This window comes from Sceloporus occidentalis, unplaced genomic scaffold (genome assembly GCF_023333645.1).
Source record: "Sceloporus occidentalis isolate IW3139 unplaced genomic scaffold, rSceOcc1.0.p SCAF_118, whole genome shotgun sequence".
Classification (NCBI taxonomy): domain Eukaryota; kingdom Metazoa; phylum Chordata; class Lepidosauria; order Squamata; family Phrynosomatidae; genus Sceloporus; species Sceloporus occidentalis.
The window spans coordinates 2,076,199-2,183,548 of record NW_028317098.1 but is presented as its reverse complement, the minus strand read 5'-3'; the positions used below and the strand labels follow the sequence as shown (position 1 = coordinate 2,183,548).

The 107,350-nt window shown below is 41.0% G+C and overlaps 1 protein-coding gene across 2 annotated transcripts; it reads right to left on the bottom strand.

Moving 5' to 3' along the window:
* Window positions 1–22,281: 22,281 nt before the first annotated feature.
* Window positions 22,282–95,785, bottom strand: GRHL1 (grainyhead like transcription factor 1). Of its 2 annotated transcripts, none has more exons than XM_089498298.1 (16): window positions 95,718–95,785; window positions 77,466–77,652; window positions 71,951–72,015; window positions 66,778–67,171; window positions 63,183–63,259; window positions 62,003–62,159; window positions 61,205–61,316; window positions 58,936–59,030; window positions 40,673–40,831; window positions 37,366–37,453; window positions 35,979–36,118; window positions 34,128–34,165; window positions 32,492–32,583; window positions 30,659–30,744; window positions 26,430–26,494; window positions 22,282–23,894 (listed from the first exon to the last, which is right to left on the bottom strand). In XM_089498298.1, the coding sequence occupies exons 1-16, from the start codon at window positions 95,735–95,737 to the stop codon at window positions 23,780–23,782; spliced, it is 1,890 nt and encodes a 629-aa protein (XP_089354424.1). In that variant the 5' UTR covers window positions 95,738–95,785; the 3' UTR covers window positions 22,282–23,779. The 2 variants fall into 2 exon arrangements, with proteins under 2 accessions (XP_089354424.1, XP_089354425.1); XM_089498299.1 differs by having other exon boundaries at window positions 37,402–37,453.
* Between the last annotated feature and the right edge of the window lie 11,565 nt (window positions 95,786–107,350).

The following is a 107,350-nucleotide window of genomic DNA, read 5'->3' as shown; positions in this document are numbered from 1 at the left end:
GCGCGAGGAAGGGAGGCGGGGTTTAGGCTTTGAGCCCAGGGAATGGGAAGGGAAAAAGAAGGGCGGGGCCCGGGAATACCCGAGCCGAGGGAGGGCGTGTCCAGTGTGTGAGAGAGCGCGAGCCAGGGCTGGGAGCAGAGTGACGTCACCGACCCCCGCCCCAGCAACAGCGCGGCAGGCTCTTTCTCTCCCCCCAAGCGACGTTCCATTCCCTCCCAGCCAGCCACGCCCCCTCCCTCTCGCGCTCTCTCTCTCTCTCTTCTGCAGGAGTGATTCATAAGCGAGGGACGGTTGAGGGAGGGGGGAGTCACTCGGGCAGCGCCTCGCGCGACGGGTTGAGCGCATGCGCGAAACGGAAACAGGGCAACGCAACGGACAGTTTTATTGCCCCGCCCTAAAGCCATGGCTTGTCTGAAATGAATCCATTGCTCTTCCTTTCTCCTCAGGAGAAGGCTAATAGCTTTATTATATATATATATATATATATATATATATATATATATATATATATATATAGGCTAATAGCTTTATAATAGCTTTAATATATATATATATATATATATATGGCTATTAGCTTTTATATATATATATATATATATATATATATATATTGTAAAGCTATTAGCCATTTCCTGAGGAGAAAGGAAGAGCAATGGATTCATTTCAGACAAGCATAAATGATTATATATATATATATATATATATATAGTCAAAGATACCTTTAAGAAGTCAATTAGCACAAAGTATGTGTGTTGGCCATGTGGCAAAGTACAGTAATAATAAGCCACTCTGAGAGCCTTTAGTGCTGAAGGGCAGAGTATAAATACTGTAAATAAATAATAAATAATAATCCAAAAGCCACAAAACAGGGATACCTTTTATTGAGTCAACTAAAAAGCACAAAAATGTTACAAACCCAGGGAAAGCAAAGTACAAAATACAACAACACCCCAAATCCGCAAAATGGGTAGCTGTCTTGGGCCTAACGAAACGCTCAAAATACATGTTTCAAGGTTTCAGTGGTTTATGTGAAGTAGAAGGCTTTCACAGCCGGCATCTTGCCACTGATGCTGGCGAAACGTCAGGAATAAAACTCTTCCAGAACATGGGCACATAGCCCCAAGAACCCACAGAAAAAGCTATTTTACTGGCTTCTTCATTGGGCAAAAATGTTTAAAATTATACAGGAGGGGGGGAAATATGTTAGTCACAATGAAACACCCAGAAAAGGTCAACGACCACTTCAATAGTTATTATGTGCCTTCAAGTCATTTCTGACATATGGCGACCCTAAGGCAAACCTATCATGAGGTTTTCTTGGCAAGTTTCTTCAGTGGGGGTTTGCCATTGCCATCCTCTGAGGCTGAGAGAGTGTGACTTGGCCAAAGTCACCCAGTGGATTGAAGTGGCTGAGCAGGGATTCGAACCCTGGTCTCCAGAGTCCTAGTCCAACCCTCAAACCACTAGCCCTAAAGCATCCAAAATAACAGAGCAACATTGCTCTGTTGTTTGGGATGGTAGTCCCAAACCTGCATTTTGTCAAGATGCGGCTGTTCATGCTTCTATCATCATTTTGGTTGTTAAGATTCTGTTCATAGTTGCCCTTCTTTTATTAACATTTTTTAAAAACGATGCTCCTCTAGAGATCCAAGTTTCCCCCATCCTTTGTGAAGCTACACTACAGGAAACCCCTGAGAAACAGTAAAATGGTGACCCTTATATAACTGGCAAAATCAAGGTTTGCTGTTTAGATTTTAAATACAAACAAACACAACCTGAGATGGTTGAATAGGTGGAGAAAGAATCTATGGACAGAAAGGGCTGACTGTATAAAATGTTTTATTTCTGTTAATAATCACAATCAGAATCATGTTAAAACAGTATAACAAGAGTGGGGAAAATTAACAGAAGGGCGTTGAAGGGCGATGATGCTATTCTGCTGTGGTCTTGCTCCTTATTGTGTGTATTTAGCACTGTAATAATGGTAATAAATACTACTATTATTTCGTAACCACCTCTCCCCATGGATTGAGGTGGGGAACAACATCAATATCTAAACAAAGCCTTAGATACCCTCTGACCTAGGAAAGAGCCCCAATAAACTCTATGGGATTTGACATCAAGTAGATACTAATGCAATTACACTATAGTAGATATGCAGGCAATCACATTGATAGCACAGCTGCCCTTATCAACATGATGAATGAGATCCTTTAGGTCAGACAGTAAAAAAGAGGTGTCCCTCGATGTGGTCCGCACCCCTCTGGGGTCGCCCCAGTGCTGAAGGCTAAAAAAGGCAAATGGCCCATTCACATTGTACAGTTTTAGTAGTATGATTCCTCAGTAATTGCCATGGCAACATCCTATGGGGTCCTGGGATTTGCAGGTTAGGGAGGAGCGTTTGTCCAAAACACATGGCAGAAATAATCTAGTCTGAGACCGCTTTAACTGCCCTGGCTCAATGCTAGGGAATTCTGGAAACTGTAGTTTTGTGAGACTTTTAGCCTTCTCTGTCAGAGAAAGCTCAGGTGCCATGATAAACTGCAGTCCCCAGGATTCCCTAGCAATGAGCCAGGGTAGTTAAAGTGGTCTCAAACTGGATTATTTCTGCAGTGTGTTTTGGACCATGGTTAATTCTCTGGTGCCCTGTCAAGCTGGATTTCATAAAATGAGGCCATGGCAGTTAAACTGGAACCATAATGCTCCAATAACTGAGTCATGTGAAAGGGCCTAAAGTGGAATGCTTAAAACGTCTTCCCATTTATACATGAAACATGAGTCTGAGAATACACATCCTTTCTGCCTTTGCCAAGACCAGGGCTCAGTTCTTGCAGCTCCCAGGGAACTGTTTATGTTGACTTCTAGCTGGCGAAGATATGCATAACTCTTGTTTGTCTTGATCTGAAATACAAGTGTACAGATTTGATCAAACAGTCAGGATGTTAGAGTCCCAAATAGGTCCCTTTTCAGTTGAAGAGTGGAGTAGAAAATAAGTGGAAGTGTGGAGTAAATGTTTTGAATAAATAAACAGAAACATAAAGATGATTGACACCCCCAAACTGGATCCAACAGATGTTTTTAAAGCCTCATTTTATTTTTGGTTTTTTTCACTGAAACTACTGGGTGCGATAGGAAACCGCAAGGTTTCTTTGCCTTCCATGTGTGACACTTTTATATATCGCAGCTCCGAAGCTTTTAAAAATACCTCATCCATCTCGCAGTCCTGAAATTCATGTGCTATCAGGCTACATGATACTTTCCAGTGAGCCCATGTGTGCACATAAGTAAACAACCAATGATGAAACTGTGTAGTCATTGGCCCTGCAAATTATTCTCTCCTAAGATCAGAAAGGCCTTTGTTGCTGTTTCTTCAGCAGTTTTCATGATGAGAACCATGTTTTATATTTTCAGCATAAAACACGTAGCACCACTCCTTTTGGCCACATGTCCAGCTTTATTAATATCTGGCATGGAGCCTGCTTCCTCTTCTAATGCCAGACTCCCCTCCTGTATATTTATTTCTGTTTTCAATTACGGATCAGCAACTCAAAAAGGTTTTTGTTGTTATCGCACAATGATGCTTGGGTAGGATTCCCATGTTCTTTAAAATACATGGGTTCATTCTGATTTGCTAATGCAAGTCATTCACTCAGCAGGGTCTTAAATTCTGACTTTTTAGCATGCCTGTTATCACTTCCTCCCCTCTAACAGGGAACTCAGATGGTTAGTGCCAATGGGACTGTAGCCAAAACAGAACTACTGAGAAACAAGGGAAGTATAATCAGCTTGCTCTGTTAAATAATAATGAGAGAGAGAGAGAGAGAGAGAAAAGCAGCAGCAGAAGCAGCAGCAATAATAATAATAATACTGAGGAGGAAGAGGAGGAGGAAGTACAAGCAACCGTTATGTGCCTTCAAGTAGTTTTTGACTTATGGTGAAGTGACCCTAAGATGAATTTATCATAGGGTTTTCTTGGCAAGTTACTTCAGAGGGGGTTTGCCAGGTCACCCAGTGTGTTTCATGGCTCAGGTGATTTGAACCCTGGCCTCCAGAATCATATCCCAACACTCAAACCACTATGCCATACTGGCTCAGAAGCAAACATACAAACACACAAAAGGTACCGCTTTGATTGTATTAACAAATATTTATTACAACGTGGATGCAGTATGCTGAGCAGCCACAGAATGAGGATTGACAGTTGAAAAACAGCAAAATGGGAGCAGAGAGTGCAACAATTTGTTGCAGTTTCATTTGCATCCAGCAACTGGCAAATTATTCCACATACCGTTTACAAATAACGATGTAAAAGAATAAAAGCATTGGGATTCAGGTATTAAAGAAATATTAAAACAGTGGATGTTGGTGCACACAATTTGAAAAAACAGACCTGCAAGAATTATTGTACACTACTGTCTCGAATATCCATTAGCTCAGAGGTGGATGAAATGTGGGCATCCAGATGTTTGACTGCAGCTCCCAACAGACCTAGCAAGCATAGCCAATGGTGGTGAATGCAGGGGTGTCCAGCAAGAACTGGAGGGCCGCAATTTGTCTAGCCTTGCATTGGATCAAGAAAAGGAAGAAGTCCTGTCTGCAGATGCATGAGCAAGAGGTTTCCTAACAGGGCATGAAAAGAGTGTGTTCACCACAGTGCAGTGTGGTGGGAGTGGGAGCTGGTTTGAAGGAAACTACACTCACTCGACTCTTCTGCAATAACCACAAACATAACTGAAAGAATACAACTGGGCAAGGGACTGACAGTATACTGGGTGGGTGCTGCTCCTCTGTGTAGGGCATAAAGGTACAGGAAAGGTTGTCTGTCCTTTGGGTGCAGTATAGGTGGGAAGGGTGGCCAACACAGGAGGAAATGTGGCTTCCAAAAGAAAATGGCACAACGAAGTGCTAATCTATTGAAACAGGAGTGGGTCTGTTGGCTGGGGATAATGGGAGTACAACACACCTAGAGACAAATAGACTGGGGAAGGCTGTCTCGATCCAATTCCTAAAATGTGTTGCTGTTGTTAACTGTTGTCAGGTTGACTTCAGTTTATGATGACCCCATGAATGAGAGACCTTTCCTGTCATTAACGACTCTGCTCATATCTTTCAGATTCAGGGCTGTGGCTTCCTTGATTGAATCTATCCATCTTTAATGCAGACTTCCTCTTTTCCTACTGCCTTCTGCCTTAACAAGCACCATTGTCTTTTCTTATGAGTCATGTAACTTATCAGGTTACCATTGATTTGCGGAGTCTGCTCTAGTTGGGACTCAACAATTGGATTTAGGCCGTTGTTCTTACTGCATATTGTGCATACATTTTAATTCTTCTTGTTGTTGTTGTTTAGCTGTCCTTGAGTTGACCTCAATTCATGGTGATCCTGTGGATGAGACATCTCCAAGCTGTCCTCCACTGCTCTGCTCTGGTCTTGTAGATTCAGGCCCATGGTCTCCTTAATTGAGTCTAGCCATCTGATATGTGGTCTTCCTTTCCTTCTATTGCCTTCTACTTTCCCTAGCATTATTGTCTTTTCCCTTGAGTTCTGCTTTCTCACGATGTGGCCAAAGTACAACAACCTCAACTTATTCATCCTGTCTTCCAGGGAAAGTTCAGGCTTGATCCAATCATTTTTTGTCTTTTTGGCTGTCCTCAGTATCCTCCACATTATTCTCCAGCATCTCAACATCTCAGACAAGTTGATTTTCTTATCAGCCTTCTTCACTGTCCAGCTCTTATCATCTGTGCATGGTGATGAAGAATGCAATGGCTTGGATGATTCTAACTTTAGTGCTTTCTCTGGCGAAACGCCAGAAACAAACTCTTCTAGAATATGGCCACATAACCCGAAAAACCCACAAAAAACTTTAGTGCTCAGTTTTATATCTTTGCACTCAGGATCTTGTCTAGTTCTTTCATTGCTGCCCTTCCAAATCCTAGTTATTTTCTTATTTCCTGACAGCAGTCTCCTTTCTGATCAATGTTTGATTGTCTAGATTGCATGGATGTAGATCCTCCATGGTCATGACTGTATTTTTGTTTTCCTTATGTTCATTGCCCTGATATGCAGAAGGATGAAATGCACAAAATCACGAACACAAAACTCTGACTGGGGGAGATTTGGGGGCTAAAAAACTGCAGAGTGGGAAGCAAAGTGGGTGTTTTGATTTTCTCCCTGCCTGTTACTTTATACTAAATCTGCCTGCCAAGCCACAGGTTCCAAGGGCATGATGAGCTCCAAAGATGGGTATAGAAAGGGTCAGAGGTCACACGCAGTATATAATTCGATCACTTGATCACACTGCCAGTGCCCAACTCCAGTCAAAACTAGGGGACAGGTCAAGGGAGGGAAAAAAAAGATCAGCTTGACTTGCATGGCCAGCAGTTTTGAAATAGAAATGAACTTGGGAATGGCGACAGCTGCCTCTTTACAAATGAGAAGTATTTTTGAATGGTTGCTGGCATGCTGCGGGATTAAAGGAGAAACCCCACCAGGCTTGGCATTTCAAGCTGGCAGTTATATGAGCCACGTTCCATGCAGAAGGTTGTCCTGAAAAGGGGGTCAGTGCTATGTCAGGTTGCCTTGTACTACATTTGAGCACTTAATCCAAACATAACATAGACGACACTCCGCCCACAATACACAGACAATGGGTGGGAAATGGCACTGATTTGGCACTGCGTGGGACCAAAAGGACAGAGTCCTCTTTCAGTTCCCTCCCATACACTTTTGAAACAGAGAGGACAACAACATTGTTTAAGTAGCATGAGGGTATTTTAAGTTTTCTTTAAGAAAAACTGTATATTCACTGCTTGTGTATGTTCATACACATATAGGGCTAAATGTGATATAGGGCTACATCTGCACTGCAGAAATAATGCAGTTTGACACAGCTTTAACTGCCATGGTTCCCTGCTGTGGAAATCCTGGGATTTGTAGTTTGTTGTGGCACTAGAGCTCTCTGACAGAGAAGGCTAACTATCTCACAAAACTACAGATTCCAGAATTTCATAATATTGAGACATGGTGATTAAAGCCATGTGAAACTGCATTAATTCTGCAGTGCAGATGCAGCCCTAGAGGCTAGGGTGCTAAAATAGGACTGGGAAAATAGGACTGGGAAGTTCCAGGCTCAGATCCCCATTCAACCACGAAACTCATTCAATGGCCTTGTGCTCCTCACTGTCTGCCAATCTATTATACTTCACAGGGTTGTTGTGAGAATAAAGAATGTTGCAGGGGGAGAGATACAGGGTGAGTATTCCTTATTCAAAATGCTTAGGACCAGGAGTGTTTTGGGTTTTGGATTTCTTTAGATTTTGGAATATCTGCATATACATAGTGAGATATGTTGGAGATGGGACCCAAATCTAAACATAAAATTAATTTATGTTACATATACACCTTATAAACATAGCCTGAAGGTAATTTTACATACAATATTTTTAAATAATTTTGTCCATGAAACAAAATTTGTGTCCACTGAACCATCAGAAAGCAAAAGTGTCCAAGTCAGCCACCTATGTAGATAGTTTTCGATTTTGGAGCATTTCAGATTTCTGCATAAGGGATATTCAACATGTGTATAGGTTGCTTTTTGCTCCTTGGGGTAGGTATTACATGTAAACAAAGAGCAGATTTTAAAAATACAACCTATCTATACAAGAGGGGCTAGTTTGATGGTTTAGCTCAAGAACTGGGAACGTGCAGCCTTCCAACTATCAATGAACTACAATTTGCACTTGTGTGAGAACCCATAGTTTGGCTTACTCTTGGTAATGTCTGTTAGGTTGCTTAGGCCAAGAAGATAGGGCCTCTTCTGTAAGGCATGGACTATATGCTATGACATGTGCATGGCTTCTTCAGTCACTCTTTTTAAAAAAACATACAGGATTCAGTGCCTTGGTTGTTCTAGCTGCTTTTAACTGAACATAAGCCCAAGTTTTATTTTTTATTGATTGTATTTCAATATTTTATTGCTGTATTTTATTCTTTAGCTTATAAAGCTTCTTGTGGCAGCTTTGCCTCAAAAGGTGGTATAAAAATATTTACCATAAGATATGAAAAATCCCTAAAGGTTGGTTCTCATACATCAATGAAAACATGCTGTTTTATCCCTAAGATATTTTAGGTGTAAGAGGCCCTATAATATCCCCCCCTGCATCCTATAATTGAAATGGGTTTTGTTTAACTGTTTTTGTATTAAGAGGCCCTTCATAATCTCACTTAGTTTGTGGATAAACCTGGATCTATTGGCTATGCTGCTGGGATTTATGGGACGTGAAGACTAATGACATTGGAAAGGGCATTGTGATAAGATTTTCGTAAAACTTCTTAGAGCTGAGACCTGCTGTTTCCTTTAAATAAGAACTGTCTTCTCTCAGTAAAATAATAATGATCATTGTCAGTAAGGATTAGCTGTCTTCCTAGAAGGCCGGTCTCTGAATTTCAGGATGGTGAGTCATTGCTCTGGGATGAGATTTACCACCTTGGCTGAGATTTGTGACTCGTGAAGAGACAGACACTCTTCTCTGAAAGGCACATCATTTTGTCCCATAGACACCAAAAGAATGGTCCAATAAGGGTTGGCCCAAGTGCCATCTTGATCTGCAGGCAGCAAAATGGCTCAGGACAGTTGAAGATCGAGCCGTGATTTATGATAAAAGAATTGTGCTGGATGGAGATGAGTACATCAGCTACAGCCAATTTAAGAGTGATTCATTCCAGAGGAGATTTTGGAAAGATGTAGGTCTCTGAAGAGAGGATAGAAAGATGAGACTGGTTTCCAGCTCAGCCATGAAACCCACTGGGTAACCTTGGGCAAGTCACACGCTCTCAGCCTCAGGGGAAGGCAATGGCAAACCTCCTCTGAACAAATCTTGCCAAGAAAACCCCATGGTAAGTTTACCTTAGGGTCAACCAAAGTCAGAAATTACTTGAAGGTACACAACAGCAACAAATGCTAGGGTAGACATGGAGTACATCTATACCGTAGAAATGATGCAGTTTGACACCAGTTTAACTGCCATGGCTCCATCCTACAGAACTCTGAGATTGGTAGTTTGGTGAGGTACCAACATTCTTTGGCAGAGAAGGCTACAGACCTTGTATAACTACAGATCCCAAGATTTCATAGGTTTGAACTACGGCAGTTAAAGTGATGTCAAACTGCCTTACCTCTACAGGGTAGGTGCACCCCTTAGTCAGTGGAGAAAATTGAGTGATTGCTGAATTGTGTTTGACATATTTCTTTTCAACCCACCAAGTCTCAGAAAACAATGTACAGTACAATAAAATCACAGTATAAATATGAAACAGAAATAACATGTTTTAAAAACAGTCTAAACAGCTGCTTAAAAGTCTAACGGAACAATGAAATTGTGACTGCCTGTCAGAAACACTATAATGTACACTGAAACACTAAACTGGAGCACTGCTACCCCAAAAGCCTTCTCACAGGGATCCATCTCTGTCATGTGTTCCCACTTCTTACTTTTAAAAATCTAAAAGGCAGCTATCTACTTAGTTTCAAGAAATGTCTACTTTCTGACAATGGTGACTACAGACAGCCCCACTCTGTCAAAAATTATAGACCACTTTCCATGGAATGCAATGGGCCACACTTTCAAATACACATTTCTTAGATCTAGTCTGAAAGTTTCAGGATTTGTTTGTTGCTGTATTTTAGAATGTTTTCAAGTAAGTAAAAATATCTGCCACATTATACACAAGTGGGTTTTCCTGGAATATTCTGTTCCAGAAACACCAGGAAATTGGATCTCAGTTTAAAAAGCAACAACGGCAGCAGCAAATGAGTTGGGCAATACGGGTCCAAGGCAACATTTCTTCTGGTTTTTATTTTGTAGTCTAGCTCTCTTCTAAGAATTATCTAAGGTGGCGGTATTGAGAAACCTTCAGCAGAGTCTGTAGCCAGCTCTGCCCCAGCTACCACTCCTTAAGGAAAACCAGACTCCTGTATTTTTCCTTAGCACGTATCTGGTACAAAGCCAAGGACTTTTCTACAACATATGACTAATTCATAAACTCTATGACACGAAGGCTGCTTTGAGTCACTCAACAAGGCAGTTTTCACCATCACATGAGCCAGAACTACTGTTTTGTGCGATTGTGAATTATGCTGTTTATTCCTGGCCGCAGCTTTTATTCTTTTATAAATGATACCTATAAATTTCTTCAAATAGTTAAAGATCCAGAAAGAAGGTTTTTGTTTGTTGGCTTTTTAATGATGAGCAGTTAAAAAATGGTGCAGCACAGCGTGATAATTCTATGTGTTCTGGTGCAGCTTCCCGCAGGAGAACACTCCTAATAAAGAAGCATGATCTGAAAGCAGTCCTTGGAGATGGAGGAGAAAAATCCATTATAAAAGAAATTAAATAGTGGATGGGTAGCTGTTCTCAACAGAGGGGAAACAAAAAAGTAAAGTTGAGACAGAATTTTACCACACGAGGCTAGAAAAGTGGGATTTTAACAGGATAAAAGTGTCTTTGGCTGGTACTTGTCACACGGCTCATGTCCACCCTGCTTTGCATCCCATTAATCACTATAGTGCACCTTTTCATTGATGGGCAAAACCGATCAATAGACTCTCAATCTCTCGGCTATTCCATTACTGCCTTTGTGCAATAGGTCCCTTCTGCTGCAGTTCCACTTCCTAGGCAGTAACATGGTATGAGTGAGAGTGATTCTGCTCCACTCTCCTTCTCCTCTCCCTCATCGCAGTGATCACACCATCAACAGCTTCCTGAAGCCGGCTGCTATGTGCACGTTCACACAGCAGCTTGCTTTGGGAGGCATTTGACAGCCAGATCGCTTGTCCTCCCACTTCTGCTTTGGTCAGGCCCCACCTGGAATACTGCGTCCAGTTCTGGGTACCACAATTCAAAAAGGATGGTTGAGAACTGGAGCGTGTCTAAAGGAGGGCCACCAAAATGGTGAAAGGTCTGGAAACCATGCCCTATAAAGAACACCTTAGGGAGCTGGGGATGTTTAGCCTGGAGAAGGTTAAGAGGTGATATAATAGCCCTGTTTAAATATTTGAAGGGATGTCATATTGAGGAGGGAGCAAGCTTGTTTTCTGCTGCGCCAGAGAACAGAACCCAGAACAATTAATGCAAACTACAGGAAAAGAGATTCCACCTCAACATTAGGAGGAACTTCCTGACAGTAAGAGCTGTTCGACAGTGGAACACACTCCTTCCTTGGAGAGTGGTGGAGTCTGCCTCTTTCAAAGTCTTTAAACAGAGGCTGGATGGCCATCTGTCAGGGATGCTTTGATTAAGAGTTCCTGCATGGCAGAATGGGGTTGGACTGGACGGCCCTTGTGGTCTCTTCCAACTCTAGGATTTTATCATTCTATGATTCCTCCTGAAGCACAGGGTTGCTGTGTGAATATGCACACAGCAGCCCCACACTTTGGGATGGGGGAAAGGAGCAATCCTGGCTGCCAACACCTTCCTGAAGCCAGCTGCTGTGTGCACATTCATATTTGGCAGTGCAGAAAACAGATCACGCAACCATGGATTACTAAAGCGCTATCATGGAGAAAAGTGTGATAAGAAATGATGCCAACCTGATGTTTCCATTCTTAAATGAATGCAGTTATGGCAAGACAGCAAGCTGCTGTGATAAAATCGTGACATCTCAGTTTTAAGGCTTATTCAGTGGCTTCACCAAATTCCAGGTAAAACTGCTAAAAATCCAGCCTCAAGGTCTTATATTGGATTTTACTTGTGGTGTTGAAATTTTTGCCATTAGCAGCGTAGGCATGGAGACAAATCTGCCATCTCTGACTTGGAATTTTAAAAAGTAACTTCTCCAAAATGTGGATTGGAATAGACCTTGGTTTATACATTAGTGGTGGCAGTAACTGTTATACAGAAAAATTCTTTGGGGGGGGGGGAGCAGATTTTTTCAGATCTAATTTCTCTCCAGTGCAATATTAAATTGCTAATTGCAGCAAGTGTGATGAGTCCATAAAAGAAGAAAATGTCTCACCAAAAAAATGAGGAAGGGGAAGACGAAAAGGCAACAAAAGAGGACAAATTGATATGAAATTATCATTTGCCTACTTATAGATGCAAATGTAGAAGCAATTTCTGTAATTTAAATAGAGATATCACTTTTCTCACGATGACAGGAAAGTCTATGGCCTGCTAACCTGTGTGCCACCTGCTCAGGCACTACTCATTGTTGACAGGGAGCTTCCAGGCCTCTTTCCCTCTCCTATTCCTCTTACAGCTTTTGATCTTAAAGAAGAGTTAACTGATCAGCTATTCAAACAGATGCATCAAACAGTAGTAGTGGTACTACGTTTTCTTTCTTTCTCACCTCTCCCCAAGGCTCGAGGTGGAGTACAACACAGATTAAAAAACATACAACAATTTTAACAGATTAAAACACATAAACCTAAGACATGTTAAAATCATCCAACATAAAATTAAAATATACTAATTTAAAATTCATGGTTTAAAATCGACTGGGTAGTCCTGCTGGAAGAGATGGGTCTTTTATACTGTTTTAGATTCAGACAGCAAGCTTAGCTGTCAAATCTCTGCTGGCAGGACATTGCACAGTCTAAGGGCAGCTGATGAAAATGTCTTCTAGGTGACAGTTGCCAGTCTAGTCCTGGCTGATTGATGTAAATGTTCCCCAGAGGATATAAGTATATGGTTCAGATTATATGGGATATAAGGCTGTCTTAATGGGAAACTTGGTGAAATCAGAACCCAGCATCACTTAATGTTTTCTTTCTCCTTTCTGTTACAAACAACGGACTGAGTTCAGGGGGCTGGCTTTTGGTGCTTAGAGCAATAACCCTGAGGCGCTTGAAGAAATAGAAAGAGCTCCCTCCAAATAAGCTACCCTCTTATTCACTGGCCTTGCTCCCATGAGCAGATGTGGTGGACTCAGGTGCTGGGAACAGTGGGAAGGCTGGTGCCTCCAAAGTCAGTAGGGTGGTAAATCCACTCCTAAGTTCTGCTCTGAACTTTAAAGCTATCCAAGATTTGTTTTACTTTATTTTATTATATTCCACCCTTTCCCACAGTGGGATTCTGAGCAGCTTACAGTAAAGATTTAAATAAAGTGGCTAAAATAATGTGAGATGCAAAGTTTTTGAAAATATGGCATGATCAACCTAGCTAAACTATTCCTTTAAGACATTAATTTAAATCAACCAAGAACATATAAAGTTCTTACTACATATTATAAACAGTACACCCAAGGTTGCTATCCACAGCCCTGTTCACATCCTACAAATCCTGGAGGGCAGACTGACTCAATCAAAACTGACCCCTGATTGCGTCAGTCTACCTGTAATGCTTGTTGTTGTGTATCTTTACCCTAAGGCCATCCTATCAGGGGGTTTTCTTGGCAAGTTTCTTCAGAGGAGGTTTGCCCTTGCCATCCTCTGAGGCTGAGAGAGTGTGACTGGCCCAAGGTCACCCAGTGGGTTTCCTGGCTGAGCTGGGAATTAAACCCTGGTCTCCAGAGTCGCAGTCCAACACTCAAACCACTATGCCACACCGGCTCTCACTTGGAATGCAGCTCCTCTCTTTTCTTACTATTTGCCACTTTGATGGCCATTGTCTACTTTTCTGATTAATCATGCCGTCTTGAGATATGTCCAAAGTATGATAGCCTTAGTTTAGTTATCATGGCTTCCAGGGCATGTTCAGGTTTGATTTGCTTTTGGACCCATTTATTTGTCTTTTTAGCAGTCTGTAGTATCTGCAGAACTCTCCTCCAACATTACGGTTCAAATGAATTGATTTTCTCCTGTCAGCTTTGTCCACTGTTCAGCTATAGTGCTGAATCTATTTTCGGGTTAAGATTAGGGTTTGGCATTTTAGTATCCTTTAATGTTTGAACTACAATCCCAAGCAGAGTCATAATTCCATTGGCAGCAGGGTTCTCAACCTTCCATATTGCCCATATAGTTTCCCTATTGCCTAGTTTATAGTAAAAGATCTTATCCCAGTGAGACAGTTGGCTCCCATGCTACAAGCTGAAAGCATAAATGAAGCATGAAAGGGAAAAAATGGGATGCAGTGAAGGAATGGCAGGGGGTTGGTCTCTTCCAACTCTATGATTCTATATGTTCTTATTTTATCTAACGTATAAAGTTTTTCTGAAACTTGTTCCACAGTGTAGACTGCAAGTGCACTTCCAAAGGGAGAAAAATGGCATAGAGGCAGGGAAAAGTAATAGAAGTAGGTCAGCCAGCCAGATGAAGACCTGGATAGGATTTAGGGGAACTGTAAATGATTAAATTGTTCAGAGGTTAATGTTTGTTCTAAGTGTGTATTAATAAACTTATTTTTTTTTAATTTTTTTTACAACTGTCTGGCTATTCTTGTTAATTTTTGAAAGAGAGTCTGGGCACGCTTACCTCAATGAACCCACTGAAGAACGTAGCCACTCATAGAATCATAGGCCCGTTACAGACGGGCTTAAAAGTACGCGTGGAGCGCGTATTAGGGTTAAGGCAGGGCGGTGCTTCTGCACCGCCTTAACCCTAGTGCACGCTGTGCGCGCACAAAATGGCAGCGGCCGTTCCACACGGCCGCAGCCATCGATACGTTACGACCGTGCCGCCTCCAAACGAGGCGGCGCGGTTGTGACGTATTGGGGTCGCGGCAGGGCACCCTTTCCGCGACCCCGGAAGGAGCTCCATTTCAGAGCTCCTTCCTGGTTTGGTCTGCTGGGCACAGCCTTCAGACAGCTGCACCCAGCGGACCAAAGGAGAAAGGGGCCAAACGGCACCTTTCTCCTTCTCCCCGCTGCCGCGGGGTGTCCTTGGGGCTTGAAGCCCCAAGGACACCCCTTTCCAGGCTGCAGGGAAGGGGCCTTTTGCCGCTTCCCCGCAGCCCGGAAAGCGGCGGATTGGGGCCTCAGCGGCTGCCGCTCTAGCCGCTGAGGCCCCGATCCAGCGGGGAAAGGTGCGCCTACAGGCCGCCCCAAAGGGGCGGTCTGTAACGCGCCATAGAGTTGGAAGAAACCCCAAGGGCCATCCAGTCCAATCCCCTGCCATGCAGGAACTCCCAATCAAAGCATCCCTGACAGATGGCCATCCCGCCTCTGTTTAAAGACCTCCATGGAAGGAGACCCCACCACACTCCAAGGGAGTGTGTTCCACTAGTTCACATAGGAATCACCTTGAGGCTCAAGTACCTGATCCAGGGAGGGATCTTGAGGGGCAAGGGAGCAAGGTGACAGGAGCCCAAGCCAGTCTGGAGAGGGGATCCATCACACGCGTGCGCTAGAGTTAGGGATCTGTTTAAGAAAAAACTGTGATGAAAGAACTGGATAAGACCTTAAAGAGCAAAGATATACAACTGAACACTCAAGTTAGAATCATCCATACCATTGTATTCCCCATCCCCATGTATGAATGTGAGAGCTGGGCAGTGAAGAAAACAGATAAAAACAAAACCAAGGCCGGTTACAGACCGGCACTTGGGACGTCCACAGGACGTCCCATTTTAAAAAAGGGGCGTCTCTTCTAGACGCCCCTGGCTCTAATACGGACTCTGTCTGTGCAATATGGCACCGGCCGTTCCACACGGCCGGCGCCATCTTTATGTATCGGACGCTGTGCGTCCGAACGTGTCGTGGCGCTAATGACGTTGCGAGTGTGCCAGCGGCACCTCGCGACGTCATTAGGGCGCCGCAGAAAGAAGCTCCATTTTGGAGCTTCTTTTTTGCTCCGCAAGGGAGCCGCGCGGTGTGGCTGCGACGGCTCCCTTATGGAGCAAACGGCGGCGGCGGCAGACCGCCTCAAAGCGGCGGTCTATAACCCGCCTGTCTCATTGGAGATGTGGTGCTGGAGAAGAGTGCTGACCATACTGTGGACAACCAAAAAGACAAAGAAATGGGTGTTTCGACTGATCAAGCCTGAAACCTCCCTGGAAGCCAAGACAATCAAATTGAGGCTGTCATACTTTGGCCACATTATGAGAAGGTATGATTCATTAGAAAAGACAATAATGCTAGGAAAGGTAGAGGGAGGTAGAAAGAAAAGAAGACTACGTGACAGATGGCTAGCCTCAATTAGGGAGATTACGGGCATGAATCTACAAGTTTGAAGCAGAGCAGTACAGGATAGGAGGTCTTAGAGATGCCTCATCCATGGGATGAGTGAAGGTTGCCTCGAGGGCAGTTAACAACAACAAACTGTAGCCATGGGCTTTTTCATGCTGCACAATTATAAAACTATATTTGGCTTTAATTGACATGACAACATCCTATGGAATCCTGGGGCTTTGCGTTTAGAGAGGGGTGTTTTGAAATCTCAGCCAGAAATCTCTAGTGCCTTCCCAAACTCTGGTGCCTTCCCAAACCAAGATCCCATAGGATGGTACCCTGACAGTGAAAGTGGAATCATAGCACTATAACTGTGTAGCATGAAAAGGCACCATGTCTCAGGTTTTGTGGTCGAGATGGGTTTCTAGCCAGTGTCGAGCTGGTGAGGAAAAGGAAAAGGCCCTTGCATAATGTCCAGTATTTCCTATTTCCTTTTAATGGTTTATGTTTTTAACATTTTCTTTATAGTTTTTTTGTGGGTTTTCAGGCTATGTGGCCATGTTCTAGAAGAGCTTGCTTCTGATATTTTGCCAGCATTTGTGCCTGGCACCTTCTGACAATGCCAGCCATGTGAAGTCAAAGGCTTTCATGGTTGGCATCCATAGTTTTTTGTGGGTTTTTTGGGCTATGTGGCCATGTTCTAGAAGAGTTTGTTTCTAGAACATGGCCACATAGCCCCAAAAATCCACAAAAAACTATGGATGCCGACCATGAAAGCCTTCGACTTCACATTTTCTTTATAGTTTTGATAATTTTTTGATAATTTAACCACATTTTTAACTTGGTATGTTGTGGATTTCTAGCTATGTTTGTTTTAAATGTTGTATGCCACCTTGAGTTCTGAACTAGATAAAAAAAAGGATATAAATAAATATAATAATAACTATTGTTATTGCTGGGGCTAACAAACCCCAAATATTTTGAACCTCATCCCCTTCTGTAGGCATTTTTATAGATATCCATTTTGTGCTATTGCTAATAGAACAGCTATGAACTTATAAAAGTTAATTAACTGTGCTTATTATAAAAAGATGTACAGCTTCATCAATAAAATAATCTAACAGGATTATTGCAGCAGTTAAAATTTGATTTGTATTTCATAATTTTCATATTTCATTGTTGCTGCGTGATTTCAAGTCGTTTCCAACTTATGGTGACCCTAAGCTAAATTTATCACAGAGTTTTCTTGGCAAATTTCTTAGAAAGGTTTTGCAATTGCCATCCTCGGAGGTTGAGAGTGAGACTTGCCCAAAGTCACCCACTGGGTGTCTGTGGCTGAGCTGGGATTCGAACCCTGGTCTCCCAGTGTCCTAGTCCAATGCCCAAACCATTATACCATGCTGGCCCTCTTCATAATACTATACCCAGCTTGTTGAGGGCAATTGGCTTAAACCACTTAGACAGTGTTGAGTTCACTGATAAGAGCTATAGAAATGCAAATGCTATTGCTATCTTGCACTAATTTTCAAACTGTTTGTACAGTATCTTAAGGCCCATGCCTACCAATGGTGCATGAATGCAATTCACAAATAGCATCCTTTTCCCTTTCCCAGCCTGGTGGATAATTATTTGGCATGTTTGAAAGGGCATGCGCTTTTGCTTTCAAGATGTATTTCATGATTAAACTTTACGTGTGGCAGCCAAGGGCACCTGAACAAAGGGCTACAAATCTGTCTCATGCCTTCTGGCTCCTTTGCCTGTGTTTAAGTACAAAGCTCAATCGCCAACTTTAAATCAACAACATGTGCCCTGCTGGACCATTCATGCACCTTCAAGTCATCACAGGAAAATGTGAGATCAGGTCAGCAGCCAGTATCCGATCGAAATAGGATTTTTCTGTGAAGGAACTGAAAGCAAATAAGCACATTGGCTCAAAGACTCCATCTGCTCTACAGAAATAATGCAGTTTGACACAACTTTAATTGCCATGGCTCCATGCTATGGACTCCTGGGATTTGCAGTGTGTTGTGGCACCAGAGCTCTTTGACAGACAAGGCTAAAGGTCTCGCAAAACCACAAATCCCAGAATTCCATAGCATAGAGCCATGGAAGTTAACGCTGTGTCAAACTGCATTATTTCTGCAGTGTGGATGCCACCCATCCTCTGAGGCTGAGAGTGTGTGTGACTTGCCCAAAGTCACTCAGCAGGTTCCATGGCCAAGCTGTATCTGGTGTATATGAAACATAAAAGTACTGCATGCTTAGACTTGAGTCCAATCTCTAAGGTATTTCATTTGTATGCATATGCAAATACAGGTATTTCAAAATCCAAAACACCTTCAGTCCCAAACATTTTGGATAAGGGAGATTCAACCTGTACAATAGCAGCTCTGACAAGGAACCATTAATTGCTGTCTCCACATTGCAAGGCTGTGGAATGGGGGAAGGGTTGAATTTTGCTGTTACTTGCTTAAATTTCTTCTAGGAGACATTCAAACGTTGCTTTTTAAAAAGAGGAATGATGCGAATAACCTCGCTGGGATTACCATCTCCTTCATTTTAACAGAGAGTACTAAGGGAGAACTGCCAATTGGCTTCCCTCTGCTCTAGTGTTTGCTCATGGAACCAAAGGCCAAGTGCACTGCAAGCTCAGGAAAAGCATGTATATTTATTCAAGAGGTTGCCCAAGCAGATTCTGATAATGATTGAATGTTGGGGTTAATTTTGTTGACACTGCCCTGCGTTGCTTTCTCTGGGTGTTTATGAATGCAGACCCAGAGTAAAAGGGGGATTTTATATACTGCAGAACAAACAGATTGTATGGTGCCAAATATGCACTGCATGTGTATGCAAACATTGTATTGGAAAGGAAAATGTTGCATATTCTTATGTTGCTAAAAGAAACACATTGCATACAAATGCCTAAACAGTGTATACATCAATTCCATCACAAGTACCTCATGTGGTAATCTCCTTAGTCTTGTAGACTAGTGCACATCTACAAATCCTACCAGCATTCTCACCCTGTCCTTGTGAATCTGAATTCTTCCTTTTCCCTTCCTACCAGGGATTTCATGCATTGTTTTTGCATTAAAACAGCACTAATTTTTAATGTATGCATTTTGTACACTTTTCCCCATAAAATATATTTGAAACGTTAAAGTGCATTTTTAGCAGTTCATGTTTTAAAAATGGTATGTATTGCATTTTAATTTTATTTCACATAATCAGAAATGTATAGAATTGGAAGTCACTCCAAGATTCATCTAGTCTAGCCCCTGGCCAATGCAAGAACATTCTTTGACAGCTAAAACATCCTTTAGTACTTATCAAACAGTACTTATCAGGAAATTCATTCCCAAATTTAGTCAGTTTCTCTTTTCTTGTAATTTAAATCTATTGTTTCAGACCCTGTCTCCCAAAGCAGAAAACAAGCTTGCTCCATCTTCCATCTGACAGCCTTTCAAATATTTCAAGATGGCTATCATATTTAACCAGAGGATACTCAGTTCCTTCAACTGTTTCTCATGGACCTTGGTTACCAGACCATCTACCCTCTTGGTTGCCCTACTTTGACTAAATACCAACCTGTCAATATCCTTCTCAAAACTGTAGCAACTAGAAATGGGCACAGTACTCCAGGTGAAGTCCAACCAGAGCAGAATAGTGATGCTGCGATATTATTCCTCTTTGTCCAACTCTAATTGTTTTTGTCTAACTTTAACTCAAAGTTTTCATGATGATAAAATGGGTGTGTGTGTGTGTCAATGTACACTTTCTGGAGGTCCATGGAGAAGGAGTGAACATGAGACACTAAAAGGACAAATGGATCAAAGCAACAGTGTTTGCAAGGACAGTGGTGAAAGGTCCGTAAGAATTAGCACAAGAGGTGTTTGTTGAAAATATACACATACAATGAATTTGTGACAAGTACAGCTTCGAGGGTCCTGTAAGGCAGGGAAGGCAGGGAACTTCAGGACATATTCAAGCTGAGTCTGGCTCTCTGGGTCCTTCAAAAAACACACTTTGTTTCGAATGAAACTATAAATCAGTGACTTCCTAGCTTTTATGTATTTAAATCCCCTCCCATTCCAAACAGCTGAAAGTCAGTTAAGAACTGTAAGCTACAGTACATTACACCATTTTGCCTTTCACTTCACATATCTTGAGGAGAAAGATGTTCTTCACCCTTGCTGAAAGGAATGGATATGTTTAATAATAAAAGAACAAGTCATGATCAGGTAATTGAGTGTTTTCTGTTGACTCATTTGCTGCTTGGAGATAAGCAAAGTCCAGTTCTTCCTAGTAGCAACCAATCGGTTGAGCCAACATACTAGCAGTTCTACAGCTTTTTAAGAACAAAACATCACTTAGTTCCAATAATAACAGCCCTTAAGATCTCCAACAGAGGCCAAATTTATACTGAGAAGAAAGGAATAAGATTACATACACTTGCTTCGCCTAAGAAAATCAGATCTATTTCAAAGCCCTTTCCATGTCATCACAGATACTGAGCAGAACATTTCATGAATCAGTTTGAAACCTCACATAATAATAAACTCTCATGATCACATAACTCAAAATGTAAGAAGCAGCAGCACATATAAAATGAACCAAACTTACAGGACAAGAATACAAGCTGCACAAGAACGAGGACACGGCAGCTTTTCACAACCCTTAGCTTAATGAAAAAAATTAAATAAAGAAAAAAAGTATTTCACAGACAATTATCAAACGACATTATTAAAAATGAGGATGGATAATATATTTAATATACTTCTATGTTGAACTGCAACACATAATTAAGAAAGGGGGGGAAATCCTGCCATAACTAGCAAATAATGGTGTGAGTGTGGGAGAGAGAATGAACAAAGGAAAATTATATTGCAATATTCCCTGTGAAACAGAAACTAATTCTGCTTTGTAAGAGAAAAAGTTTGAAAATGTCTGTACTGAGGAAACCATTAAAATAAATGTTGCCTCCTTTTGTAAATTATTTGTCAGTTGTATTTCCTCATAATAATGAGAGAAAACTGTTTCTTGTCAAGCACTATTAAGAGGTCAGTTCACAGAGAAAATGTGTCTACTGTACTGACAGGTAATAAGCCAGAACTACAGAAAATAGATCTGTGGCCCTTCCATGCTATACAATTATAGCACTATAAATCCATGGTAACTGCCATGGAATCCTGGGATTTATAGTTAAGGAAGGAGTATTTACAATTCTCAGCCAAAGTGGTCCTCTAGTGCCTCAAACATACTAGAATGCCCCTGATTCCATAGGATGCAGCCATGGCATTTAAAATGGATTCATAGTGCTATATCTATGTAGTATGAAAGAGACTACAGAGATCTCCCTTCCCCATCCATCTCCAACTCATCATTATATTGTACATTTGCCAGTAAGGGCTTTCTGTTTTAACAAAAGCTACAGACTGGGGTTAGTGAATGGAATAATATAAATGGAGATACCTCTCGGCAGTGTGTAGGTCTCCCCACAAGCACTCTGGACAAAAAACATAGGGTAAAGTTAACTGACTTGTAACTAATGTTATAAAGGGACATATAAAATTTAATTACTCATGCCTTACAGTCCATCTTTTTAAAAACCAGAATCAAAATAGTGGGCAAGACTAAATTTAGTTCCACAGAACATTATAATTAAAAGCCTCATCTCCTGGTAAAATAATCAACAGTTTAGTTCAGAGTTTAGACATTACATATAAATATGAGCATCGGTTCATTCAGTCTTAAAAAACAACCCCAAAACCAGATTTTTCCTCTTAGATCCACCCTCCACTGTAAATCTTAATTTTTTTTACAGAATATTAATAACAACATATTCTACAGAAATAATTAATTTCCTACAGAAATGTGTGTGCTTGTGTAAAAATTCACTTGATAAATTACCTTTTTCCTACCTATGAAGTATAAACTGTAGCATATGCAAAAGCTGCTGGGTTTTATTAACAAAGAGGGTTTTTTTTCCCTTTTAACCAGTTGACATTTGATTGCTAAAAACCTAACCAAAAATTTATTTAGGAAGATTCCTAATGTCTCCTTTATGGTCTTCTTTATACATGTCTTTCTTCAGTTTTACTGATATACAAGTCATGCAGATTTTCTTTAAATGGAGATCTACTGTTCACTGACCTGAATGGTTTTCAAAATATGGCATTTCTGAAGGCACACCACAGAGAAATCAAAGTCTGCTGACACGTTACTTTTATTGCATGAATGTCACTAGAAATGGAATTGTATGGAGGCTTTTCGGCTCATCCACTATTGACATTTGATTATTTAAAATATTTATATCCTGTCTTTTGGCCCCACAAGAGACCTTCAAAATGGCTAAGATTGCAAGTTTTAAAAACAATATACAATCCAAACAATGTCAAATTTAAAGAGAGTCAAACCACAGATCACAGCTACAAGGCATCAAATCACAGAGAAAGGAAGAGAATTATTTGAAACTAACATTGTGCAATGAAGGCAACATGCAAACTGAGCTGGCTGAATAACAGTGACAAACATAAACCAGGCTCAGAAGTTAAAATTATCAGAGAACCTGAGGTACCAGGGCTACATTTTAAAAACATAGTTGTGGAATCTTTGGTTTAAGAGATGCTTTGGGTGCGACATCCGTAATTGTCAAGATAGGCCATATGCAGGCTTAGGCTTCTAGGGACTGATGTCTACACCTGGAGAGTAAAGTGTTTCTCACATTTCTCTTAAAACTTAAAGGAGACCTACACCTCCTGAAATCTGCACCTTGCAAGGAAAACAGATCTTACTACTACTGCTGCAGAGGCTTATACACTACTGCAGCATCATCACTTGACAAAGAGCTAGACCCAACTCCTGTCCTGACAATAAAGATACATTTGCTATACAGAAACCAATTTACTTTTGGCTGCTGCTCCTTACAGGAGACTCAACATGCTCAGCATAAATTTAATTTAGAACTGAGGCTGCTTTTTCAAATATGAAACCTCATTGCATTTATTCATTGCACATTTATACACACACCCAAACATATATCTATATGACTGTCACTGTATACATATATATTATATAAGGATGACTGGTATGTACATATTTACAACCCTTCAAAATATACTGCACTTATATACAGATACAGCTCATCAATGAGATTCATAAAGTAAGTTCTTCATAAAGCAAGACAGTCTTACACCCCTAAGAAGTTGTAGCAGAAGTTGTAGCAGGGTTCGCTGTGCCTTGCTCCACCGTAAACATTGTAAGAATCTGGCCCTGCCCTTTTCTGGAACTCCCCTTAGCATCTGTGAGAATCCTGAAGCTGTACTCACTGAAGAAAAACAGGTCTATAACTAACTGATGAGGATATCCCACAAATTTAATGGGAAGGGGAGACACAGACAATGTGACATTAAAAAAACCATTTTACAGTGCTTTGCATTTGCTGTTTTGATTTTCTTTCTCCTCAACACGTGCCTTCTGTTCATCTATTCAGAGTGCAATATTGCAGCCAACAGGACAGATATTTGGATGCATGTCAGTCTTGTTTTTCTTTTTAAATAAAAAACCCACACACACACACACAGCAGAAGGGCATTCTACTTCAGAAGAATAAATGGCTTCTTCCCTAGAGGCACTTTTAAATCCTGAGGATAAAAAGCAATGAGAAGGTTTGTGTTCACAACCTTCATTTAAAGACCCCCCTCCCCACCACAAGAGGCCACAACAAGAGTAGGTTTTAGATCTCTGTGAGAGTAAGTTTGTAAGTTCCAGCAGCCTCTTCAATCTGTAGCTGGAAGGTGTCTTCATTGGAATAGTGCTTCACAATGTTATCATCCATATTCACTAAGATGCTGGGAAAATAAAGAGCGAATTAAAAACTGAATAACGATTGAAAAGAAATACATCAATGGCAACAGCACAGAACAAGTCATAACCCTGTGGGCCTCACCATGATCTTCTAAGCAAAGCTAGAAAAAGGTCTCAAGAGGAAAATTACATTATAGTTTAGAGTTTCTCTTTGCTCTCTTGCCAACTGAGAGTGGTGACGGTGGAAATGATTGCACAAAAGTCTTGCCAGATAGGAACTGGCTTCTAGCAAACTGGAGAGCAAATTGAAGTAGTCAGATGCAGTCAAAGGCCCAGCCCACCAGTCAGAAATTGGAAAACACTAGACATACTCAGAGGAGATGCTGTCATGGTACCCTTAGGTTGTTATTCCTCCTCTCCATTGTCTGTTAATTCACTCTAAATTTGAAGGTCACAAGCACACCAAAAAGTGATTTTAAGTATCAGAACTCATGCAAGAAGCTCTGGGAAATGTAATTTTTGTAAAGCTACAGGGATCCAATGGAACATTTTCAGTAAGATCCATCACAAACCAATAGTTAAGGTGTATTATAAAGAGGCAACTTTTCATCACATCAGTCCAGTTTAAGAGCTGCATGGTTCCCTCCAAGTGAAACTGAAAATGTCTGGTTTTTAGGTTACTTCCAGATGTTTAACAAAAGGTTTTGGTTTTTTGCTAAAACAAAGTATGTATGCAATTGGGGAGGATTCCCTGCATGCTTTTCCTGTGGTTTTGTCCAAAAATTACGATGGGAGGAAATTCTGTATGTGAAAAATGGCCTTGAATATTGTATATAGATTGTAGGAAACGTGTTTCCCACACCATTGTAAATAGATGTCAAAATAGCTGTGGTGTAAATATGTCAAGCTTCTTTCTCAAGCTACTGGAATTAGTACTATAATCACGGTCTCCAGATTCTAAAACACTGGTTCCCAGTCTTTTCTATGCCTCACACCCCTAAGAAATCTGATTGATGTTCATATCCCCTACAAAAGTAATAGACTGCTTAGTTGGTATGAAGCTCTATATACACGAAGCTATTGCTACTGCTAAAAGTAATATCACATTTAAAGAAGAAAAGTCTACTTTCAATTGGATTGAACCACATACAATACTGCAGGTGAACAAACTGAACTTAAGAAAACTAAGCTTTTAACGAAGTGCATAAAATGTAAATCTAAATTCAGCAATTAGATTCTAATTTATTCAGGAAAAATTGTAAAAAGTAAAATCAATCCCAACTGTGAACAGAACATTCAGTGACATCTTTGCTCCTGCTTCTCATTCATGATTTTGTCAAAACATGGAACTTTCTTGTTGACTGATCTGCACGTCTGCCTGTGGATTCAGGCCATTCCTAGATTTTGTCTTGACTGGCAAAAGAGAATTTAATTCATATAACTATCCCACCCCCTGAAATTTCATTTCACACCCCCTAAGGCTTGCAGGCACCCCAGGTTGAGAACCCTTGCTCTAAAACAAGTGATTTGAATAGCATGGCTCCAATCCAAAGCTTCCTTAGGTTTCAACATTGCCACTTTTGCTGCATACTGTTTAGCTTATTAAATGAATTACGTCAGAGACAAGGGCAGAATCCAATCGCTATTGTCATACACAGCATTGGTTGTCATCACAATCATACTTCAGGTTTTCGGAGACCTTCCTGCAAGGTCCAGATCATGCTATGACGATATCCAAGAGAAACCACCTCATTTTGATATCCTGACAATGTGCAACAGACCTGCTCCTTCCCTTCGCGTTTCAACATTGCCACTTTTGCTGCATACTGTTTAGCTTATTAAATGAAATACAGTTGGCCCTCCTTATCCATGGATTTTTATCCACGTATTCAAGCATCCACAGCTTGAAAGTATTCCAAAAAATATAAATACCAAATAGCAAACCTAGATTTTCTATTTTATACAAGGGACACCATTTAACTATGCTACTGTATTTAATAGAACTTGACCATCCACGGATTTTGTTATCCACAGAAGGTCCTGGATCCCAACCCCCATGGATAACAAGGTCCCATTGTACATCACAGACATGGCAGAATCCAATCACTATTGTCATATACAGCATTGGTTGTCATCATAATCAGACTTTAGATTTTTGGAGACCTTCCTGCAAGGTCCAGATCCTGCTCTGATGATATGCAAGAGAAATTACTTCATTTTGTTGAGCGAATATTTTGGGATTTCCTGACAATATGCAATAGACCTGCTCCTTCCCTTCAAGTTCAAGGACAGTGGAGGGAAGTGGGTGGACTGGTCTTTCTGCCTAGAGAGAATTAAGCAAGCATTTCCCTGACCATTATGAAGGGTAAACTATGGAGGACTGTCTTTTTTTTTCCTGGAGCAGCTCAAGAATCCTGCAAGAAGGATCACTTGAATGATCCTTGTTTTGTTAATGCATTATCTGAAGCAGCTGGATTCCCAGGGCTCAGCATTATTGGGGGGGGGGCATTATTTAAAAGCTTCTAAGATGTCATGTTTTCATTGCCAAGCAATAGAGGCCCAAGCTGAGATATACTCACCCTTTTTTACATTTCTTGAAGACTTTTCCAATTTTATCCAAAGGGACATTATATTTGTCAGATATCTACAGACAAACAAAACATGGAAACATTTTTTGAAACAAAGAAGTGACAAAGATCTCTTTTAAAAACTGAATTGCAACTAAATTCCATGCTAACAAAAACAAGTTTGAGTTTCTATGCAAACAGCAGAGAAGCCATAGCATACATCTGCATTTTCTGCTTTTGTTTTGTTTCATCTCAGCTTCATTCACTTATCCTTGTCTGGTAAAGTATAGCAAAAGAACAAAGACCTTAATCGTGGCTTGCCAAATCAGACATCAAGCCAAGCCTCCGTTAATGTAAAACACAAGCAAATAATCATTCCTAATTTGGGTTTCCTGGCAAATTATGCCATGGTTAAAGAGGCTCAACTAAAATTCAACTTGATGTTTGAGACAGACATGTGTGTCTGAACTGAATTAATTTCTCAGCCCTAAGAGCAATGTAATATATGCTGGAGCTTATGCACTAGTTTCCGAAAAGAAACCAAAAATTACTGGCCACAGGCACTAGAATTAGTCCAAAACATTCAACAATCCTCAGTTTTTCCCAAGAATTGCTTTTGCACACAACATTAAAAGCAATATAAATTTAACTGTCCCTGTACTTTATTTACTGGCAGTAACTCACACTCATGCTTTCACAGTATTTAGTTTGTCTCTCTGAGATGGTATGTTTTATGCTAGGCACATTTTTTACATGGCAGAACTTTAAAAGAAACTGCATCTCCACAAAGAATTGGAACAAGTGTAAAAACAAAATATGGACAGCTTCATAAACAACTACGTCACCAAACATGTGGTTTTTCCAGACAATGAATGCCATACAAAAAGAGAATGACCTGCTCTATTCATAGCTGTCATAGAAACCTCAGCAAGTCTGAGCTGACTGGCTGATGGAAAGCCTATCTGAAATCTCAAAATCTACCTCATATGGCCCAAATGTGACAGACAATATGGTTGACTACTCTGGGACCTAGCAAATGAATAATACACAAGAAGGTGAACAAAAGCAGAAATCAACTTATTCAGATGTCTTTTGAAGCCAAACTGACATAAAATCAGCTTTCACTCAGCATCCAGAACACATGAAGCATTCAGACCTCATTGGCATTCCCACCATCCAAGTGAACGTTTTGATTTGGTGATAGTCATAACTAAACCAAACTCACTAGTCAGGAGTCCCCCCCCCCCCAGCTAAAAATCTCCCATGGAAACCACACTGAATGGTGGAAAATTCTGGGCTTCAGGCCCCATGTTTGGCTAATGAGGACCATTTTGTTTGCTGTAGTTTATGAATATTAAATTATCATTTCCCCTTGCTTATTGCCTCGCTTTTTGTGAACCCCTCACATCTTGTGAAAGCCATGTAAACAGTCCACCTCGCTTTAGGGTGTGAAGTCTTGCACACTGCCAATACTTTGATTCTGTGGTCTTGGATCCTGTTTATTGAGCTCAACCGTTATGCAAAATCAGCCATACTTTTCTTTTGTGCCAAAGTTCAAAATATTTATCTAAGGCTCTGCATGCATGGGTGTTCACTTAGCTCCTCGGCTCTCAGAATCTTAAATTCACTTTGACTTACTGGGATTGTGGCAGTATTATTTTGCCAAATAGGCAAAATAGGTGACTGGGGTTGGCTGGGGTTGCCCCCTGCCCCCTTCTGTTATACCAAAACCAAAAACCCACAACCTATGCAAAAGGAACTGAACAGTAGTTGCCACTGTTTTAGGATCCAATATGTTTAAACCAACATCCATTATGATTCTTAGACAGATTAATATAGTGGTGAAATTATATAGCACAGCATTTGTACACATGTGCCTTGACTTTTTAGCTGGGTATACCTTAGAAACCCCTATGAAATTCATGGGACCACCATAAGTTGACAGGCAACTTGAAGGCATGCACACACACATGCCCACGTAATGCAGTCAGTTAATTCTGTCATCCAATTTCTTTTTCCTAATGCCAAGTTCACACAAGGAAAATGGTTGGACTCATAATGCATGCAATACATTTCAAGATACTGTGAAGGAATGTCAGATCAGGGGACGGAATCTGAATCCTGAGGTCAAGACAGGTAAGATCTGTCATGGGCACAGGAAGGCTTCTTTTCTTACAACTCCATAATCTTCCAGCTGGATAAGAACAGAGGTAGAGGATGCAAAGAAAGAAGACCAAAGTTCTAAGGATGATTCTCCAAGGTATGAGACCCTCTTCCCTGACCAACACAGGCATACATGAGCATAGGAATGCACAGAGAAGCTGTCAATTGTTCTACAGGTAGAGCGACAATAGCAGGACACCCCCATTTTGGAAGACAGGCATGAGAAGCAAGGTCAAACCAGAACTTCACCTACAATCCTAAAACACACATACTGTACAAGATAATAATTCCTATTGAACATAGTGAGATTTATTGACCAGTGAACATGTATGGGATTTGCTCTCTGAAAGCAGCCAAATAAGAATTTACATATACCTATGGGTGTGAAGAAGCATGTATAAAATGTATCTTCATCCATTTTGCAGCATGGGAGGGGGAGAGGGAGTGGAAAGAGAGAGGAAGAGAAAGAAATAAACTTTACCGTGAGAGGGAGCATTTTAAAATATTTTGGGAAGTCCTATGCAAAGCAGGTAACAGAGATGAGACCAAACTGCCTACTGTCAGCCGATTATATATTTTGCTTGGCATGCAAAAAGTTATATTGGCATTATAGAGGGAATTCATAAAACAGGGATCATTCTCTAAACCAAGAAAAAACTAACATAAATAAGCATAGTCAAGAAAGAGAACCTGTCAGGATGATCACTTGTTGGGGACAGCCAACACATTGATTAAAGTGCTGGACATAGGAACCCCCAACTTCAAATCCTGACTCTATTTATTTGTTTATGAAAGTCACAAGACCCAGGGCAGTCCTTGGCCCTTTCAGCCTGACCCATCTCCCAGTATTGTTGTGAAGCTAACGTGAGGAGAGCCACACAAACCACCATGGGCTCAAATTAAGGAAAGGCAGGACAGAAATGTAACAGAAAACAAAACAGACAGAGACAGAATCCTACAGTTGGAAGAAACCACAAGGTCCATCCAGTCCAGCCCCCTGCTATGCAGAAATACAACCAAAGCACTCCAAAGTCCTAACAAATGTCCATCCATATTCCATACTCCACACTGTCAACTGCTGAACAGCTCTTATCATCAGGAAGTTGTTCTAAATGTTCAGGTGACTCAATTTCTGGGCTAAGCTAATGCCTTGCTCCTTTTCAATCTATCAGCTTCACCTGCTCTTTGCTCTGTGCAATCCCTGCTGTTTGTGATTTCAAACTGTGCTTTCCAAGTCTCAACATACACTTGGGATCTCCTTCCTCTTAGCAAAGTGTTTGCTGCATCCACAAATGGAAGTGGGGTTTGTCTACTCATAGAAGAATCACTGACAATCTAAACTTGCCTCTATATTTCTAATTCTTGCAGAAGGTCATTTTGGAAGTGAACAAAGGTCCAAAACACACTGCAGAAATAATCTGGTTTAAGACCACTTTAAGTGCCCTAGCTCAATGCTAGGGAATTCTGGGAACTGTAGTTTTGTGAGACATTTAGCCCTCTCTGTTAGAGAGTTCTGGTGCCACAATAAACTACAATTCCCAGGATTCCCTAGCATTGAGCCAGGGCAGTTAAAGCAGTCTCAAACTGGATTATTTCTGCAGTGTGTTTTGGACCTTAATCATTAAAAAAATAATAATCCTCAAGCCAACATTTGCTCAGGCCAAACAAGATCCAAAACCATTTGAGCACAGTTAATGCTTATGGTGCCCTAAACAATCTAAAGGCACCAGATCCCATCTGATCGTGGAAGCTAAGCAGGGTGAGTACATGGATTGGAGACTATCAACAAATACCAGATAGGCTATATTTCAGAGGAAGGGACTGGCAAAACAACCTCTATGTGTTCCTTGCCTGAGAAAACCCTCTGAAATTCATGGGGTCACTTTGAGTTGACTGGTAGCTTGAAAGCACATACACACATACAGCTTAGGTTTAGGCAGTGCTGAATCAATAACCATTTACACTGCTGATATCTCAGATGTCTATATGGGTAACACACATAGTTGTCTACCCCTATAGTGCAGAAAAACAGGTTTCCCCATTTCTTAAATTAGATAATAAAGAATTGTGCAACTTACAGCTTCCATGAGACCTTTCAAGGATGGTATCTTGAGCATAAGTGCATCAAATACTTCTTCTGATTCCTTTCGAACATACAACAATACTGGATCCAACAAAGTCATGTCAGGAAGAAAGGGGAAATCCAATTAAGGACAGATATCAGACAAAACAACAACAGTGATGCAAAACAATGAAGCATTAAATATTTGAGTTTATAATGATCCAGGGCAGGTACATATTAAAATAGTGTGCCAGCTTACCCATGAGGAAATAGCACAGAAACAAATCTATCACTGAAACCAAAACTTGGAAACATTCCCTTTTTTTGGTACCAGAGTTGCTACAAGACCACTGGACTTGTTAAATTAAACCTGTAGTTTATTTTCCAAGCTCTGGCTGAACCACTGAGAATAGGTGATCCAGGTAAAAATGGAAGAAATGCTCTGAAATTAGCTCCTTCCCAAGCACATGGAAAGTGTTACCACACAGGAAAACGTATGCTTCAGATAATAGAAAATAAGGAAGTTCAGAGCAACATGCTGGGTGTCCTTAACTCACCCTTCTGAAAAACTGGTATCTGCTGCATACGATAGCATTATCACACATAGGGTTTAGATTATACTATACTACCATAATGTCAGTTGACAAAGGTGAATTTAGGACACCAGTGCCACACTGAAAAAAGCAAAAGGGCTTGAAAGAAAAGGAGAAGTGGAGACAAGAATATAAAAGGGCAATGTGCACAGGTTCCTAGGGTTCTCTATATGAGCCAATAACCTGTTTTGAGAGTCAAAGTCTAATGGAAAAACAAGCCGCTCTACCTTGTGGAAAGTCGCACAGAGAAAACATTTTTCTTTGACCGAACATTCTTCTCTGACTTAGGTCTGCTTTTATACCTTGGACTTGATCCCCAAGTACACAATGTGCAGACACAACATTGCTTCTGAAGAGTGCCCACATCCCGGTGTTTCCTTGAAGACCAATGTCCAGTCCTTTCCCACTTGCTTCCTACATCTGCTGGGTAAGCCAAAGCTCCCTTTGATACACATGAATAACTTTGATAAAGGACATTGAACATGCCTTTATCACAGAGTAGGGGAGGGCAACTGGAAGGCTAGGGACCTAGAAGATTTTGGAACACTGTACTCTCTTTTCCACTACACCCACTCTGACCAAAAAATTGTTTGCTCCCAAATGCCCTCCAGGGGACACGGGAGCATATTCACCATGTTTTGGGATCTTCTTGGGCAATTTTATGCCAAGATAGGCCTTTTTAACAATAGGGAGTGAGCAGAGATCACTTCCTGATAAGTTTCTATTTCACAAAAGGCCCCTACTGGGCCTAAAGTGGCCCAGGGGCCCCCTCTGGGAATGTGGAAATGCCCTTGTCCAAATTGTATTTTGAATTTTTTTCACCCCTTGTGGGCCCTGTTGGCCGCATAAGGTCCACAGCCTGCACTTTGCCCACCTCTGCCATAGAGTGTGCACATGCATAAAGAAGCAAAAGTTTTCTTGGTTTATTTCTTACGCAATCTGAATATGCCTCACCCCACCCACACACTTTGCAAACTGGAGGATATATGTTTATTCTGTGTCACCTGAAGAGGAATCTCCCTTGTAGAGCCAGTTTCTTATTGTTGACAAAGTCATCCTTTGACCACAAACTAAGCCCTCTGTACAGGAACCATCTCTCTGTGCTCATGATGTAAATGAATGTAATAAATCACAAAGGAGACATGGCTCATACAATGGCTGCTAGCTAGCTCCTTCTATCTATGCAAGCACTCTTCTAGAAGGCACACAGGACCAATCTAAACAGGTTTTTCTTTCCAAATGATTAGGGCCTTTACCTCTTTTGGGTTCTTCTATTCGTGATAACTTAATTGGGCTGGCAGCAAAATCATCTTCATTTAAGTAAGGCCCTCTCTTCATTGTAGAGCTCCTAAAAAAACAAACAGACAATCAAGCAATGATACAAATCCAAACAGTCTTCTTGCATTATTGCAGGCAGCTAAAGTAAGACCTATCCCTAAGAACAGGGATGGTGGGATCATGGCCAGTGTTTCAATGCAGCCTGTCAATATCAGAAATAAATGAGTGGATAACACTCTGTTGTAAGAACTAGTTGATTTTTCAGTTAATGAATCTAAGAAGAGGACAATGTGTTTAACATTCTTCTTAACTTGTTAAGAGTTTCAGCCCACTTCTTGTCCAAATACTACAAGGACACTGGAACTAGAGTATCAGATAGCATAAGACGTGTTTACATCGCATGCTTGACTTTCACTGAACAACCAAGTGGAAAACCTACTTCATTTTCCCTGGAAAAGGGGCCCTGTTTTCATATCCTGATTGCTTATGAAGGGGGCCATTAGAAAGGGTGGTTCACAGCCTAGGAGCAGCCACCGAGAAAGCCCTATCTTGTGTTCCCACCAGCCATGTCTGTAAAGATGGTTAGGCTGAGGGCATGAAAGGGCCTTTCATAAGGATCTCAGTGTATGAGCAGGCTCACATGGGGAGATAGGGATCATATCTTGTTGCCACAGATCTATGTTGGATATAGAAGAAACATACTTGAAAACACCTTGGCCTTATACAGACAGCCAAAATAAAGCTGCTTCGAGTCACTTTGGACGTATGGTGTTTCAATGATGCATGCGTCCTAAGAGTCTGGAAGCTGCACCAAAGCTGCACTCCAGTCTTTAGGACTGGAAGATGGCTTTGGTTGCGGCTTCTGGACTCTTAGGATGCATGTATCATTTAAACAGCATACCTCCAAAGTGACCTGAAGCAGCTTTATTTTGGCTGTCTGTAACAGGCCCTTGGTTCAGTTTCTGGACTGGTGCAACATGGGAGGAAGTGTCCATAGGTTTTTTAAAAAAAACTTTTATTCTATCAGGCTTTTAAAATTAAAGGATCTTAAAAGAAAGGACCTCTTAAGAGAGTGCTGTATTTTTTTAAATTTAATAATAATAATAATAATAAAATTTATTTGTATCCCGCTCCTCTGAGAACAATCGGGGCGGCTAACAAAGTTAAAAATACAAAACATATAAAATCCCTGGTACCCTCCCCTCCTTAAAAAAGTATAAAATTCAATGCAATATTTAAAAAACAGAACAAAAAACAACAACAAACATACAAGTTAAAATTTAAGTGGTTTTTGAACTTTTTATTGTTTCTAAGTGTTTTTAACAATTGTTTTAATATTGTAGATAGTTTAATTCTATTTTAACCTTTGCATGCTTTTAACTATACTGTACAGTACTTATTTAAGTTGTCTTGATTTAGTGTGATATTCTATAAAAAGCTGCCTATCCTGGACAGATTACCACTCAACCAGAACTAAACAACAACAGAAAAATAAATAAATAAATAAGCCAGCCAACCAACCAACCAACCAAAAAAAAACACAAAAAAACAAAAAAACAAAAAAAACACCAAAAAGACTGGTACAAAAGTAGGAAACTTAATAACATATTTTACCCTTCTCCCTCCAGTTCATCAGATGCAAGAGGAAATACCTAGAAGTGGGAGCAAAATAAAATAAAAATCAGTCAATTCTGGAAATGTTCAAGAGTACAATTAACAGCTGGTCAACAAAAAGAATTACTACTATAATGTCACATTCTCTGTTAGTATAAGGCGACCAAGCAATTCGGAGGAAAGCACTTTAGAAACCAGGTAGAACTAGGAAACATGTGCTACTGGTCTGCTTTGTTCCCTTCCCTTATTCTTTCCTGTGTGTCTTCCACCTTGCTCCCTGCTTCCAATGCCTGGACAGATTCCATCCCATCACCAAATCTTCATCATCTTGTCCCATTCCAATGTCCACAAAACTTACTCCTTAGGCCTGCTTCTTCTACATTTTCTTCTTTGGCTTAATTTCCCCACACACTGCAAACTTGGCTACTGAATTACACCCATTATCTCCCTTTCTTCCTTTGTTTTGGTATTTTCTGCAGTGGCACCAGGACTCACTTCCTTTGTAAGGACTTTATCACATGGGATGGATCCCATACAGAAACTGGGTTTAAAGTGAAAACAACTCACAAAAGTGGGTTGTTTTTCACATGACATTCAGGGTTAACCTGAATAGAAAGTAAAAGTAACCCACAAAAGCGAGTAGTTTTTCAGACGATGTTGGCATCAATGGGAAATAATGCAAGATTAATCAGAATGGAAAGTCAATAAAACTCATTTCTTTTTACTTTTGGGGAACTTCCAAAAGTAAAATGGAGGTTTTTATGGTCAACTTTATGTTTGGATTAATGTTGTGTTATTTCTCAACTGACATCAATGCGTCTGAAAAACATCCCACTTTTGCAGGTGTTTTGTGGACTTTTAAATCCCATTTCTACATGGGATTTAACCAATTTGCCTGTGTGATAAAGTCCTAGGAGAGGAAATAAGATCTGATCCCTCGCTGCTAACCTTCTCCCGATAAGTAAAACAGTTTTAAAAACATCGGATGCTATTAAAAGATCTGTGAACTGCTGTTTTGGGGTTTGTGTCTTTTCTGGTTTAGAGAATACCATGAGGATCTTTATTGTTGCTTCTATTTATGGCCTTTTTTTTTGATTTCTCTTGAACTTTGAAAGTTCTTGTTCCTTGACTGTGAGCCACCTGGAGGTGCTCATGCATGATATTGTGGAAGAAATTGATCTTTACAAATAAATTGGATTAAGGGTCTCTGAACATTTATTGATATTGTAATTGGAACAATAGCAGAAAGGAATGAAATAACACTTTCAGAGACACAATACATTTTAGTTAAAACTAAACTTTCATACCACTGGCATCTCAATCTTCAGGGGGAAAAAAATCTGTGACCTGTCCCCACCTTCCACTCCCAAACACACAAAGGCATTCATTATAACAGAAGATGAGACAAGGGAGATTATCATACAGGGAAAAGGATGGGAGCAAAGCAGATTGCTCCTGTCCTTATCGCACAAAGATTAACAGATGACGTCACGCTTATCCTGTCATTATCCTGTCAATGAAGTGGAAACGACCTGTAATTTTTCAATAATGGAAGTTTCCATTAATGAAAACTGATGGGACAATTCTACGTCATTGACAAGATAATGACAGGATGAGTGTGACATGTGTGATAATCTTTTGCACAATCATGCAATAAGGACGGCATAAGGATGGGAGCAATCCACTTCACTCCCGTCCTTATACGCCATGTGATAATCACCTGGGCCAAATTCCCACCTCAGTTACTTTGTGCAGTCAGATGAGAAATAAATTTCCACTTGTTTCTTCCTTTTTGTTAATCTGTTTACTGTAATCCCATCCCACCAATATAAAAAAATTGAAGAATCATACATGAGCTCCACGCTGAATATTGGAATAATGAACATCAGGTATGAAGAGGACTGGCTGAGTATCAAGATCCATAAATGGCTTGAAGATAGTGATGTCTGTACGCTTGTGGGATGGGAGCATGGGCACTTTGACATCAGAAACTGGTGGAAAGAAAAAAAAACCCTGTTAAAATAAAAGTAGAACTGACAAAGAGATGAAAGAATTTCAAAAGGTTTTGCTTGTCATGCAACCAGATAACAGGCAACATCTGCTGAAATTCTGTTTTCTGCACAACCATTAAAAGCAGAGGAATAATTTATTTCACCTGGCAATCTTAGAAGGTATCATCATGGTTTGCAGAAGTATGAGATCATATTTGGAGAGAACTCTAAGAGGGGGAAGTCAAAGTTCTCCATTTTCAGTGGACTTGGAATTGGGGACAGGAGTAAACACCCGCAAAAGCCAGGAGAGAGGGAAATGGAATGGGGCAGCTGGAACTGAGGACAAGGAGCACCTTCCACAAACTTAAAAAAAAAAAAAGAATTAACTCTTGCTTTTTTATTATTTTATTTTGAAAGTCATATTGAGATACCTTTTGAGGCCATAAGCAGGAGAGCAATATAATGGTGACATTTTCATATCCCAAGGAATGTTGAAATATTTTACAAATCAGCATTCCCAGCCCTGACTCAGAGATACATTATTTGTGAGCCATCTTGGGTTACTTTCCAGAAGAAAGGCAGCATAAATGAAATAAATAAATAAATACACTCAGAACTCTCCAACATCATCTCTTCTTCATCCTATGGAAATCCTCCCAGGTAGCCTCCTTTCCTTGGTGCAATTTAGGTATGCAAATCATCACTAATGTTGTTTTCAGATATAAGAATGAAGGCTATCAAATGTTTTCACTCCACTGGGCAAAATTATAGCAGGTTTTGTGAATGTTTGTTTCATTTCTGGACTGCTTGTGAGCAATGGAGGAAATTGTGCCTATAGTGATGGCACATCATTAGATGCACAAAAACCTTTACATCCAATATATTTTTAAAATCTTGTGGCAGTTGACTGTTTCTTCAACAGGGTGTGCCTCAAAGTGTTGAAACACCCTTTCCCATCAAGGCTAAGAAATCTTGTTATTATTCTTTCCATCCCTAGTGCAATTAGATGCAAGCTGTTTCCTTGCTTAATCATCATCTCCCTCCTCTCTCCAAAGTAAACACATTCATCTCTTAGCAGAATGATAAGTAAAACAAGGAAAAATTGTATCAACAGCTCTCTTGTGTCAGCATGTGCAACTCCCCTTTAAAAGACATTGTATTAGGGCATTGCCTGTGTTTTCAAAGAAGATTAAGTTGAACTTGTCTTCTAAATTAGGTGGCACTGAAACATATATATTTCTACTTACAGGCATTCAGCTGGGAGCTGGGGTCAGTGCACTTGCCTTTTCTTTTGCTTTGTTTTCGTTCCTCGTCCCTGATCTTCCTCTCGGCACCCTGTCAAATCAACAGAGGAGAAATTGCTTTCAGAGGTGTCTTCTTGTTCTCCACCTTTGAAGTGATTCTCTGCCTTCTTTTTCTTTGCCTTTTTCACCTGCTTAGTCCCTCCCAGATCAAACATTGTGGAAGTCACACCAGCCACTCCACCAAGTCAACCAGAAAATTTTGAATTTGTGAAGCTGTTTCAAAAGGTTGTCACTGAGGAAATGGCTGGACCATCTTTCAACCAATACACCTCCTTATAGCTGTACTTCACAACCTGTGACAATTTTTTTTCAGGTGCAATATTTTTGACAAGAAATTGGAAATGTGCCTTAAAAATAGTGTACACATTTTCAATTACTGCTGTAGATTTTCTGAAATACAAGCCAAAAAGTATCTCAACAGCAAGAAAAATGTGTGGTGTCCATCTACCTAACTAGCAAGAATCAAAATTACTGCTTCAAGTTTGCTACCTGCTCAATCTGATCCACTTGGATACTTTACTTAAATGTTTACTCAGGAGTGAGTTTACTCCCTTGTAAATATATTTAGGATGGACTGCAGCCTTAATGTGGAATCAACTGGTTCATCATGTTCAGAAAACTAGAAAGGAATGCATACTGTACAGGTTTGGCAAGAAAAGCTGTTTTTTAAAGCTGAACCAGCCAGGCCTCAGACATTTTGCTACTTGAGGTAAAGGACAACAATGTCCTCCAGCAGAGAGGGACAGCCAAAGGACACAGGAGAACAACCAAGGGCCAACTGCTTTCCTGCCAACAGCTACTAACTGATGCAATCATCTCACTGTGCCTAATGACCTGGCCAGCCCTGTTTTAAGGCATACATTTAGGTAACACAATTTGCTATACGAACATATACCTTCTGCACAGGAAAACAACTGGCTATGGCTTTCTCCAACATGTTTTTGTTGTTACATCTGTGAGTCAGCACAGTGGTTTGAACATTGGATTATGACTGTGGAGACTAGGGTTGGAATCCCAGCTTGGCCATATAAATCCACTGGATGATCTTGGGCAAGACACACTCTCTCAGCCTCAGAAGATGGTAATGGCAACCCCCCTCTGAAGAAACTTGCCAAGAAAACTGTGATAGGTTTGTCTTAGGGTTGCCGTAAGTCAGGAACAACTTGAGGCAAACAAAAACAACAACAACAACAACAACAACAACAACAACAGATCTTCTAATCAACTTCAATTTATGGTAATCTGAACCAAGATTTGGAGACCAGCAGCACTGTAAATTATGAAAACTTGGTAAACTCTGATGCAATATCCACAAAGAACACCTAAGACTGATTCTTTGTGTTTATTGTCTCCTGTCTAGTAACTGCTGAAATTGATTTCAAGCAAACATGTATGATGCAAAAGTAAAAATTACTCTGCAATGTAAAGAGGTGGGGCACTCTCAGTCTCAACCAAATCTGTAATGTAATAGTAATAGTAAATTATTATTTATTACCTGCCTCTTGCCATGGATCAAGGTGTATATTGAGGCAATATACTTGAAGCACTTTGTAGTTGTCATGTGCCTTCAGTTTGACTAAGACTTATAGGAATGTCTAATTAACAATTTGTAAGCCGTTCTGATAGCCTTTTGGCTGAAGAGGGGGTATAAATAAATAAATAAATATTATTTTATTAAAATATTATAGGAACCTTATCCTACCTAGGTTTTCTTGGCAAGATTTGTTCAGAGAGGGCTCTGAGTGTGACTCACCTAAAGTGTGATTTGTTCAGAGTGAGACTCAAAGTCTCCCAATGGGTTCCCATGGCTGAATGGGGCTCTGCACCCTGGTTTCCTGTAGTCCTAGTCCAACACTCAAACCATGAGACTATGCTGGCTTTCAAACATGCCAGTTAAATAAAACATGTGCATGTGTACTTTGTTGTAGAATGCCTCCAAATCATTTTTCACTTCTGGTAACACTAAGGTGAACCTATCACAGACTTTTCTTAAAGATTTGTTTAGAAGGGGATTGCCTTTGACTTCCCCTGAGGCTGAGAGAATGTGACTTGCCAAGGTCACATGGAATAGCCATCCCCTCTACTCTGGTCTTTATTATTACTCTTGCGCTGCTCTCTGCTGGTGTAAACTATGCACATTAGAAGTACAAGACAGGAATTTACAGTGTACAGAGAAGTAATGTTGAAAAACCTGCTTCTTTTCCAGACACAGCCCAGACTTTTTTTATGGCATGCCCATCTACCTGGTTATGAACCAGAGCAGGCGAATTGTGGCCCTTTAGATACTGCCAGACAGCAGATCCCGTTAGTTTTAGCCATCAGAATTGATGCTAAGAAATGTTGGGAGCTGTAGTTCAGTAACATTTGGAGATACAGACTTTCCTCACCCCTACTATTGAGTGATCAGTCAATCAATCACATTTTAAAAGTTTTCTGAAGGAAGTACAGGTAAATTAATAACATAAAAGACAAGATAACAACAAAACAATGGCAGTAAATCAGCTCAAGACAAAAAGAGGATAAAACCTAGCTCCAAGACACACTGCAGAGATCATCCAGTTTGAGATCACTAACTGCCCTGGGTCAGTGCTATGGAATCCTGGGAATTGTAGTTTATTGTGGCACCAGAGATCTCCAGCAGAGAAGGCTAAATGTCTCACAAAACTACCGTTTCCAGAATTCCATAGTATTGGGCCAGGGCAGTTAAAACGGTCTCAAACTGGATTATTTCTGCAGTGTGTTTTGCACCCAAGATAAAACTTACAGGCAACATTGGTGCAGAGTTTTAGATGAAATTACTAGCTATAAGCAAGCAAAGAATGATGCAAAATTGTGATCACAGAAATTCCAAACTGAACAAAATGTGAGCTCACCATCCCAAAAACTGATCAAGAGGGCGGAAGTTTGAACTTGCCTTGGTGTTTCTCAAAAGTGAGCTGTCTTGAGTAATAGTACAAAAGCAAACAAACAGACCTTGTTCTTAGGAATCGTACTACTTGGATTTAGCATGATTTCTTGTAACTGAGGCAGAATCTTTGGGCATCAAATCTGATGGAAATAAATGGAATCACGCTGCATTTGATAGATTTCAAAGATCCCAGAAGTAACAGATAATATCCAATATACAGAGTACTGGTGTTGTTTTTCCTGCTTACATGTGCTACTGAGTTGACTGTCTAACCTAATTATCTGGCTGTAGGAGATAACAATGTTTCTAAAGCCACTGTTTGATTGATTCCTGTCGTTTTACCTTATCACAAAAGACTTTAATCTGGCAATAAGCTCTGTGGACAGGTTTGTTGCTCCTGTTGTTGTAGCTGTAGGTGTCAATCTGAAGATTCAAAGGAAGTCCTTTAACACCCTTCTGAGAAGAGAAATCTGTACTGAGGCAGTTTACGGCAATGAAGACCTGCAAGCAAACCAAACATAACAATTCCTATCAGTAACCAGTATTAAAGAACATGTTATTTTTGCTTTTGTTTGTTGTTGTGCTACAGGGGAAGAAAAACACATCACTACTGCGTCAACCCATAAAGCAGAGGCAAAACTGCAGTTGACTCATTAGTCTGAAAGCCACAAAATACTCTAATACAGCTTAAGTTTCCCCTGTTCGGAATTATAAAATCTGAAATGCTCCAAAATCCCAAACTGTCCACATGAGTGGTTAAGACACTTGGACCTGGGGATAGGGTGCCACTCCACATCATCCTACATGACATCTTGGGCCGACCTCAACTGAGTTGTCTTTGACTCTGCTTCTAGGGTCCAAAACACACTGCAGAAATAATCCAGTCTGAGACCGCTATAATTGCCTTGGCTCAATGCTAGGGAAATCTGGGAATAGTAGTTTTGTGAGACATTTAGCCATCTCTGTAAGAGAGCTCTGGTGCCACAATAAACTACAGTTCCCAGGATTCCCTAGCACTGAGCCAGGGGAGTTAAAAGTGATCTCAAACTGGATTATTTCTGCAGTGTGGTTTGTATCTTGTATAACCCAGAGCAAGTTTCTACTCACATGATTGGCTTTTACTCTAAAGCAGCAAAGGAGGCCTACACACAGAAGCAAGGTTTGCACATGCAGTCATTTCCCAATGCTCACCAGGGACGTATTTATATAGCCAGAATGAGTCTTTTGATGGGGATAAGGATACATATCAGCATCTGGAACCTTTAATTGCTATTTGCAACTACAGCTGTTTGTGGCTTATCCATTTTTAAAATGTTCAAATTAATTATTATTTGCCAAGTCTTAAATCCATGATGAGTTTGCCAAATATCACCACTGAAGACCCATAGCCCTAACCTACCAAAACTGGAAAACATATCCAGGGGTAGCCGTGTTGGTCGTATAGCAAGTACAGTTCATTCAACATAGTCCTAAAGAGTCAGTTCCTCACCTGCCTTTGAATTTACCAGGTGAAGATATTTGCACAGCTGAAAATGCATACAAAGAAATGATATCATTCCAATAATAAGAGAGATAATTTAATTCACTCCACATCTCTCACCTTAATGTGGCCTTTCAAAGAAATGAAATTAACTGATCGGTGGTGGACGAGAGACTCCCAGTGGACCCTTGCGGGTATTGCAACTTTAAACTAAATGTGCTTTACAGAAAATCTTTTTTATATATATATAAGGAACACCTCAAAAGATTTTTGTCGTTCTCACAAAAGGGGAGGGACAAACAGGTAGGTTTTCACAGATTATAGCATCACTGATTCCTGATCTAAATTCATGAACAAAAGAACAGCTGTTCTTCCAATGAAAAAAAGCTGCAAAAAATGTAAGGTGTTGTAACATAGATGTAATACACACCTATGTAAGTATTACTATAAAACCTAGATGTAAATTGTACTGTCTGACAACTGTAAATGTGCATTTTAAAATAATAATAATAATAATAATAATAATAATTCTGTGTTCCCCAGAATATCTTCATGTTGTGGGAAGTGAGAAATGCAAATGAGAACTTCCCAGCAAAACATGCAGCAACAGAGCAAAACACACCCGATTTCTCTAGTTTTACAATCTATTTCTGAGATGTCTCACATTAAAACAGGTTGTAGAAACAAGCTTCCCACTCAGCCCTAAAGGTCATACCCAAGATTTCCTACACATAATGACCTTTTGTGATGGGGTATCAGTTGGACTGACAATTCAAGTCTGTCAGTACCATCACAACCCTACCCTGATGTTGCCTTCCACATCCTACAATCCATTCACCAACAACCACAATTCTCTCCACCCAACCCTGGGCCTAAGCACAAAAGCAAGGAGAGACAGCCCAATTTTGTTCCTCCCTGGCTCACACATCAGATTGTCTTGGAAATTAGCAAACTGTTTCCAATTTAGTAGGCAGGGGCGTTAACATAATCATTTCTGAGACAAGACAAATGAATATCAATACGGTATGTTTGCCCACCTCTGCTGATGAATTAATCTTTATTTATGATGGAAAAACTGGCATAGGGATATCATGCTTCAGGATGAATAGTGGAAGAGGAAAAAAGAAAGCAACAGCAGCATTCAGCTAAATATGATTTCAAGGTATTCCAGAGCCAAACATTTTAAGGTGATAATTGTGTGCTTTTGGGCCATGACGTTCCCAGAGTTATGTTTGCATCATGTCCTCCCCAGTTCTTACTCATTTTATGTGTACTGGAAACAACCACCATAAGGAGATAACACCTGAACGTGACTTGCACCAAAACAATATTTCAGGCTTATTGCTGGAGCTGCCCAAAGGCAATTCACATGGCCCTGGGGGTATATTGTGCTTTTAGTGGCATCAGATTTACTTTTATGAATCATCCTCCAGACGTTTCATCAGTTTATCATATTTGACACCCTGTACCTATATACCCTAAAAGCACCAAGATCTTCAAAGCTAAGCAGGATCAGCCTGGTTAGTGCTTGGATGGGAGACTGCTAATGAATATCAGGAGCTCTGAGCGATATTTCAGAGGAAGGAACTGGCAAAATCACATCTGAATATTCCTTGCCTAAGAAAACCCTAGGAAATTAATGGGATCGCCATAGGTCAACAGGCAATATGAAGGTGAAGGCACAGGCGCGTGCATACCCTATACATAGTTTTCAAAGCAGTAGCCATGTTAGTTTCTTGCATCATAAAAAGGAGGAAGGAAGGAAGGGAAGAGAAAAAAAGTAATGTGGCAGCATCTTTAAAACGGCATCAGACGAAGATGGTTTATATCCATGAAAGCTCATGCTAAAATAAAAACCAGTTAGTCTTAAAAGTGCTACCTATACGCAGGTTTCATGTAACGTCTTAGAAAAAGTAAGTCTTCCATGTAAGTTGGGGTAGGGGACCTATGGACCCCCAGATGTTGAAGTCCAAGTCTCATTGGCCCAAGTCAGCATGACAAACATTCAGGGATGGCAGGAGCTGTAATCCAATATAATTATGAGTTGCTCCCCATTCTTATACAAACTGTGCAACATGTGAAGCATTTCTCTTACAAGGAGATGATACAAGATACATTATCATCTAATGAGTTTACAATGTCCCATATGGCTACATTTTTCAGTAGCTGATTCTGCTAATCACAGCTTTTAATTACAAGAATTCAAACATGTCACTAAATAATGCTTCCTTCAAAATGGCTAGAGATGTCTTTAGTACCAACCGTTAAAGATGGACTGACAGTTAAACAGTCAGAAAGATATCAAGAAACGACACTATCATCCAGCAAAATTTATTTGCACCAGGTTCAATGAAAGAAATTATTGAACAATAATGACCATGGATTACCAAAAACACAAACAAATAGGTTCTAGAATGATTCAGGCCAAACTCTCACTAGAAGCCAAGATGATTCAACTGAGGATACTTTACTTTGGACATAGCATGAGACAACACATCTCATTGGAAAGGACGATAAAGCTCGCTAAAGTAATGGAAGGCACAGTGGCATCACTAGGGGGTGCACACCACACTGGGTGACACCATCAGAGGGAGTGACACCGAAGTTGTTTATAAAAATGAAATTTTCATAAGGACTCCCTGCATTTGCAACCAATACTGAGGCAAAATAAAAAAAAAAAAAACCCAAGCAAATGACCAGAAGGGCAATGAATGGCAGGTCTCATGCCCAGAGGCTTTTCGCTCATCCCTCCCATTCAACTGCCATTAAGAGACCTCCCCTTTTGTGGGCAGAAAAAGAAAAGAAAGACCAGCTTGATGCTACCCCTACCTGGCACCTTGGCTGCCAATGTGGTAACATAGTTCAGAGCCAGCTGTTGCCCTGCACTGTGGGCAGGTGAGAAGAGAGGGAGGAATAGGAAGTCCATGGGGGTGACACTATGAGTTACTACACTGAGTGTGGTAATCCACCAACCCTAGTGATGCCACTGGGATGACAACAGGAAAAGAAGATCACACTGCAGATGAATTGTTTCAGTAAAGAAAGGCATAGCCCTGAATCTGCAAGACCTGAGTAGAACTGTTGATGACTGATGCTCATTTCCCATTCACAGAACGAATGAGTGGGTGCTAACTTGAACAGAAATAACAAAAAACAACAAACAACAAACAAAAGAAATTAAAATATTCCAAAAATTATTGCAATCTTATTATCCAGTAAATTAATAGAAGCTGCTGCCTCAAGACTATTTTTAGCCAAAGACAATTTGCTGTCTGAGGTGAAGAACAAGACAGTGCTCCTACCCCGTTCCCAGTACCAAAAGCTGAACAGATTACTTCTTTGATATTAGCGTTGGGACAATATGCTTCACTCCACCTGAAGGCATGGTGGAGGGCAGACTACTCAGCACACAAGTCTCTCTTTGCTGCTATCTCCCAGCACCTGCCATCTGAGTTGGTTGCCTCATTCTGGCTAATAGCAGGGCTCCTGCTAAGCTCACATTTAAAGGGGGGGAAGTAGCCAAATTCATAGAGGCTAAGCCTTTTAGCAGCTAGTAGTCATAACAGCTAAACACAGCTTCCATTTTCAGAGACTATATACCTCTGACTGCCGGATGCTGAGCACAAATGTAGGTGAGGGGAGGAAGAGATGGGTAGATGTCTTCATGCCCTGCTTGTAGGCTTCCTGGAAGGCTTTTGGCTGGCCACTGTTGGGAACAATCATGTTGGCAACAGAAAGGGTGGAGCTGTTCTCATTACCCTGAAGTAAGGCAGTATCTCTGCATCATAATAAAGCACCTTGCATTCATAATCTAGAAAAACGTCATTTTGCTGACAAGGAAGCTTTTGTGTTTAATTAAAAATATTAACCATATTGCTTTCCGTTTGCTAGTATGAGAATCGGGAAAACGCCTTGTGAAAGGTTTTTCTGCCTGTCTGGCTGAATTTTCTAACATGCCTTGTGAGAAAGCTACTCAAACAATATTTGGTGGGAGGGTTAATGGAATCCAGGAGTTCATTCCTAGCCACCAAAATAATTTTAGCCTTTCATAGTGTTGACAGGTTTTCAAAACAGCAATAAAGGACACTTGTTATTCATGAAGTGCTCAGGCCTGATAATCAGGAAGTAGCTGTACCAAGTTTGTATTCTGCCTAAATACCGAATGAAAGTATTAATTTCAATTAACTTAGGCATGTGTTTCTCTGTAAAATTAACATATTGTCCACATTCATAAATTACATGATGCACACATGTTTTTACAGAGGGGCCCAAGCAGAAAAATATGGGATTGAGTCTATGTAAAAGGAAAGGCTTGAATCATTGACACCTGAAGTGTGATTTTGTTTGAGTTCATTTTAGATTTTTAAAAATGTCTTCAATTTGTGTCTTAAAGGGGGGGAGTGTAGGTGGCTTGGCAAATGCATTTCCACCCAAGAAATGTCAGAAGGAAGACACGCATAACCACAAAAGTTGTTGGACATCTTCAGCCTGTAGAACAAGATTCCTCTTCTGACATCTCTTTCTCTTTTGGAGGTCTCTTCCGCATTCTTGGCTATATGAACAAGTTTGCTTGCTTTTGAAAAGCATTTTTTTATGCAGCTCTTCAATGCAAGTTTTAAGTAGGCAGTGGCTGCTTGCAAGGGTTCCTGAAGTACAGACATAAATATGTACTACTTCAATTCTGCTTGTTAAGATAGAGAGTGTGGAGGTAGTAGTTACTTTGTTGTGCACAAGGTGGCTGTAACATGAATAAAGAAATGCTCAGCAAAGGAAGAACTGTAATGAGCGTGAAGGGCACTGTTCTTCATGAAAAGAATGAAGAGAAAGCCCTGCACATACAAAACCTTTGCATACACCAGGGATGTAGCCAAGGGGGGGGGGGTCCGTGGGGTCCGGACCCCGCCTTTCCAAAATTCTGGCTACTTCCCTGCATACACTCTGTGTATGCACAGTGGTATTCATTACTAAAGATACCATCTTCCAGAATTTACTTAACTGAAATTAATGTACCTTAGCATCTACAAGTTGCCTTAGTGCTTATGCACATGAATGCCTTCAGAGCTGCCTCTGTGTATAACTCACACAGCGATTTAAAAAATCTTATCAGGAGGCATTTATTTGAAAAGCTTTGTGAAAAGACATTTTCACCACCCTTTTCCGGCTTTTCTTCAGCTATTCTCTGTCATCATTGTAGCAGCTACAATTCTCCCCCACACCCACACAAACACAAACACATGCACAGAGCATGTGGATGATGCAAAATACAGTATGATCCCTATGCCCAAGGGATGAGGACCTGCAGTTTGATTTACTGAAATCTGAAAAAATACATTTTCTTTAGGCATTTTCTAGGTCCTCCAGAGCAATCCACCTCCAGTGGAAGTTGACCATAGCATCATGCTGTTCCTTCTAAGAATCTCTATGTCCTCCAGTATGACTCTATAGTCAATTTCCACCTGAAGTCATTCATTCAATAGGGTTCGCTAGTATCCACACAGTTTTGTGTTTCCACTGTAAGTCTGGGAACATCTACATGTGGGAACATATAAGTCTGGGAACATATAACAGATACGGGGGTCACATTGTACTAACCAGGCTACAACAGCTAACAGCTGAATCAACAGCCCACCCCACAAAAAAACTCTTAGGGGAAAAAATAAAGACGTTCTGCTACTGCCACTGCTGATAGTGACCCCAACCTTCAAGAAAATGTTGGGAGAATTTCTCCTGGAGCTTACAAGTAGTGTTGTTACAAGCAACATTACCTGTGATGAGTTATTTAGGGACAATAAAATCCCTTTCTTATAATGATTTGGTGGCATTTCTAGGGGAGTTTTCTTTTTCACTTCTTATGTCATTTTCTTCTTCTTTGGAACAAAAAACAAATCCAAAACGGTGCATACTAAAAATGGCAGTGTTAACAGCAGTAAGTGATGAGAGAGGAGGTAGTAATTAATTACACAAGAAGTTACTTTTTAAAAGTAACGTTCCAAGGTTTGATTTGTTCACCCACTGAAGAAATTCAGTGAAGTGTCTTCGCATGTCCCTGCTGTCAGACAGTTTGAAGAATTACAAGAAGCCATTTCTGCACAGCTCCAGATTTATACCCAGAGACTCTGAAGAAGGGGAATCCAGAAGAAGGAAAACTCTAGCAACACAATGTGAGGAAATGTTAACAAACATCTCCCATGAGTCAAAAAGAGATACCAAATAGGGAGAGTACCAGAAACGGGAATTAGAAAGTAAGCAACCCCTGGGAAATGGGGCCCCTGGGAGGACTGAATAGTTTGCCCTGCGCATCAAAGAATAAGAGCTCCTACTGCACAGACAAAATATACATGTACTCAGCAGTTCACAGAGCTAAATAAGCATAGCATAAACATGGCTACCTAGCAATGGGTGTGTTCATTTTGCATTTTCCCACACATAAGAATGATGAAGACAATTATTCCTTGAGTTTTAATTAACTCAAACCACTCTCGCCCTCCCTCCGCAATCGACTTGAACAGCCAATAGTGTATCACCGCACAGAAAAAATAACAGATTGGTAGAATTCATGCTCCACAGTACCATGCCACTTCTTTCATAATGCAGCACATGCAAGATCTGATAATAATTGAGGCAATCCAGGCTGCAGCAATAACCAGCCACGAAATGGAAGATAGATTATTTCCAGGTATGTAGCAGAGTTTGGAAAATTTCTGTGCTGGAAATGGCTTTGCTGGCTAGGGGATCTGAGGAGTTGCAGTCCAAAAGAAGAACTTTTCCAAAATCTGGTAAGCTATGTGAATGAACAAGGAGTACAGTGGCCTACAAAGTAGACATGGTTTGGCTCCAGGCAAGGCTTTTATCTCAGAATCACCCTGTCACATTCACTAGATTTTACATGGGCTTCAGACACAATGCCCAGAGCATGTGGGGGTTACCAAGATTAACAGAACGGCTGCCTTAATATTTCCATATATATTTTAATGAAATATTAAAGATTATAAAGATTTGAAAAAATTTAATTGATCTTAAGTAAGCCTATTTGGCTAGAGAATTGGGTAAAAATGCTGTAAACAAATAACCTGGTGATTATAAAATATAGTAAGATTCAGTCTTCTAACAGAGCTCACCAACCACCACTCCAGTTCTTTAAATGGGGTTGGGATAAGAAGAAAACACTACACCAAGAAGTAGTATTGGATTTCTTCTCTCCTATGAGGCTTTCGAGGTACAAGAAAAAAGAGGAAGATCTATGCTAAGGCTGCAATCCAATGCACATTTACCTAGAATAAGACCTATTCAACGTGGTAGAACTTACTTCCAAGTAAACAAGCTGGAGAGTGCAATGCTAGTATGAATGCTACACTCCCTCTTCTTGCAAATGCCAAGCCTGATTCACTCATTCACATGACTCCTAGTTTCATCCTAGCCAAACTGCTACCTTGTTGCAGACAAAAGAAGGCGACAACGCCTTATTTTAATTAGGTGCATGGTGGAATGCTTCATTACGAAGACATCCTTCTAGCCATGACACAGCCTGAGAAAATTAAAAATCATTGACTTACTCTCTTATTCACCTAACAAATTAATACTGTATCATGCAAACACAAAAAGGCCTGTGTGTGAGAGTGAGTGAGAGAAAGAGAGACATTATAGGAGACATCTTCTTCAGACAAAGACAGCCTGATCCAGAACAAAGAGAATGCAGCTTTTGCTTGGCTTGTTTGCCTGTTTGTGTTTTGTCCTCTTTGGGAATCTGCATCATCACTACCTTCACTGTATTCCCTTGAGTACATGGACTTTTTCAAGAACAAGCCCAAACTTGTGCACACAAAAGAATCAGTGGTATATAGCACTACAATAGCATTTATACAGTACTGTATTGCAAGGTGATCAGTATCCTTCCCCACACATTACCCTACCCTGGTGGCGCAGTGGTTAAATGCCTCTACTGCAGCCACTCACTCAAAACCATAAGGTTGCGAGTTCAACACTAGCCAAGGCTCAAGCTTGACTCAGGCTTGCATCCTTCCAAGATCTATCAAGTACACTGCGCCAAGTAACTCCATCCACAGGCCAGCACAAAGTGCCAGTATGTATAGATTCTACATCACTTTTCTTCAGAAGGTTGTGATGATCAGACAAATCACACATCTCCTCCCTTCTGCTTCTGCTAACTGCCAGGGGAGTTCCTGGTGTCACAGTGCCCTGTGTAATCTTGTTCATCATACTCCAGCCCCAAGGAACTGAAGGGCAGCTTCTGCCAAAGATAACATGAGCTTCTTTGTGGTGGCAATATCTGAACAGAGAGCAAGAACAGAAGCAAACAAAGCCCCAACAACTCAGAAAGTAGAATATCTTCTCAATCCCACAGACTCCACTGAATCCTATAAATACTGGAGTTCTTCCACACTACAGTACACAACTAAAGCTTAATGATTCCATTTTAACTGCCATGGTTGTATCCTATGGAATCCTATGGTTTGTAGTTTGATGAGGCATGAAAACTCTCTAGCAGAGAATACTAAATATCCCTCCCTAAACTGCAAATTCCAGGACTCCCTAAGACACTACCATTATGGTTAAAGTGGAATAACAGCACTGTATTTATGTAATGTGTGTGTGTGAAAGATCCCCTGGAAGGGTGGTGGGTATACCAGAGTTGTTTCCTTAAAACTCAACTGTTATTTACTATAACCTAGTGAAACCTAGGGCAACAACTGTTTACTTTTTAAAGCAATATGAAGACTTTAACAGAGCCATTGTTCCCTATTTAGTTGTGTAGCCATACAGGCTCATGTTTGTCCTGGCCTCTAAGGAGATGATGCAGCAGGTCCCAACTTCTACAACTGGCTTCCTTCCCAAAACGGAAACCATTCTCTCTCATTTCTTCCACAGAGCCTACATCTTGAAGAGACAGTACACAGTGAAAACCCTGTGCAAACATTTTGCAAACTTGACACAGTCTACAAGGACAAAGCAAATGCTGGAATGTTTTATCCGTTGCTTCCTTCTTGATTGGTCAAAAGGTGCCACCATTGATAAAGGGGAAGGGGCAGGTGAAAGCCAACAGTAGCCAATAGTGAGTAATTCTTACCTCTTCCTGACCCATGGGGAAAGTTACCCATTTGTACTGTCAGGCTTCTTCTACTATGAGCCAACCAAAGAATGCTGGAAAGGAAACAATAGGAAGGAGAACACCTTTCAACCAAACTGGGGGAAAGGCAAACATCTTTCATTCAGACTCCAGCCTGACTTCTATTTCCACCTGGCTTGCCTTAAGCAAAGCTTTGCAATACTTATTAGGATTTGGGCTGTGCTGAGGAAAAGGAGGTTTCTTCCCATGGCACAGCTAAGGATAAAGTTTGGTATTCGGACACTGATATTCTTTGGGTTTTGATTCTAGATCTGAATGTGTCTGCCCTCCACTGCACTTGATAGTACTGGGTTTTTGATGCATATATACTCCCCTTTTGTTGGACAGATGGGTAGACAATACAGATACTTCAATAACTGTGAATGAATGAGGGAAGATTTAGGTGAAGAAGTGGCTTCTTGCCCCATGACTGCACAAAAAGAACAGTGTATTAAACACATACATGCCTGTCTCTTCCCTCCTTTAGTTTTCAGGACATTAGAAGATGCAAGGAAGTTGAATGATGTGCTATCCAGGCACCTAGTATTTTGAATCCACCAACAGTAGAGACTTGAAAGGGCCCCATGAACATCATTCCTTTAGCTTTCTAGGACCGCTTTAGAGCTCTAGAGCAGAGCAATGCCAAATGCCAGTAATCTGGGGACCTGCAATTATGTGTGGGAATAGGGCCTTGGAGCTGAAAGCTTTAATGGTGGATTAGGTTTCTCAAACTGGTGGTGTTGTGCCAGGTTAATAGCAGCCCTCAGAAATGTCACTTATATGGTGATAGGAATACTGCAAAACTATGGTGAATGCTATGAGAATGGCTGGCAGACGGTACAAATAATAATAATAATAATAATTTATATCCCACCCCTCTACGAAACACAATCAGGACGGCTTATAACATTAAAATATTCATTCCCAGACTATCATTCCCACCCACCCCCCTTAAAATAGAATTAAAAAAATTAAAATTAAAACATACTTAAAATTCACAATAACGATAAACAGTGGCTATAGCAAGGTTGGGTCAGAAGCTGGATTTCTTTTCTTTTTTTACTTCAAAGAAGTAAAATTCTAAACCTCCTGGAGGACCCAATGGATAAAGATACATACCTATCTTTTTTTATTAATACTCGCAGCCTCTGGATAAAATACTATTGGACTATAGCTGCCAGAATCTTTCTGCCAGTATAGCCAATGCCCATGATGTCTGGGAATTATGGAAACTGTAGTCCAATATGTTAACTTTTCCACTCTCTGAGGGACAAGCTCCTCTACCCACATATTCAATATCTTTGAATGAATCCTCACACCCCAATAATTTAAGGTAACCTGATTGAAATTTGCCACCAATATACAGCAAATATATATGTCCTGCATTAAATATCAAATACCTCACAATATCAAATACCACATTGACAGAGTAAACTCTAGTGCTAACCGATATATGTCAACAGATAAAGAAAACAAAATGATGGCCAACAAATTGGAAGTGCTCAATATACATCCCTACCCACAAAAAAAGGAGATACAAAAGACTGCAGCAACTTTGGACCATAGCACTGATCTCCCACGCAAGCAAAATTATGCTCATAATTCTGCAACGTAGACTTCAACCATACATGGAGAGAGAAATCCCAGAGGTCCAAGAAGGGTTCAGGAAAGGAAGAGACACTAGAGACCACATTGCAGACATAGGACTTTATCACACGGGAGGAATTTCTCTTAATTTCGAATGAAAAGAAAGTGGGGCCAATTGTGTTCAAACTGGCTTCCCATTGCCCAAAAATAGCATGCCATTGCCCGAATTTGCGTGTGGTAATCTATCACGCAGTAACGTGAAACCCCACGATTGCACTCAGACTGACTTCCCACTGCCCAAATTTGTGTGTAGTGGGTTATCACGCAATAATGTTAAACCCCATGATTGCGTTCAGATTGCCATTGGATTATACTTCCAATTTCCCTTGTCTGATAAACTCCATAGGATGGCTAATGGAGCATACCAGGGAATTCCAAAAGAAAATCAGCATGTGCTTTATGGACTATAGCAAAGCCTTTGATTGCACAGATCATGAAAGGTTATGGAATGCCCTTAAAGACATAGGAGTGCCAATACATCTGATAGTCCTAATGAGGATTCTGTACTCGGGACAAGAGGCTACTGTCAGGACAGAACACAGAAAATCAGAATGGTTCCCAATTGACAAAGGGGTAAGACAAGGCTGCATCCTTTCACCCTACCTGTTCAACTTCTATGCAGAACATATTATTAGAAAAGCAGGCTTGGACACAGAAGAAGGAGGAATGAAAATAGGAGGAAGGAATATCATCAATCAGCATTATGCAGATGACTACCAGAATACCTCACAGACCTGGAACAACTATTAAGGAAGATCAAGGTAGAAAGTGTGAAGGCAGGCCTACTGTTGAACATCAAGAAAACAAAAATAATGACCATGTGGAATCTACACAATTTCAACCTAGAAAATGAGAAAATAGTAAAAGAATTCTCAAACCTGGGATCAAACATTGATCGGAACAGGGACTGCAGCTCAGAAATCAGAAGAAGATTAAGAACGGGGAGGGCAGCAATGAAACAACTAGAAAAGATTCTAAAATGCAAAGGTATGCAACTGAGCACAAAGTTAGAATCATACAAGCCATGTATGGATGTGAGAGCTGGACAGTTAAAAATAAGAGGAAGAAAATCAATTCATTTGGGATGTGGTGCTGGAGAAGAGTGTTGAGGATCCCATGGAGAGCCAAAAGGACAAACAAATGGGTCCTAGAGCAGATCAAGCCAGAAATCTCCCTGGAAGCCAATATGACCAAACTGAGGCTGTCGTACTTTGGACACATCATGAGAAGGGAGGACTCATTTCAAAAAACAATAATGCTAGGAAAGGTGGAGGAAAGTAGAAAGAGAGGAAGGCCGCATGCTAGATGGATGGACTCTATTAAGGAGGTCACAGGTATGGGTTTGTGGGAACTAAGCAGAGCAGGGGAGGACAGAGGGTCTTGATGTCTCGTCCATAGCGTAGCCATGGGTCGAGATCGACCCAAGGGCAGTTAACAACCAAACCTTGCATTAAATATCATAACAATATTTAATACAGTATCAACATTCACATTAATATAAGCTTTATTAAGCGCTTCATTCTAAGATGGTGTTTTAAAAAGCTTTTTTCTCCACCATCTCCCTGCAGTGCACCACATAAGGCCTTTGTGAACCGAAAAGGGGGAAAAAGCAACATGTCAAATGAACCATGCAATAAAAATTGTTGAAATTGGCTGGGTCTCTTCCTGATAAGATCAGAGGAGTGGAAAATAATTGATGCTCTGTCTACAAGTAATCTGATGAAGAACCACCATCAAATACATTCACTGAGAAAAGCAAGAAAGATTAAATGTGTGATTTGGCAATCCAGAACATATATGAGATTGAAAACCCTTCTCTTTTGTCAAGCCTTCCCCCCCGAAGAATGAAGCTGTGTATTCTGTTGCCATCGATTCTCTGCTTTACCCTTTGAATGATTGTGTTGTAGTTTTTAGTGTTATATATTGTATATTTGTAATATGGATTTTTATGAGATGTGCTGTACTTGGTTTTATCGACTGTAAACCGCTTTGATCTTTGGAAAAGCGGTATACAAATAAAATTTATTATTATTATATAGGAAGTCATTTTAACTTTTTTTTAAAATCTCATTCATTTGGACCTTTCACTAGATAAAAATAAATTTAAAGGGTTTTTTTTCTTCATCTGGTGGGAGAGCATGTTTATTATGATCTACATAAGCCTTTTCCAACCTTAGATTGTTAAACTACAACTCCCATCATTCCACCCAGCAAGTGAAATAACCAGGCTTGAAGATTTATTTCAACAAGATACCATTACAAGGTTACAGCTCAGAAAACTTACTTTTTGGACTACAACTGCACCCTGCATGTTTCTGGGTACTTTTGTCCAAAAAAGTAAATTTTCCAAGCTTTCATTAAGACCATAGATTATATTCTCACTTAGGTAGCTTTGGCATTCAATATCCATTTCACACACATGAATACAATAGCCACTTCACACACACATTTTAGGCATCGTGTGCTGACATACTGCCATTCGAGCTGGGAGGATAAACACACAAAGCTTACCTGGTGAGAAGGGAATATTTATTTAGCAATAAATGTTTGGAACAAATTCTCCTGCCCATCCCCTCATTGCTGCCTCCTCTGCCCTCAAATCCTTCCTTGAAGAGTCCATTGCCAAACCAAACCATGAAAGCTTTCTATTTCCTCCCTTCTGAACTATTGCCCAAATCACCTGTCAGATACAAGTACAGAAAGGACAACTGCTCTATATGTCTCAGGTTTTCTGTATCACTGTTGTTAAAAGCTCAGGATGGTGGACCAAGGAGGTGGGGGTTAAAGAAGAGATACTTAAACACATTTGAACAAGAGACTCTCTATCCCCACTGATAGTCATGTGTGTCTACAAGGGCTAAAATTTGCCACAATCATCAGAGTGACTACTACTTGATCAAACCAAGCCCTTACTCTCTGATTCCTGGTGGAAATTATTCTCTTCCAGCAATGTGTGGCTGTTGAATATTGGCTTGAGTCCACAGACACTTTCAGGGAGGGAGAGAAAAAGGGTAACAACGATTTAATAGCATGATGCTCTTATTGATAAGGGGTGTATAAAATTATCCATGATGTGAAGAAAATTGATAGCAAAGAGAAAGGGGAACTCTTTTTCTAATACTAGAAGTCCAGGTCATCCAACAGATATGAAGGGACATTTGAGTCGAGTAAGCACAGTTCAAAGCTATGCTGTAGATTTCACTGACACAAAAGGTAAAGGGGGATTAAAAAAACCCATGGAGGACAGGACTATTAATGGTGACTAATTATAATGGTTACATAGTGTTATTGTTGTGTGCCTTCAAGTCGTTCCCAACTTATGGCAACCCTAAGGCGACCCTGTAATAGAGTTTTCCTGGCAACATTTGTTCAGAGGAAGTTTGTCACTGCCTTCCCCTGAGGCTGAGAGCATGCAATTGTTCAAGGTCCACCCAACTGGTTTTGTGGCCAAGCTCAAACTCAGGTCTCCAGAGTCATAGTTCAGTGCTCAAACCACTATGCCACACCGGCTCTTGGCTTTATAGTGCCACTAGTAGTATATGCTTTAGTTACTATCTCTCTGAACATGAGTTGGGTGCTACTATACCGAGGTCCTGGCTTGGGGACTTCCCAGAGGCATCTAGTGAGCCAGTTATGGGAATGGTGGGAACAGAACACTGGACTAGACAGTCTTAAGGTTTTATCCCAAAGGGCTTTTCTTATAATGTTTATGTGCTCTAAGCCAGGGATGGGGAAACTCTACTCTGTGGTCCAAACTTCTTTTCATGTTTATCTCAGATCACCAAGATCAATCAGACATAAGAGGTTATTTAAAAACCAAGACCTGAGTTCTGAGGACATGAGCTCTGATTTGCAGCTTGTGAAAGTGTTGCACTGGAGCACACTGTTGGAAAAACATGCACAGAATTCTGCTTTGAAGGGTTGGTGGGAAAGTGTCCAAACAGCAAAGAATTAAATCTGGCCTCCCTTAGCCCTACCCACTGCTTAAATACACCCTCTTCTGAAAACCCTTCCATATTAGAAAGGGGCCCCCAGGGCCAAAACAAAACCACGACTCCTGAGCTAAGAGTTCTACATATGCCTACATTATCACAGTAATCCTTATAAAGAGCTCTAGAAGATAGACAGTATCATACTTTCCAACTGTGCCAGTTTGGCAGTGACAGCTCCAATTAGTCCTCCTGTTTTTCAGCTGCTTTTAAATGTCCCTTTGTCTCTCATCCTTCCACTTTCCTCCTTTGTCCTCAGCTTACTACCATTACTACAAGCTGAATTCAAAGTGCAAAAGTCGTTTGCACTCAATTAAGCAGGGAGCACAGGATGGGTATATTTGTGTGCAGAGTCTTGCCCTTCCCAATAGGCTCAAGCAAAAGCAAACTGCTGCAGCCCCATCCTAGTTTGTGTGCTTTTCCTCATTAATAGCCCTTGCCTTCTTGACCACACTATGATGTTGCTTGGACACATGTGTCCTAGTTTTTAACTGTGAAATTCCAGAGGATATGCAGTAACTTTATTTTTATCTTGTAAATGTGGGCACAGGGGCAGGGCAGGGTGAAATGAGGCTGAGGAAAACTGGCTTAACTGAGGACAACTGGAGGATTCATGGCCAAGCAGAAGTTTCAGCTGTGAGCTACACATTTAATCATTCTGATCATGTAATGTAACAATCTGCAGAAATTGAGAGGTACAATTCTAATCTTTACAATACTCCTATTGCATTCAGTGGGATTTACTTTTGAGTAAACATGACTAGAATTGTTCAACTCTGACAGAAATAAGGATCCCACTAACCCAGAGGTTCTTTCACATTGATTCCACTTTAACTGCCATGGCTATATCCTGTGGAATCCTGGGGTTTATTGTTTAGCCAGGTACTAGAGGAACTCTCTGGCTGAGAATTCTTAATGTGCTTTCCTGAACTACAAATCCCAGGATTCCACAGGAGAAAGCCATAGTAGTTAAAGTGGTATCACAGTGCTATAATTGTGTAGTGTGAAAGGATCCCTAGTTTGACAACAGCAGAATCATAAGTGTTGCTAAAGAAAGCACACTCTGGACACCAGCTGCTGATTCATGCTGGAAAGAGCTTGTACAAAGGGGCAGAGTATGTATACCTACAGAAGAGCTTAGAAGTAAATAGTAGCAAATAACAAATTACTTTTACTTAATTCCTTTCTCCTAACAACTGAGGTATGACTGCATTACATTTCAGTGTAAACGTAATGAGGCATAACATCAGACCAAGCTACACCAACGTCAGCTCTTCCAACCACTGTCCTCTTTCCTTAACCAGGACTCAAACTTAACTGGGTTGTGACAGGACATGGGGCATGGCACCAATTGGGCCCTAGTTAAGATGATGGTCCAGAAGCTTTGGAAAACAACTTTCATGTGCAATAGCCCTACAATCAGTTTATTTCACTCTTCAAAAAGGCTTACCATCCATCACCTAGATCATCATACATGAAAGCTTCAAATATCAATACAAACTCAACCTGTCATTTGAAGAAATATCAGAGCTTGGAAATGATTTTTTTTTTGGTTGGACTTCAGGTCCCCCAAACCCCAAAACCAGCATGGCTAGTGGATTCTGGGCAAAAAGGTGCAAATAAATAAATAAATAAATAAATAAATAAATAAATAAAATTTCTGACTACTGGTAGAAACTTCTCAGAAACATTATATTCTTTGGAGACATCCGCATTGTAAATAGAGAATCAAAGTGACAGAATTAAATATGTGTGACATGCAGGGACACTTTGATGGAGGAGATGGGCTGTTTGCAGAGGGCTACAAGTTCCAGCCTGCAAACACACCTCTGTTTAAAGTTAGTAGGCTGAAAAGTGTGTATCTGAATAGGCTGAGCAGCGTGAGATCCTGACAAACTGCCAGATAGTCTTCTCAAGTGGAACAGAACTGAAAGGACTGGCCAGTTTCCTCCTCCTTCTCATCACCACACACTTTTATGTCAAGCTACATTTAGGCAGAGCTTGAAAAGCTATGTTTTTGGAGCTATAGTTCTCAGTACTCCTCAATAAGCGTGGTCAGTGACCATACTGACTGGGGAATTGTAAGAGCAGTAGTAAATAAAGGAACCTTTTCAAGCTCTGAAACTGAGGTGGAGAGGAGTAATCAGAAAACGGACGCTGCTTTTCTTATCATTTTTCCATAACTCAGATGTAGCAGAACATCCTACAGCAGTTTCAAAACTTTATTTGTATCAAAGAACACTTGAACAAGTCTCCAGAAGCTATTTCTTAACACCAAAGCAAAATTAATCTTATTATGTCTTATTAAAAACAGGACTCTTTCTTTCCTTACACGCCAAAAGGAAAGATAAGCCTTGGCACTTACCTTTGCTTCATCATTAATGTCCCAACTGAAGGAGATGGCATTGTAGGCTATCTCCTCAATGTTACTGATGGTATTGAAGCTTTCCTTATAGTCAGCTGTTAATAAAAATAACAACAAGAGCAAGAACATTGATTAAAGTATGCTAATCTTTCAATCATATATATATATATATATATATATATATATATGCGCACGCAAAGACAAGGGAGATTATCAGATGGGGAAAAGGACGTTCTTGTCCAGTCATTTTCCCATTCTTGTCCCATCTTTGTCCACAGTTGCGGGAAGGACTTTCATATGTCATCACACTGATCTGGACATTTTGAAACACTAGTGACTGCGATGGCATGAAAGACTTTTATATGACATCACACTGATCCTGTCATTGTCCCATTAGTGAGATGGAATTATCCCATCATTGTCCTTCATTTTGTAATAATGGAAGAATCTGTTAATGTAATTCCACTTCACTGACAGGATAACGACAGGATCAGTGTGACATGTATGAATGTTTTTCACACGACTGAGGTCTCCGACTGGATAAGGACAAGAGGGCGATCTGCTTCCCTCCCGTCCCCTTATGATAATCTCAAAGAAGTAAAAAACCACTTGGTATCTTACTTCACATTATTTTGTAGAATGTTAAAAGGAACTAAATGTTCCTGTGGGAAGCTGTTTAGTAAGTGATTTTTTTCTTTAAAAAATGTAAAAACTAGGAAGGGAAAGGAAAAGTTCTCAAAGGTTGATAATGAGAGAGAGAGAAGAGAGAAAGATTGATAGACTGAGAGGGTACCTGTTCCTTTTGCCTTGCCCTGGGATTTTGTTTGGGAAATGTCACCCACTATAACTCTTTATGATGACTCTTTACGAGTCCTTCATAAAGACTCCTTCAGTAATAAAGGATGATTTGCAACCTTGTCTGCCTTGAAGTGCCAAGTGATTAATCCTCACTTTTATTCACAGAATGAAAGGACTGGGAGTGCAACCCAGCCTTCACCGTAAAGGAACCTGGAAGCTAGCCAAAACACAGCTTGGCCTCAGGCAAATTGATATATCTGTAGTATTTCATTTTTCTACCAAAGCAGTATTTGGAGCTTGACTTATGCCAGAGACTCATTTCAGGTCTAGAACCTCTTTTTGCAGCATGGGCTTCCCTTCAGATATCTTCAAAAATAAGCAATAGCAGCTTTACCTGCACACAGAGTATCTTTTCTCAACACACAGAATAACCTCAACTAATCTATACATATTTGTGATTAATGGCTAAGGGTGGCTCCTATGCAGAGGCCATGAACTATGGGTGGGGGATAAAGCCGTGACGTCTCATGCTTAAGGAATGGGCATGCTTTCTTGGGGAGATGACACTAAAAATAGAGGAACATTATCAGGAATTTGCATTGATCATCTCTGGAGGAAACGAACAAAGCTGAAAGTGTGACTGTTCAAAGTTTTACAGATCCACACACAACATCCCCCAAAGGATTTTAGCAGCCTTAAAGGCAGCTCAAATCTGAGGCTGCAATATCTGACTTCTGTCTGAACAATTCAAGAACCAGTTAAAAAGCAAACTACTAGTCACAGGAATGGTGACCAAGGGCCAAAACAGACTGCAGAAATAATTCACTTTGAGACCACTTTAACTGCCCTGGCTCGATGCTAAGGAAGTCTGGGAATTGTAGTTTTGTGAGATATTTAGCCTTCTCTGTTAAAGAGCTCTGGAGCTACAAGAAATTAGTTCCCAGAATTCTACAGCACTGAACCAGTTAAAGAGGCCTCAAACTGGATTATTTCTGCAGCATATTTTGATCCCAACTCTCTTGAAGTAAGCTTCATGCTGAAGTCAGTTCAAATCCAACAGTGAAAAATGCATGGCTCTCTAGATGTTTGGACTACATTTCTCATGAGCCCTAGCCAGTATAGCTAGCCAGGGATGCTAGGAGTTACAATTCAGCATAAACTGGAGGACCACATTTTTTACTCATCTCAACACTCATCCAATGTGGGTTTTGACCAACCAAATAAGGCTATTAGCACTCAGCACAAAACTGTATCCTGTTATAGTCCTCCTTAACCTAAAAGGTTAAAATGGGCAATAGTATTTCTTATCCTAGAGGATGAGGAAAGCAAAACACAAGTCATGTGGACACGGAGTACTGACTGAGCAGAGTTCTGGGTCTGCTAGTCAACTTCAGTTTAAAAAAAAAACAGGGCAGAGGAACTGAAACCGGCCAAGCAGAGCTTTGGCACCTGTGACTGAGTAGCTTCTTACCGATGTCAATGCACCTTTGTTTGGCGGTGTGCTGCCTGGAGTGCCAGTACTTCCAGTGCCTGAGTTGATCTTCTCTTGATTTGTCTTCCGCAAATACAACCATGATGACACTCTTCAAAAAAGCAGGGGGAAGAGTGGGGCAGGGAAAGAGACAGAAGAGCTTAACTGACAGCAAAGCCAAAGGGTCTCTGGCAAAATCACTCTGTGGAAACATTTTTCTTTTCTTTTTCTTTTTCTAAGCTGACATTTGATGACAGCTCCTCACCAGTTAACCAGCAGTGCAGCCCTAGCAATCTGCATGCAGTCGAGTTTTCCAATCTGTATACAGGGCTAGGTATATTGGAAAGAACTTCTCGAGATGAGAAGGCCATTTTGAATCAACAGTAGCACTCCAACAATTAACAGGGTAGGCATGATCCACAACATGTAGACCCCATATAAATCCAGGCCTAGCTGTATTGACCATAAAACTGATTTTGAAGTGCATACAGTGGTAATACCTTTATTAGGGCAACCAAAAATGCAGTAAAAGGTTGGTTTGAAAAATTAGCCCTAAGATGTTAGAGCATTTTTTATTGGCGTAACAAACAATATGGACTTTGGGATGTGTCTATGTACATGCAGGTGTGTTTATGGACATGTGCATGCATATATAAATAACCTGACATGAATTCCAATAAAAATAGATTCAATGCTAGCCCATAAAAATGGTGCAACCTTCTGCTTGCCCCAAATATTACACCACCCCTCTTTCATTGGCACCTCACCTCCCACATAAAGTCTAGAGAGGCAACTCACTCGCACTTTACTGATGGGTTGATGGATTCCTTCGCCACCACTCATTTCTTTCAGTGTAATGGGATAAAACTGGCCCTTGTTCAGGTAAGTCATGGTATTATCTCCTGGCTTCTGTCGAAGGGATTTAGAAGCTTCCAGTGTGTATTCAAAGTTATTCCTGCCAAGTTAGAAAGTTGAGATTGAGAAGGCAACTATAACTGGAAAGAGCCAAATCTAACAATCAATACGCTACATATAGAATACAGAGAATAGGTAATGGGGCTGACCACTACCACCCCTTGCATGCATAGGTAAGGCTTCTCTTATTATAGCCATGTTGTGAGTTATTTTTTCCTTTGTGAGAAACAGTTATGACTTCCAAGTAGGCAAAGGGCTGCAATCTGTCCAGATTGGCATTCTGTTCCTACAGTGGCTAGCCAAATAACCCTGGGAAACAGGACATAACTGCACTCCTTCCACTTGTACTCTGAAATAAAAATGCATATGGATACTGGACATGATTAGTAGCCATGCCTTTGACTAACTCCCTTCTGAAGCAGTCCATGTTGCAAATCATCATGATATCCTGTGGTAGTGAATTTGTGAAGGTGTTATTCCTGGGAATCTACACACATTGCTTTATAAATACAGTACAGGCAAAAATATTTCTTGGAAGACCTGAAAACAATATGTATACTGTTTTCAGGTCTTCCAAGTCCTTCATCTAATCTTAATTCTTACAACAACATAACATTATATGGTAAATCAGATTATCTCCCAAACTACATACAGAAACTAAAGCAGACAAAATATGGTCTCCCTAAAACCACCTGGGCTGCAAAAGCACTGCAGAAATAATCCAGTTTGACCCCACTTTAACTGCCATAGCTCAATGGTACAGAATTCTGGGAACTGTTGTTTCGTGAGACATTTACCCTTCTCTGTCAGAAAGATCTGGTGCTACAACAAACTATTATGAATCCAAGAATTCCAAAGCATTGAGCCATGACAGTTAAAAGTGGTGCCAAACTGGTTTTTTTCTGCAGTGCAGATGCAGTGAATTACCAAAGCAAGATTCAAACGTGAGATTTACATTACCCTGGGATTTAATCCCTTGATGGCTGATGGAGGGGCAAGGGGTTATTTAATCCCTTCCTCACCAGTCTGAGAAAAGACAAATCTGGAAGAGGCTTGCTCTTACCCAGCAATGCTTTCAAACACGTAGTCTTCAGAACTCATGCCAGACATCCGGAGGTTCAGCTCAGCAGGGAAAAAAACCTGGAAATATTAATTACATTTCAGACATAGGTGGCAGTTTCTAAGGATGCTCCAGCCCTAAATTTCTCTTTCATAAACAGCTTGCAGCCATGTACATGCTCCCAAACTAGCCTGCATAAGGGGACAGGTGTGTACTGATGGGCAGAGGGCAAAAAAAGGATGTAGGAATTCTGCAGTGCCATGAAAATTTCCCTAAGTTCTCAAATGTCTACCACTGGAGCAATTAAAACTTCAGTTAAGCACTTAGAAATACAGTGTAAGAATCCAAAGAAAAGGGGTAGGCAAATTTAGCAAGGGAAAGCAAACACATAAAATGTAAGAGCTATTGGTGCTAATGGTCTTACGGTCTCTTGGAAATTTAGGGACTGAAGGAAAATGCAGGTGCCAATGCCCTCATTTTGGCTCTGCTACATAGCTACAACCCTGTAAGAGACTGAATTAGGTAACCCAGATATGGCTGTGTTACATGAGTTGTTTCAACATCTTTTATAGTTTAATATAAGATACATAACACAGAATATATAGCATGATTAAGCACGGTAATGTTTAGGGCTAATATTAGAGAGCACACTTCTAATCCTGGCTGTTTGTCTTGATTCCTCTTCCATTCCAATTTTGCTTTCAAAACAAATATAAAAGAATATTCTGGCAAAAATCCTTATCCACAATAGTGTAAGCAAAGTGCAAGGTGAGACATAAAAGGAGGCATTCATTTGCATACCTTGTGTTTCTTTAACATATAAGGCATTTGGAATTTAGGAGCTATAGAGCAGCAGCAGCAGTAGTAGAAAGATGCTTAGCTCCATTAATGCTCCAGCCCCATGAGATATCCACAATTTTGCGTACAAGTCTTTGCATTTACTGCATATACTCAACTATAAACTGACTGTATGTATAAATTGAGGGCAGGTTTGGGGCCCAAAATTATGGATTTTGAATATGGCCCATGGACAAGTCAAGGATAAAATCTAGGGGCATGTAATAAAGGGGAAAAAAGGATGAAGGAAACTGATGTCAAAGAATTTACAAATTCCAGCGGGCCTATTTGTGTTCACAATAAAGACAGAATGGATTGGGGGGGGGGGGTGTAAGTGCTTTCAGAACAGATTATGCTCTTGTGTTTCATCAGGGGATGGTTCTGTCATGCCTCCAGAGCATCTTTGATGCTCTTGAGACATATATTTAGTTGAGATTATATTAGACTTTCTATATATCAGTTTAGGAGGGGAAGTACAGTACTTACATTGGCCTGTGTTTAAGCTTAGTTTTTTTGGGTCAATGTTTTGACTAAAATTTCTAGACTTTATGTACGTTTAGCCATTTCTTTCCAGAGTTCAGAAATGTTACTTTTTGAAGTGTAATTCATGGATTTTAAGAGCTGAAGCCTCCCAAAATAAATTTGCAGTTTCTGCTTCTTTATGAAATGGTGCATTGAAAACACATACGTTTTATACACCAAGACTGGTGTCTGTATTTTTGCCCTGCAGATATTATTACTGTACTACCATATATTCACAATTAAAGAACCCTGCTCTTTGTAAAATGAGCCATGCATTCTTGCCATGATTTTGTATTGTATAGTTGTTGCTTTTGTTTTAAACTTAATATATTATTCCCACAAGTTCTGAAAAATATCTTCTGTTTCTAATCCACTAGATTGGGATTTCAGGTTTATGTAAGAACTAAATAGGAACCTGATATCCACAAACAGATTAAGGTGTAGTCATACAATCAGAGGAGAAGTGGGGAAATGGAAGCAGTTGTTATTTGAATACAGGGCTAAAGGTGTTTTCTGCTTTTAAAAGAGCCGGAATTCAAGGCAACTCTGATTCTGTGACCTGCACAAGTTTAATTCATTTTATTCATAAACTTAGCATGTCCACATGTTCTCTTATTCTGTGTTTGCATACATTTATTATCCAGATTTTAATATTCTATATCACTTACTCTACTTCTACCAGTTAGGAGGGAGGCCACTGGAAATCTTATTCAGAGCTTTGGACTAACTAGTTAACATGACTAGTTATTGTTGTTGTATGCCTTCAAGTTGTTTCCAACTTATCCCTATCATGGGGTTTTCTTCAGAGGGGGTTTGTTTACTTATAGTCATTCCTTTCCCCAATAATGGAGGCATGATTAAGTTACTTTACAATTGTAACTTGATGGAGGATAATTTTACTTCTTTTCTGATGGTAAAATTTTAGGTACCATTATAGTCACAGGAATGTAACCTTACTATGTAAATTATATGGTTCATGCACTGTATTGCACTATGCCTTTTGCTACTGTATTGTGCAACAAGATGGAGAAAAGGAGAGTGTTTTGAGTGACAAGTCAGAAACTTGAACTATTTAGATTTTTTAAAAGGAGTAATTTAAAAATAACAATTTTAGTTGCTCTTGAGCAGGGGTGGGAAGCACTCCAGATGTTACTGAACAGCAGCTTTAGTATTCCTCACTACTGTCTATGGATGCTGGAAATTACAGTCTAAAGACATCTAGAGGACTGCATGATTCCTATATCCCTCCCCTTGCAAAATGGAAAAGAGTCGTATTTTTAAAAATCAAACTAATGGTAGCTAATTGCTTTGCATGGTCTCAGAACTACAACCACAACAAGTTACATTTTTAAAAGTAACTTTCCAAGTTCTGACCCTCTGGTTCTGAGGTTTGTGTCAGAGTTGCCAATAAACTGCCACACATCTTTCTGCTCAGCATGCTTAAAATGTGGGGGGAAAGAATCCAAATTCAATCCTCTGCATGTCTCCTTAGAAATAAGTCCTACTGGACTGGGGGCTTCCCCCCAAGTAAATGTGCGTAAGGCTGTAGGCTTAAGGATTTATTATCAAACATTTCTGCAAGATAATACTGCAGCTCAAACCATCTGCTATCCTGGTGGAACGATACAGTCTGATACAGCTGGAGGACCACAGGACCGTCATATGTGGTAAGTGTTTTACAGAGGAATTTAATAGATGGCAGAACAGGACATACTACTACATCTCTGCATGATTTATAAGAGATTGGTAAGAATTCCTGGCCCTGATAGCTTAAGAATGGCATGCTTTAAAAAATGACTCTGTTACGGCTGGCAGTTTTTGTTATTGGCTTCAGTTTTTCTACCCTACTCTGTAAAAAAAGAAGTATGAATTGATTGCTTCTGATTAGGTCTTTGTGCCATTCTCTTGGCCATTTTGAGAGTTGTGCTCTAATCTACGGTAATTCGCATACAGATTCATATTTCTCAGTGTTTGGAAAAGAAAGCTGGACAGCATGAAAATTCTAAAAGCTGTACTCCTAACAAAGTGGTTTCCAAAGTTCTGCAGTTTTTACATGCAGTATATGCCTCACACATGCAGCAGACCACAGGCTCTATTTCTCTGCTATTTTGCATTCCGTTCTGATTATAAGACCTCAAAGTTTCTACTTTTAAAAACAATGGCAGGTGCTGTCAAACTGCAGTGTGCCCATCCCTGTTTTACAGAACATCTGAACCAAAAGAGCAGGCAGTGTCCACACCTCTTGCACGCCTTCTTTAAAAGACTCTGAAAAGGTAGAATCTGGAGTCCGCCTCTGGGAATTCTGGGTCGGGGTAGTAGTGCTAAACTGGTCAGCATTGAGGCTCCTGTCTAAAACCACCACCCGATCAGGTGTTTCTGAGTGATAGACAGCTGCTGGAGGGATGCCCACGGAAAAGCTGTGTGACTGAGTTTCTGTCTTGATGGAGTGGGTGGGCATGGATGCAATGGAGACTGTGACAGTGGTGTCCGGAGTCGTCAGGTGGCTCCTCTTGTCAACACCCATTTGGGAAGTGTGCGGGAGAACGATATTCAAAGGCATATTTTTCAAGACCTGGACCCGGTTTTCTCCACCAGTGATGAGCGACTGTTCTGTCATGTTTGGTATACCGTTCCTAAACAATCAAAAACATTTGATCAGGTGACAAATCAAGCACTGCAGGAATACCCATTTCTAACATGAAAAATACTAGACTCAAGGCTGCCTGAATGCATCCTCCATCATGGAAGGATTTTCCTTTTCCTCCAGTAGGAAAGAAGCTTGTACTGCTTACATATTGTGGGTGAGAAACACTGCTTACATTAGGGACATTTTCATACTACACAATTTGATTCAACCTTCATTGCCATGGTTCCATCTTATGGAATCATAGGGTTTGTCATTTGCTAAAGCACTAGAGCAGTCTGGCTGAGAATAGTCAATATTTCCCCTAGGCACTAAAGCCTAGGATTCCCCTGAAGATTGGCATGGCAGTTAAAGTGAAAACACAGAGCTGTAATTGCATAGTTGTAATAATACTAAAGGGCCCCAGGTCTTTACAAAGGATATTATGCACTAGTCTGTAATGGAATATTCCTCACATATCTAGCACTAGGATGGCTAGGACCCATAACTTAACAATTTTGGGGTCTCATCCTTCAACAACTTTGAAGAGTGTCTCCATCCACCTCTACCTTGAGTGCTATCCGATGATAGAAAGCTGGGGTACAGATTTAATACTTTGTCTGAAATTAGCTATAATCCCACCCCAGGACCCACTACAGCCCAGACTGCTCCCTCCTGATCAAACTAGCATTGGTCGAAGCAGAGTTTGACATGTTTTTAAAATGATGGTTTCAATTGGCAATGCCATAATCACAAAAAGTCAACATGGGTTTCAGAGAAACAAGTCATGCCAGACAAACCTAATCTCTTTCTTTGATAAAATTACCAGCTTGGTAGATGAAGGGAATGCTGTGGATATAGTATATCTTGATTTCAGTAAGGCCTTTGACAAGGTTTCCCATGACATTCTTGCAAACAAGCTTGTAAAATGTGGGCTAGACAAAGAAACTGTTAAATGGATCTGTAATTGGTTGACCGGCCGAACCCAAAGGGTGCTCAACAATGGCTCCTTTTCATCCTGGAGAGAAGTGACCAGTGGGGTCCCACAGGGCTCTGTCCTGGGCCCAGTGCTATTCAACATCTTTATCAATGACCTGGATGACAGAATTGGGAGCATACTTATCAAATTTGCAGATGACACCAAGTTAGGAGGAATAGCTAATACCCCAGAGGACAGGATCAAGATTCAAAATGACCTGAATAGACTAGAAAGCTGGGCCAAAGCTAACAAAATGAAATTCAACACAGAGAAATGTAAGGTATTGCACTTAGGGCGGAAAAATAAAATGCACAGATATAGGATGGGTGACACCTGGCTGAATGAAACTACGTGTGAAAGGGATCTAGGAGTCCAAGTAGACCACAAGTTGAACATGAGTGAACAGTGTGATGCGGCAGCTAAAAAGGCCAATGCTATTTTAGGCTGCATCAATAGAAGTATAGTGTCTAGATCAAGAGAAGTAATAGTGCCACTGTATTCCGCTCTGGTCAGTCCCCACCTAGAATATTGTGTCCAGTTCTGGGCACCACAATTCAGAAAGGACATTGAGAAACTGGAGCGTGTCCAAAGGAGGGCGACAAAAATGGTGAAGGGTCTGGAAACCATGCCCTATGAGGAACGACTTAGGGAGCTGGGGATGTTTAGCCTGGAGAAAAGAAGGTTAAGAGGTGATATGATAGCCCTGTTTAAATATTTGAAAGGATGTCATATTGAAGAGGGAGCAAGCTTGTTTTCTGCTGCTCCAGAGAACAGGACCCGGAACAATGGATGCAAGCTACAGGAAAAGAGATTCCACCTGAACATTAGGAGGAACTTCCTGACAGTAAGGGCTGTTCGACAGTGGAATGCACTCCCTCGGAGGGTGATAGAGTCTCCTTCCTTGGAGGTCTTTAAACAGAGGCTGGATGGCCATCTGTCAGGGATGCTTTGAATTGGATTTCCTGCATGGCAGGGGGTTGGACTGGATGGCCCTAGTGGTCTCTTCCAACTCTACGATTCTATGATTCTAATTACAAACTCACAGACCTTGTTTTAAATATGAATCACATTTCTGGATCTGCAATCCTTCATTTTCAATTATGGAGGTTAGAGGACTGAAAAAAGAGGGGAGTGCATTTGATCCATGGGCAACACGGATGGCCTGAGATAATTCAGTTGGGATGATGAGCCAGAGAGGGTTTTGGATCAGATTGTACAAACTATCCACAGTTATCAATCTTATAGTTCCTGGACTCCATCACAAGCTACCTGAAGTCAGGTATGCAGGCGACGTGCAGCTATTGTTTTCCAGCTTAGGTTAAAACAATCAGATGAGCAACTGCATTCCATACAAGAGATAGCTGGCAGAGCTACATGGTTTCCATAGAAGTTTCCATCATGGGATCCAACTTCACTGTCAAAGATAGCTGTGCAGCTTCTCACTCACTGCAGCAACTGGCAGCAGTGGTCAGACTAGGGGCTAGATGCAAGTATGCAAATTTACAATGTAGTGATAACTAGGACATATTGTGTTACCAGCTGCTGGTGTGCATATGTATATATCGGGAACAGTATCTAACAGGAAATGGTGATGAAAATCATTCCATGTGTAGGAGGAACATGATCCAGCCCACCTAAATGGAGGAAGTGAGGTGTTCCCTCCACTCCAACCCATAGAAATCCTCAACTTTTGAAAGAGAAGGCCATGTTCCCATAAAGGAAACCTCTGCCTGACATAGAGGAAACAACCTCATTTGCTCCATTAAGCACTGGGATTCGTAACTATGACATCTTCACAGATATTTCTTGGTTGTGTGTTGACTCACAAATTTTACCAATCCATATCATTGTGGTTTAATCACTACCCTCACCAGCCAGTGGAATTCAGTTTGAACCTGAAAAAGACTATAGGACTCCAACAACATATAACTATACTTAATGAATTCCTGACACCTCTGGGCTAGAGCTTTGAAAATGTTGCTTTTTAAAGACTACAGTTCCCACATCCCACATGGTCAGTGGCTGTGGAGGCTGAGTGATTCTGGAAGCTGTAGTCCAAAAAAGTATTTCTTTCAAACTCGGTGTATTTAGAAAAAAAAGATGTTGAAACAAACGTATCTCTCACCTCTCAGTCTTAAGATGCATTTCTCCCAGTCGTGCTATAGCTGGCTGACAATGTTCTCAGCAACAAGAATGATTTCTAGTCTATCAGCTTTCCTAGAGTTCCTTCTCTTGGGGATATTCAGGCCTAGATATATAGACGCTCTCCTCCCTGATCAGCTTAATCTACCTGCCACTAGATCAAGGTCAAGAATGAATACTATAGCCATCTGCATTCATGGTCTATCTATGAGCAGGAGTGAACAACCTGTGGCTTTCCTGATATTTCTAGAATACAACTCCCATTATTCCCGATTACTGGCCAAGCTACCTGAGGTTGATGCTTTGACTCTAATAGCATCTAGAGGACCACAAGTTACTCATCTCAAAATTGAGATGAACTGGAGAAAGTACCCCAATTTATAGGTATACCTCAGTTAACAAAGTATAGTCGGCCCTCAGTATTGGGAGAACAGCCATCCACAGATCGGAGCATCCACAGATGGCCCCACCCCATTATCATCAATGGCGGCACGTACATATATATAGCCACATCAGTATAGCCACACGCATGTCAGCATCCACTGATGGTAATGGGACTTGAGGTCTAACATTTTTTTGTATCCATGGGGAGGGATCGAAACCAACTGTAGATGTGTTCCTAAGCATTACTTCTTCAACAGAAAATCTGGTACCAGAGAGGGAAATATCATGCAAAGAATAGGGATATATTTCTGCATCACAAAAAAGAAGAGCAGTTCAACAAACTTTCTATCCAAAACTAACAATATGTGAAATGAAACAACCAGGTGAGGTAGGCTTGCAGAAGTAACCAAAAGCATTTAAAAACTACTAGAATCCACTGGTGTCACAAGTGGGTACAGACCATAGTGGGTGACACCCCAGAAGAGGGGTGACACCTTCTTGCCCGGCACCATTTTGCTCATGAGTAAAGGGGCATCAGGCAGGGAGAAAGAGGGCCCAGTGCACCCCACCTCCCTGCCTGGTGCCACTTTACTCATGATTAAAGTGGCACAGGCTGGGAAGAAGAGGGTGCATCTTTTTGGCCCTGTCCCCTAGACCTCCCTCTGAAGCCCTGCCCCCCGCACCTGGTGACACCCCCAGGCTGAGATGCCACTGCTAGAAAAGCTTTTTCCAAAATGCATCTAGGGATATTTTTTTTGTCTTTCACCAGCCTCCACTTTTCCTATGATTTTTCACTTAGGTGGCCACATGTATAGATCTATGCTGGGAGGAGCTGGCGAAGCATGCTTATCTACTTTCTGCTTTCCTGTTTATGGATGCTCAGTAAGGGATGCTGTTCACTTTGCCTCTCGTAGGCAGGCACACACTGCTATAGTAATATTATGGCTAGAGTAAAAGCTCATTCTTTCCCAGCTCAAGTTTTACTGCATTGTTTACTGCTGGCATAATGCTGCAACCTGACACTGGAAGTCAGCATTTGTCCAGCTCTCTTTCACCATCCTCCCAATGTTGATGCTTGTTAAAAAAATAACCTCCAGCTAGAAAGAGGACAAGGAGAAAAAGAGGGAAGGCCAAGAAAGCATAAAAATACTTTGTAAAAAGGAACATCTTTGTCAGATGTTAAGAGAGGAATGCTTGTATTTAAAATCCATTCTCCTTTTCTAGAGATGTCAGGCATGAAGTAGAATTCTTTTAAGGTAAGCATGTTAATGTTGAATACTAAACCTTTTGCCATGGTCTTGATCAGAATGATCGACATCTGGTTTCACTGCTGATGTTCTCCGAGGAACCTTCAAGTATGAAACACAAAAGTCACTCAAACTCTATTCACAGGACACTACAACAGTTAAGCTTTCTTTGATTGTAAGGTATCACCAGAACAGAAAATAAGGAAAGACAAACACACAGTATCTACTACAGATAATGATAGAGGCACAGGAATTTAGCCTACTATTTGCAGAGAACAACTTGCCTTGCTATCAGGTTTGTTCATGCCCAAATTTGAAGATAGAGTTTGGAAAAGTTACTCTTTTGTTACCACTCACAGAATCCTGATGAGGATTCTGAAAACTGCAATCCCAAAAGGTAATTTTTCTCAAACTCTGAGTGAGAGAATATTTAAATCACAGAAAACTTCACAATTCAGGTTGGTGATCACAACAGAGCACTTGTCAAGGCCTGTTGTTTAACTCTTTCTCCTTCAGTGTAAAAGCAAAATGTTACATTCAAGTGTAAGTGCAGCACCACTTGAATGTAAGATTTTGCTTTTGAAACACACTTTGCAACACCTGGCATAGGTTGTTAAATGCTTCCCAAAGATTCAAATACAATAACTTTTCTTTTAAGACAGCCTAACTTAAATACAGTACTGGTTTTAAAAGAAATAAAGAAAGGAAATGTGTATGACTAGTAGTGCTCATAATGCTGGCAGAACTGAAGGTGGCAATTAGTACTGCCAACACAAAGTTGCCTATTATGTGGAATTAGCCAATTTGCACATCAGGTGAAATTCTCCTGATGTCCTCCAGCACTGAAAGCTGCTATATCAGCACCACCTTTGCATCTAAACACCTTTCCCTGACAAATACAAGCCATTTAAATGACAGTGGAAACACCCTCTTTAATCAACAGAAATTAGAGGCTGATGACAACTTTTTTAACAGAAGAAGGAGCAGGAAAGTTGTGTTAAATGGCTTCCAGCCCAAATGCAGGGGCGGGGAAGTGGGAAAGAGGGAGATTCTTAAGTACTGTATAGAATACATAAGAGGGAATTAGGGATAGCAGAGAACCAGTATTGTAAGCGGTGCTTTGTTAGCTTGTAATTCAGGTATGAGACATCTGTTTTCAAAATATGGATCTTCCACTGCTGACTTGTATACTCTGAGAATTCCCAACCCATCAGCTACTTACGTAATCACATATGTATAGCTACGTAATGTCTCCTGGCCCGGCCCCCTTCCAAACCTACTTTACCAGGCAGCATCAAGAGACATGGTGGTCTGTTCAACTGCCAGTCAAGGTGCAAGAAGGAAGTTGTTTCTATCCCCTCTCCAACAGCAAGCAAAGTTGCCACAAAAAATCAAGAAATTGTGAATGAAGTCCTGCTTCAGATTGTCACAGCCTCATTTGCAGGCAGGAGGTAAAAACATCCTCCCCTTTCTCACCGATCACCAGCAAAACAGACCTCCATCTCTCAGCATGGCTGCTGCTTTTAAAGTAGGTTTGGGAAGTCACTGTGATCATGGCACTAGCACTACGATTCTGACTACACAGTGTTAGTGAATACAAAGCAGTTATGGTTTTCTGTCTCTAGATTATGAATCTGTAACTGCAATACAGAATGCCAGCCCCCATGTTTTACATCCTGAAACCTAGATGAATACTCCTAAACAGATCTTGGGAGGAACTACTCTTTAACAGGAAAAAAAAAAAAACAGGATCCCCAACATATGCTGGGCCTGTAATATCCACTGGGGTGAAGGAGGTGGAAACATTTACAACAAGCTAGCAGATGGGGAAAGGGTTAAGCAACATCCATCGATTCCACCCTACAAATGTCTTGAGTTGGAGAAGGAGGTGGATCCCAAACTGTCATCTATAGTAGTAATGTGTCTGCATACCTTTAAAAAAAACCACTTAAATGCAGAGAAAGCCAGTTTAGCAAGTAATAACGTAATACACACACAAAATTACTTTTTAAAAAAAGGATGACAGACTTGCTTGCTCAAAGATGAGGTGGTGCTGGTTAAAGTTTCCAAGGCCCACAACTGCCAATCTAAGCTGCTCTTACCCAATCCACCTGCTATTTCATAAGACTATAAGTGTTTCTCCCCCCCCCCACCCCCTGCTTTTCTTACTGGCAGGAGCTAAACAAGATGACATCACTGACCAGTAGCCCCTCAAGTCCTGTAGCCGGTCTGACAAGTTTTAGATATTTAGACTAAGCATACACTAAAGCGCAGAGTTGATGTAGTTTTAAGTGCTACCCTTTAACCGAGACATACAGACCTTAATTAATCATCTTTACAACCCTTCACTTCTTTGAATTTGGAGAGGGAATAGGCTCTCTCCCACCCTTAGATTTGGAACTGGAAAGCAGCCAAGTCATTGGAAGGACAATACAGAGTTCAGAAATTTACTTTTCTGGACTGTAATCCCCAGAATCTGCAACCCAGCATGCCAGCGGCCATACTGACTGGGGGATAGGCTGGAGGATTGTTTTTTTCACTTTGAGAACAAGGTAATGTCAAATGGCTCTAATATCTGGGAATCACAGCTGTTCATGACAATGTGATATACTCTCACAAGACAGCAAAGGAACCTCATGTAGCATCTGGATCGTGACAGGCAGGCAACAAGTATGACTTCTATGATTCCATATAAAACACAAGCAGCCTGTTGTTGTTGTCACTTGTTATGTGCCTCCAAGTCAACTTTGATTCATGGCGACCCTATCATAGGGTTTTCTTGGCAAGATTTATTCAGAACATTTTTGTCACTGCCTTCCTCTTAGGCTTACAGAGTGGGACCACAGGGTTCTCATAACCAAGCAGGGATTCGAACCTTGCTTTCCCAGATTCCTGGTCCAACACTCAAACCACTACACCTTGCTGGCTCACTATTCAGCAGCCAATATAAATCCATTTAGAGCAGTTTCCCCCAAACAGTTGCCCTCCAAATATTTTTGGGTCATAACTCCCACCAGCCAAGCATCAGGTGTAATGGGGGTAGAAGTTCAATTCTTTGGATTGTGGAAATCTGTCCCTGATACCAGGCCTTTTCTATTAGCTCCTGCTGCACTTGATGGCAGAAAACTGCAAATATTGTCTGTGGAGCACTGGTCTATTTATGCATATAACCCATTCAGGGTGTAAACAGCTCATCCATTTAACCCACTTAAGGAAACCCCAGAATGAGGAAACCTTTGAGAGCTACATCTATATGATGCATCATAAGGAAGTGTTAAGAAACAAGGGTGTCAACTCCCAGGAAGTGCAGTTCAGTTTAGCTACTGACAAGTTAGAGTACAGAGAACCTTGCAAGGGTTCAAACAGACTGGGGCAAGAATCATGCAGATGTTGTTGGACTTCAGCTCCCAGCATTCAACAGGACTAGCAGCAACATTTGGAAGGCCCCATAATTCCTGTCCCTGATCTAAGCCACTGCCTTACAGTTGCCAATGAGATGCATCAGAGAAGACCACATGCAAGACCAAAAGGCAAAAATATCCTCCCATGGCTGCTCCCCCCGCCCCCAGCCACTGATATGGACAGATAGAACAGACCGATGGGGACAAGTGCCTATGAAATCAAGAGACTGTATATATCTGTCGTAATAACTAGTGGCCAAACTAGCCAGGGAATACTGGGAGCTGCAGTCCCATCAAAGTAACCTTTCCAGGCTCTGCTTAAATCAACAGATTGTTCTACCATAAATTTGTCTAATCGCTTTTTTAGAGCCATCTGAACAATGGTCAGGGACACAGTGGCTTAGTGGTAAAGATGCTGATTCTGATGATTGCAAGATCAGCAAGTTGGCAGGTTGAGGCCCAGGAACCACGTGACATAGTGAGCTCCCATCACTAGTCCCAGCTTCTGCCAAACTAGCAGTTCAAAAGCATGTAAAAGTGTAAGTTAATAAATAGGTACCTCTTTGATGGGACGGTAACAGCATTCTGTGCAATCATGCTGGCCACATGATCACATAGTTGTCTTTGACAACACTGACTCTTTGGCTTAGTAATGGAGATGACAGCCACCCTCTAAAGTTGGACATGACTTGACAAATGTGTCAAGGGAAAACCTTTACCTTTTACCTAAACAGTGGTCATGTTCTTATGTCAGATAATTCTGTATATTAATTACCATTTGGAATAAACAACAAAAAATTCCTTTTGTCTGACCTGAATCTCCTGCCAACTAATTTCACTGGATGAACCTAATTCAGAGTATAACTGAGCACAGCTCAGTTCAAGCAACATATCTGGGTTCACATTAACTGTTACATTAGTGCCCTTTGGAGACCATCTGATGTAGGTGGCGATCAATAACATCCAAGCACATCCAAGTTATCAAATCACAAAGTTACGCTTAAGGATAGCACAACCCAAGAACTCAAGCTAAATCCTTTTGGTTTCACTGAGGGGTTATTCAGACAGTGAAAATAACCTGGGTTGGATCTGGGTTGAAATCTTTATTGTTCAGATGCACCCGATTCAGTTTGCTTTGTAGGGGGAGGGCCAAAAAAAAACCACTTACCCCAGGATACAGTGGCCTGTTACAGACAGCCAAAATAAAGCTGCTCCGAGTCACAGTGGAGGTATGGTGTTTCAATGATGCATGCGTCCTGAGAGTCCAGAAGTCACACCAAAGCCACGCTCCAGCCCTAAGGACTGGAGCGTGGCTTTGGTGCGGCTTCTGGACTCTCAGGACGCATGCATCATTGAAACACCATACTTCCACTGTGACTCGAAGCAGTTTTATTTTGGCTGTCTGTAACAGGCCAGTAATTGGTATTGGGTTTTTTCCAGAGTTTTTTTTTAGAGTCACATCACTGGCAGTGTGAATAACCGATGTGAATAGACCCAGGATAAACTGGGATAAAACTCTGCATGCCTTGAATGTGTTTCAAATACATTCACATCACTGACTCATGTTTATTTGAGTGATGGCACATGTTAGCAACCAAACTTGCAGAGACACGGTTCCATAGTGTGAATAACAAACCCAGAATGCATTAGTGAGATAATTCATATCATCACTCTAAAAAAAAGACATCTGAAAGACCCCTGACATCAATGGGACTATTTGCATGGGTTTTGGATTAAATCCTTAGTCTTAAACTGAGATTTATAACCTTTTCATTCTCATCTCTCTCACCCTCACACCTACATGTATTTATTTTATTTTATTATATTAAAGACAGAACCGAATAACAAAGTACAGTGTGTGCAAATACACCAACACCATGACCTATTAAAAAGGCTTTTCAGAACAGGTCGCTCTGTCATAACATGGAGGGGGGGAAAGTACTTGTCTGATACACATTTGTTTATACAATGAACTATGTAACTAAAAGTTCAGATTACAATATTAGAAGCCACTACCTATGCGGCTGTGTTCTGTTGTCCACCAAGTGATAAAGGTTTTGGCTTTTAAAATTTTTGTTTCATTTAAGAATGTGCGCCATTCCAAGCCTACTTTGGTCTGTCTATCAGTCAATCCCAAATTTCAGGACCTACCTTGTAGTAATCATATAGGAGGCCCAAGGCAGCAGCACTGTCTTCATCCCCATTAATGCTCATCATGGCTTTGGTAGCTGCTGTAAGTGGGTTTTCAAGAAAAGACTTCCAGGCTTCATCCTCATTCGTAAACGGTCGCCTTTGGGAGTACAGAGCATCGTTCTGCAGAACCAAGACTGGTCTTTTGCTTTTAAAAAATAGAGAGGAAAGAAAACACAGTTATAAATGAGTTAAAAGCAGCCACTGATGGGCAACCAAAGACATCTATGCATGTGCATATGGATGTTGTGGCAGTTCACACTTCTGGACAGGAGCTCACACAGTGTTCTTCTAGCACAGTGGTCCCCAAACTGTGCTCTTTAAGGGATTCTCGACTTCAGCTCCCAGAATCCCAGACAATTGGCCAACATGTCTGAGGCGTCTGCAAGCTGAAGTACAAAAATCTCTTAAAGGGCACAGTTTGGGGACCACTGTTCTAGTATGATGTTGCTTCATGAATTGTGGTTAGACATTATGTGTTTTAAGCATGCTAATATTCACTTGCCCAGATGCCAAACTCTTTGCCTTCTATCAAGTCAGATGACCTGACAGAGTGATGGTCATTTCAGTTACTTCTCGGGGATTTCAGGAGGACAACAGATTGAAGCTGCAACTTCATATGTGCAAGACAAGGTTTTATAAATAAACTGCAGACTCCCAGTTATTTTGCCATGAGTATATGAAGTACACTAGAAAAATCATCACATCATGATGCAAAACCTCTAAAGCAGTGGTTCTCATTTCAGCTGTGTGTGTGGTGGTGGTGGGGAAGAATCATTCATGTTCATTTCCCAGAATCCCTTATCACTAGCCACTCTTTGCGGTTTCTGGGAGGAGTTGAAGCATTACATCTACTGCTGTAAAACTTCAGAAAATGTCATAAGTATAAATTTCACTTTGTATACTTAAAAAAATTAAAATGCAACTTCAAATCATATTAAAATTATATCTTCAGAATGCTAGATATTGACAATACAATGCCAGACTTTTGTCATCCCTGTTGTCTAAAAACACAATGGCCAAGACCTAGTTTGAGACTTCAAATGCTGCATGAATCCCACCAACCTTCCAGCCAACATCCTCATTGTATGCTTAATTCTGCTTCTGCACAAAAGAGCATGAAAAGCAACTCCAAGATGGTCACTTGAAGAGAACAGACCAGTAGTACAAAATAACAATTCCAGAAAAGCTTTTCCTTAGTCGTGACTCACTACTGAACAAACTCATCAATGGCTTGTGTGATTATTTAGCTCCTTAAATACACTTGCACTGAAATCTTATACACATAAGCAAGACTATTGTGGTGGGTATAAGCTGTTATGATGGCTAAGGGCAAACAAACAGGTGGGTTGAGTCACTCAGATTTGAACCTTGAATTTATACTGTTGCATATGTTCAGAGACAGAACCCTGCTTGTTTCTTCTTTGTCGACTATTATTAGAAAAATTACCATGCTGGCTGGGGGATGCTGGGAGTTGTGGTCCATTCAAGTAACTTTCCCAAGCTCTGGCTTGCGCAACACTTCTTAGGTACTGAAGCTTGCATGATTTATTTTGTGCATTTTGGTTGCCCACTAAAGATATTGCAGTTAATATACTGTGTATCCTTTATTCAGTCCATATAGATACCTACAGCTGCTATGTTCTCAGTTCACTGCATGCTTTTGAGAAAGAACAATATTGCTTATGAAAATGTATGCCACAGCACTTTTTATTTTTCCCCTCAGGTGGAATAGCACACACCACTCAATGGAAAAACTGGGATTTCAACCAGCAGGTCCCAAACAAGGCAGCACTCTGTTTGGTTTTGTCCTCTAGCAAGATGCACAGAAATTACTAAGGATTATCTCAAGTTAAGAGCTAATTAAAATGCCAGTGTTTGATCCAAGTTAGATGCCGTTAAACACAAAACCTGTATCACAGGCAATGTTCACCTCTTCTGGCTACAACTCGAATGAGTATCATTTGCTTATGATGAAGGGAGAAGACAAGAGGCTTGTGGAAGTACTGGCAACCCCATGGAAGCTTGATCCATACATCTCCAGAAAACTTTTGGCCTGGCTGTGAATATCTGGTCTCTCTGTGAGTATCTGGTCACTTACACATCAAAGAAGAACACCAAAAACAAAATAGGGCACAGACTTGCATAAAACGTACATTTAGCCATTCAGATGCTGATGTGTGTATTTACAAAAGATGTTGTATGCCTTCAAGTGGTTTCTGATTTATGGTGATCCTAAGGCAAACTGATCATGGAGTTTTCTATGGCTGACTGTATGTGATTTGCCCAAGGACACCCAGTAGGTTTCCATGGCCAAGCAGGGAACTGAACCCTAATCTCCAGAATCATAATCCAACATTCCAACCACTACACCATGCTGGCTTGATGACCATCTTTTAGATAGAAATACAATACAACTGGTCTTCCATATCCATGCATTCTGCATCCATGAATTCAACCACCCAAGGCTTGAAAATATCCCCCCCCCCAAAATAAAAATTCAAAAGCAAACCTTGATTTTGCCATTTTATATAAGGGACACAATTTTACCATGCCATTATACATAATAGGACTTGACCATCCATGGATTTTGGTATCCACAGGGGGTCCTATAATCAAACTCCAGGGGATACCAAGGACCCATTATGTATCTTTGTCTAGTGGGGAAGACTGTCAACAGAGGATCTGTGTGCTTGTTTCTCAGTCTGCTATCTATATGTTCAGTATTGACGGACAAGTTCAAGGTCCCTAATCTGCCTCCATATGGTGCTTTATCCGTAAATCTGACTGTAGATTCAGTCCTTCAAAAAGAGGATAGTACTCCATAAAAGAAGACACAAGGCTGGCACCCTCACTGTGTGCAACAATTTTGCTTGTGATGATGATGATGATGATGATGATGATGATGATGATGATGATGATATTTATATCTTGCCTTTTCCACAGTATGGGACACAATGTAGCTTCAAAAATTAACTGCTAAAACATTAACACTGTACAAAAATTAAAAATATAATCCAACTATCAATAAAATTAAAAATTGTTGAAGAACAATAAATATAAACAACACAGCACACAAAAGGCCCCTTTACCCTGAGCAGTCAACCCTCAAAGGCCTAACCAAATAAAAAGTATTGCAGGAAAGGAAATAAATGAATGAAGTTGTGGATTATTTTATTGTCTTGTCTTATTGCTATTTGTTTGTTTTGTTATTGTATGCTCTGTTCTATGGTCATTAGCCTGTTTGTTATTGTTGTTTAAATTTATTGAGTTGAAACCCAATAAAAATACACAAAAAGAAAGGTGTAATCTGCCTAGGAAAGGATAGCAAAGAGAGATCAACCTATCATCCTTGGGAAAGGAGTTCAAGACTGAGAAGGCCCTCTCCCCATGTTCCCACCAGATGTACCTGTGATGTTGGTAGGACAGAAACAAGGGCCACTCCAGAAGATTTACAGACAGAGGCAGACTGATGATTCCTTAGCTTTAAAGTTTAAAAGGACTAGATATTCCACAACATTTATTGTCCTGATGTGTAACCTCTACTCAGGACAAGAGATTACAGTAAGGACAGTATATGAAGAACAGAAAGATTTCTAATTGGCAAAGGGATTGGGCAAGGCTGCATTTTATTACTCTATCTGTTTAATTTATATCCAGAACTTATATGGAAAACTGGATTAGACTTGGAGGAAGGAGACATGAAAAATGGAGGAACATCAACAATTTAAGATATGGAGTTGATACCATGCTACTAGCAGAAAATATCAAAGAGTAGGAATGACTACTGTAGAAAACTAAGGAAGAAATTGCAAAAGAACAGTTACAGTTGAACAGTAACAAAAATAATGACCTCAGATGATTTACACAGTTTCAGAATGAAGGAATAAGATATTGAAATAGTCACACTTTCTATACCTGGATTCAGTCATAAAGTAAAATAGAGAGTGTAGTCAAGAAATCAAAATGAGATTAATGTTGTTTGCACTGGCTCTTAATTGCCCCGATAGTGGCAGCATGCACTGGGATATACCCGTTACGGAAGGACATAATCATTAGCACAGGCCAGCCAGGCCAACACCGAATCAACACTGCCATCCCATCCCATCCCATCCCATCCCCAGAGCTACTCCATCACTTTCCGTACCTGCAGAAACGTGCTAGCACTTCTCCTAAGCGTGGCTTCACCTGCACAACCAATGAGAAAAGATAGAGGGACCCCTGATCACATGGTTGGAAGTGCCAGTGCACCAGACAGCCTCTCCACAAAACTCCTGTGGGTATGGAAGTTCTGGGGACAGGCCATCTCCTTTCCCTGTCCTGCTTAGTGAATGAAAGGGGAATGGTACAGCATGTGGCATGGGAACAGCCAAATTTGAGCCCAATCCAGCTGTTCACATGCCACACAACCCTGTGCTCACCCCAGAGTTTTGGATGAACACCAGGGTTTCCCCCAAATTTGCCAGCTCTTGAGGCAAAGTTAGGTTAATGGGAATTAGGACTCTGGATTAGGACTGAAGTTTTTACCTGTGCAGACAATCCTAGGACTTAGATGTGCAGCTATGAAGGAACCAGATAAGATCTTCACGTATAATGGTATATCATTGAATACTGAAGTCAGAATCATCTACTATTGTATTTCTGATTTCTACATATGATTATGAAAGTTGGACAGTGAAATAGGCTGACAGGAAGAGAATCAACTCAATTGAAATATGAGTTCTGTAGACATTATGGACTCCCAAAGAGACAAATAAATGTGTCCTAGAACAAATCAAAACTAAACACTCCCTAAAAGCCAGTATGACCGAACTGAGCTCTGACCATTATGAGATGACATTGTGTTTGCATGTGCCTTCAAGTTGCCTGTTGACTTATGGTTTCTTTAGGCAAGGAATCATCAGAGGTGATTTTGCCCATTCCTTCCTCTGAAATATAGCCTACAGCAGCTGGTATTCGGTGGTGGTCTTCCATCCAAGTACTAACCCAGGCTGATCCTGCTTAACCTCCAAAATCAGGCAGGATCTGGTGCCATTACGGTATTTAGGCTTTGAGATGACATTATTCATTAGAAAAATGGAAAAGGTTGCATTACTCGTGGATAGACTCAATCAATGTGACCATAACTCTATATCTATAGGACCTGAGCAGGACATGGTGTCTTGAAGGTCTCTCATTCATAAGGTCACCTTATATTGACACCAACCTGACAGCAATTAACAACAAAAATTAAACAACCCTTCAAATAAAGGACTTTTCTCTGCAATTTAAGACAAATTATGGCAACCCAATTTGTGAGGAGGAGTGTCTCACTGAAGGAAGGAACTTTCCTGCTTCATTAAAGGAGGCAGTGTTTATGCCATATTGGGTAGTGCATGGCTGTGTAGCAAAGAGATCAAAGGAATGCTAAACTGGAAGGATCATGGCAAATTATAGACTAGATTCTAAATTACCAATCTTAGAGAAAGTAACTGAGCTCATAGCAGTAGCCCAATTTCAGGCACCTTGGATGTTGCCTGATTCTAGATTTGGGTGTAAATTGTGTAGCCTTTTAGAGCCTGCTGAATTGCAGCTGCCACGATTCCTCCCCACTGGCTCTGCTGTCTCAAGCTCATAGTAGCAGATGTTCAGCAACATCCAGAGGGCCACACAATTCTTACCCCTTTTTGAGATTCTTATCCATTGAGTTTTAATGCTTATTAATTCCCATATACCACTGAACGTAATGCTAACAGTTCTAACATAAGCAACTAGGAAAATTAAAATGATTACCTTCGAATTACAGTATCATATGCACAACCCAAATGTATTTACATATACACAGTGAAGATTTGGTTAAAATGTAATGTTGTTAAGGAAAAATTTAAAAGAATAAAAATTTCAAAAATTTCAATTTTTATATTAAAAATTAAAAATTTGAAATTAAAATTTTTAATTTAATAAGTTTGGGGGGCCAGTCCTTTCTCCTCCCACTGAGCTTTCCCCTCCACTCCCACCATCTCTTAAAGCATTTTAAAGGGATGCAGATGAATGCCACAGCCTGTTTCTGCCAAAATGTAGGTGTTTGAGGGTGTCACCTGGTGCAATCCACCCCCCCCCATGGTGCCACTGAACCAAATGACTTTTTTTGCAGTGGGGGGGCACTTTGCGATAAAATCATATATATTTTTAAAGTCTGGCTATTGTTATTATTTTCCAACCATCTTACTGGAACGACAATGACTGTTTTGAGTTTACACATTTTAACTTTAATAATTTATTGGCAGTTGTTCATTGTTAGACCTGTTGTTTCTTTTTAACCATTTTATTTTATAGTGTAAGAAATGCCACTCAGAAAGAAATCCTTCAACACATGTTCAACCAAAACAGCTTCCATTAAAAGAGCTCTTCTTAAAGAATAATTACTATGTAAGCCAGTGGCCATAACATCTGAACCGCATTTTCCTACTTTATTTTCAGATTTAGTCCTATATTGGTGTAATCCTACACATTAATGGAAAGAAACTGGTCTTTTAAATACAATATAGTTTAAACAAACAGGGTGGGTTTTTCCCTCAGCCCTGAAAAATATTCTTCTTTCACCTTCTACAGACTAAAACAGCAACTTTATAAATAATAGGCATCATTTCTCTAGCAATTTACAGCTGTTCTGATTGCCATCAATGATAAGTAGAACAGGAAGAGAAACTGAAACAGAAAGCCAAGATTCACAACTATCAGAGACCTGAATTCACATCTCCTACAATTCAGTGTTAGCTGCTGCACTACCATGAACTTAGCCAATACAATGCAGAACAACTTTATTATTCTGGCTATTACAAGAACGGAATGACTCAACAATAACTACTACAACGTGACACCACATGCAATATTTTTACAGGCTCCCGTCTGCCAAGAATATAATCCAAGTAGGTTAGGTTGGATCCGGAATAAGCAATACTTAGAGAGTAGACCTACTAAAAACAGTAAGACCTAAGTTAAGCATGCCACAAAGGTTGACTAAGCATAGCTCCAATCCACCGTACGCACAGAAAATTTGAGTACCTCCAGCATTGTCAGTGAAGTTGTCATTAGCTATATATACTTTCCAGTCATATATAAGCAATAACAAAACCTGAAGCCACTTTCAGTAATGTTTATGTATTACATAGGATTAAGCCCACATCTGACATCAAGTATACACTCAAACAGCTGAAGGAAACCCTACACCTGTGATAAGAACATATGTATGATACATAAGATTCCAAACATGTGTTAAAGCAAACCATGTGGTGTTATTGATAGAGCAGTACTGAGCATGTTGTGACCCTGTGCAATTTTCTAGACCAGTGGTCCCCAAACTGTGCCCTTTAAGAGATTTTGGACTTCAGCTCCCAGAAGCTTCAACCATATTGGCCAATAGTCTGGGATTCTAGGAGCTGAAGTCCAAAATCCCTTAAAGAGCACAGTCTGGGGACCACTGCTCTAGACAGTATAACCAATAGAAAGGAATGGTGGGGACTGCCACTCAATATCTGGCGTGTCACCTGTTGGGCACCTCTAGGTTAGGTTAAATTATTTGACTAGGAACAGGGAGATGCAGGTTCAGGTCCCACTTAATCAACTATGGAGTTCAATGGGTAACCCTGGGACAGTCACTACAGATTGAGTCTCTCTATTTATTTATATTATATTATATTATATTATATTATTATAGTTTATTTTTATAGCACTGTACATACAAATGATCAAATCAATAAAAATGAAACCTAACAATGGCGTACAATCTACAAAATACATATAAAACAATAGGTAATAATATACAATAAAAATCTTATCCAAAATACTTGGGACCAGAAGTGTTTTGCATTTTTTAGGTTTTTTTTATTTTGGAATATTTGCATATACATAATGAGCTATCTTGGAGATGGGACCCAAGTCTAAACATGAAATTCATTTATGTTTTGTATACACCTTGTACATGTAGCCTGAAGATAATTTTATACACAACATTTCAAATAATTTTGTGCAGGAAACAACATTTATGTACATTGAACCATCAGAAAGCAAAGGTGTCACTACCTCAGCCACCCATGTAGCCAATTTTAGATTTTGCAGTATTTCAGATTTTGGAATTCCAGGTAAGAGAGACTCAACTAGATCTATCTTATAGGGATACTGTAATTACAAAATGAAGGTAAAGTGAGAGAACCATCCTGTACTCTTTAGACAAACGATGGGATGGGCATGAATATAATACATTTGTCACATTCATAAATCACAAGTCTATACCAGAAAACAGGAGGGCTAGAGCCAGAATAGAGATCCTCTGCACTTGCCTTGCCATCCAGACTGGACACTGGGCCCTCACAGATAGGCAGTGGTCTAAAAGGCTTCCTATATGGAGCGGGATACAGACTGCCCCTTTGGGGCGGCCTGCACCCGCCCTTTTCCCCGCCAGATCGGGGCCTGAGCAGCCACAGCGGCAGCCCAGGAGGCCCCGATCCGCCGCTTTTCCAGGCCTCAGGGAAGCGGCAAAATGCCGCCTCCACTCGGCCTGGAAAGGGGTGTCCTTGGGGCTTTATTCCCACAACCGTTTGGTGTCTGCAGGAACGAGGCGCTTTCCAGGAAGGAGCTCCGTAGCCCTCCCTAACCCTAGCACGTACTCGGAAGGCCCGTCTGGAGAGGGCCTGGGTAACATTAGGGGCATCACTAGGGGGGTGCAAGCCACACCAGGTGACACCCTAAAGGGAGGTAACACCACAGTTCCCAAAACATCTGGCTTTTTGCAGAATGGGCTATGGTGTTCCCCCTTGTCCCTTTAAAACAGTAAAGAAATGGAGTGAGTGGGGTGAGGCTCAGTGGGAGGAGAAAGGAGAGGCCCCATTTTTAAAAATTAAATATTTTTAAAACAATTTTAAAAATTATTTTTTATTTTTTTCTACAAATATCTCATTTTACCAAATTTTCACTTTAACCACATGAAGCTACTTAAATGTAAATACATTTAATTTGTGCGTATGATATTGTAATTTAAAGGTACGATATTAGTTTTGCTGGTCGTTTATGTCACAACTATTACCATTACATTCGTTGGGATACAGGAATTATGATTTATGGGTGACATTAAGTACAGAATAAATTACTAAAGATTCTGTATGGTGTGGTATGGGAGGGGGTCAATGGGATGTGTGTGACACCATAAATTACTGCACTGGGTGACGCTAACCCTAGTGATGCCACTGGGTAACACTGTTTGGTTCTAACTTCCTATTATGATTCTCATCAGCCTCTGCCTATAGGGCACAGCTTTGACACTGGTCAAAGTTATGTTTGCACATATTGTGTATACCACTTTGCATCTGGTCTCCACTGAGCTTGAGTTTATCCTATTTTACTGTCACAACCATTCTGGGAGGTGCAATTTGGCTGAGAGAGACAGCTGGCTCACATTCGCTCAATGAGTTTTGTAACTCAGTCGGGAACCTGAATCTGAATTTCCCCAGTCACAGTTCAACAACACACTAGCCACTGCACTGGCTCTGTTGAACTCCTCATGACTACATTAGGCCGGCAACAGGTCATACCAGTTGTTCAACAGATGAGGTTTCTTACACATGTATCACCTTAAAAAGGAAATTGCTTTGAGCCCTGTATGTTTCTGAATCATATGCACCAGGCATACACTTGTCTAGTTTGGCCCATAAACATGCTGATCAGAAACAGGCACTAAGGTGAACTCAGGGTGAAGCAGACACATCTGCACTCATTGTGTGACAAAATAAATAAATGCTGCTTCCTATGCCTGCATTGAAAACAAAATCAACTTTGTGCAAAGCAGCAACCAGATGATACATGAAGTTAAGAGAAGGGAATGAAGGGAAAGAAAGGTGAGGGAAGAGCAGAAAGGAGTTGGTGTCAGGGAAAAAGGGGGACAGAGAGAAGGGATTGGTCTAAATTTTAGGGGAAATAATAATATAAATGCACCCTTGCTCAGATCTCAAGCTGAATGTCTGGTAATCCGAAAAACTGGCAAGCTCCAACTCTTTTTCTCGTTGCAACACCACCAAATAAAATCACAAATGCCTTAAAGGGTAACCTAACTCAGATTAAAAGGGGTGTAGAAAGAATTATCTTTAATGCTATCAACAAAGCACAGCATTGGCAGTAATTCAATCCCTCCCAGAACTGTAGGTTCTTTTAAGAAAAATAAGACCATGTTTTCTGTTTTTAAAAGACAGCAAAATGTGTATATTTCTGACAGCTGCCTTGTGTCAAGTTTTAGAGTCTGAAGGGTCTATTGGCACGGCAAACTGTGAACACAATACTAAATGGCATTTAGCAAGATCTTGAAATAAGTCTTCTATTGTGCATGTAATTACTTCATAACTACTGGTTTGTTTTCTGCTTGAATAAGTTGCCAAAGTGAAGGAGGGAGGAGGAAAACATTACAGCAGTAAGTTTTCTGCGTATTGCAGGGATAATGTGGTTCTAATACAGAGCAGTCTCACAGTACAAGAATTGCTAGTCTTTTTCTCATAAAGAAAGTCATTTCAGTCATTAGGATTTTTCACTACTCTCACCTTGCTAATCAGGGCTTCTTACAGAGCCACTGGGAAAGTAAAGTATGTTTAATTGGTCGGTAATCTGCTTGAGTAAATCTAGAGTCTTCCTTGACAGAAAGCAGAGATGGTTATTAGTTTCAGTAGATCCAAACAAAATATACCGTGGGAGAACTTTCATATGGCATATCTGACTTTTGTGACATGAAGTTGTATAGCTGAGCCACATCTGGAGAGTCAAACCTGCCTCCACCCCTGCTTCAGAGCAATTTTATATAAATAAAAAGCAAGATAGTTATGCTGCATATGGGCAAAATCCCAAATCCACAGTTAGGCCATGTCTTTATTGGAACAAAAAAAACAAATCAACATTATAGTTGGTCCCAATCAAAGCACTATATAATGTCAGGGTTTTCTCCACATGAATTGCCATATATACTCAACTATAAGTCGACCTCATGATTAAGTCGAGGGCAAGTTTTGGGACCAAAATTATGGATTTTTATATGATCCATGGCTAAATCAAGGGTAACGCTTAGGGACATGTAACAAAAAATCTAAAGGATGAAGCAAAGAAAAATGCCAAGGAATCTACAACATTCCAGCAGACATAACTATTTGTGCTCACACTAAACGCTGGATGAGAATAGAAGAGTGTCAGTGCTTCCAGGACAAATTACACAATTGGCTTTTCACCAGAGGATGGCTCGTGTGTGTGTGTGTGTGTGTGTGTGTGTGTGAGAGAGAGAGAGAGAGAGAGAGAGAGTGACTCAGTTTTTTGTGGGCAATTATACGACTAAAATTTCTAGATTTATACCTGAGTATATACAGTAAATTCACTAGTGCAAGGGATATGGGCAGAAGATAAAACTAAAGTGACCAAAGAACCAGTATGGTCTACAGATTTGTGTTTTAAACTAGGACTCTGGGAGGTCAGGGTTCGAACCCACTGGTGACTCTGGGCAAGTTGCATTCTCTCAGCCCCAGAGGAAGGCAATGCCATACCTCCTCCAAATAAATCTTGCCAGGAAAATCTTATGACAGGATTGCTGTAAGTCAGAATCAGCCTGAAGGCACAAAACCACAACAAAAATGGCAAAGACAAACTTCCTCCTTCCTGTTCCAGGGAAGCTTTTCCTTTTAAAAGGTTTGCAAAATTAAGAGCTTTGAAACCTCAGTAATAGTGGAGGGACATTTGGAGATTTGGTTCCTCCCTTCTCCAACAACAGACCCACCTGGATCACAAAGAAGGTTTTTACACAGTCCCTCCATATCCACTAATTCTTTATCTATGGATTCAAGCATCCACGGCTTGAATACACACACACACACACACACACACACACACACACACTAAAAGGCAAACCTTGATTTTGATTTTGCCATTTTATGTAAGGGACACCATTTTACTATCCATTGTATTTAATGGGACTTGAGCATCCACAGATTTTGGTATTCACAGTGAGTCCTGGAACCAAACCCCAGTGGATACCAAGCGACCACTGTATATCTGAATGGCAAAAGCAATTATGTACAATATTTGTAAGAAACAATTGAGAGAACTGACACAAACAAAAGAGAAGACTTTTGCCAAACACAAGACTGTTTTGTTAATGGCCTCATCATGCCAGTTTCATTGCAACCTGTGAGACCTCTAGTGAGAATAAAGAGTTTAACAATCATGCTTGTACATGCCTCTACTGAAACTGACCACATATATGTAGAATCTTGTTTTACATTCTGGAGAAGAACTTGTAAAAGAAGTAAAATTTTATGCATCATACAACTGAGCATTACCACCTGGATACATATATCAGAATAGAATTTTGTGAAAGTTCACTTTGTGAACTATGGTTATAACTGCTAACCCTGATCTAATATAACATAGTTTATATTTAAAAAAAAAAAAAAAGTTGTCCCATGAGGGGACAGTATATGAATGTTACGAGTCCCTTTATTTCTTGTAAGTGTACACTATGACTTGAAATAACGATGCCTGTATCAAAGAAGAACATTCTTAATAACCAACATGTTTAATAACATAAAACCAATAGTTCCTGGGGGGAAATAGAAAGCGGTATTCATGCTTGCCTTGCACGGTATCTAAAGGGCATTGCCATTTCAAGGCTGAACTATGCTCCCTTTGGTAGTTAAATCAAATTTTGTAATTGCTGAATGATTAAGTAGTTTCTTTTGATCTAATGGCAGCTTACAAAATTCTGGAATTCAAAGTAATTACTCTTTCCAAACAAAAATAGTTGTCTAATAAGCAAGTAACGTGACACTGGACTGCTTCAACATCTCCCAAACCTGGGCGGCTCCTGCCAGTGGAACAAATGTGAGTAAGGAATGCTCTCCATGTATTACCCTTATTATTTTTAAGGAAAACACTACTTTCCTTCCAATTGCAAGCAATATTGGGGCATTTTTAGACCATTCCATGGTTGGTCTAATGCTTCTCTATATTGGGGGAGTAAAAGAGCTAGGTAGATTTTGAATACTGCCTATCCAGAACATCTCCAACTCTGCCAATGACATGCCCTAAGTCTATCCACTCCATTTCCCCCAGTGCTGGAGAGATGATGGGCTTAGAAGGATCTCAGGGGCAGCAGATGGGGATCTGAGATCAGATCTCTACCTCCGACTTCAGCAAAATATTCCCAATGTATCATGTGGCTCTTGGGATGCTGTCCCAGGGGCCAAAGGATTGCAGCTAAGTTCCCACCCGAGCCACATTTACATGCAAGTCATCACAGTGGGAGCTAATTCAGAGTGTACACACATAGGATTGCATGTATACTGACACCCACAAAACAACACAGGTAGCTCCACATTCCTGGGCCCACTGCAATAGAGAACAAGATACGCTTTTTTCTCAGTGTGAACTTGCAGGGTATCATTCCTTAATTCTGAAGAATCAAATTCACTCTTTACAAGGATTAACATCATTATAAGTACTAACACTGTCACCCAACACTGCACTATTAAAGAGAAGCTTCCACAATGGCTAGTCCTCAGTTTTCAACTAAAATACACAGTGAAATACATAGTCTGGTACACATGAGTGCAGTTGAATGCCTTCTTATGGTGGGACGCTTTTACTGTGTTTGCAAGTCACCCTGGCAGCTCAACAAGAGTGCACTGCCAAGCAGGAAGATGCCCATATGCCAACAGGTATTCATACACATGCAGCACTTGGCTGGCGAGCAATTACTGACCTTGAGTTACTTCCATAGCATTTCATTTAATAAAGCATCAGATTACTTTTACAGCTTTTAAGCCAAAATATGCCATTTCCCTCCCAAGTCCAGTATTAGGGATATAGCTCCAAAAGGTACTCTTAAACAAGCACTGTAATTATAACCTAGACCTTTCATTTGCTTCTGTATTAAACTATTCCAGGTACATTTTTCCAGGCTGATTGCCTTTCTCTGCTTCTCAACTGTCACCAACGTATTACAACTAGTTCTGGGAAACGGGCAAGCAGGCAAACATATGCCACCTGCGAGAAAAGAAGCAAAGGACTAGCAAAGAAAGTTGTGTATCTTGCACACAAGAAGTGGATGCGGAAGCCAATTTTATCTTCCGCACACACATTCTAATGTTATTGATGGCAAAAGACCAAACTTTTTCAAAATGCATGCACCCTGACACAAGACAAAACCACTGAAATCTGAAATAAAGATACACCACCAAGTACAGAACTGTCCTTCAAAAACTAACTTTCCCCACACGTCCCAATGCTAAAAGACAACACCGGATCTAACTTCCCCAAAACTTCCCAGTGCTAAAAGATCTCACTGGATTACCTGGCCAAATCCACCTTCCCGGGATGATGAGTTTCATAAAAATCCATCAGCTCCTTTTCCAGCAGGGCATTAAGAGAGGGCCTGTGAAGGTCCCCAAAACAAATCTGCACATCAGGGTCTAACTGCACATGAAAGGCTACAATGCTCAGCCAAAAGAAGTGGGGGGGGGATTATTAAAAATTAGAGCCGGAGTAAAAAAGCCATTAAAAGAGAGAGGGAGAGAGGTGTGACTCAAGTAATGACACTCCAGTTAAGGCAGCTCTCTCCTAGCCCAGCCCTTGTCCTCTTCTTCAAAGGAGAGAAGTGCATAGAGCACCTATTTAGATGCCTCCATTAGACAAAGCAATCCAAATGAGAGCCCCAGGCATGGCAAGAGGGTCTGGACTGTGGGGTTTCTCTGACACTGACACACACACTCACACACCCTGCCTTGAAAGGTGGAGACTTTATTTGGCATACTCAGCATTTAAAGAGACAGAGAAGAGTGGGGGGGGGGGGGAGGAAACTAAAGTTTAAGCAAGAGGAGAGTCAAGTTTCAAAGCCAAAAAGGCTTCTCAGTTGTGGCTTCAGTTGGAAAGAGGGCAACCTCAACAGAAGCATTACCCTACAAGTTGGTTGAGGGGGTCTTCACAGGCAAGCCATACCACAGCAGAGGAAGTCAATGGCAGGTGCACACATGGGCTCCCTGGAATCAGGGAACCCAGAATTTTCCAATTGTCTCCCCACAAACACCCAGGCATTCGGGACACATGAGAAGGGATGGCATTGTACAACTGCACTACTAGATTCTGAGAAAGGTTGCAAGGAATTTGTACAAGATCCAGTAAAGTGAAGCCAGAGCAATTTCCATTTGTGTTCTTGACTCTATGGAGCTTTTAATTGACAGATGTCGGCCCAATTGTTCCCAAAAGTTGCCACTTCAGTTTATGACCTGACATACATGCTCCTCTGGATGCCAGTCCTTTCACCAAGTTACTTAAGAACTGTTGTTGCATGCCTTCAAGTCATTTCTGACTTATGGCAACCCTATCATGGAAATTTCTGTGCCAGATTTCTTCATCTGGGGCTTGCCATTGACTTCTACTGAGGCTGAGAGAGTGTGACTCATCCAAGATCACCCAATGGGTTTCCATGGCCATCTCCAGAGTCATAGTCCTATGCTCAAACCAGACACCCTCCTTTTTCAGGACATGTCCTCCGTTTCAGCCTTCTGTCCCACTCCATTTAGAGGGGCTTACTCTTGAGTAAGTGAGCCAGCATGGTGTCCTGGTTTGAGCAGGGTGACCAGATGTCCTCACCCCAATGGAGGACAAGGCATTCCAAAATGTCCTCTATTTTGAGCAGCATGAGTGTATCTCTCTCTGAGGGTTTTAAGCTTTCATTTGGTCACGTCCTCCCTTTTCCCTGAATGTCTTACATTTTGCAATGCCTTGTCCTCCATTGGGGTGAGGACATCTGGTCACCCTGCTCAAACCAGGACATCATGCTGGCTCACTTACTCAAGAGTAAGCCCCTCTAAATGGAGTGGGACTTACAACTCCCAAACAAATCCCAGATGCCAATCTCTGCACCCAAAAGGGAAACTGGTGTGGTTTTCCCCAAATACAGGAGAGACAAAAAGAGCCCGCTTTGTGGAGAAGGAGGAAGGTTGGATTCCTGGCTCAGCCATGAAACGCTCTGGGTAACTTTGGCCAAGTCACACACTCTCAGCCTCAGGGGGATAGCAACGGCAAAACCTCTTTGAAGAAATCTGCCAAGAAAACCCTGTGACAGGTGGTTTGTCTTAGAGTCACCATAAGTCAGAAATTACTTGAAGGCACAAAACAACAACAACAATGCTGTGCAAATGTACAGTGCTTTATAAATAAAGTTTAACTACAACAACAACAACGAGGCATCCTCTTTGGCAGGGAAGGCTAAAGACTTTGTAGAACTACAAATTCTGTGATTCCATAGGATGACACTACAGCACTTAAAGTGATTTCAAACTGCATTATTTGTACAATTGTAGAAGCACCCTAATAGGAAGCAGCATGGCGTAGTGGATTTGAGTGTTGGACTATGACTCTGGAGACCAGGGTTCGATTCCCAGCTCAGCCATAAAACCCACTGAGTGACCTTGGGCAAGTCACACACTCTCAGCCTCCTCAGGGGAAAGCAATGGCAAACCTCCTCTGAACAAACCTTGCCAAGAAAACCCCATGAAAGGTTGCCATAAGTGGGAGATGACTTGAAGGCTCACAACAGACACACAGACTGGGTGCTGCTTCCTTTTTCCCCACTGAGTTTTGGGTCCCTTTCTCTCTCATTCCTTCTGGGCTGCTTTCTCACCTGAAGCACTCTCCATAGTGACAGATTTTCCTCCCCCTTTTCCAGCCCAGGTTCCCAACCCAGGTGGCTTTGAAGCAACATTTTGATGTCTTATTATTATTATGACTATTCTTATTTTGATTTCTAATTGCATCTTGTACCTTGGATCAGGGGAAGGGAGAAAGAGTCAGCTCCCTCTCTGACCCATCCACACAGGACTGAACTAATCTGGGTTGACCCCACTTTCTCTGCCATGGCTGCATGGTAGGGAATTTTGGGAATAGCAGTGGCACCAGAGTGGAGTTGCCATTCCCAGAATTCCATAGCATGGATCCATGGCAGTGAAAGTGGGATCAAACCAGATTATTTTTGTGGTGTGGATGCAGCCTTGGGGTATTTTTCTCCCCCAAAGTATGGAGCATCAAAAAGAGAGAGTAGAGGAACACTGTCTCTCTTCTCCAGTAAGTATCTAGCCCCAGAAAACAAAAATTAAACCCCCAAATCCAGAGTGGCTCTGGATTAAATCAATCCAAATACTCAACTGACAGGTGTTTGTTTGTCTTTTCCCCCAAAGTCTAGCATCAGAAAGAAGTCTTGAAGTCAGGGTCCCTCTTTGGCATTTAGTCTCCAAAGACACTCCAATGTAGCCCCAGAAAAGAACCCTCACTGCCTCTGGGGAGTCCAAAGGGATTTAGGTCCATAGGGATCTAACCCAGCCTCATAAGTTTACAAAGTGCTGTACATAAAATAGAATAAAATAAAATATATTTATATATACTAATATTAATACACACACACACACACACATATATATTATAGAATATAACTCAAAACTGATACACAACATCAATCAACAAATATGGGACTGCTTCCCTGGACAGTATGGACTTTTTCTCAGTTTTAAAGCTGGGTAAAGAGGAGATGAAGCCTGCCTCCTTTTTCCATGAGGAAAGGATCTAACCAAGCCCCAAGGCTCAGATCCACAAGACCCCCTCCAAAAGGAGGACAAGGAGGACAACATGGGAAAAGGGAAGAGGTGAGCCAAGCAAAGCCAAAAACACTCCTATAAATATCAGCCCAGGCTCCAAATGGAGGAGACTGGGGAGGCCCTCCTGGACAGAAGGTTGAAATGGAGGACACCTCCTGGAAATGGAGGATGCCTTCCCTGGTCGCCCTGAGGATCATTGAGCCGCACCTGTCCATTTCTGGGCCCCATAAGTAAAATCATATAAGAACCCCAAGGGACATCCAGTCCACCCCCCATTCTGCCATGCAGGAACTCTGTTTCTTCCTTTCCTATTAGGGGTGGGATAGGCAACCCAGACTAAGGGGTCAGACCCAGGTCACCCAGGGGCCACTGAGGGAGGAAAGATGGGCAGGAGGAAAGGGAGAGGAGGGTGCAATGCCAGAGGAGTGGGGAAAAGGGGTGTGTGGGGTGTCCTCCTGTGGGGCAGAGACACTGGTCAGACCAGCCTGGGCCTTTCCCACCCCTTTCTTCTTCTTCTCCTTCTCCTTCTCCTTCCCCTTCCAGCTTGCCCAGTTTGCTCACTTACTTGTCGTACTCTTGTGTCATGTCTGGCAGTCAGTGGTAGTATGTGGGTAGTAGAACCGGCCAGGCTGGTTGAGAGTGGCAAAGTGGGGAGGAGGAGGAGGAGGAAAGGAGGAAGGAAGAAGAACAAGAAGAAGAAGCAAGGAAAGGAGGGACTGGGAGGGAGAGAGAGACAGGCAGCCAAGGAGCCTCCTCCTCCTCCTCTTGCTGCTGCTGCTTCTGCACAAACGGGTTGAGTCTGCTTTTCTTGCTTTTGCTCAGGTGCCTCTCTCTGCAGCAGCAGAAGCAGAAGCAGCAGGTGGGCTCGCGACAGCCACCGCCCCGCTTCCCATTGGTAGACTGGCCCTAAGTGGGCGGGAACCCCAAGGAAGCGGAGCCTCTGATTGGAGAAGACGCACAGGCGTCCCAGGTTCCAAGCAGGAGAGGAGGAGAAGGAGCCTCCTGCGCTTGGAGGATACTTGCCCATAGGGATACATAGGGGATACTTGCCCATAGGGATAGAAAGGGAGATACTTGCCCATAGGGATACATAGGGGACACTTGCCCATAGGGATACAGAGGGGATACTTGCCCATGACGATACAAAGGGGGATACTGACCCATCGGGATACAAAGGGGGATACTTGCCCATAGGGATACAAAGGGGATACTTGCCCATAGCGATACAAAGGGGGATACTGACCCATCGGGATACAAAGGGGGATACTTGCCCATAGGGATACAAAGGGGATACTTGCCCATAGCGATACAAAGGGGGATACTGACCCATCGGGACACAAAGGGGGATACTTGCCCATAGGGATACAAAGGGAGATACTTGCCCATAGGGAAACATAGGGGGATGTTGGCCCATACAGAATAATTGGAAAATACTTGCCCATAGGGAAACACAGGGGAATAGTTGCCAACAGAGAATCATTGGAGCACATAGGGAAACCTAGGGGAATAATTGCCCATAGGGATACATAGGGGAATACGTGCCGATAGGAAAACATAGGAGAATACTGACTGGCCCATAGACAATGGTATCAATAGGGGGGATGCAGTGGGTGCTCTCTGCAGCAGGTGACACTGTAATGGGATGTGTGTGTTTGTGTATGTGACACCGTTGCTCCCCAAATATCTGCTGTGGCACTCTTCTTTGTTCCTTTAAAACACTGAAGAGATGAAGTCAGTGGGGTGAGGCTCGGTGGAAGTAGAAAGGAAAGGTCCCAGGGTGGTTTTTTTTTTAAAATGTAATTTAAAACTTTAATTTAAAATTTAAATTTAAAAATTTAAAGAGTGATTCTTTTAAAATTTTCTTTATAAACACCACATTTTACCAATTTAACCCCATGAAACTATATGTGTGTGTGTGTGTGTGTAAATACATGTAGGTGATGCATATGATGCATTGTAATTTAAAGGTGTAATTTTAATTTTGCAAGTTATTTATGTGAGAAGTATTGGCATTACATTCAGTGACAGACATATGGCTTGGTACGGGAGGAGATCAATGGGCTGTATGCATGTGTGACACCATGAGGAAACATACAGGAATACTTGCACATAGGAAAACACTGGGAATTACTTGGCCATAGGGAAACATTACTTGCCCAATGTTTCCCTATGGCCATGTATTCTATGTGTCTCTATGGGCATGTTTAATGCCCTGAAGGCACCACATCCTGTCTGACCTTGGGCTGACCCTTAGAAGCTAAGCAAGGCCACACCTGGTTAGTACTTGGATAGGAGACCACCAATGAATACAAGGTGCTGTAGGCTCTGTTTCAGAGGAAGAAAATGGCAAAGGTACCTCTGAGAATTTCTTGCCTAAGAAAACCCTATGAAATTCAGGCAACCTGAAGGCACAGATGTGGGGGGAAATGAACAACATATGGTAAATGATCAGCAATTTGTTGCCTTTTCCAAACATAGCAGACCTATAGTGTGAAATTTGGCTGCTCAACTCTGTAAAGGTAGAACCCAAACCCTTTTCCTGGTTTCCTTGCTATTATTGATAGCATTTTCAATTCTTGCCCCAAACACATTATTTTATTTCATTTTGATCCAAGCCAATAATAAACAACGGACATGAAAAGCAGCAACAACAAAAAGCTGCTGAAATAGTTAGCCCAACATTTTGGGAGAATGCAACTGTTTTGACTTGGGTTCAAAAAAATTGTAACATCGGCACCATACAGATATCTTTTGGAATATTCCATAGCCAGGGTGCCATGACTGAAAAGACGATACTGAGTTCTGACTGTATATAGATAGATAGATAATTTTGATTTGTATATGCCACAACATCCATTACAAAACATTCTGACAAAACTGTATCTATACAGCAAATCATGTACTACTGACATACAATTACATTAGACACAGGGTCACAAAGAGGGTTGACAAAATAAGAGGTTACTGGATAAGGTATTGAAGCAACAATAATAATGGTGGCTGCAACAACTTATCCCCTTTGCAATCCACTGCTGCCATCTTCAAGATGTTGCAGTGGATCTTTTGGCTGCTTCTGCCAAAGTGGCAATCTCAAGTGGGATGGATTTAGAATGATCAGCCAACAAGTCACAAAGAATACCAGTCCATGACCAACCTGCCATCTCTCTCAAAAGAACTCCCAGGAATGTGTTGAATGATCACTATATAAAGGGCATATAGAGAGATCTGGTAGCACCTTTGAAACTAACTGAAAGAAAGAACTTGGCAGCATGAGTTTTCATAGACTTAAGTCAACTTCCTCAGATGCATTTGGTGTCGTGAAAAGCCAGGAACAGACATATATATGGCATTAGTGTGTGAGGATGTCAACTCAAATTCACATTTGGTGGAGACACCAAATGCATCTGAGGAAGTTGACTTTATAAAAGTTCATGCTGCCAACTTATTTCTTTCAGTTAGTCTCAGAGGGGCTACAAAATCTCTCTACATACCGATGCCACAGGCTAACATAGCAATATCTTTGAATTCAGTATAAAAGACAGTACAGTGTGCCCTTGTTTTACGTGGGGATCCGCTCCACACACACACCCCGCATAAAACAAAAAGCACATATGCTCGAGCCCCATTGCAAGTATGTGTTGCCTCAGAATCATCATCAAAAATAGCTTGTTTCATCTAGAGCATCATTTAGTTTAAATGAGCAAGGCATTTTGTTTATTAGTTTAAATGAGAGAAAGCCACACCAACTAAAGCTGTTTGACAGAAGGGAGGGGAGGCACTGTGTAAGAAGATCTGAGTCAATACAGTCAGCCTTCCTTATCCATGGATTTTTTTTTATCCATGGCTTGAAAATATTACAGAAAGTATAGATTCCAAATAACAATTGATTTTCCATTTTATATATGGGACACCATTTTACTATGCCATTGTATTTAATGGGACTCTGGCATCCACAGATTTTGTTATTTGGGGAGGGGAGGGCTGGAACCAAACAGAAGAGGATAATTGGGCCCACTGTATATTAACCCCACAGTTCATATTGTGGCTACTCTTCTATTTGGTATTAGTCTTTACTATAACTCTGTTCAGCCATGGAAACTCACAGGGTGACTTTGGCAAATCACATTCCCTCGGCTTCAGAGGACGGCTATGGAACACCCACCCACCCCTGAATAAATCTTGCCAAGAAAACCCCCTGATAGGTTCACCTTAGTGCCCTGTAAGTCAAAAACAACCTGAAAGCACACCAACAACAGAATGCAAAAACTCTACATGCAGGAAAGTAGCTGTATGTCATTGGCTGAGATTTCTCAACTTGCACGCATGCACACACAGAAAACTATCTCAGACCACACTGATCTGTTGAACCATTGGTACACTGAACCACTTTGTTTGGTGAAATCTAACTCTGTAAGATCTTGGGCACAGCTCTTTTCCAGCACAATTTTAAAAATCCTTGTGGAACTGATCCCCTTAAAGTGTTGGTGGCATGCAAACTGTCATCAGTCCCAGTTGGCATGGCTCATGGTTAGAATGATAGAAGTTGGAGTCTAAGATCCTCTGTGGAGCCACACATATCCCATTCTTGGTTTAAACTCATAAGAGTGGCAGGGATTGAATCTGGGCTAGATATATGCAAAGCATGTTCTCTGACACTGAGTGATGGGACTTTTCCAGAACACATATATGTAAAGGACAGAGCTTGGAAAAAAGTTACTTCTTTGGACTACAACCTCCAGAATCCCTTTGTGAGCCAGGGAATTGTGGATTTTATGGAAAGAAGAAAATTTTCTGGGCTTCAATGCAGAATTGTGATATATAGCCGTTCTGAGAGCCTTTAGGGTTGAAGGGCAGGGTATAAATACTGTAAATAAATAAATAAATATTCATAGAAACCACATGTCCTTCCAAGTATTATTGAACTGTCTCGCCCAGAAGCTCTAGCCAATATAGACAATGGCAAAGGATGATGGGAATTGCTGTCCAACAAAATCTGGAGAGCAGCATGATTCCAATCCTGTATGCAAATAGACTGATTTCTATAGGAATGTAGGAAAGCTGCCTTCCTGAGTCAGTGATCCACCTAGGCTGGTACAGTCAATGACTAGTAGCAGTTCTTTGAGATTTCAGGTGGATCTTTTCCCATTCCAGTCCTCAACTCTGCCACCTTCCCATGTAGGGAACTGGTTTGTAATGTGTGAAGGTACACTAACTACCTTCTCTGTAACTATGTTTATTAGAACATTAGCATTCCAGAAAGCAAAATGGATGTCCTCATTAGCATTATTAATATCTTTCCTGTGACTATGGACATTTAACTCCACTTTAAGCTTGCAGGGGTAGATGTGTTGGCAATTGAACAAATCCAAACAAAAATCCATCAGTGATACCTTTATTGGCCAACCAAAATGCACAATATAATTGTTGCAAGCTTTCGAAGCTCCATGGGCTTCTTCATCAGGCAAGATGTTACAAACCAAACAGGAGAGAGAGAAAAAAACAATTGGAGATTTCAGTTGGCCAGTAAAAGTATTACTGATGGATTTTTGTTTCCACTTTAAGCTGAATTCTTTGCCAAGGCAAGTCTACAGACTTCATTTTGCAAACCATTATCACAACATATAAACAACTTAAAACTGTACGTTTTTAAAAGGAAGGAGGCATCAGTAATCAGGCACAACTTGGTAAAGTGTTGTTGGTTTTTTAGGCTAGAATTCAAAGAATCTCAGTCAACATGGACAGCCTTAGGGATTCTGGGGTCTGTAGTCCAAACATAATTTCCAAGCTCTGCTAATGCCTAAATAGGTCATAAGGAATTAGGTTGCAATCCTATACTCGCTTAACGAAATGAGTCAAGCTTGACGGGTCTTACCTCTCCATAAATGCTTTGATAGGATTGCCTTGCTGTCCACAGAAACTCAGCATACTGTGCAATTAACTTAAGGATATATTAGACTCCTGAAATGGCCTGAGGATGTCTGGAGCAATAGAATAATCAGACACAGAATGAACAGGAATGCTGTTTAGAGTGGCAAAGAGGATTCAATACATTTGGACAGGACAGAGTTTTGGCTTGTAAGTTTTTAAATAGTCAGATTAAGAAACATGTAAAAGAATTCAAAGACATAGCCGTGTTAGTCTGGAAAATCAGTGTGCAAAGGGATTCTGTAGCACTTTTGAGACAAACTGAAAGAAAGAAACTGGTAGCATGAGATTTAATAGACATCTGAGGAAATAGGCTCAAGTCTATGACCGTATTCTAACGATGATTTAAAGTCAGGTTATATGACTGTCATTCCCATTTGAAACTAGTTCCATTGTTATTGTGATTGGTTTCAATCGCAATGAAGCAAGGCAAACGCAAAAAAAAACCACCAGTCTTTCCGGACACTAGTTCTTTGGCGGTTCTTTTGAAAAAAATTGATTCCGAAGCATGTTCAACAAGTGGGAACAACAGATCTGAATTGCATCGTTCTGGAGGGCAGGGACTAATGGCAGAGGGGTGTTTACCATTCCTCCCTAGTTTTTGGTAGATCCACCATCCCTGCCCCCCGGTGCTACTTTTGTGCTTGTGGTGTGACCTATCGGCACATGATTTTTAAAAAAATTGATAGAAGATTTGATTGATTGGTTTTGTAACTACTTGAAATTAGTCTGGCTGCAACTCGGGCAATCGGGCCGATGGCAGCTCATTGAAGTGGTGCAAATTAGTGGGGATGACAGTCATGCCAAAAAAGAAGCGATTACAAGGGGATAATGAAAAGATCCACTTTCATAGTGGGAACAACAGACCTTTTGGAATCGATTTGCTGACACAGAGCAAAGGCGAATCACAAACTGGTTTAAATGTAAGTGGGAACGGGGCCTATGAAAGCTCATGCTACCAATTTCTTTCTTTCAATTAGTCTCAAAGGAATTATAAGATCCCTTTGCATACAAACTTGTAAACAGTTTCTTAAAAACACATCAGTGCAGTTCTATGATATAACTTGCAAGTATATTATTCCCAGATTACCAAATTTGAACACTCTTGTTTTACTAGGGGGCATTTGCAGGCTGAACAAGTCTCTCCAACCCATTCAGTGAACAATAGGAGGTTTTCTTGTTTTTGTTTTCATTTTAATTAAACAACATCTAATGGAGCTTATCCTGAAATCTACATAGGGGTGTTACTTGTTTTTGACAAAATGCAGAGGCTGTGGGAGGAAGAGAGGAGAGAACCTTTCTGTAATGTTCAAATGATCTTTGCTGAAGTAAACTTGATTTGATGCCGTTAGGGTGCCAGTTTTGCAATGAATTCAGTGTGTTGTCCACTTACTTTCAGTACCCCATAAGTCCATAAGCAAGTCTCTTAATGAACTTATGTAAATACTTTAGATGGGAAGTTGTGGTTTCCACATTACTCGTGTTGTGGCCACACTGATTCATTCACCAATGACAATTCACACCAGGGAAGAAATATACTCTAAATGTTGCATACACTAGTAGGCTGGGATGCTACTGACTAATAGGCAAGTCAAACGTTAAAAAATCTGTAATACTGTTCTAATTATACAGAGCTGAGAAAAGTTATTTACATCAAAAGGCTCCTGGTACTGGAAGCACAGGGTTCTCCACCTGGAGGAAACAACAAGATCCTCCCAAAAACACACCTAAAGTATACCTTAAGAAGGAAGACTAGTGATTATACAATGTCACTTCCAAAATGGCCACCACAATGGTGCAGCTGTAGCCTGCCAGAGTTGCATGCATAAATAAATAAATATTTATTTATTTATTTATTGCGGGTGTGATCTTTTGGGCTACAAAGTGTGCTTACCCTGGTATAAAGTATGTGAAAGCAGTAACGGAGATTATGTGTGGGTTTAAAATAAGGATTGGAGAATTAATCATTTGATGGCTTTATCCTAGCGAAATAACTGGGAGAGGGTTCCATCTTTATAAGCCGTCAAAAAACCATGGGAAGGAAGGGCCAAGCCCTCTGCTCTCTTCCAGACTGTTTGGTTTTTCTGTCCAAGGTGGAGATGCAGCATGTTCAGCTGAGGCACTTTCAAGGCCATCCCAATACACTCTGCTGCCCGAGGCAATGGACAGAGTAGCATCCACTTCTCCGCTTCCTTTCTCTGCATAGAATCTAACCTGATTGTCGGATTCACCACCGTTGCTGACAGCATAACATTTCCCATTGTGCCTAAAAACGCAGTATACAGCAGGCTAACTTTGGGGATTGAGGAGGGAATGCCGCTAAACATGCTGCCACCCCAACACCTGCTGCATGAGTCAACCCAACTCTAATTGTAGGGCTAGCACTGCACCCAGTCTCTCCGCTGCTGCTTCCTCCCCTTCATCTCTTCTTGGCTTCTCTTTGGCTTCTTCTGTTTTTTTAGATCAACATGTCCCAATAATTATTTCCAATTCCACTCATTTCTTCTCTGTGTACAGTGGCATCCCTAGGGTTGGCCTCACCTGGTGCAATAACTCGTGGTGTCACCCCCTGCCCTCCGTTGACCCTCTCTCATACCATACCATACAGAATCTTTAGTAATGGTTGGTGCACTACTGTTGCTCATTTACCATAATTCCTGCATGTCGTGATTATAGTTGTGATATAAAACAACTGGCAAAATTAAAATTATACCTTTAAATTACAACACCATGCGCACAGCATCGGCCCATTTACATAGGCACAGTTTCATGTAGCTGAAGTGAAAATTTGGTTAAAAGGTGATGTTTATAAAGAAAATTTTAAAAGAACAAAAAATTAATCTGGAAAAACAATTCTTAAAAAATTATTAAAAACAAACCAACAAACCTGGGGCCTCTTCCCACGGAGCCTCACCCCACTCACACCTTCTCTTCAGTGTTTTAATGGGACACAGGCAAATGCCATAGCCCATTTCCGCCAAAAAGAAGATGTCTGAGGAGCAGTGCTGTCACCCCCATGGTGCCACCTGGTGCGGTCCACAACCCCTGCACTCTCTAGAGATGCCACTGTCTCTCTTTGTGTGTGCTATTGCCTTTTAGGCCCTTCTGTTCTTTTTCATATAGGCTCTTCTCCCTGCTTATATTGCCTCCATCCAGGCCAGAGCAGTAGAACATGTGCCTTCTGAATGTTGGTGAACTACCTTTCCAATAAAGGAGCTTATTGCATAGCCCCTGGGGATGGGATCGGGGCAGAATGGAAGGGGGCAGGATGGGAACAGAATGGGGAAAATTACCCATATTACTGCATGCCGGAACACCGCCAATGCTGCCAGAAGTTCCTGTTCCCATCCCATCCCGTTCCGTCCCTGTTCCGTCCTATAGGAGGCGATTTTCAAGAATGCTTCTGAACAATTCTTAAAAATCGCCTCCTGATTGGGAACAGAACAGGAACTTCCGGTGGCATTGGCGGCATTCCGGAGTGCAGTAATATAGTGATTTTCCCCATTCCATTCCCATCTCGCCTCCCTTCCGTTCTGTCCCAATCCTGTCCCCAGGGGCTATGCGATAAGCTCCAAAGTCTCACAAATGGCCAGGCTGGATGGGAACTGGCAAATGACATCTGGAGGGCGACAGGTTTTGAGCCCTCATCTAGGGCAAATACTGGACAACTGTGCCCCTCCAGATGTTTTTGGACATCCATCAGCAATGACCACTGAATAGGAATTGCAGCTCAACAGCATCTGGAAAGTCAGAGTTGCTCATCCCTTGATCTAGGAAAAGAGTAACTGAGCTAATGGCCAACAGAAACACTTAGGATAAGAGTACTATAGTTAACTACAGATGGTGGAGTTTATGTCTGTTCAGAGTTCCTGCTACTATTTTGTTACTGATTTGAGCTGGATACCAGATGGAGATGGTATCCATTTAACCAGTGGTTGTCCATGCTAAAGACAGTGTTGTTACTACTGGAAGTCCTGGCATTGTGCTCTAAGCACCCCAGGGAAACAGTGATCAGGAGTTTCAGATTGGGATATAATAATGTAATTTTAGAATTCAGACATAGCTATGTTAGTCTGGAAAAACAGCATGCAAAGAAATCTTGCAGCACGGTTGAAACTAACTAAAAGAAAAACCTGGTAGCATGAACTTTTGTAGATTTGAGCCTACTTCCTGAGATGCATGTAGATGCATAATATAATTTTAGACTCTGGGTGGAATGATTTCACATAGGCGCCCCCCAAAGCCCTGCTATGGAGAGCAGTGTGTAATTTCTTCCCTTATTTTAAAATGTTGTAAGCCAACCTTGCTACATTTGGAGACCCGCCTTCTCATTCTCTTGTGTGGGGCCCTGAGACTCTATCCCAAAGTCTATCCCTGGTGGCATCTCTACCTGAGATATGGCTTAAGTACAACCCCGACTGGCAGTTTGAGGCCCAAGTGCCAAGTGATGGGGTGAGACCCTGTCACTAGTCCCAGCTTCTGCCAACCTAGCAGTTCGAAAGCATGCAAATACAAGTAGATAAATAGGTACAACTTCAGTGGGAAGGTAACAACATTTGGTGCAGTCATGCTGGCCACATGACCATCAGAGTATTCTTCAGACAACGCTGGCTCTTCAGCTTAGTAACGGAGATGAGCATCGACGCTTACGGTCAGTTACGACTAGACATTCATGTCAAGGAACTATCTTTACCTTTTAGACAGAATGCTCATTTCAAATGCAGCATTTCCTATCTATTACTTATTGTATTATTTCTATGGTATTCTCTTTTTCCTCCCTTTTACGGTGCTTAAGGGTTCTCATAACATCTGTACAAAATGGGTGTGATAAAGTAGATGGCAATTGGTTCTTCAACTGTTCCCACTGACTCAATTTTACAATATAACTTGTTGTCCTTTCCTTTGAACCTTTCTGGGACTTTACTGAAATGTATATATTGTCAAACAAAAAGCCCCCAAACCCTGATCATGGAAGCTAAGCAGGATCAGCCCTGATTACTACTTGGACGAAAATACCATGTGCTGCAGGCTGTATTTGGGAGGAAGGAACTGGCAAAACCACCTTTGCATATACCTTGACTCCATGAGATCTTAATAGTATTGGCAATGGCTCCCTTGTGTTTCCCCTTCACTCCCTAGAGAAGATAGGATAGCTCCTCTGTTTTTCCTTTGGAACAGATTAAGACCTTTCTTTGCCAGCAAGCTTTTGGAGACTGATTTTAATGGAAATGGTGCTTATGGTGCTGTATTGTTTTCATCTGGTCTAAAGTAAGATTTTGTTGTTGTTAACTCCCCTCGAGTTGACTCACAGCAACCCTGTGGCTGAGACATCACCAAGACCTCCTGCCCTCAACCACTCTGCTCAAGTTCTGCAGGCTCAGGGCCATGGCCTCCCTGATTGAGTCCAGCCCTTTGGTATGTGATCTTACTCTCTTTCTACTGCCTTCTACCCTCCCTAGCATTATTGTCTTCTCCTGATGTGGCCAAAATACAACATTTTCATAATCTTGACTTCCAGAGTGCATTCAGGCTTGATCTGTTCTTTGTCTTTTTGGTTGTCCACGATATCCTTAACACTCTTCTCCAGCACATTGCAAATACGTTGATTTGTCACATCTGATTTTGATTCTGTTATTTAATACTGTTTTAGTCTTGATTTTGTATGTTTTTAACTATATGTTTTATATGTTCTGTCTTTTTGTTAACTGCCTTAAGTCCCAGCCTAGAAGAAAAGCAGGATGTAAATAAAAGTTACGGATGGCTGGAAAGCAGTGTCCCTTGACCTTGTACCCTCCAGATGTTTTGTACTTCAAGACTCAATATTCCTGACTATTGATGATGGAACTGACAAGAATTGAAGTCCAAAACACATACAGAACACCATGTTAGGGAAGGCTGGTTTAGCAATTTGAAGTCAGGTCTCATCCAATGCACTATACATCTCATGTTGCAATGATGTATAAAAGAGCTTTATTGTATTGGTAGTATTCTTTTGCCCTGGATGGTCAGGTAGCAGCTGAGGCCAGAAGCGATTGTGGCCAGTTTAGGCTAGAAAGGTTGGAACAAGACAATGGTGGGGTATGCCTTACAGTGTAATCCTATGGATATGTAGAATATTATGTATTGGAAGCTGAGTAGACTCAGAAATACAAAAGCAAAATATTAAAACAACCAACTCTGGTCTCTCCCCCCCCCCACACACACACATACACACACACTAATATGACCATATATTGCCCACCACACAGTGAAATACTCGGTTAGTTACTTGAT

Excerpts from the sequence above, each read along its gene's own strand:
- GRHL1 (XM_089498298.1), bottom strand. The coding sequence starts at position 95,737 with ATGACACAAGAGTACGACAA. Across the intron at positions 72,016-77,465 it reads TCCTATATGATTACTACAAG|GTTCCTCGGAGAACATCAGC; the intron begins GTAGGTCCTGAA and ends TCATACTTGAAG. Across the intron at positions 59,031-61,204 it reads ACAAAGGTGCATTGACATCG|CTGACTATAAGGAAAGCTTC; the intron begins GTAAGAAGCTAC and ends TTTTATTAACAG.